We start from the raw sequence: 104,264 nt of genomic DNA, 5'->3' as shown, positions 1-104,264 counted from the left end.
TGAAACTATTACTGTATTCGTTTCTGCAATCCCTTGCTAAATGTCCAATTTTTTTACAATTAAAACATCTTATTCCTGATCCTTGACCCCGCTGCTTCTTTGAATTCTATTTTCTTTTTGATAAAAAAAATGATGATTTTGACAAAATCTCGCCAAATGTCCTACATTACCACAACTGTAGCATCTCAGTCCTATTTCTTCACTTTTAACTCTTTCCTGATTTCTATAACCTTGCTGTTGAAAATTATTATTCTGACAAAATTTGGCCATATGTCCCATACTACCGCAATTATAACACATGATTTCTCTTTCTTTTTTAATCGATTTGTTAAAATTCCTAATTTGTTTATTGTCATTGTTCTCCATTTCCCATCTATAACCTCTTCCTTCAAATACGAATTCTTTTTTCACACATCTTAACATGTCTTGATTGTTGTCAAATGTGACTTCTAATCTTAGTGTATTACCACTATCCACTAAAAGCCAACTCTTTGCGTTAAAATTATATAATTGTCTCGTAAAACTACTTTCTGTAGTATCTTTATCTACATTATTTATCCATGCTTTAAAAGTTTTGCGTTTCTTTTTTTCTTCTGTACTCAACCTCTCCGGCCAAACTTCAGCTCTTCCTTTGCCAATTTCAATCGACCATGTGTTATTGAAAGTGACATCGGAACACGTTACTTTTATCGTTACTCTAAAAGAATTATTATATCTGTACTCTATCTTTTTAATATGTTGAACTTCACCTAATGTATTAATTACCGCCTCGCATACTTCCTGTTGTGAAAAAGATTTATCTACTTTGGTAAGCCAGATAACTTGTTCATTCAATGTTGCATTTAAACTAATAATGGGTATGAACTTGTAAGGAAACTCTCTATCCTTTCCTGAAGTATCAAGAATTTTTTCTACCTCATCATTACTAGAAACAGCAACTACAATATATGTGCGTCTATACTCTGGTAAGAAATATTATATTTCTGAATTAAATTCTTGACGTAATCTATTTTCTGCTGATCCGACAATTTACCACTTATAGTATATGATCTTATCCCAATATGGTAATGCTCCTGATTTTCCACGTCAGCCGCTCTGTGTATTGACATATTTTTTCCTTTAGTAGTTCTAATACCTTTCATCTCATTTTCATTGGTGTCTGACTTTATTACACAAGAACCAATATTCAGCTCTTTGTGTAGTCGTTCGTTGAATCCTGAAGATTGAGAATCTGAATTATAAAAATTCTGTCCTTCAAAAAGACCGTTACCATTAGAAGCTCCTGAGCGTTCTGATTCATTTGTAGATGTGATTTCCTCTACCACTGAAGTTTCGTGACTAATTAAATAGTCTTTTTTATTCACTACATCCAATAATTTTTGTAGTTCTTGCTTCATACTTCGTTCTTTAATTTCTGTATGTTGTTCCCATTCTTGTCGAGCTAGAACCATTTGTTGTTGAGCTTCTTCTATCATACTGTCTTTTGTTTTATTATATACTAGTTCACATAGTCTCTGTACCACTACTGCTTGTGAGTCCGCTAGTGCCATATACTCTGCTATTCTTTTATCTGTCTCTTCAACAACAAAACCTGCTTTTTCTATAACTTTTTCTTGTTCCTCTTTAGACTTAGACCCGAAGTCTTGCAATAAACTAACGTCTTCAGTTGAAACAGTCACTCCCATTTTTCAATTTTTTTTATTCAAAATTTTGACCGGATGATCGGCAGAAAGAGTTTTTTTTTTCAGTAAAAAATTCTGTAAAAAAATATTTGTATATTTAATATTATTTAATAAAAATTTTATTGATTATAAATGCATTTTAAATTCTGTTTGCAAATATAAAATATACGATTTAATTGAATAATATATACTATTTATCAGTACAAAATATGCAGTTTAAACTGGAAAAAAGTACTGTTTATCAGTATAAAATATACGGTTTATCCTGGAAAAGTATACTGTTCGCAATATAAAATATAAAACAATATACTGTTTATTAGTATAAAACATACGGTTTTTCTACTGTTTACAAGTATAAAACATATGGATGAAACTGGAAAAATATACTGTATGCAAACCGTATATATGATACGGTGTGCAGAATACCGAATATATACAGTATGTGAAAATACTGTAATTATACTGTAATAATACTATAAATATACTGTTCGCAAAATACGAAAATACAGTATACTAACTGTATATATATTTTTTATAGGGATAACGATGCTCCTGATGACTTTAATGCTTCAGAAGATACTCCTGATGGCTTTAACACTTCAGTACTCCCAGAAAGGTCGCAATTCCTACCTTTCAAATTGGATTGTAGTGCGACTATTGTCAAGTCTAACAAAATACACAGAGGAAATAACAAAATAGAATCTGCATCTAAAAGTCAGTCGAATAGAGTTACAAATAATAAAAGACGGATCATATCCACCAATTTACCTGAAAGTAAACATCAAAAATGTCAAGACAGTATCACTAATTTACTTCAACTATCAGAAAGTGAAGAGGAAAAATGTAATTGTAGACTTTTTCCTTTGTTTTTTTTTTGTTTACAATTTTGACTATTATCTTATTTATGATATATTACAGATGATAGCTATGAACATCTCAAAAGCTCAGATGAGGACGATGATGAAGATAAAACTGAGCAAGTCTTTACATCACATAGTGCAAAAAAAAGTAAATGTAATTAAGGCTGGACCAAGCCAATTATCTGTTTATCATAACCCTCCCCCCCTATTTTACGAAAATTAGCCCAGATATTATGCATTACGTATGACCAATAAAATTGCAGTATTTTACTCACATGAACTGAACCTTAATCAAACTTAAAACACCTTGCGAAAATTACGCAAATCTATCCATAATAAGGCAAATGATTCGCATTTATAATCGCATTCGTTACGCGTTTAGGGGTGCTTTTGAATAGCATTCTATGATAAGATTATTCTTTAAACTCAATATGCTTTATCTCTTGGTTCAGGTTAATGAAAGTATCAAGTGTATAGTTCCTGAACACGTGGTAAGCATAGAATCTACAGATAATCAATTCAGTAACCTTTTTGATGCAGTTACATCAGGAGAATATGGTGATAGAGAAGTAAAAGTTTTTATTAGACGGGAAAAGTCTGAAAATTGGAAGGAAGTTGATAATGGGTTAAAAGGCAACTTAGAAATGTTAGAAGTTTTGAGTTTTTTACAAGTCAAATTTAGTATTATTGAAAAAATAAACTCAGATACTCCAGCTTTAATTCAAAATACAGATGCTTTTAATATTTTAATGAACAATTCACGTCAACTTTTACTTCCTCAATGATGTACTGAATACAATCGTTGTAATCAACTTTACAACGAAATTATTGATCTTTTTCGTGATCAAAAAGTAGGCTGGATAAGTGATGTACACAACACAATTGGAAAAACATTTGTGAATCGTATTACAGATGCTATTTGGTATATCGATCCACATCTTTCCACATTGCATGCACGTTCATGTAGTTTGCCGGTCTTTTTTACACAATTAAAAACCTATCAGGATGGGGAAACATACAACAAATTTTACCATACTAGTCATCATAAAAAAGTCCAATTATCACAGCAAAAACTACTTTATCTTTCAAGTTCTCTTGAATTATCTATCAGTCAACCATGGACAAGTAATGATATCTGGGATCAAATAATTTCCGCAACTTTATCCTTGATCCAAACTCTTAAAAAATATGCAGAATATCTGGCCATAAAATGTACCAATATGACCAATCTTCATCATAGTGATGAAAGTGCTCGCAATCCTGAAAATGATTGCATCATGTATCGAATTTCTGCCTGCGAAGTTGAAAACCTTAATGAAAATTACAGCCAGCTAAATAATGTTTTACTTGAAACCCACTTTTAGAATATATTGATATTAAACAATATCTTCCAACTGATGTTATGAAACGATATCGATTTATAAAAGAATTGCAGCTCACATTTCCAATAGGTATATATAGGTTGGTATTTGCTTGATATAATCTCAATTTGTTTGTAAAAATTAATAAACAATTTTATTATTTAGATATTATCAAGGCAATTATTTAGGAACTATTAATTATGTTTGGAGAATTCTGGAAAATGAAGAACAAAATGAAACTTTAAAAGCACGCATGTTGGCTAGGATTAATAAAGAATTACCTCATTATTTTACACGACAAATGCGAAAGAATGTGTTAAACAAGGTAATAAACTAATATTAGTAATGCAATATATTTAATTTAAAGATACTGCATATTATCTCATCATAATTTGTTTTAGTATTCTTATATTCGGAAAGTTACACCAGCTGTATTACGAATGCTTCATTTTGATCTTACTGGTAATGCTGCTGTGACATCAGATGCTATCAGTCATGATGTAGAAAAGAGATTACGATTGATGTTATCTTTGGCAGATCCCAACATTATATTTGATCTACGAACAAATAATGGATTTAAAGGAACGAAATTTAATGTATTTTGGGATGAAATGGATGCTTATTTTAATGAGCAGGTATTATAAATGCTTTTATATTTATTTTATTATACATTCTTTTATTACAATGCATTTATTAAATTATTTATTTATTTAATTTATTTAATAATAGAATTTACTTGCAGTAGATGAACGACGACATGGAACAATTTTATACATGCCATTAGCATTATCTGTTCGTGATCTTCGTGAAATTATAACAGGAAGACTAAAAATTAACTACAATGATCCTCTTCCCTCCACTATTTATATTCCATCAGATGAATGGATTCGACTACAATTTTGTCCTACAAATGCCACTACAACAAGATCAATGCATCACACTAGTCAATTCAATGTTAAATTTAAGGTGCAAGGGCGGTTGCTTCGAAAAAGTAGTGATGATGCACATTATTGTGCAGCACTTTTTCGATACCTTAGAGAATTCTGCATCCAGTACAATCAATAGACTTGCTTAATTTCTGCTGATGACAAACATAAAGTGCCTATTGGAGAAGATGTTGCAGTTTCTACAGGTGTACGAAATCGGCATTCCATAGTTGCACAAAACAGCACTTTAGCTTCAGCTGATCACGATTTTACAAAACTTTCTATAACACCATCAGTTACATTTTTTATATCAATCTCTAGTGAAATTTCTGGATCATTTTATGATGGCCAAGTATTTGTATCCTACAAGGACACGACCTTTGAACCAAGTAATGCCATCAGGCATTCAGCTGAGTTTTTAAATGCACTTAATATTCAATATGCAAACCAAATGATGCCTCCAATCTTATGCCATTATACTGATGGAGGTCCAGACCATCGATGTAGTTATAGATCAGTACAGATTGCATTAATCTGTCTTTTTCTTTGTGGAGATTTTGATATACTTATTGCACTTCGTACTGCTCCTAATCATAGCTGGACAAATCCAGCAGAACGGATTATGAGCATTTTGAATCTAGGTCTTCAAGGCGTAGCACTTAAACGTGATCAAATGAGTCCTGAATCTAAAGCTTTGTTTGATACAGCAAATACATTAGATGATATATGAAATAAAGCTCAAGAATCCAATAAATTAGAATCTGAATTAAAAGAGAGTATAGCAAATGTTCAGAATATATTAAATAATCGAACAGAACGGCTTTTATTAAAAGAAAAGAAATTTAAATGCAATGATTCGGCAAATGAGGAAGCTATCACTGAATTATTTGGAGTAATTACTTATTTTATATATATTTTTTATTTTATATTGATTTTAATACTAATAATTAATTTTGGGTAGTCAATTTGTGATATAGATCCGACTTTAACAATTAAAGAGACTACACAAGCACAAATACGCCATCATTCTGCATTGATCAAATTTATGGATGCCCATTGCCGTACTCGTGCATATAGCTTTCAGGTAATATCACAGCATTTATAAAATTATGTAAAATAAATTATGATTAATTTTTTTACATTAATAATCTATTTTAAAGATAAAAAAGTGCAACAATATTACCTGTTCATATTGTAAACCAATTCACCTTCCGTCATCTGTATTTAATAACTTGAATTTTCTTCCAGATCCAATTCCTTCACGAGGTATTAAAATCTACTATTTGTATTTTTTATTCTAAATCAATTGAACTTTAGTAACTTTATTTTAACACTTTATTTTAACATTAGACAATACAGATCATTACATGCCTTTTCAAAACGTTTATGGAACTGAAACTACTGAAGAGTATAGGCCAACATATATGCAATCACAGGCGAATGCAGAACCTATTCCAAAGTCTATTTTGATAGGAGGGAAAATCCGTGGTTACATTGATTGTGAGGATTGTAGAAAACGCCGCTGTGTTTATAGTGATAGATCTATGAGTCGAGAGGAACAAGAAGATTATCAACAAGCATTAGACTCATATTCATACTCCTGTGGTGCACCAATTTTCCTGATAATCATTATTTGAGTGAAGTAATGTTTGTGCGTACACGAATCAGTTGTGACTCACCAATTGAGATACTGTATTATTCAAGTCGAAAACCAGGAAACTATCCGATTTGTTATTATTATGGAGAAAGTGAAGGTTTAGTGGATTCTTCTCAATCTTTGAAAGAACGTTTCAAACAAATTTATCCATTGTGTGAAGGGTGCCAGGGAAATAAAAAAGAATTTTATACTAAAGGAGAGATTAAAACTAACGGCCGTGCTTCAAAACGGCATAAAACATAAAATTTCATTTTATTTTTTGTACTCTTTTATTGTTTGTAATACAAAACTTTAATAGTCAATTTAATAAAAAAATGATTTCTCATTCGTGTAAGCAAAAATTATCATAATGTTGGCCGATACTATGGTCATGTGTTCTCTAGTGTAAATTTTTTTTAGCCCTCCCCCCCTCTCTTGGTTAACATATGTTATGAGAAACAGATAATTGGCTTGGTCCGGCCTAAGCGTTGTTTATTACTAATACCATTATTTAATAACTATATCATATATCTATAGACAAGCCTGAGGCGTTAAATGGAATGAAAAGTGTCTTTGAAGTTTGCCAATGGCTAATAACAGAAAGGATGGATATATTAATGATAGCAAATCAGATGTACAATGCTATGAATACATCACTAGATTCATCTCATGTAAATATGTCTACTATCCTAATGCCGAAATCCGCGACAGTGTACATGAAGATGAAAAGTCGCTTGCTCGGCTTTGGCATGAAGAAATAAAGTGTCTTTTTCTCAGGTGCAGAGCACCACCGGATGTAGCTATTTAGAGACTTGTCAAGAATATCTTTAATTATGACTTGTATAGTAACAATGCAGAAGAAGTCATTGGCCACTCTAAACGCGTTCTAACGGACTTCCGTAGCAAAGTAAATAAAAAAATTGATACAAAAGTCCATGAATTTAAAGAAAGCTGACTAAGAGCAGGACAAAGAACCACGCCAACAACTACAGAAATTGAAGAATTTATGTCTCAAGAGGTTGTTAAGCAGTTGTTATTCAGATATTTAGCGACTACTGACAAAGCTAAACTTAAAAAATGTGGTATTATGGAACGACTCGTATTATTTGTTGTGGAAGCGTTTAAGGTACATTATGTTAAATATGATGTTAAAACTATCAAGGATCTTGATAGGATTACGATGGAATGCAAAGTGCCAAGTAGATCTGGTAAAAATATTGCTTCGAGACTTTCGTTAGAATAAAGAAAAATATTGAAGAAATCAGAAAGACAAAAAATATTTTAAATTTTATTATTTATATATTCTTTACAAGCTTTTCAATATTACATTATATTATATTCTTCAAAAATTACATTTTATACATTTTTTTTAATTATAATTGTCATTTCTTCCGATTTTTTTTTTTAAAAAAAATATCTTAAAGCAATTTTCAAATATCATAACATCGTATTAGGTAATCAAGATTATCAATTTCACCATCTATTAATTAATAAGAAAAAAAATGCATAATTTACTTTAAAAAATGGATCCTTTATCGCATCTATACAGTTAGCGTGAAGTAGTAAGATATAAACTAAACAAAATTTTTGAAAACAAGTCTAATTAAATATTTTGTTTAAAAAAAAATTTAATATATTGCACTTCTTATCGCCTCTATATAGTCGACGTGAAGAAATAAGGTAGAAACTATTTAAAAAATTGCCACTTGCATGTGACCATAGAGTCATGTGATAGTCACATGCAAGTGGCACTAAAGCTGCTAAATCGGGGGTTTCAGTAAAGTTTGATTGGCTAATCAGAGCAATCATTTATTTGTTTTATAACGCGTATAACTTTATTTCATATTAAATAAAAATATAATAAAATAAAAATTAAGTTTCTTTATTTAACAATTTGAAAATGACTTTCCTTGGAATGTTTTAAGCTAGTTTTTGATCTTTTTTTTGTTACATTGCATTTCTCTAGGAGTCTGTTTCGTCTCAAAGAAGTACCCCTAAAAAAAAATTAATGGAAGAACGTTTCTAAACAAAAAAAAATGAAAAAAACGGAAAAAGCACTCACCCTTCTTCTATTTAGTCCCAGAAGTGTTCCTACAAAAACAAATTATTAGAAGAATGTTAAAAAACGTTTCTAAAATGAAACTAATGAAAAGAGTGAAAAACAAGACCCTCTTCCCTTACCTTTCATGTTCAGGAATCCATTTCACCTTCAGGGGACACCTTCAAGAGTTTTTCTAAGAAAAAAATTAACAAAAGAATGTTAAAAACGTTCTTAAACCAAAACAAGCAAAAAAAAGGAAAAAAAAGACTTCCTCCCTTACCTTTCATTTCCAGAGGTCCATTCCGCCTCCAGGAGATGTTCCTACAAAAAAAATTTAATAGACGTTAGAAAATGTTCTTAAACAAAGCAAACAAAAATTGACTTACCTAGTTGCCTTTCACCTATTTCGCTTCTAAAAGGTTTTTTTACAAAAAAAAAAATTAATAAGAAATGTTTTTAAACAAAGCAAATGAAAAATAACGAAGAAACACTTACTTTCGTCCATTTCGTTAAAACGTTTCTAAAGAAAAAAAAATAAAAAAATAAAATTAAAAAAATCGACACATAGCCAATCGAATTTAATTAATTTTAATAAGTCACGTGGAGTGCGCACATGCGCAGGGGATCTAGTTAACATTACCGACACACATTTTACTGACAGATACATTTTATCAACACTCATTTTACCGACACTCATACTCATTTTACCAACACTTGCAGTATTTATTACTATTCACTAGTAAAAAAATGGTCTATCCTACACATATCCTACACTGGCTACACATATCTTACATATATCGGGTACTCAAAATGTAGAAAATCATACACAAATAATACACATATCATACACATATTGGGTGCTTATATATATAGTATACCTATCAGGTACCTGATATATGTATGATATATATATTAGTACCCGATATGTGTATGATATGTGTATTATTTGTGTATGATTTTCTACATTTTAAGTACCCAATATGTGTAAGATATGTGTAGGATAAATCATTTTTTTACCAGTGATTTCACTACCCACTTTAGTTATGAAAATTAAAATACAAAAGAATCTTTTTTTTACCATAATATATAAAGTAAAGTTCATTTGTACTTGAAAAATTTTTAATAAACAAATTACAAAAAATTACATGTAAATCAAAAACTATTTACTCTTATTTATACATATTTGATAAGCAGACATGTTTAAAATTACAGGTTTTATATATTTAAAATTGTTCTTATAATTTGCTTTTTATTTATTAGTTTAGACCTTTTTTTGTTATTAGTAAGTATTCTAGCTAGAGTATTTCAAAATGCTAATCGAATATAATAACAATAATGTACTCAATCATTTCAAATAATAATAATAGGCAAAATGTATTTGACGACCCTGTCACCATGGCGACCCTCACTGGTCAAAATTAATACTATCGGGTACCTATCGGGTACCTGATATGTGTACAATATATGTGATATATGTGTATGATATTTAACAATGCTACACATATCAGGTACCCGATATGTGTAGTAGAAATGTAGAAAAACGGTGACACATCATGTACATATCACATATACATCTTACACATATCGGGTAGTTAAATATCGGTCACATATCATAGACTTATTGGGTACCCGATATATTATGATATATATCATATAGATATCATACAGATATCATACAGATATCAGACGGATAGATATAGGATAATGATTTCATATTAATACTAGTAAATTTATTATAATTTAATTCAGGCAAAAAAATTATAAAATGCAATAATAATTTATATATTTTTTTAATTTTAATTCAAAACTTTATTACAATTTAAATTTATTTACACTTTTTAATTAAAAAAAAACAATTATACTAATTATACTTGAATACTTGAATAAATATATATAATATATAACTTCTACTAAAAGTAGCATAAAAATAAAATCACTTGTTTGCTTATACCTGTTTGATTATTTAAAAGAAGCATTAATGATAAATATATTAGTAAGAGAAAAGAGAATGTTATTAAAAAATATTAGTATAGATATATAAATATAGAAAATATTAGTAGAAACATTAGCAGAAAGAAAAAGTTAGTAGAATAAAAAATGTTAGTAGAAAGAGAACGTATATCAGTAGTAATATAATATTAATAGAAAATTTTAAATAGTAAAAATATTAATATAGTAGAAAAAAATAATAAAAAATATATTAGTAGGAGTATTAGTAAAAGAAAAGAAAGAAACGAAAAAAAAATGGTAGAAAAACATTAATAAAGAAAAGAAATATTAGTAATATATACCTTTTTATGCATTTTTAGATATAACAAATAAAAAAAAAATATAAAAATATGTATTTCTGGATATATTAAATAGATAAAAAATTGTGTTTTTAAGTAAAAAAAAATTGAGAACGAAGAAAAGGTTTTAATAAGATAAACAAAAATGCGAAATGTAAATATTTAAATCATGTGATCACATGATAACAATATTACGTAACGTAACTTACCACATGTTATTTTATAGCCTGAATACATTTATAATTAAATTTGGTAAAATTACGTCGTAAAACAAAAATTTCTCAATCCAAATGACCCCTTCGATTAAAAAATTATCAAAAAAAAATCTTTCCAAATGAACCCTTAGAAAATTTCTCATCAAAAAAATATTTGAAATGACCCCTCTAGTTAAAAAACTTTTTTTAAAAAATTTCTTCAAATGAACCCTTAGAAGATTTATTAAAAAAATCTCAAAAAATCTTCCAAATGAATTCTTAGAATTTCTTTATTAAAAATAAAATGTCCTAAATGATCCCTTTAGTTTAAAAAATCCCAAAAAATAATTTCCCCAAATGAACTCCTGGAAATTTTCTGTCAAAAAATGCCCCAAACGATCCCTTTGGTTAAAAAATTCTTAAAAATAATCTCCCCAAACGAACTCTTAGAAAATTCTCTATCAAAAATGTTTCAAATGATCCCTTGGTTAAAAAATTCTCAAAATAATCTCCCCAAATGAATCCTTAGAAAATTCTCTATCAAAAAATGCCCTAAATGATCCTTTTAATTAAAAAATTCTTGAAAAACTATTTCCCAAACGAACTCTTAGAAAATTCTCTATCAAAAATGTTCCAAACATTCCCTTTAGTTAAAAAATTCTCAAAAATAATCTCTCCAAACGAATCCTTAGAAAATTCTCTATCAAATGCCCTAAACGATCTCCTTAATTAAAAAATTCAAAAAATAATTTCCCTAAACGAACTCTTAGAAAATTCTCAATCAAAAAATGCCCTAAATGATCCTTTTAGTTAAAAAATTCTCGAAAAACCATTTCCCAAACAAATTCTTAGAAAATTCTCTATCAAAAATGTTCCAAACGTTCCCTTTAATTAAAAAATTCTCAAAAACAATCTCTCCAAACGAATCATTAGAAAATTCTCTATCAAAAATGCCCTAAGCGATTCCCTTAATTAAAAAATACAAAAAATAATTTTCCTAAACGAACTCTTAGAAATTTCTCTATCAAATGATACCTTCAGTTAAAAAATTCTCAAAAAATAATTTTTCCAAACAAACTTTTAGAAAATTCTCTATCAAAAAAATTCTCTATCAAAAAATGTTCCAACAGTCCCTTTGGTTAAAAAATTCTCAAAAATAATATCTCCAAACGAATCATTAGAAAATTCTCTATCAAAAAATGCCCTAAACGATCCCCTTAATTAAAAAATTCAAAAAATAATTTCCCTAAACACTCTTAGAAAATTCTCTATCAAAAAATGCCCTAAATGATTCTTTTAATTAAAAAATTCTCGAAAAACCATTTCCCAAACGAACTCTTAGAAAATTCTCTATCAAAAATGTTCCAAACGTTCCCTTTAGTTAAAAAATCTCAAAAACAATCTCTTCAAACGAATCATTAGAAAATTTTCTATCAAAAATGCTCTAAGTGATCCCCTTAATTAAAAAATACAAAAAATAATTTCCCCAAACAAACTCTTAGAAAATTCTCTATCAAAAATGCCCTAAATGATCCTTTTAGTTAAAAAATTCTCAAAAAACCATTTCCCAAACAAATTCTTAGAAAATTCTCTATCAAAAATGTTCCAAGTGTTCCCTTTAGTTAAAAAATTCTCAAAAACAATCTCTCCAAACGAATCATTAGAAAATTCTCTATCAAAAATGCCTTAAGCGATCCCCTTAATTAAAAAATACAAAAAATAATTTCCCCAAACGAACTCTTAGAAAATTCTCAATCAAAAATGCTCTAAATGATCCTTTAAGTTAAAAAATTCTCAAAAAACCATTTCCCAAACAAACTCTTAGAAAATTCTCTATCAAAAAATGTTCCAAACGATCTCTTGGTTAAAAAATTCTCAAAAATAATCTCTCCAAATGAATCCTTAGAAAATTCTCTATCAAAAAATGCCCTAAACAATCCCCTTAATTAAAAAATACAAAAAATAATTTCCCTAAACGAACTCTTAGAAAATTCTCAATCAAAAAATGCCCTAAACCATCTCCTTAATTAAAAAATTCAAAAAATAATTTCCCTAAATGAACTCTTAGAAAATTCTCAATCAAAAAATGCCCTAAATAATCCTTTTAGTTAAAAAATTCTCGAAAAACCATTTTCTAAACGAATTCTTAGAAAATTCTCTATCAAAAATGTTCCAAACGTTCCCTTTAGTTAAAAAATTCTCAAAAACAATCTCTCCAAACGAATCATTAGAAAATTCTCTATCAAAAATGCCCTAAGCGATTCCCTTAATTAAAAAATACAAAAAATAATTTCCCTAAACGAACTCTTAGAAAATTCTCAATCAAAAAATGCCTAAATGATCCTTTTAGTTAAAAAATTCTCAAAAAACCATTTCCCAAACGAATTCTTAGAAAATTCTCTATCAAAAAATGTTCCAAACGGTCCCTTTAGTTAAAAAATTCTCAAAAATAATCTCTCCAAACAAATCTTTAGAAAATTCTCTATCAAAAATGCTCTAAATGATCCTCTTAGTTAAAAAAATAATTTTTCCAAACGGACTCTTAAAAAATTTCTCAAAAAAATCTATCTAAAAGTTTCTTAAATAAAATCCCTATTAAATATTATTCAAATGGACTTTTAAAATTTCTTAGAAAATTATTTATAAAAATTATCTAAAAAATGAATTTAAATAAAAAATTTTAGTTGAAACGGATTATATATAATACAGTACGTTGTACAAAATAAAAATCTTACGTATTAAAATTTACATATCGGGTACCTGATATGTGTAAGATAGATCAATGCCCGATATACAATATCAGTGACTAATAGCTTAGCTATCGGGTACCCTATATGTAAAAATACCCGATATTTATCCGATTAGCCACCGATATATAGGTACCCGATATGTACCCGATAGAATTGATTTTGACCAGTGCCTTTAAGATCAACCAATCAGAATTAGTTTATTTAGTCACATTGGTCACATGTTAATGTGTACATGTATATTACGCTATTACGCATATTAGTTTATCTGTGTATTATGCATCACATATATATGTTTTACCTTGAAAAAAAAAAACTCAGAGAAAAAACTCTAACAAGAAAAAAAAGTTATAATATGGAAGAACAAAATTTTGAATTGAAAGCGTTAATGGAATACAATAGTGCAGAAGAATTTTTTGACAGTGATAGGTATATACTTATAGACTTTAATTAGTCAAAAATAACTTATCTTTACTATCAGTAAACTAATAATACTATAATACTGCTATTATTATATGCTATTAGTGAAGGCACTAGTAATAAATCTAACAAAAGTTGTGAAGTTTCTGAATCAGAAACTTCAGAAACTTTAGGTTCAGGAACCAATTCTTCAGAAATTACTATATATGTCAGTAAAACTTTTCAAAGTTGGGAATATGTTGAAAAATTCATGCAATAATACGCTTCTATTAAAGGACATGGAGTTAGAATTGGTGGCGGTGGAAGAGTGGACAAAGAAACCTGTCAAATATTAAAAAGAACTTATCTTTGCTGGCATGCTGGTGAGTCAAAAGCATCAACTTCTTGTAGGGTAGGTTGTCCATGGAAGCTCAATATATGGGCTAAAAAAGATAAAAATTATCTTGAGGTAACGACTTTCAAAGATCAGCATGTTGGACATAAGCTTAGTCCATTAGCAAGTTGGTTTGTTCTAACATTACAAAAATTATCAGAGGAAATTCTTCAAGAAATACGTTTTTTAACAGTAGTAGCTAAAGTTAATGCAACTGTACAATATAGAATAATCAGGAAAAAGTTTAAAACAAGAATATTTCAAACAGACCTTTATAATGCTATTGATAAGTTTCGTCGTGAAGCAATACCAGGTGAAGAAGACGCAGGAACATTGCTAAAAAGACTTTATGATAAAAAGGATGAAGACCCACGATGGGCAATTACAATGAAACTTGATTCAGCTACCAGTTCATTAACTCATCTTTTTTGGATAACTCCTGAGCAGCTTATGGCTGCATTATCATTACGTAATAATGTATGATAATACGTGCAAAACCAATCATTATAACCGTCCATTGTCTCTTTTTGTTACTCCAGATAATAATCTAAAGACACGAATTGTAGCGCAAGCGATTGTGGATGATGAATCACAATTTTTGTACGAATGGGTTTTTCAATATGTAAAAGAAGCAACAGGTGTTGCACCAAAAGTTTTTGTAACAAATGGCGATCCAGCTGTAAATGCTGCTGTAATAATACAATATCCCAATGCTTTTCATATGCATTGTATTTGGCATATTAGCCAAAATTTGCCAAAGCAATTAAAGGGAAAGTTGGGTTCAACTTATAATGATTTCATAAAAGATTTTTATAAAGCAAGGAATAGTCTAACGGAAGGACAGTTTTATGAAAGGTATTGATTTATGAAAGGTATTGATCACTTTGTTTTGTCTTTTTGTTATATATTGTAATTATACATTTATTCGATAAAGGTGGGATACGTTATCACAAAATTATCCAGAATCTAAAGATTACTTAAACAGATCTTTAGGACAGAATCCACAATCATGGGCTCGTGCATTCACTAATAAATATTTTACTGCTGGTGTGCAATCTACTTTTCGTAGTGAAGGTGAAAATTCAACATTAAAACGACTTTTTAGAAATTCAAGTCTTTCGTTATGTGAATTGTTTGATGCATTAGAAGAGAGGTATCAAGAGGAGAATGATTATTGTAATTTTGTTAGTTGGAAGAAGTCTGTACCACAAATCAGTCCAAAAAATGTGTTTAAATCCATTTTCGGACTTGTTGTAAAACAACTAACCGAATTCGTCTCCCCAAATATTATAAAAAAACAGGAAGAATAAATGGACTTAAGTCTTTGTTATCATGCTGTACAAATTGTATTGAAAAATGCACATCCTAGAGAAAAGGTAAATAATACTCAAAGTCATAAATATCACTAAAGGTTAATATCAAAAAAATCTTTAGTTACCAAATTTCTTTTCGTAGGAGTTTGTTGAGTCAGAGCATTGCATTGATAATTTGTTTGACTGTTCATAAGCACAATTGAGTTTATTTCTTGTAAATATTTCCCAAGTTTTTGAAATTTGGGAGGTTAACCATTTGGTTAACCCAAATACATCTCATTTCATATGCCTTTTAGATAATAGTACATTTCTTTGTACGTGTATGGCTTTTAAGACACTTGGATACCCCTGCCATCATTTTTATCGTGTGATGACTTTAACACTTATTGCAAGATTTCATATCAGTCTTATTAATAACCGTTGGTACAAAGAGTCATTACAAGGAAAAAATATATCAAGTTATGAATTTGTCATCATTTCAAATTTACTACCAAGAGAGAACCATATACTTCCATCACAATTTCTGAGCCCTGATTCTATAGATGCTATCCAAATGGAATCATCTCAAATAGGAGATATCGAAGTTTCAAAAGTTATCTCAAAAAAACGTAAATTTGGTGAACTTTTTGGCTTAGGAAGGAAAATAATATCAGATGTAATCAAGGATGGTGACGAAGAAACTTATAATGAAGTTCTTAATTTTCTTTAATCAATTCAGCAAAGAAGGCAGAGAATTTTTCATAATAATAACAATGTTAATGTTAATATTGTGGGAATTCAAAATCCTGTTGCTTGAATTCCAAAAGGTCGTCCCAAATTAAAAAGTACAAAGGGTGCTTTAGAAGAATCCAGTAATAAGAGTCAATATAGTTGTAAAATATGTAAACAATTGGGCCATAATAGGACCCCGAATAATACTAATATAGCTCACAAATGATCGGCATGCATTTACAATTAACTTTACGCAACTTTTTTTTCATAGTAACGCTACGCAAATCCAAATCTTAGTTCAAAAAAATTTTTGTTACTAATATAATTCATTTCACATTTTTTCTATTAAAATATTAATAAAATCATGCAAACCTCACCATTTTATATTAAAATAGTGTGTTTCGCACTTTTTTCTATTAAAATATTAATAAAATGGTGCGAAAATCACCATTTATTTGTTAAAATGGTGCGTTTCGCACTTTTTCTATTAAAATATTAATAATATCATGCGAAACTCACCATTTATTTGTTAAAATAGTGCGTTTCGCACTTTTTTATATTAAAATATTAATAAAATGGTGCGAAACTCTCCATTTATTTGTCAAAATGGTGCGTTTCGCACTTTTTTATATTAAAATATTAATAAAATGGTGCGAAACTCTCCATTTATTTGTCAAAATGGTGCGTTTTGCACTTTTTTATATTAAAATATTAATAAAATGGTGCGAAACTCTCCATTTTTTTGTTAAAATGGTGCGTTTCGCACTTTTTTATATTAAAATATTAATAAAATGTGCGAAACTCCCGATTTTTTTGTTAAAATGGTGTGTTTCGCACTTTTCTATTAAATTATTAATAAAATGGTGCGTTTCGCACTTTTTCTATTAAAATATTAATAAAATGGTACGTTTCGCACTTTTTTATATTAAAATATTAATTAAATGGTGCGAAACTCACCAATTATTTATTAAAATTGTGTGTTTCGCACTTTTTTCTATTAAAATGTTAATAAAATGGTGCGAAATTCACCATTTTTTGTTAAAGTAGTGCATTTCGCACTTTTTTTTTATTAAAAAATATTAAAATAATGCGAAATGCATTACTTTTTGTTACTATATATAATTAATTACCAAAATCCGTAATATTGCAAACTTCATAAATATATTACAGACCCATCCTTAATGGTTTTGCGCAACTTAATTTTTATCAATATTATACAATTGATCAACATATAATGCAATATATTTATAAACTCTACGCAAACGTGATATGTGAGTTATCCCAAAATTGACCGATCTACGCAAACTCAATTTATGGGTTTAAAAAGTAATTTCATATAAACTCTACACAAACCCATTTGTGAGTTATATCAGTATTATTCGGGGTCCTGCCATAATAGTAAAACTTGTAAGGGAAAGGAAAAAGAAAATCAGGATAATAGCGAAGAAATGAGTTGAATTCTGATTATTTGTCATCTGATAAGGATTGATTAATTTAATCTTATGCCATTACAATATCTTACATCATGTGAACGTGAGTAGAACGCGAGACGAATACAGTCAATTGTTGGAGAATCATGAGAAAATCGAGGAAGAATCATGGGAGAATCATGGGAGAATTATGGGAGAATTGTGGGAGAATCGTGAGGAAAATCTACTAAATTAATAGTAAAATTATATTAAATTGCTAGTATGTATCGTGGGTGAAACAAGGAGAGAACGTAATTAAGCGTCGAATAAAATTTTTTAATTCTGGTAGTAAATTATTAGTCATTTTTTTTGAGAAAATTTTATTTCACGACATTACATCATTATTAGACATTTCTTATAAAAAAATTTGATATTATCGATCATCTATGATATTAATTATCTATGAGATTTTTTTTATTTAAAGAGTCAATTTCCTTAAATGAGTTTGTAGTTTTATTCAAATTTTTTAATTTTTTTCCTCAAAAAATTTTCAAAAAAAAATTTCCCTGAAAATATTCAAATTTTTTTTCTTTGAAAAATTTCCTTTCCTAAAAAAACTTCTTAAACATTTTCGCTTATTTTTCAAAAATCTCAATAATGGTAACGAATGTAAGTAATAGTAGATAACACAATACTTACAATCAAATTTCAAAATAATTTTATATTTTTTTACTGTAGTGGAACAACGATGAGGTCCGTATGCTTATTAACCTACGAAAAACAGACAATGAACGTTTTCATCATATTGGTCATGTCAAACGACCATTTTGGAAGGAGGTTGCCGGCAAGATAAATTAGCGATTCAGGTCAAATTATTCAGTGCAGCAATGTAACCAAAAATTTAATGACGTATTAAAAGATTACCGAGTAAATATACTATATTATAACTGTTATTATATTGATTGTTTCTTATTTTCTCTTAAGTATCAATTAAACATTTTTTTTATTAGGCGATGTATAATTATATTCACTCAATACCAGGTGGCAAAAATAGCAGAAATGGCGAAATGTACTATGAAGAGTTTAAAACAGAATTCTGGCAGAAGCCAGGTAAATATTATCTATGACCTTTTATTTATTTGAATTTTACAGAGTGTAATTTTAAGTTTTCAAATAATATTTAGAAACTGAATACGATAGGATGCATAGAGCAAATCAAGCGGCTCAGGCAAAATTCAGTTTGAGTTCAGCGGCAAGTTTTGCAAATTATGATCTAGCATTAATTGATAGTAATCAAGGAGATCAAGGGAAGGAGAATGAAGAAGGATGTTTTGTTGATAATGAAGAAGTTGATAATGAAGGAGAAGAAATAAGTTTAAGTAATCAAGAGGATCAAGGGAAGGAGGATGAAGAAAGATGTTTTGTTGATAATGAAGAAGTCGATAATGAAGGAGAAGAAATAAGTTTAAGTTTTTTAAGTTCAAGTTCTTCAAGTTCAGGTTCTTCAAGTTTATTAAGTTCTTCAAGTTCAAGTTCTTCAAGTTCAAGTTCTTCGTAGAGTAACTTTTTTCGTTAAAAAAGTCCAGGATCATTTATTTTTTTTTCAAATTGTTAAATTGCTGTGCATTGCATGATTACTTGGTGTAACACTTTAGTAAATCATGAAATTTTACAAATTTTACGTTTTGCAAAAATTTTATACTTAATAAAGAATTTTTTTCATTGTTATCATTGTGCTGCCAATAAAACTGAATATAAAAGGTCACGAAATCAATAAAATTCAAATATCACAATTTACAAAATCAACGAAAATTAGAATATTAAAAATCACCAAATTACAAGTAAAAAAACATGGGGTTGCCATGGTGACGGGTCGCCAGGTAGTAACGCCCATAATAATAAACTAATAAAGTTTTATTTTAATAATAATAAATAAAACCAAGATAAATAGATAAATAATTCTATATTACTTTATTTTATTACATATAAATTGCATTATTATTATTTTGTCAGTAAAATGATTGTCAGTAAAATGTACTTGTTGTCACCGGCATCTGCTACCTGCTAATAACAATTCACCTAAATTTATCTTTGTTTCTTAATGAAACATTAATATTCTTATGCTTGGTTTATATTTTAATTTAACATCTTTTATTAACTTAATTTTCAAACTGTGATAGCTTCCGCCACGCAATTTATTATTATTTTTCTTTTCAAACTTCAATAATTTCCTTTTACAAAATATTATCTTTATTTCCCATTTTCTTTATTATTTTATTTTTACAAAATGTAAATATTAACTAATAGCTTAAGCGAACAATAAGCATATTTGAAAATAACTTTTAATAATTAATAAAACAATATTATAATACTAACATTAGGGCGAACCTATTATATTTTCTTATAACATATTTTATTTTTGAGTTCCTAAAAGAACTATTTTTTACTAAAACCAAAACATATGGGCCGATCCTTGGAATCTAATTTTTTTACACAAAAATAATTTTATTAAAGCAAATATAAATTATCATTTATATAAGAATAATATATTTATACCAGATAATGCAAAAAAAACTAATTAATTATATAATTTTTAATTTTTTTTTAATATAAGATATATTAAAATTTAAAAGATCAAATATAACTCTCATGACAAAATCATTGATAATTCTTCGTGGAAATAAGCTATACAAATAAATTTACATTCATTTGAAAGAGAAAATCGAGATCTATCTAATGAATCTAAAATCAAGTGAATTGAATCACTAGTTGTTCAGTAATCACGTTCAGTATATTATTGAATTTTATCTAAATTTGATCATTAATTACTTCACATATAGTGATTCAATTTGAATGATCTTTGCTCCCTAAGGTGATGCCAACTTTTATCTTTAAAATAAATTTAAAATAATTCGTTTAATATATGTAGATGTTTAGGAATCATCAATTATATTATTAATATAAAATTTTATAAGTTTGATAAAATCTGATATAAAAAAATTTATTAAATACCTGTAGATGCAAGCTACACGAATGAAATTATATTCATTTGAAAGAGAAAATTGAGGTCTATCTAATAAGCCTAAAATCGAATGAATTAAATCACTGGATTGTGAATAATTACGTCTAATATATTTATTTTTAATTTTTAAATTTGATTTGACTTTGATCGTTAATTACGCCTCATCCAGTGATCCAATTTTCCTGATCTTTGATTCTTAGTATGATAGAGCAAATTCTCAGCTTTCAAATGAATGTAAAATGATGACGTTAGCATATCTCTAGGAATAATAATGCACGATTTTGTCACCTGCATAAAGTCCGATCTGAAAATTTTATTTTTTACCAAAAAATGCTTTTATAAGAGAATCCCAAATTCTTTTACTTTATTTAAAAGATTTTATTTGCCATTTAAGGATTTTAGTAGAATAAATCTAATAAAATAATTTTAAAAGATAAAAAACAAATATATAATTAGTTATTTTGAAAAAAAAAGAATATCTTATTATTCATTTTACAACTATTTTACATCATAATTATTTTTTATTTGCATGTATTTTTTACAAAGAAAAAACAATAAATTAAAGCTAAAAATTATGAAAAAATATGTCTTATCTATGTATATAAAATATTAAGTTTTTTCTTTTACTTACCACTTAAAAATAACTGCTATATTTGCTTATAAACTTTTTTGTCATATTTAATAAAAGTGAATAGAAAAATGATGGAAAAGTGATGGGAGTGATGGGGAAAAAGAAGTGGTTATTACCGTTATTTTTGAATATTGATTAAAAAAATTTTTTTTATTTTTTATTAAATCTGAGTTACGTAAATATGTAACACATATTTAATTTAGATTTGTGTAATGTTAATCTTACTAAAATATTAAATTTTTATAAAAATCTTAATTTAGACTAATTCCAAAAATCGGCACATATGATCTACCCTTTTTATACTTTTTCATCGTATTCTAAATTATTTACTAATCCTATTTCTATCCTTCTTCTTTTCTGTAATCCTATTCTTTCCTTTCTTTCCGTTCCTTTCTTTCCATTTCTTTCTTTTTGTTCTTTTCTTTCCGTTCTTTTCTTTTTGTTCTTTTCTTTCCGTTCTTTTCTTTTTGTTCTTTTCTTTCCGTTCTTTTCTTTTTGTTCTTTTCTTTCCGTTCTTTTCTTTTTGTTCTTTTCTTTTTGTTCTTTTTTTTCCATTCTTTTCTTTTCGTTCTTTTCTTTTCGTTCCTTTCTTTTAATTTTCTTCCTTGTAGCACAATTACATCATTGTGGTACCGTCTATCTGTACTACCCTTAGGTTATACAAAATCACGTGACCAAACTTCTAATTATCCTATGTAACCTCAGGTTATGCAAAATCACGTGACCAAACTTCTAATTATCCTGTGTAACCTCAGGTTATGCAAAATCACGTGACCAAGCAAATCATGTGACTTACTGTGCCACTAATCAATTTCCTAAATTAATAAAGTATCTTAACTATAACTAAAATATAACTATAATAAACTAAACTAATATCACATCGCATAAACTATTTATTTTCCTAATTACTTATTTTTTCAATCTATTATTCTCTTAATTGTGCATTTACTCTGATATTATGGTTACACTGTCGGTAAGTGATTGTCGGTAATATGATTGTTGGTAAAATGTACCTGTCAGTAAAGTGAGTATCGGTAAAATGATTGTTGGTAAAATAATTATCGGTAATGTGAATGGGTCCCTGCACAGGTGCACACAAATTTTATTATTATTATTATTATTATTATTATCATCATCTTCTATCTATCATTAATCATCTTCTAAACAATTAAAAAAATTCATATCGATCTGTAACGTTTAGTTTACTTTGTATAAATAATTTTTGAATTGTGCAACCTGCGCTTGATCTATTCTGTTTTTGTTAGCTTGAACGATTTGGTCGGGTAGCTGATCCTGTGTTGCCATAAATCGGACAATTTGATCAGCAGATTTTGATTACTAAAATTTATTTTGTTAGCTTAAATAAGTTTAGAGGAAATTTTGGTTTTTTTGTCTATTTTTTTTTCTATAATGTACAGTAAACTAATAAACAAAATAGAAGGAAAGGTAATGAAGAGAAAGAATTAAAAGGGAAGTGATGGATAAATGGCAGGGGAAGGACCCCGGATATCTCCAAAACAGGTCATAAGTCACACTTTCGGCAGATTGGCCCATTTTTCAGGGGCTCAAAAAATCGTTTTTTGTAAATATCTCGGCATCCAGTAGTCCAATTTTGATGAACTTTTTTTTAAATTGTAGAGCTAAATGAGGGCTACAAAATAAAAAAATGTTCATTAAAATTGAATTACTGGATGCTGAGATATTTACAAAAAACGATTTTTTGAGTTTCAGCAAAAAGGGGTGTTTTTGGCCAAAAGTCCATTATGACCTTTATATTAGATATCCGGGGTCCTGCAGGGGATGTGATGAAAAGAAAGAATTGGAAAAGGAAGTGATGGATAAAATAGAAAGAAAGATGATAGATGAATAGAATGGGTAAACTATATATGAAATACAAAATCCCATATCTCATATTCAAATATCCAACAATTTTACTAATAATTTTTTCTTAAATAAAATTTATATAATATCATAAATACCAGAGTATGTTTACCAGACATAATTTACTAGTTCAATTTTTTATAAATGGCATAAAACTTTTTTTGTCCCATATCCCATATTATTTTTTTTTATTTTATCAATAAATTGACATCGATTGGGCCAGAAAAGGCCGTAGGAAAGAGCACTAAAACTATAGGCTAACTATATTCCATGTGCGTATTCTGAAACTAACTTTCGCAAAAGTCATTGTAAACGGTCAAATATCAAGCATGAAAAGATGATAAAATTCAATCACCAAATGTAATTGCCAAATATTGTGAACGAACAAATTAATTATGAATTGACGTAGATGGATAAATAATTAGCTGAAAAGGATAAACATTTAGGAAGAGTAATGATCTACATGATGTAATATTTATCGAATGATTGACAAAGAACCAATAGAATAATTAGAGTCGATCAATTGCGGCTTAGCAATCTTTAACAATAAGAACGATTAGAAAGAATAATTATAAGCCACAAAAGATAGATTATAAGCAAAACACATAAAGCGAATTAAAAGAACATATAAAATAATGTCAAAAAGATTAAAGAACATAAAATAATATAAAAGATAATATAAAAAGATAGTATAAAGATGGAACGTAAAAGATAACATATTAAAAAGAACATATATAAAAGATAGCATATTAAAAGATAGCGTATTTAAAATATAGATAGCATATTAGAAAGATAGTTCAAAGATAATATATAGATAGAATAGAAAGTAGCATAAAATTTGTATAAATAGAGAGCGGAATTCAAAGTAATTCCATAGTTCTCATCCACGGAACTCAATAAAAATATAAGTTTCATTTAATTATTTGTTAGTAAAGTTTAATATTAATTAAAGGTAATAGGTTCACCCTAAACTTTGATTAATGTTTGCTTAATTAATTTTAATTGAATAAAATGAAAATTTTAAGATGAATTAAATATACATTTTTGAAAAGTAATAATTCGTAGCGAGAGCTATCGAAGTTTGAAATTAAAGGTAAAAGTGGATATAATTTGGGGAAAATTCAGAGAAGTTAAATTTATTTTATATTGTTCAACGTTTTATATTACTAACGCTATTTATTTTGTGAACCAAGAATGTTGTTTTATGTTGTTGTTTATTAACTTGTTTATTCGTTTAATTGTTCGTTCGTTCGTTTATTCGTTCGTTTGACCATGAGAATGCCCGTTCGATGTGGCAACTCTGTAAATTGATGACAGAGGTAATTGGGGGATCTCATCGTCGATGCCTATCTTTCACAGTCTAATTATCAATAACAATTAGAGGGTATCTGTACATGAGAGAAGACCCATATTTTTCTTTCGACCATAAAGGCCGCCACCTGTAAATACTGTTAGAGGTGAAATGGTTCACACTATTTTAAGTTGTTTTAAATGGGGTAATATATATTGAAACGGGTGTGTAATGACTCCAAAAAATACAAATAAATGAAAAGAGAAAAAGAAAAAAGAAAAAACTATAGTATAGCCAACTGGGAGTCTATATAAAAAAACAGTCGGCGGACTAATATATATAAAAAAAGGTATTAAAACTAAGGCCCAAGGGCATTAGCGAGAACAGGTAAAAAATCCAGTGATAACTTTAATCTTTTAGTTCGAAGAACTGAGTTATGGAGATTGAGTAGATCCCGGACATCAGAAAGGTAAGCCTTGCGTTTTTTCAGTCTTGAGTCGACTGGGTGATCAGTTGGTTGAAAGAAGTTAATAAAATAAGGGATAGCGGTGCCATACTAAGCACTGCTATTCTGTATATTTGTAGATTTGTCGATATAATTGTCATATGTAGACTGGGAGATTAAACCAGTAGCTAAGAACCATTTAGGGGTGTAGGGAATTAGAGGTGGAGAAGCAATCTTTGCAGAAGTGGGAATGGAAACAAGAGTTTCCAAAGTATTAGAGCGTTCATGTCTAGATGCAGTAGGTAATTCCTTAATTAGAGGTCTTGTTTTAACGTTAACAACATGAGGAGTCTCCCTCAAAATCTGGTGCTGTGGAGTAAAGGATTGTGAGGACGATGCAACAGGTTGGGAGGTTGAAGCTGTGAGTGAGTCATTGTTTAAAAGGTAGATGACCAGGCTGTAAATAAAGTGTCATTAAACAGATCGTTGCACATCGTACGGGTGTAAGATGGTGGTAACGAGATGGAAAAAGAATAATCATCCTAAAATTGAAACTCATTGTGATTTATATTAAATAGATGTTGAATCCTTTTCCTGATGATTTGCCTTGTTCGAGTTGTGATTCTATTATAGTCGCAAGTGAGTTTTCAAACAACTTTGCGACTCGACGTTGATGTCTGTGAAGTCTTTCATTTTGTTAATGTCTGACTGAAGCGTGGTGACTGAAGTTTGTGTTGAAGTTAAAGAGTTCTTTACGATACATGGAAGTACCCTTGAGACGGTTTGGATGTCTAGCATTATATGCCATATAACGTACACAGTATGAGGTACCTTGTCTGTTGGAACGAACTTCTTTAATTGTTTTATCGTTCCATCATTTGAAGAGAAGTGCCGCGTGATGTAATTTATGAGGTTTCTTAATCTTGTGATTATTCCAAGATTGTAAGTTGTCAGTGGTTGGAGTATCTAATTCTGAAGACTAAATGGTTAATAAAGGTTTAAGTGTTTTAGTAAAGCTGTATCGTTCCAAGTGTATCTGATGATTAATACAAGCACGTCTTAAATTGGACATGATAAATGGTGTAGGAATGGCACACGTAGAGTGAATTTGATTAGAAAGATTTTGTCAGGTGATATGATTACACGGGATATAAATCCCAAAGTAAAAATGATAACGTTTGTATGAAAAATTAAAAAATGTTTTTGTAGAGGTATTTCAGTGTTGTGTATTGTTACCACGTGATTTTATCATATCAATTCTATCCAGTAATTTTGACCGGATAAGTTGAAAATATTTTTGTTGTATGCGTCGGGGAATAACATATTGATGAGAAAAAAATGAGTCAGCATTGTGCTCACTTGGAATTTGATGTTGGGTAAGAGGCTTGTGGAGTTATAGCTAATCAGGGTTGATTTTATGTGGTAATCATTTGTGTAAATCTTGAGGTGAATATCATTGGTGCTTTGCGGTTGATCTGCAAGCTCAAGAAAGAAACTTTTTAACCGGTTAATCTCATAAATCTTGTTACTGCCTGCTTGATTAGAACGGGTCACGTGAAATTTTTTAAAAGAAATAAGAAAAGAATTTTTTAATTTTTTTTGAGGTGTTGAAAGAGAAAAAACGTTAGCTGAACTGCGTGGTTCAGCCTTAAGGAAAGCAGGTTGTATTTCGACCTGCATTTCTCTCAAGGACTAAATAACTGAGGGTTATAAGAGGAGGACTTTCCGTTAAGGCCACCCCGTGGTCCTTAGTTCCTCTTTAAAACAGTGTGTGAAAATAAGTGTCTACTGCAGATTTATAGTAAAAAAAATGGAAAGGGGAGAGAGTTTTTTTCAACATCCATATCCCATATTAATATGGGTGGCAAGTAGGATTCATCCGGATTGTAACACTAACGTGACGTTACACAAATTTCCAAAAAGGAAAATTTATTTTTTTATTACACATGATTCCAAAAAGGAAATTGTTATGCCAATTATTTAATTTTGGCCGGTAGGAGAAAATTAAACCATTATTTAGCAAAAATTTTTTAACAATTCAAAAGAAAATAGCTAAAACATTAGAATTACATTATTTAAATAAAGTTTTATATTAAAAAAATTACACAATCTATAAATATTTTAAATGAGATTTGGAATGGGATTTGGGATTTGGGATGGGATGGGATTGGGACTGGTTTGGGATTGGAATGGGTATGGGATTTGGGATTTGGAATGGGATGGGATGGGATCGGATATGGGATTTTGAATGGGTGGGCCAAAATTATCTTGATTCTGGCCGAATTTATAATGTTGGCCAAATTTAGTTAAAATCGAAAATTTTCATATTATATGGTCTAACATGAGCTTTATATATCTTCATAACCTAATAAAGTTGATTATTTTGCTAAATTGCACCTAGAAATGAATATATTTTGATTAAAAGGGGAAATTTTCATATTTAAGAAAAATCGATCTCAAAAAATTATTAAGCAATCCAATCAAATTTTGTTCCAAACGGGCTCATCCTTTATATGATGCACAAATTTGGTACAAATTTATGCAAATACATTTTTACTGGGTATCATTACTAATTTACTTTCTTTCATTACTAATAAATATGTAACTTATGAAGTATTTTGTATATTTTTATATTTTAAACTAATAAAAATTTTATAATTTCACTTTAAAAATTTATGAATTACCATACAATGATGTGATTTTATTGCAATTTTTAGCACATTTTATTTTATGATCAAATGTGCAGAGATCATAGTGAAATTATAGTGAAAATCGTATTAAAATCGTAGTAAATTTAATTGGATGATTTTTCAACAGAAATCACACAGAATTTTTTCATAGGGCATTAATTATCATCATATATACTGTATAATGTATTTATAAATCATTCCTAATATTTTTAATTTTCAAAATAATTCCAATATCTTATTTGTTAATTCTTTCGGTAAATACAAGTTTTAGATCGCGGGGGGTTAGTAAGAACTGAGCGTTTAATAATAATTTGTCCTTATTAATGCTATTTTCAGGGAGAGTCCATTTATATTTGAGCACTTTAAAAGGAATGATATAAATTACTTATTTGGTTCAACTATAAATAAATTAAGCAATTTAAATATATTTTACTCACGGATCATTGAAAGAATAATTCTTTGTTCCATTAAAGATAAATTTTGTCCGACACTATATGTTTTTAAGAAAAAATTTAATTTTAAAATGTGGTAAAATTATTTTATATTTGTAAAAAGAAGTACATGCTGTATATACCAATTTCTTGGACCAGAAGAAAAAGTAACCCAAGAATATGCGTGTCTTTTCTCGCTACTTAAAAATCTTTCAGGGTCGTATTGATTAGGATTTTTCCAATATTTTGGATTATGATGAATTTGCCAAGCATTTACCATACATATAGTATTTGTTGGTAGAGTATAGGGGCCAAGCTTAACTGGCTTATTTAATCTTCTAGCAGTTATTATTGGTGCCGGTGGATAAGCTCGTAAAGATTCTTTAATAATTGCATTGACATATTTCAATTCCTAATATATATAGTTATATACAGTACACATAATATATATGAGTAAAATACAGTAAAATTGTAAAATGTGAAAATTAATAAATTATAGTAATGGCTTAATAGTACCTTTAATTGATCTGAATTTGGTATAATTGGTTCGTTACCAAGAATATTAATTACTTCTGCTCGTGCTTTTTCTTGCATTTCCTATTTATTTTGAATTACAAACAAATTAATGAAAAGATGTAAATTTTGAAAAATCAACCACAAAAATTTACCACTTACTGGATATTTTGCAAGAAAATAAAGCGAAACACTCAATGCTATTGAAGTGCCTAAAAAAAAAATTTTTTTGAAATTTTAAATAAAGATCTTTGTAATTCATAAATAAATTTTCTGTCCCCAGAAATTTATGTCCTAATTTAATCTAATATGTACGTACTACAACGCACAATTTTAAACTTACTATCATGTCCTGCAGCAAAAATGCTCGCCAACTCATCCCTTAATTGTTTTATATCGGTATTAATTTCTTCTCGTTCAGTAAGTTTTAACATGCTCGTTAATAAATCACGACCATTATAAGAATTTTTCTTAATCTCATTTCTCCTTGCTTCTATAACATCATAAATGAATCCATCAAATTCTTTGAGTGCATCCAAGTATTTTTTGTTAGATTTTAAAGGCAATTTATCTACCCATGGAACCATACGATAGAGAGGAGATCCAACAATTGAAACAACATATTTATAAGAACTTATAAGATGAGAAACTCCTTCGGATTCTAAACACTAAAATATAATCTTTTTTAGATTGTAATAATTAGTACTAAAGAAATATATATATCTTCCAACTCTTACTCCAAACTTATGTCCAAAGCCCAATTTTCCCAATGCTTCAATTGTAACACGTTGCATAGTTTCGTATACATCAATTGGTCGATTTAATTTTGGTTTCATGAAAGCAAAAAGGTCCATCGTAGTTTCACCAACAATTTCTGGAGATAAGGCAATATTGAATGCAGAATTCGCTAAATTCCTATGAGTTCTCCATTTCTATAAAATAGTCAATATTACTTTAAGTATTAACGATTCTACTTAGGGAATAACGGCATTAACGCGAATAATGCTTATAAAAATCGAAGTCGAGATTACATACATCTCCATTAGCAAATGGTAATCCAGACCCGAAAAATTTATCTAAAAAACTACCAGGATCTGGTTCGAATTTGGTAGCATCATCCTCTAATAAATAATTTTAATTATTTAAGGGAACGTTTTGTTATGTTTTAACTGTACCGCACATTAAAAAAACAAATTACCTGATTCAGTCAATAAAATTTTAGCATATTCAGGGCTTGCGATACTTACTGAGCCGAAGTAACTCTATAAAAGTAAATAAATATATATTTTTTAATAAATAAGAGAAATTAAGATAAAAATGGGTGACATTGATATTTACAAAATAAATTCCATGGTCTCCTGAACGTCTTTGAATTAAATCCTCAATTTCATCATAGTTTTTTTGTTGTAAATTGGCCCACAATATTTCTAATGTAGAAACATTTGGAATACTCTCAAGTCCTTCAGGTTTTTTATTAATTTTACGAATGAAATTAATAACAACAATCAAGATAATAACGAAAAATATTGATATAAACATTTTTTTGTTTAAAAGTACATGCTGTAGGTACTGTACAGACAGTATATTTATATAATTACTTGTTACATGAAACATTATAGGCCCAATTTAGTAAGGTATTTTGGTCTTTCGAGATTTACGAATTATAAAATTCGGAAGGTTTTATCTAACCTGAATGCAAAATTATCATGCACTTGATTATGCCTACGGCACCCCATAGAAAATTTAAAATACACATGACGAACTATATTAGTTCCCTTAATTTGTATAAGCATTGTATTAGAAATTTCTCTTTTTAGCTAAGGGGTGAAAATTATTTTAATTAATGATCGACAAGTGATGCGACATTTCCGATGGCTGTTAATTTCGCAAATATATCGTTTTTTATTAAGGAGGTGATGCTTTTTGATTAAAGAAGTGGGTTGTACAAACTATTGTTGAAAAAAAAATGTATCGTTTTTGATTATTGAAAAAAATGTATCATTTTTGATTATTCGGTAGTGTCACATGGCATGCGCAGTGCATGCGCTAATTGCGCTATGTACTGTACTACAGTACTATTATTTTTCGCGTTTAACGGATAATCGATGAATTTATGAATTAAACTACCGCTATTTTCCATTTTTCATATTATTTACTCAACCTTTATTAAAATTAAATAATTAATGAAGTACTTTTACTAATAGCAACTCTTTACAATTAATTTAATATATGAAAATTGCTAAGCTTGTAAATATCAATACATATATATATTTAGACAAATTAATATTATTTTGCTATAATATATAATTTATATCTAAGATTCTTTTTATGTCCATAAATTAATACTTTATTATGTAATTTTTACAAAGTTATTATTAGTTAACTTTTTGAAAAACTGAAATTTTAAAAACACCAGATTTTATTAATGAAACCGCCTTTGTCGTATTAAGTAATTCGATTCTCCATAAAATTTTACATATATTCGAGCAATTAAAATAATATTTATTCTCCATTAATAAGTTGCATCTGGAGGTTGAAACTAAAAAAAATGAAAAAAGTTGGCGTAATGGAAATTTTTTATACAATTATTATATTATTAAAAAAATTATTAAAATAGATAGAGAAAAGTTCAAAAAATAAAAGTTTATTAAGGTTCATAGTATATTATCTAGAAAAAAAATCATGTTATATTAGAACTATTTATTGATTATAATATGTTTTAATTAGCAAAAAACAAGTCAGCCAAAAAAACCTGACATTTCCGCTGACTGGTATGTATTTATAACGTAACACTTTGTTGAATCAGATTTTGCGAAAGTTTTGGAACTGGTATCTGAGAGCACAGCATGTGATTTCGAATTCACATCGATAACTTGCAGTTAGATTCTAATTAGCTGATAATAAATGCATTTCATGACGTTATGTTAACAAAAACTTTGCTTTTTTTAGAAACCATATTAATAAGAATGTTGTGAAAACATTTCTTTGATAGCAAAAATTAAATAAAATAAAAAAATAGTTTTCACCGGTCAAAATGGTGCAATCGGCTGGAAATCGGATGTCCGATTTTAGGTCGATTTTGGGTCGATTTTGGGTTAAAAGTTCCGAATTTAAAAAGTTCCGATTGGCAGCAAATCGGAATACAAATTCGGAACTAAATCATTACAAATCAACATTCTGAATTAATTCCGATTTAACAAAATCAACATTACGATTTAGCAAATTGATATTACAGATTTTGAAATATTTTTAATATTTTTATTAAAATCATATTTTGTAAAAAATGATACAAATTAGCAAATTAAACCCACCAAAACCCAAAAACCTACCAAAAAACTCATCCAAAACCCTCCAAAAAACCCTATTAAAAATCTACAAAAAACCCTGCCAAAATCCACCAAAAATCCCTATGCAGTTTTTTTTGCACCGATCCACCTCATATCCACCCATAAAAGCCGAAACCTACAAAATTAAAGAAAGAAATGTTAGAATGTCTCTTATAGATAATTTCGAAACTTCCCTATAAACATTCATCTACTGATTACTCACGCCTAAAGAAGCCGAAACCTATAAAATTAAAGAAAGAAACTTAACGTGATCATGGTTAAGAAAAGTTCGCTCGAACTTTTCTTAATTTGTACTACAACATAACGTGATCATGGTTAGAACGTTTCTTAAAAATAATTTAAAAACCCCCTAACACTTACCTGCTGATTATCCATGCCGAAGCAGTTTCCTATAAAAAAGAAATGAAAGAAACGTTAAAACCGTTTTTTTTTAAAAAAAAAAGTTTCGAAATTATTTTTGAAACTCACTTTGGATTCTGGATTCCACGCCGGAGCCGATTTCCTACAAAAGTGAAATAAAAAAAAAACGTTAGAAACGTTAGTTTAAAGTTTTCTGAATTAAATCTCGAAACTTACCACGGAATTCGGTATATTAGGAGCCGATTTCCTACAAAAGTCATAAAAAATGTTAAGATACGTTTTTTAAAGTTTTCGAAAAAATAACTTCGGAAACTTACCTGGAATTCTGGTATCCAAGATGGGCCAGTTTCCTTATCTTCAGTAGACTTCCGGTATCTACGTTATAGCCGGTTTCCGACAAAAACAATTATAAAAAATGTTAGTATACGTTTTTATTAAAAGTTTTCGAAGTCCAACTTCGAAAACTCACCGGATTCCTTCCTTATTGGGCCGATTTCTACAAAATCATAATAAAAAAACGTTAAAACCGTTTTTTCTTTAAGCTTCAAAAATTAGTTTCGAAACTTACCTTGGAATTCGGCTATCCACATCGGAGCGATTCCTACAAAAAAAATAAAAAAAAACATTAGAAACGTTTTTTTTTAAAGGTTTTGAAGATTATTTTCGAAACTTACCTTGGAATTTGGCCATCCACTTTGGAGCCGATTCCTACAAAAAAGAAATAAAAAAAAGTTAGAAACGTTTTTTTTAAAGGTTTCGAAGATTATTTTCGAAACTTACCTTGGAATTCGGCTATCCACTTTGGAGCCGATTCCCTAATAAAAAAGATAAAAAAAAATGTTTCCGAAGTAAAGGAAACTTCAGAAACTTTCGGAATAAAAAAGATAAAAAAAAGTTTTTTTTAGTGAAAGTTAAAAAAAGCTTAAATTCGGATAGCTTATTTTTAACATTAAAATGGAAATGATCACATCAGTATCAATCGGGGACTGTATACACGATTAATCCTCCTGTTTTTCGAAATACTGTACCCCTGAACCCATTGCCTTTTCATCGCTGGTTCCTTCTCAACATCTATCCTATCCTTTAATAATTCAACAATAACGTCCATTACCCGCTTCACGTTTTTACGCAACTCCTTTTCTTCCTCTTATTCGCAAATAGAGATTGAAATCGGGATATATCACACAAGTAAAATTTAACTAATTCGGTATGAAAAGTAAGGGGAAAAGAAATAAAAAAGGATAAGAGTTGGTTGCGAAAAGAAAAGCGGATCACCACTATACTATAGATTGATAAATGTCCGATCATAATAATAATTTCGGGAAAATCCAAGTTGGGTAAAATCAGTGGATAGCGATACCTAATTTGGCTTGGGAAAAATCTGCGTAAACTTTATAAATTCACAAAATTATTCTAAATTATAGCTTATTTTTACCGCAAATTTTTGTTCAAAATGACTGTTAATATTAAAGAAACTTATAATGTCAGGCCAACTCAACCAACACAACATTCACCAATAATTCTATCTAATCATGATTTAATACTTCCAATGATTTACATGTTTGCTCATCATTTTTACAAGAATGTTGATAACAAAAATGATTTTATGGATCCTAGTAAACTACGTGATTCATTGGGAGATATTTTATCTGATTATTATCCATTGGCTGGTCGTTTAAAAAAAGAAATTGATGGTAAATTAAGCATTGCATGTTGTGATCAAGGTATACCATTTATCATAGCCAAAAGCCCAGATATTACAATTCAACAACTTGAAGAAAAAAATTGGCAGCCTTCTTCAATTCCAGATCATCTTGTACCTGATTTACCTGTAACTCATGGATTAATATCACTTCCTTTGGATGTGCCATTACTTATGGTACAACATACCACATTAGCTGATGGATCTGTTGTTTTAGGAACGGTTATGCATCATACAATTGCAGATGGTATCTCATTATTTTGTTTTTTAGATAATTGGGGACGTAAGGCTCGTCAAGAACCAATCATTCCACCTGTACATGACCGTTCTTTACTAAAGGCTAGTGGTAACCCACCAACTCATGAGCATCCTGAATTCAAGCTGTTTAAACTTCCGACTGAGGCTTCTCAAGCGATGCCACCGATGCCACCGATGCCACCGATGATAACAAAATTATTTCATATTAATAGAGATAATTTAAAAAAATTATGCAATGTTTATTCTGGTGAACATAATTTGGTTTCAGCTAATGATGCACTTGTAGCTCACCTTTGGAGATTGGTAACTAGAGCACGTGGAATTCCTTTAGATGCAGAAGTTATTTGTGCATTTCCTTGTGATGGAAGAAGAAGACTCAAACCATTCTTTCCACCAAATTATTTTGGTAATTGTATCTTGTAAGTTAACTGATATGTCTTATCTTAAATCACTGATAAATTTTGATATTTATATTTCTGATATTTCCTAGAGGTGCGGTTCCAAAAATGCTTGTTTCTGAGTTGATAAATGGATCTCAACCAAATCTTGCACTTCAAATACGAAAAGCAATTGATAAAGTAAATGACTCAAAAATAAGATCTTCAATTGATTGGATTGAGCAACAACCAAATAAAAGTGAAATTAAATTAAATTGTAATTACTATTGTGGCAAAGATCTTGTCTTGACCAATTGGTCTAAATTTTCATTATATGATTTAGATTTTGGTTATGGAACTCCATTAAGATTTAGCTTGAGAAGAGGAAGAAATTTGGATGGAATAGTTGTCCTACTTGGAACTAAATATGATGATGGAATACAAGCTTGTACAAGCTTAATTATTGAACACATGCAAAAATTAGAGCAAGATCCTGAATTTAAAGAGTTCTTTCAAATTTCTTAAGTAGATTTTGTAGGTTTTCTTAAACAATACATGTGTCATGTAATTCTTAAATTTGTAAAAATTAAAGAGATTAAATTATTAAAAAATTATTGCTTTTGTGTTTTTTTACCAGTGAGACAAATAATTCCACTATGAGTTAATATTATGAACATTACAGTATTAGTTTTTGCACTAGTAAATAACATTGAGAGAGCACCCTTTAACTAATCATACTCATTTTTTGAAATTGCTGACTCAGAAGAACTTTTCCACGTATCTTAAATCATACTTAAGAATTTATTCCTGTAAATATTATAATATTAATAATCAAAAATTTTTTATATTTTATTAAAATGCTCTCATAATCTTTTATTTCCTCTAAATTAACCACTCCAATTGTTCAATCTTTAATTACAACTGCTCTATAAATTGTACATGATGGTATTTTACTAATCTTTTTACATTGGTATGAACTTTCTTCCAATCTAAATTATGAATTTTTTGAAAATAAACACCCCTATAAAAAAGAATTGTCCGGAAAATATCTACAAAATGTCCAGAAAATGTCCTGGTATATTTGAGCGTATCCAGGAAATAACCATTTTTCGTCCTAAAAAATAATCACATCATCTGTTCATAATTTTTTAAATGTCCAGAATACGTACAGAAAATTACTAATTGTCCAGAATATGTATAGAATTATTTTTTTTAAAAAAAATTAATAACCAAAATATGTATGGAATTTTTTTTAAAAAAAAATTAATAATTTTCTAATGCGGAAAATGTCCGGAATATGTATGGAATTTTTTTTTAAAAAAAAATTAATAATTTTCTAATGTGGAAAATGTCCGGAATATGTATGGAATTTTTTTAAAAAAAAAAATTAATAATTTTCTTCTAATACGGAAAATGTCCGGAATATGTATAGAATATTTTTTTAAAAAAATTGATTCGCTATGGATTGCATTCAAATATAAATCACGTACAATAGCCAAAATGTATTTAAATACCTTACACAAGTAATTATAAAATTGATAAATTAAATTAATTAAATTTGTACCAAAAGTTTGTAATCCCAACAAGCAAAATTGATTCCTTGCAGGTGAACAAGAATTATAAACTCATGTAATTCCATCATTGCACTGACGCCAAAGTTTCATGTAATCATCTTTCTTTTTTTGTGATACACAACAAATACGAGTAGTTTCTAAGTACATAAGTTTCTATTAATACAATTAAAAAAATGGTTATAATTGCCAATAAATGTTAATTGTTAATAATACTTACACGGTAAATATGTGTTGTCACGATCAATTCCACTTAAAGAAGCACAAAGCAAGGGATTTATTACATCTGAGAAATATGAATTTTCGTTCAATTTTTTGGTAAATTTATGATCTGAATAAGTATGGTTGTTCCATACTTCTTTACTAAAAATAATTAGCGTTAAATTAAATTAATCAAATTATAGTAAATTAATAAAAAAATTCACTTACAGCACTAGCAAAATATTATCAACAACTTGTTTCTGTTTAGAAGGAACCTCCTTCCATTTTGAATCATGCAAAAATTTCACAGGAACTGGTGAAAAATTAATACTATGAAAGAACTCATTTGAAGCATAATACATTTTGTATTTATTTCATCTCTAATTTCGGGAAGATAAAGCCTTTTGGCTCCTAATTGTAGTGCAATAATAAAATTAATTCATTCATTATGTACAGTGAAAGATCGCAAATGATAAGACAATACTAAAAAAAATATACAGATAATTGCTGCAGTGATATCTCATCTAAGGGTTTTATTAGATTCGAATTCTCATCAAGCACAAGGCTGGCTACAGGGTCCTTCCAACTAAGTTCCTCAATATTAATAAGAGATAATTTATCTAAAATAGCGTTGCATAATTCTACATCTTCGTCTGATTCAGGTGATTTCAATCAACAATCAATTACTTACGTTAAATTAAATAAATTAACAATGTTTTTATAGATAGCAATTGGACTTTCGTCATCACTACTGGAACTCTAAAAACATTTGAAATCTCATTATTATATAAATTTACAAAGTTAAACAACTGCAATAAATAGATAAATACCTTATAATGTTCAAAAGCACCGATTTCATTTAAGCTTTGTACAGAATCATATACTTGTTTTAACTTAAAATAACAATACTATTAATTTCTTTAAAATTTTATGAAATTTAATTTAAAGATCTATATCAACTAATTAATTATTCTCAATTGTAAATATTTATAACATTCTTTTAATAATTATTAAAATTCAAAATAAACTTTTTCAATGAAACTCTATTCAGACCTCAAATACACAAAAAATATTCAATGCTCGTCAAAGCTATCATCAAAATATCAATTATCAAGTTTTATTCAAAATACATTTTATCAATGATACTCTATTCAGACCTCAAATACAAAATTAATATACTATTTGGTCGTCAAAAGCCATCATTCAAATCATCATTGAATACAAACTAATCATGGTTACAATATATTTTCATGAAGTATAAACGCTTTATACACTTTACACTCGCGATCATGGTCTTTTATCTTTAATAAGGCCAGTCTACTGCTTTCTTTGCTTCATAAATTATAAAATCAAAACTTGGAAATTCTCCTTGAAGGGACTGAATGATGCGGAAAACAATTGTTGAAGGTGTAATTATATAAGTATTCGCAGAAATTCAATTACTTTCATAATATTAAAAAAACGTTTTTTATAAATTATAAAGTTACACAATCCTAAGTCACATGGTATAATTTTCACATCACACGTCAAATCGTTTAATTTTAAACGTGAAAATTAAAATTTGTTGTAAGAAATCAAAATTTGGTTGAAGAAATGACTAAAGCATTTGAAAATCTATCATTATATGGTGGCTATCATCTATAAACGACAAAAATATGGTGTCTTCAAACTTTTATAAATCATAAATTAGAGTGACATTTGATAAATGTGCTAGAAATAACAAAAATTAAATTTCAAAAAAATCGTACATAATAAATATTACTTTTTAATTTATCAAACTGTAAATTTTTAACCTATTTATAATATAATATAGCTGGATTTTAGCCATGAACATTTGCCTCACTACTTCTGCTATGACTGAAGTTTGAAATGAATAAGACAAACCCTGCACGAAGTACTAGCCAATTGGTTAATTATTAGTCGATCATAGACTTATTTAGTAATTGTATGACGTGATGGAAAGTATGAGTCACATGATACAGATTAAAGTTTAGTCCACAAACCTTTTTAACTGTTAGTTTCTTTTTTATTTAAATAATAAATCAATGAAGATTTATATAACATTTAAATTCCATTTATCTTACGAAGCGTAAACTTTACTAACGTGTACATTCATCTGCGTTTGGCAATACGACATATCAATAAATGGACCTACAGTGGTCGAAAAAAATCCTCGGAATTACAAAAAACGCAAAAATTAAGCAACCAGTGATCAGAATTGCTTCAAATTTTGCAGATTTATTACCAAATGTGTGAATATTATGCATACAAAATTTCAGCCATTTATCTTGTTGCCTTGTCTCACAATCGGTTTTTTAAGTTCAAAAAAAAATCATTAAAAATTTAAGCAATACGATAACTTGAAATGATTAACATTTTGCGTTCAGTTACTAAAAATCAGCTTATATACTTATAATAAAAAATTATAAATATAAAAAAATATATTTCTAATTAGTTTATTAAAAAAATTTGATTATAGTTTAATCAGTCAGTTTTCTGTAAAGTGAGATTAAAAATTGGCTCAAAAGCATTAAAGTCATTAAAATTAAAATAGTAAAATCATAGTACATTAAAATTATTTGTATTGATAATTTTTTTGTATATTTGAATAATATTAATCTATTATTAAATAGTTTTTACAATAATTTTTTTATAATTATTATAGTTTAACTTTGATTATGAATTTTAGTTCTTTCAATTGATTTTAAGGGTAGAAAACAGTTGCGATCAATTGTGGTGGATAAAATTTGATTCCAATTTTCTCAACAACTAACAAATAATAAAGGGCCAAATTTTTTTTGTTAAAATTATCATACCATAAACTATGATTTATAACTGTTCAATTTTTAATAAACTTCAATTTGAATATTATATCAGAATTTCAGATTTTTTGTAGGTTAAATTTTTGATGACTTATTTTTTTGAACTTAAAAAAACGATTGCGAGACAAAAAAGCAAGATAAACAGCTGAAATTTTGTATGCATAATATTCACATATTTGGTAATAAATCTGCAAAATTTGAAGCAATTCTGATCACTGGTTGCTCATTTTTTGCATTTTTTTGTAATTCCGAGGACTTTTTTCGACCACTGTAAATGTGCAATAAATACTAAAATCATTGCGAAAAGAGAAATATTTTTAATGTTTGTTATTGAATCATTAAAAATTTTTAATTGTGGAAAACTTTTTAAAAGCTATCTTAATAGAATCTTGTTTCATATCCACGATTTAAATTATCCTCCGATTTTTTCTTTCTACATAATGCAACAAACCTTCCCCTTAATACACACCATACACATGGTTTATTGTTCTTATTATTCTCTGATTCTTTTCCGTTTCTTTATTTTCTTCGTTAATTTCTAAAAAAAATTTCAATATCATTTTCTTTCATTATAAATAAACCAAAAATATTTACTTTCATATTTATTATACCATTCCCTCTTATCTATCCCTCGTTCTTTGTCCCCAATACATAAAATTAAAGAAAAATAAATATATCCTCTTAATGCGTATTCGTAAAAGGATTTTCAATCTATGTAAATTGAAAAATTTCAACTAAATAAACATAAATTATATATATACCAGCATTTCAGAAGATTAGGCTCTACCTAAGTAAAACTTTTTAAATCAGTATTTATATTTTTTTAGTATTGATAAATTGTCACAAGTACTAGTGTCCAAATGGTCGTGAACAAAATAATCATGTTTATAAAAAAGTAAATCTAATGTTTCCATAAAAGTGTTAGCTTTTAAAAGATGATGATTTCTACCAAATTTGTAGATTTATACGTCAGTGGCGACTGTAATAAAATATCATATTTATAAAAAAGTAAATTCTAATGTTTCCATAAAAGTGTTAGCTAAAAAATGATGATTTCTACCAAATATGTAGATTTATACGTCTAATAAAATAAAAAACTATCATGAATTTTTACAAGCATCTGAAAAGATATATTTAAAATTATCATCTATATTTCAATGTCTTATTGAATTGTCTGGTTTCTATATTTGTAAAATGTTTAATTTAGTTAATTAGTTTATTTAATTGATTCGTTTAATTCAACACCCTAATCCTCATTTTGATACTTATTATTTATATTTCAGTTAACGCTAATTATTGAGCGATTATTTGCATAATTCATTTGAGATTCAGGTGGTTTATATTTATTCACTGAATAACTTCTGATTAAATTTTTTTGAATTCTGTAAAGTTCGTTATAACTGTTTCAAATTATCAAAGCTATTAATCAAATTGCAGTTTTATGAAAGGGATTTATTTATTTTTGATGCAGTTAGTCAGATTATTAATGAATGACAATTCAATTAACATTTTCTGACTCGAATTAAATTTTTGTCTTGTCATTTAATTGAGTATCTAATTACATTTAAAGCTCAAAATTTAGTTGTCACAGAATTGCCTTAATTTATAAGTTACTTAAAATACACAATACTTATTATAGTTTACTCAAAATCTCAAATCAATTCAACCTAAAATGTATTATTTTAACTTGGAATATTTATTGTTTAATACGTTGTTGAATTACATTGTCGAAGTAAATGATTGTATATAAACTAGATATATTAATTCCGGTATGTAGAATTAGCAAACAATTTAATTCACCGTGATAATGGCGAAGAAACTCTACGACCAAAAACTAATTTAATTCCCGTAGTAATAAACTTACATTCTATTGATACACAGATACCGTGAAAATGAAAAAGAAGTATTTGTAATTATACTCCAGATGATCACTTCTGTATTATTTTTTACGTTTCATTTCAATATGTAGTTTTTTACTCTTTGACCAATGCTTCCCCCATGTTTCAATTTAACTCTTGATGCGATACTATTCTTATTGTTATACTTCAAAAGTTTACTAAATGTTTTTTTTTTTCATTTTTAAATACGACAATTTTGACTTCCCGTCCTATCAAAAAAATTAATTAGCTTTTGTACTTACAATAATGAATAAACATAAATTACATTTACATTTATTAGAGCGAACTATAGATTCCAATTTATTAATACATTCTTCTAAACTTCTAGAGTTTATACAATCTGTCACAATAATGTTGCCATAATTAATACAATTATTATAAATATTAAAATAAAGTAAATTCATTACCTTTAAATAATTTGTTGTATCTTCCATGCTTAAACTTTATATATTCAAAAATAGATCTAAAATCGATAATATCTTGATTTTTGCTTTGAAAACCTTTTATAATTCTTTTTGATAGCCCCAAACTTGACAGTTTAACTCTTCTCTTTTTATCAAGTAAAATATTGGAACTCTAAAATCAGAATAATTTAATAATAGAATAAAAGTGATTTGCAAATTATTATGAGAAATTGCCATATGATATTAATGCCAAAAATATCTTCTTTGTGCAAAATTAATAATAATCTCGCAATTTGAACAATTATATTAACAAAATCATCCATATAAATAGTTTGACATCTATTTCGAAAATAATCAATCATTTCTCCATTATCTGCAAATTCCAATACTAAGGAAAACGATTTATCTTTCCCTTAAAATTTAAATGTTAATATAATAAACTTTTCATTTTTTTAATTTTAATTTAACAAACCTTTTCTAGTAATTCCATAAATTTTGGAGATAGAGCAGTAATTCAACTGGTGATAAAGTTGAATCTAAATTAATGCTGAAAAATATTTTAAATTAATTTTCATATACAGTAAAACATATAATACCAACCTCACGCACTGGTAAAAAAATGGTCTATCCTACACATATTCTACACATATCTTACATATATCGGGTACTCAAAATGTAGAAAATCATACACAAATAATACACATATCATACACATATCGGGTACTTATATATATAGTATACCTATCAGGTACCTGATATATGTATGATATATATATTAGTACCTGATATGTGTATGATATGTGTATTATTTGTGTATGATTTTCTACATTTTAAGTACCCAATATGTGTAAGATATGTGTAGGATAAATCATTTTTTTACCAGTGACGAACAATCTCATTCATGCATTCATTATTATTGTAAAGTAGTGATTTTATCGCTACACGATAACTTTGTACTTCTAAGCATTGACCATCATAAATTTTATTAACATTTTTAAATTCTTCAAATTCGTATAATTTGAGAAATTTTTTATTAATTGAATCTTCAATCCACTGCATTTTAAATGAATTTTAATAGAATTCAACTGACAATGAATCATAAAGAATTGCAAGCATCGCCAACTATATTTATACCATGTAATGTTACACAAAATATTCTAACTTTACAAAGTTAGCGAAATTTACTATGGTCATCACTTTTACACGATCACCAAATGTTTCTAATTTGAAGTCAATAGAAGATTAGCTTCATAATTGCTTCTTAGTAGTTGATTAAGAGACGCGTCAATTCAGTAAGTGAAGTACTAATTAGACATTTTCTAAGTCTTTTGTCCTCATCATTATTGTCTTAAGGGTCCAGTATATTACATCATCATTTGTATATGACCATATGACGATCATTTTATATGATCACGTGACCATGAAATTGACGAGAAAACTCTTGGAAAAATAAAATATTTCCCAACCTACCATATGAATTTTATTAAATATACGTTCAAATAATAAATATAATGCATCCTATCTACATTTTAACCATTTATTAATATTTCTATATATTTTTATGGACAAAACTTAATGAAAATACCATTTGCTTGATTGATATTGTACATTAAAAATAAATAAATAATAACTCCACAAACGCCAAATATATAATTCAAGGTTATTAAATTAATTTATTTGCCTTTCCATTTCATTATAAAATTATAATAATCTAATTATTACTTCACAACACATGAAATATTTTGTATTTAGTTTAAAGGAACAAATACGCTTATTAAGATAATAAAAAAATAAAATGTTATTAGTAAAAATTTTTATTTGAATATGATGCTTACTAATTTTTTGATATAAATTATTTAACTAATTACTATATTATTAAGTCTCAAAGTTTCGCAAGTTTTAAGTTAATTTAAAGTTAGTCTAATTAGAGAATTCGCAACTTACCTTAGAGAATTCGCAACTACTGTTAACTTCATATAGTAGTTTTTCGTTGTAAACTATATTTATACTATACTTTTTTAAAGTTTATTTGAAAAACCAGACTCTCTAACAGATATTTTTAAGCAGGAGTTTGAAAAATATTAAAAAATTTTTTCTTGTAACGAAAGTAAGAAAAAGATGATCTCCAATTTTTTGCCATATAGGGGATAACGTAATATACTGGACCCTTAAATGTACCATCTTTTTCTAAGACATATGAAAGCTAATTTATATGGTTTTAAATAAACAAGTTTTTCTGTTTTCACAAGGAATGTTTGCAATTAAGGCAACTCAGTATGCATTTGCAATTCAGATTTCCACTGCGCCAATCCATATTTCAGACCATGCCACCATTATTTACAGTTTTGCAATCTGCTGAATGCGTATTTATTACTTAAAAGTATAAATATATCTTTAACAAATGATTGTACAAAGAATTTCTTTCTTTTTTTCTTTTGTTTAAGGAAAAATGTTCCCACTTGGTGTTTGTAATTTTAACAATAAATATTGTGGTTGTCAAACTTATAAAGAAGATGAGAATAATCCAGAGAAATGTTATTATTGCCATCATTATAATGCGTTTCATACCGGGTTTTCTCCTGCACCTCACAATACTTCAACGCCATTATTAGAAGCTTGTCAAAAAGATGGAGTTTCCTGTGAATGTCAAGCTTTTTTGGCTAATCCTAATAACGAATTGAAATGCAAATATTGTGATCATTTTACTGCATTTCACAAGAATACCTCACCAAGTATCGTTCCTGGCTCGATTAATATTGAAAGTAATTTGCCATCATACATATTAACATCAAGTATTAATAATTCCGAAGATTCTAGGTTAAGAGAAGAAGCCATTAAAAATAGACATATGCCGATTACTAAAAAGAGGAAAAGAAATCAGTCAAAATTTCAGAATCACAATTCACCTAGTATAGTTTATACATGTAGCTGAAACCTCTATGAAGCTGGACAGGGTTTCGGACTTTCAGTAATTTAATTATAATAAATTATTAAAAACTATCCAAAAATCCATCCGAAACTCCAAAGACTTTATATTATAGTTTCGGCTGGATGTAGAGATTAATTTTTATCATTTTTTAACTTAATTTTGATTTAAAGACGTGGCCAAAAATCACGTGAAAAGGTTTCGGTTACAAGTATAGTATAGTTGCTTCTAGAAGTCGACCTGCTAACGTTTCACTTTATCTTAATCACATATTATTGTTTACACAAAGAAGTTGGGAAAATAATTCAGCTCCAAGAGAAAATACTTCAGTTTGGGTTGAAATGAGGGATAATGGATTCATTATAGAAAATGTATTATTTAATGAAAATACTTCTGAAGCTATTAATGATTTAATTACCCGTTCTTTTCCTTCCGTTAATGAAGATAATTGGATTTTATTAAATGCTGGTTCTGCAAGTAAATTAAAAATTGCTACCTGTCAGGTAATTATATAAATTTTTACTAGCTTAAAATATATTTAAATATTTTTATAATTCGTAATTTGATGTTGTGATTTAGGAAAAATCTTTAAAGAATTTTAGAGAAAATATGTCAAAAAGCAACAAAAGATTATACCTTAGTAATCACAATTATAATAAGGGTTTAAAATTTGTGCGCACCTGCGCATATGCACATCCCCATGGATATATTATATATAAAAGTCAAAAATGACATTCTAAACCCTTCATGGCTCATTAAGTAAAGTTGTAGAATAGGCAAAAATACGCATAGTAAATAAATTATTAAGGCTCTATAATATGTACGTAAGAGTTGTGGCATGAATATTTAAAAAAATCGGGATTTTACTAAAGTCACGTGATAAATAATGATCGACAAATTTACTATATAAAAATTACCAAAAATGGAGGGGTGCGCACATGTGCGGGTGCGCACAAATTTTATTTCCTTATAATAATATTGCTTTTTGTTTGAATAACGTATTTAATAATTTACTTTTATCAATTTTAGCTCTGACTTCAGATAAATCTAGTGAAGCAGAAGCGGATAATAATCAAGATGAATATTCTGAAATTAAAAGCGAAAACACTGATTGATTCAGAATTTCTTGAAATATAATTTTCAAATTTAAAGGATTTATGATAGATATACTATATATCAGTGATAGCAAATGACTAGTTCATTTGCCCATTTTGAGATGACCTCTGAATGACCTTCGAATGACCTAGTCATTTAGATCATTTGTCATTTGAGTCATTTAAAATTAATGCTTTATAATTCAGGCCAAATTAATGATGCCGGCCAGAATTATGAACTTCTAATATCATGTGAAAATTTTATTCATGAAATAGTGAAATTGTATGAATAGTTCTGGCCAGAATTATGATGTAATTTTTAAATGACTAGGTCATTTGTCATTTAATGTTGAAATGATCCAAATGACACGTGACCAGTCATTTGAGTCATTTGAGGTCATTTGGGTCACTGGCCAACACTGCTATATATATAGAAAGTTAACATATCCAGTATCACTATTGATATAATTCTATTACTCTTATGAGATGGGAATTGTTTTAGCTTTATATCAATATAAAGAGAAAATGTTATATCTTTATCTCGAGCTTTTATATTTTGCTAATATATTATGCGATGCATCAAAAAAAAATAATAATAATAAATTATCGATTATGCAATGATTGTGATTAATAAGTTATGGTCTGTTTTTGATGTAAAAAATTATATATATAATCTGAAAATAAACCATACAGTCAGCTCTCGATATAACGAACTCGCAAAATAACGAATTTTTACTCTCACATAATATTTAACCATTCACAACTCTTGTTATAATGAAGAAACCAATTAAATTCTTCATAATTTCATGAGTTTTGCGCCGACAGTCCTGAACATCCATCCTTATAAAGCGTGACAAATTGTTTATTAGATAATAAATTGAAAATAATTGCACTAGTGATTCATACAATATATTTTTCTTTCAATAATTTTTGAAAAGTAGGACAAATAAATTAACTGACAATTTTTCTAAATTTACGAACGATTCAGTTGGATATGTTTAATGAGGCTATGCTACAACATTCATCATGACGTGTTCAACACATAACAATTTCAATTTTATTCTTATAAAAATTATACAAATTACATTTGATAATTATTAATTCCATATTTAAAACAAAGGTTAGTTTAAAGGAAAAAAATTGTTTTTACTGTCAATTTAAAATTTTCTTTATAACTATGGTGATATCTACATAGTTACACAATTCGTTTAATGTTACTGGAAATCTGGGATAGCCTATTAATCTTTTGTAAAGCCAATCAACTTCACATTCTTGAATGCTTTTTTGCCTAACGTTTTGTGATCAGTAATTTTCAAATCTTTTTTATCATTTATAATAATTATGGACCCATCAATGAGCGTGTTATCAATATATTTCATGTCTGAGTTTCTTCAGAATGAAAACTAGAAAAATGATTATTTATCAGAATCTTTTCAGAATTTTTTTTAAAAGGTATAAAGTATCGTATAATAATGATGACGGTTTGTTGAGTAGTCACCTATGTTCGATACAAATACAGAACTATGCGATAAACTGCTTGAATTAATATCAAATATTAAACAAGCCAAGTTTTAATGATGAATCAACGTTGATAGCATCTTTAAAATATCACAAATTCAGTTTATTATATATATGCATATTAATTTATTGTATTAATTATTTCTATGTATTATTAAAAACCAATATATTGCATGAAAACCCAATCACAAAATGAAATATCTACTAAAATATTCTAAATTTTCAATCAAATATAAAACAATCTCAATATTTTAATGAGCAAAAAAATTTTGATACACGATTTGACCTATTAACCGCTTTCTTAATATAATAATGAAAATGATTATACATTAAAAGTATTTAACTTTTTGTAATTAATCTAATGTAAAGCCAATCCACTTCACATTCTTGAATGCTTTTTTGCCCAACGTTTTGTGATCAGTAATTTTCAAATCTTTTTTATCATTTATAATAATTATGGACCCATCAATGAGCGTGTTATCAACATATTTCATGTCTGAGTTTCTTCAGAATGAAAACTAGAAAAATGATTATTTATCGGAATCTTTTCAGAATTTTTTTTAAAAGGTATAAAGTATCGTATAATAATGATGACGGTTTGTTGAGTAGTCACCTATGTTCGATACGAATACAGAACTATGCGATAAACCGCTTGAATTAATATCAAATATTAAACAAGCCAAGTTTTAATGATGAATCAACGTTGATAGCATCTTTAAAATATCACAAATTCAGTTTATTATATATATGCATATTAATTTATTGTATTAATTATTATTTCTATGTATTATTAAAAACCAATATATTGCATGAAAACCCAATCACAAAATGAAATAACTACTAAAATATTCTAAATTTTCAATCGAATATAAAACAATCTCAATATTTTAATGAGCAAAAAAATTTTGATACATGATTTAACCTATTAACCGCTTTCTTAATATAATAATAAAAATGATTATACATTAAAAGTATTTAACTTTTTGTAATTAATCTAATGTAAAGCCAATCCAATCCACATTTTTTAATGCAGTTTTTCCCAACGTTTTATGCTCTGTATCTTTCAAATCTCTTTCTTCGTTTATTATAACTTTACTAAAAATGGCCAATTTTTTGAAATATTTTTATAGACCTAGATACAATGGCTTTCAAAACAATTGTGCAATTATTTTGTAAAATTTTTAAAATATATCAAGATATATTTGAGGTATTTTTGAGATTAAAATATTAAAATAATATCAAAGTTAATTATATTATAATAATAAAATAATAACAAAAACATTAAAAAATTATTGTGATATTATTATGAGTTATTTTTATAGACCTAGATACAATATAATTACAAAATAATAACAAAAATATAATAAAACCATTTTGATGTATTAAATGTATTTTTGTAGTATTTCAAAATTATTACAAAATCATTTCAAAAAATTGGCCATTTTTAGTAAAGAATGACAGGCCCATTAACATTTGTGTTATCAACATAGCGAGCTAAACTTTACAGAAATCAATAAATTTCAAGTGACTAAGCCACGAATTTGCCACGATTTTATCACCTAGACGTGGTGATCAAAATCACAATAATTACGTTACTTCTTACTTAACGTAATCGCAACAGTTCGTATTGAATAATTAGGTAGAGTATACGTAAAGTAATCACAGTAAATCAAAGTTACGATTATGCTGCGAAGTTGCAGTTATTCTTATTAGAAGAATAGATAACGAATAGATAGGTTTACGTGACATAACTGCAAAATTTTAGGTAAAGACTACGCAATACTTTACTAAAAATGGCCAATTTTTTGAAATAATTTTATAATAATTTTAAAATACCACAAAAATACATTTAATACATCAAAATGTTTTTATTATATTTTTGTTATTATTTTGTAATTATATTGTATCTAGGTCTATAAAAATAACTCAAAATAATATCACAATAATTTTTTAATATTTTTGTTATTATTTTATTATTATAATATAATTAATTTTGATATTATTTTAATATTTTAATCTCAAAAATACCTCAAATATATCTTGATATATTTTAAAAATTTTACAAAATAATTGTATAATTGTTTTGAAAGCCATTGTATTTAGGTTTATAAAAATATTTCAAAAAATTGGCCATTTTTAGTAAAGTAGCGTTTTTTCAAAATTACGCTACGATATAGTAACAATTCATATACGTAATCATCACAATATGATAATACTTTACTAAAAATGGCCAATTTTTTGAAATATTTTTATAGACCTAAATACAATGGCTTTCAAAACAATTATGCAATTATTTTGTAAAATTTTTAAAATATATCAAGATATATTTGAGGTATTTTTGAGATTAAAATATTAAAATAATATCAAAATTAATTATATTATAATAATAAAATAATAACAAAAATATTAAAAAATTATTGTGATATTATTTTGAGTTATTTTTATAGACCTAGATACAATATAATTACAAAATAATAACAAAAATATAATAAAAACATTTTGATGTATTAAATGTATTTTTGTGGTATTTTAAAATTATTACAAAATCATTTCAAAAAATTGGCCATTTTTAGTAAAGTAAAATTATAATATTGTATTAAATGCATTATATTAAAGTACTTTATACAGCAGTAAAATAAAACTCATTTTTAATCCAACAACTTTCTTCATTTTCCTCTTGTTCATCTATCTCATTGCGTACAAAGTGAATCTTATTTGCTTGATCAATAACAGTTATCAAAAAAATTCTTCTCCACTGTTGATCGTTTGCAGAAAGAAGCCTAAAAAGTGGACATTTTAAAATAACGTGATTTTGATTAATTTCTTCAAACTAAGTTACAATGATAAAAGCATAATACTTATTATCATTTGCTTTATGTCGAAAAATTGATTGGATCCGTCATAGCAAATGATTCACTATATTCTTCATCTTGGATCGTTACCACATCACCAAGTTTTAGGCAAACCTTTTCTTTATTTCCAAAAGCATTTTCTGTAACATAGGACGCCATTTCATACCAAGTTATTGATGAATTGATTAATGCCGCGTGGAGACCAATTTCATTATATGATATAGATAATTCAGTTTTAAAATGACTATTTGATGGAAAAAACTTGACGAATTCTTTGATATTTTTCAAAGAAATTCTTTTCTTTAAGTGAATGTTATAAAAGTTGCCCATTGATAATTAAACTAAAAGGAAAAATTTTTTAAAGATTATATAACTAAACAATAATAGTAAAATTATATTTTACCCGTTAGTACCTCATCGATATAGTCTGTTTCATCAAATAGTCTATCTTTGGTAACAAACCAATTGTTGAATAACTTTTCACAGGCGCTTTTTTTTAATCCAGTGTATCCATCATGAGATCGTGAAAATCTTTTATCTATTCCATCATCTGTGAGATGCCGAATTGCAAAACTTGTATTATAACGTTTCAATAGATCCAAATCTACTTCTTTGCGATTGGTATTTGGTACCATTGATTTAAATATCTTGTGTACTGTTTCTTTTATTCCTACTTGAGTATTTCTTAATGTTGCGTATGTGCGAGCATGGAGGCAAAGATGAAAATTAATGTGAAGATTAGGTAGATTGACAAATTCTTCAAAAACCTATAATAATTTATTTGTTAGTAAATCATTAATAATAACATACTAGACAATGAAAACTGTTCAAACCATTATTTGTTGCACAAATAGAGCATTCTGATTGGTTTATGCAATGATTACCTTTGTCAAAATAGCCATTTCAGCTTCAAGACATCGCTTTAATTCATCATATTTTTCTTCTGTATAATCCCTTTCAAAAACTAATTTCATCATTTTTGCTACATAAACCCAACATTTTATGATAGCTTTAGGCACATAATCTCTTCGTTGGGCACCTATTCGTTGCTGTATAATTTTCAATTCATTGCTTTTTAAATGTAAAGGCTTCAAAAAGCGATGAAGAATAAATGGCATAATCATCGCTAAACGCAGATAATCAGACATCATGAAACTTTCATGATGACTGATTAGATTAGGTAAACGACACCATACAGAAGGTTTCTCAAAATTCTTCCACGTTTCCAGAAAAGCTGTCACTCCTTCTTGTGATAACAAACTTACTGTAATCTTTACAAGTCTCCCAATTTTACCAGCAGTTGCATGGTAAATATTCTGAGGAGTTTGAAGGTGTTTTTTACGTTTTAATTCATCCAAAATACTTTGCTTGATTCGTAATCTATATTCAGAGCTCATCTGCTTCTTCCTAGACATTGTAAATTCATTGTTAATTTGAACAGATTCCAAATCTGTTATTTGTTTGTATCAAGACAGCAAAGCTACTTTACTAAAAATGGCCAATTTTTTGAAATGATTTTGTAATAATTTTAAAATACTACAAAAATACATTTAATACATCAAAATGTTTTTATTATATTTTTGCTATTATTTTGTAATTGTATTGTATCTAGGTCTATAAAAATAACTCAAAATAATATTACAATAATTTTTTAATGTTTTTGTTATTATTTTATTATTATAATATAATTAACTTTGATATTATTTTAATATTTTAATCTCAAAAATACCTTAAATATATCTTGATATATTTTAAAAATTTTACAAAATAATTGCACAATTGTTTTGAAAGCCATTGTATCTAGGTCTATAAAAATATTTCAAAAAATTGGCCATTTTTAGTAAAGTAAATCTTGATTACGATCAGTATATAAATCCTTGTTGATAGAACACGTACGACATCCTTTATTCGCTCCGTGTCTTAAGGTTCTAAAGGAGTATAAACTGGAATTGTACTCCTGCTAAATCATTGCCTTGCGGCAAATCAGCAGTCACTACTCCTAAACCCGCAATAACCCATGCTTCCTGTCCTTGCACACTCATTACTTTACCCTTTTCAAATTCCTTAAGTTCTTTAACAAATGGGAGTATAAATTCGTCAAAGCTGCCACCAAATGGCACAAAACTGATTACAAAATGATTCTTAACCAATTTACGAAGGTTAGCAGGCATATTCCCAAATTGAATATATACACCACCTAATGAATGGTATACGTTACGATATGTACCAAAATCGTCATAATACATATCCAAAAATAATTTGTATACGGGTAAGGAGGAAGTTGGGGTGTAAGTAGGATATATTTATATCTCTAATTCGTCAGTGGTTTTTATATTTGTAAATAATTTCTTTTACATTAAGTTCACCAGGTGTAAGAGATTGGTTCAAATATGGTAATTTAACTGTTGCCTTTCTAAGAACTGATGAAGGATTAATGGTTATAAAATTTTCATCAAGCATCCATATTTCACCAGAATTTGCTCTTTGCTGTCTGCTAATTCCCTTAAAGATACCAGGTAATTCTTCGTAAAAAACAAGCTGTTGGATTTTGAGTATTATTTTATTTTCTTCATCGCGTTGTATTGATCTAAGAAATCCTAACTTCTGAATACTTGACTGATAATATATAAAACTTCCAGTACGATATTTCACTAATAAATAGTTAATTAAATATGATAATGATTAATTTTGTTAATGATTTTATCTATCATACCTTGCAAAATGATAATATCTTCTTGTCCAAAAAGTGGAGATTCTGCCCATAGAGATCCATGCCAAAATTCCGACTTTTTACCGATGTCAATTCCTGGTCCAAAATACATATGTTTCATAATTGCTGGATTATTTAAAACGTACCATATGATATCGCTTATTGACAGATGGTATGCTAATTTGCAAGCTTTAGAAGTTGATGGTGATTTCTTTGAAGAGATTGATACTGGCCTTGCAAATATTATTGAGAGTGGTAATCGTTGCTTCCACTGCCGAAATCGTCGTATATTTGTTACCACTTCCTCTCTTTTAAACCGTGGATCATTAATAATACTTACAAGATCATCATATGCATTAGTTGCTAATAAATAAATAAATAACTAATAAGACTTTATATAAGTTTCATTATTATTAAATATATATATATATACTTACATATATTATGCTTTTGTATCCAACAAAATAATAAAGCTTCAGTTGCATTATTAAAATAAGGTAAAAAATCAGAAAATTCATGCGGAAGGATTGAAGGATCCAAAGCTTCGTCAACAATTTGTTTATCATTCTCATTCTGTTTAATATTAGCTTGTTCTTCTGTATCATCATAGGTGTTTTCTCTATGTTCGTAATCGCCAATATATTCATCATCTGTGTTATTATAATTTTCATCGTCTTCTGTTGTATTATCATAACCACTATCAGTGCTATCATAACTACCTTCATCGCTTTCTGTCATATTATCATAATAGTCTCCTGTGTTATCTAGGTTTACTTCATTATCATCATCTTGTTCAATAATTTCGTTTGAAGTGTTACTTTTATGAGTGATATAACTTTGTGGTGGTAAAATATTTATTATAGTATTATTGCGAGATAAATCATTAGTAAAATTTTCATTTCTATTCTGTAAAGGAATATGTGAATATCTATGGCGAAGTCTCAAAGGATTGTTTAATTGGTATGTATTGCACTTTCTTTTAGACATATTAAAGAATTTAAACTTGAGAATGAGACATAAAAATTAAGGACTTTAGATGTGTGAAAAATAAGTGCAAGTTCTTAAATTTGTAAAAAAAAAATGAGATTTTATATTAAAAGTATTAAACTTTATTAAACTTTATTAAGTGTGAAAAATAAACGCGACTTTATTGTAAAAAGTATTAAACTTTATTAGACTTTACTAAATATGAAAAATAAACGCGATTTTTAATACATAAAATTAATAAAATTATTTCCAGTTAATTAATTTATTCAAGTACTAAAGAACTAGCCAAATTGCGTCCACTACGTGATGGTATAAATAAATCTTTAGTTAAAGCATCTAATTCCTTTACTTTTTTGACATCCTTATTCCTATAATGAATCTTGAAGCATTCACGAATAAATTGAACAAGTTTAATAAATGATCCATTACGTTTAAGTTCGGCTTCATTTGTTGATGCAATATAACGTTGCAATATTTTTTTTGCGACTACTGCTTCATCAATATATTGATCGATAGAACTTTGAGATGGTAATGCTGGTACGCGTTGCTGTTCTCTTTGTTTTAATTCTTTAAACTCCTGAACTAATTTAGCTATACTTGTATTGAGTTTGTTCCTATAATCTCCCAATCTTTTGCGAGAGACTCGCATAATAGATTTTGCTTCTTCAGTATATGGTTTGTACCCACAGACTAATCTAATAAAGCTATCCAAGATAGCACCGGAAGGGTCACGCTGACGAAGGAATAAACACTTTAGTTCTTCATCCCAAAGTTGTGATTTGTTCTGTATTTTAAGCAAACAAATAATTCATTACAGTATTTATTGTAAATAATATACTTGTTAGAAATAAAATTTTAGAAATAAAATTATACTGACTTCATTGGAGGATGAGAAACTACTGCTGCTATTATTCACGTTCGTTTCATCATGAGATGTTTTGCGGATAACATTTTGTTGGCGAGATCAAGTATATATGGATGACGAACTAGCCAGTTACAAATATCTAAGGCGTTCGATCTATCTAATTGTGTTGTTACATTTGTTTTATTTGCCACTTCTGGCAAATTGTTCAATGAATCGATATTAGTTATTGTATTTGATTCATTTACTTGTTCCCTCGTGTTCAATTCATTTGTTTGATTTCCTGTGTTTGACAAAGCTTAAAGAAATATGCCTTTTTAATTATTGTAATCATATTACTAAATAAATTTGAATTGTTTTTTGTTACCTTGTAAGAAATCATCTACATTTCTGTCTTCACTTTCAAAATCACCTACTTCTTCATCTACATCTTCATCGTCTCTGTCTTCATTGTCATCATCATCATCTTTATCGTTAACAGCTAATTCTTCAAGCATACTTCTAGGAACCTGAAGCGTAAATGCAGGAATTTCAGGCATTTTTCTAGAAACTTCGTACGTATTTCTAGATGTTACTTTTTTCTTATTGTTTTTCTTTTCATTAACTGAAGAACTAGCTTTTCAAGTAGACGTAGATACTTCTGAAACGGTAATTGTATTTTTACTGCCTAGAGGTCGTCCTTTATAAAATATTCGTTGACTGATGTTAATATAATATACTACTGCCACCCGACTAAGATAAAGTTGAGCACATACCTCATTTTTTTTTTATTTCCATTGGAAACTCGTGAAGGTTTAGGTTTATTCTTGTGATTTTTTGGTAACAATTTTTAATAAAATAATTTAGGAATTTTTTTGGTAGTAATTGAGTTGAGAAAGAAAAATTGTCTGGCGTAAACTTATCGTAACCTTTATATATTGGATGCGTCTCAATTTTAAATAAAAAAACCTATTTTTAAACTTTTCTAATCAACACAATCCACATATATTTAGACTTTGCATAAACTTTACATATAACTTTTCAATAGCAAAATATAACTGAAACAAAAACGCAAAAAAATGTATATAAGCTATAATTAAACTATATACTACATATCTACATTTTCAAAATAATTAATATTATGCTACTGCTGATTCTTAGAAAATAATTAACTGCATATAATATTAATGTTAAAATAATGAATTCTTTTTTGAACTTTTGCGTTTAAATTCTTCAAAATAATAGACTGATAGATCCATTGAAGTTGCTATATTATAACGGGTAGTAATAGACAAATTTACAGTAAATAAATCGTTATAGAGACATAAAAATCTATCATGAGCTTTATTCAAGCTCTCCTCAACGTCGATAGCTCTAAATCCCATAGCACAAACATCACGCAATGATTCCATAGCAGCTTCCAAAGCTGCTTCATCAATATTACAACACCATTGTTTCCAGATTTTCCTTATATCTTCTACGCTGTTACCCCTAGTCACGTGTAGAGTTACAATTTACTACGCCAGAAGATCATGTGGAAAATTAGGATCTACTGTGCCTAACTGTGCCAAGCTGACCTAGCCGCAGCCTACTTAGCCTATTATTTCTATTATATTTATTATATTAATTATATTTAATATAATCGATATAATTATTTTATTTATTATATTTAATTTATTTATTATATTTATTATATTAGTTATATTTATTATATTAGTTATATTTCTTATATTTATTATATCTATTATATTTATTATATCTTTATATGTAGTAACTTTTATATAAATAACGTTGGTATTTTCCTTCGTTATAAGTTAAGTTCCGATTAATTATTATTCTTGAAATTATAAAGTTCTATAATAAAGTATAACCTTTTACACTATAAACGAACTTCCTATTTTTAAGCGTGTCTTGTTTGATTGGATTTCAGTCATAGTTAAACATACTTAATCTCCCTGACTGCAAATCATAGTTAATCTATTCAACGTACCGAATCGGTTAACAAGTGGTGATTCCTGCCAGGTAAAAGGCTATACTGTGAATTAACAATTGATTACTTTTCTCAGACGAACTTGAGAATACTTGCAGACGAACTTGCAGACGTAATTTCTTTTCTCAGACGAACTTGAGAATACTTGCAAACGAACTTGCAGACGTAATTTCTTTTCTCAGACGAACTTGAGAATACTTGCAGACGCACTTGCAAACGAAATTTACTTTCTCAGACGTACTTGAGATATTAGCAGACGTACTTGCAACAATTTGAATTTTGAAATTGAATGCCCTTTTACAATTTATCTAAAGCAGAATTAAAATCACATCAAAGAAAACATCGTAGAGGAAGAGTGATCAACCAAAAAGAAGTTTACTGTATTCAGTGTTATCCAACAGATTCTATCCCAGCTGACAATATCCCTGACGGATTTGAGAAATTTTGGCTCTGGATTTCTATTCAGTACACAGCAAAACAATATACTGGAGCAACAGTAGCCGCTTTTAAAGTATTAAAAACTGAATTCTTTATAACTACACAACTTAATACACTTGTCGGTATAACTACTAAGATCCTACAAAGTATAAAGTTTCGACAAATAAATACTCCTTTATTAGAATTATCCTTTTATTTACATAAATTATTTGAATTAACAAACGGATTCAAGAGTTTACCAACTGATACTCAAATAACCAACGCATACCAAATTTTTCATAATACACCAGTAAATAATAACGCTAACATGGATCAAGGACAAATGAGAGATCTTATGAAGTTAGTCTGGGGAGCTGACCCAACTGATAATAATAACCCCAGAAATGTTGGAAACCTCTTGGAAAATACTTTGAATAACAATACAAATGCTATTACTACTGCTTTACAAAATAATCTTACCGCTATTAATGCTCTTACAACTGCCAACCAAAATCGTACTACATCTAAAGTTGTGGATGTTCCCTTTTTCTATGGACGTGATGATGAGGATCCATATGAATGGTGTCGACTCTTTGAAGCTGCCTTTGATGCTAATGGATGGCCAGATAATCGAAAAATTGCTTTAGCCGCTGGATTTCTTAAGGAAGCTGCCCGAGATTGGTATGAAGAGGATAGAGGAAATATCAATCAATGGCATATAGATGCCAATGCAAATAACTTTGATACTCGATTTATAAACTACTTTGCAACTGCTGCTCAAAGGAATCAGTGGACCAGAGAACTGCAAAATATTAAACAAGGAGACAATGAATCAGTAGAAAACTACTCCCGACGTTTTAAGAAGCTGTTAAATAAAGCCACCCAAGGGGAAGCTTTAGCCGCAAGATACCAAATTAACTACTATATTAATGGTCTCAAGTCCTTCTTACATCAGGAAATTATATAGTGCGAAAAGTTGCGCAAGTTTACACATCATAATATTTCATAAGCTTCCAGACCCGCCGCAAGTTTGCGTAAGCGTAATATTTCGTAACTTTTTAAAATATTTCGAAATATTACGATATGCAAAGCTTCGTAATTTTACGATTTGTAATATTCCGTAATTTTGCGGTTCGCAATATTTCGTAATTTTACATAATATTTCGTAAGTTTTCAGACCCGCCGCAAGTTTGCGTAAGCGTAATATTTTGTAACTTTTTAAAATATTTCGAAATATTACTGTATGCAAGGCTTCGTAATTTTACGATTCGTAATATTCCGTAATTTTACTGCGTAATACTTCGCAACTTTTTAAAATATTTCGAAATTCTATGATGCGTAATGTTCCATAATTTGACGATTCGTAATATTCTGTGATTTACACAACTTAATATTTCGTAATATTTCAAAATATTTCGATAAATAATACTTCATTTTCTGTACTATAAGTTTATATAATGTATGTTTTATTAGATATAATCATAAAAAATTACAAGTATTTATTAATATATACAGAATACATAAAAGTAAAAAAGAGAAAGAGTAGAGTAACAATATTATTAGACGTAAAAAGAAGAGAAACAGCTATAGTAACGTTAGTATTAGATATAAAGATAAAAGAAATATTGTTATTATTGTTAGTATTAAGGTAAAAAGAGTTAAAGAAACAGTAAAAGGAGTAAAAGAAACATGGATATTATCGTTAGTATTAAAGTACAAGTAAAAAGAAATAAAGGAAACGTAGATAGTATTGTTAGTATTACGACATAAAGTAACAAAGAGGTAAAAAAAAACGCGTTAATATTAAAATAATTAGTATTAATAAATAAATATTTCTATACCTGCAAAGTAATTGAACAAAAGAATAAAGAAATAAAGAGAAAGGAAAAAATAAACATGTTGTTAGTATTGTTAGTATCGTTAGTATTAAAGTACAAGTAAAAAGGAATAAAGGAAACATGGATATTATTGTTAGTATTACGATACAAAATAACAAAGAGGTAAAAAAAAATGAAAATAATTAGTATTAATAAACAAATATTTCTATACCTGCAAAGCAATAAATTATGAAATATATGTAAATATATTGTATATAATTAAAGAAATAATAGAAAGAAGAGACAAAAAAATTAAAAATATTGAACAAAAGAATAAAGAAATAAGAAACAAAAATAAATAAGACAAAAACGCGTGCATGATTAAATGATTAAATGATGCAAGGATCAGCCTAATTTTGATTGGCCAGAAATCATGTACATCGTATAGCGGGTGTGACATAAATAAATCGTAACTGAAATTTGTGTTCAATTTGTGTTCAATTTGTGTTGATAATTCTGGTAAAAAATTATTAATTTTAGCCAAATTTCGTTAAATTTGTTAAATTTGTGTTGAGTTTGTGTTGAATTTGTGTTGCGTAATTTTTTATTTATCACAAGGGGATGATATTTAGTAATTGCATGTACGACGTACAAGATTTTTTTTTATGATTTTTTTAAGAAATGTACGCAAAATATTTAATCAGAATATAATTGTTTTATTTTTAAATATGTGATTTTTTTTTAAAAAAAAATTGATTTTTTTAAAATTCAATAGAATGTGCTAATAATAAATTGGTTTATTTTTAAATATAATATATTGATATTTATATTTAAATAACCAAAACATGTACATGATTTTTAATTATTTTTAATTGAAATCAAACTAAGATTTTTTTTTTAAAAAAAATTAAAATAAATTAAGTGATTTATATTTATATTTAGAATCATGATATTTATATTTAGATAATCCATATCCGCATGAGATTTAATTAATATGTTTAATGATGAAAAGTCTAATAAATTAAATTTTAATTGAAACGAGAAATAAAATCAAACCAAAGAGGTATTGTTCAAATTTTATTTAAAGTGACATTTTACGACTTTCTTTCAAATTTTTACTCATCCCAAAATCAAATTACTAATAATGCCTCGCCACACACGTCGTCGTTCCCACTATAACGTCCATTGGAACTGGGCTATGATGGACGAACTTGTTGACATACGCCGAGACAGAAACCGCGCCTACCACAATATTAATGGTAGAAGCCGCCAAGATTTTTGGGACTCTGTTGCCAATAGGTTCATATGACTAATATCTATAATTTCTTTAAGAAAGAATTTAAATTCAAATTAACCAATCCATTTAATTGAATCAGAATAAATAGAATATTTCGAACGAGGGTTTCCGGGCAACAGTGCAGCCAAAAGTGGAGGAACCTCGTCAGGGATTACCATGTAAGTAAATAAATAACATTACATTCATATAAATTAAATGTATTTACCGAATATTCAAACTGATTTTGATATTTAGAACTATGTCCTTTATCGTAATGGTAACCCTGGGCGGCGGCTGTGGACGCGTACCGGCGCAAGATATTATCACGAATTTAGAACGAGATTTTGGGAGAGGCCGGGTAATTATACTATAATAAAATTTATAATTAATATTTACGTTCATATTTTAAATTTGATAAATTTGATCAATTTTAGTCACGCGTGACGATCGTAGGGCAAGGAGAAACTTACCTACGTATCGTAGAAGAAGATAATTATTTTTATTTTTTTATTATTTATTAAGTGAGTAGCTAGGCCCAGTCCGTACCAAATATCGGCTGGAGACTCACGTTTTTTTTGGGCTGTGACTGATACTGACGTCCACGCCGTACAGCCTGGGTACTATTTTATAAAATAGTAGCGAACAAGTATCAAATGTGTATTTTTTTTATTAAGTTATAATAAAAATTAGAATTTACTTTAATTTTTAACATAAAAATTGTAAATAATAAAAAATTCGTAAATAAAAATAAATTTGCTTTCCCAAACAAATGTTTATATAAAAGAAAAGGTGTTTATATTATTTTTGATTATTCAATAGTATCACATGCCCCTTGTATACGTTCTACTGCATATGCAGTTTACAATCTCGTAAATTTTCGAAATATTTCAACCGTAATATTACGCAGGTTTACAGTTTCGTAAATTTTCGAAATATTTTAACCGTAATATTACGCAGGTTTACAGTTTCGTAAATTTTCGAAATATTTCAACCGTAATATTACGCAGGTTTACAAGTTTCGTAAATTTTCGAAATATTTTAACCGTAATATTACGCAGGTTTACAGTTTCGTAAATTTTCGAAATATTTCAACCGTAATATTACGCAGGTTTACAGTTTCGTAAATTTTCGAAATATTTCAACCGTAATATTACGCAGGTTTACAGTTTCGTAAATTTGCAGAATATTTTGACCGTAATATTGCGTAAATCTTACGATATTGAAAACTTACGTAATATTTTAACCGTAATATCACATAAATCTTACGAAATTGTAAACTTACGTAATATTTTGAAATTTTTCGAAATATTATGCCATAAACTTTCGTAAACTTACAAAATCGTAAACTTACGCAATTTTTCGCGCTATAAAATTTCCTGATGTAGTTGGACAGGTAGTAATCGGGAATGCTGATACTTTGGAAGCAACTATTACCCGAGCTAAGTTAGTAGAATTAGGTGTAAATACTACTCTTTTAACTACAACACCTGTAACTACTAGTACTACAGAACCTATTCCAACTACTACTACTACTGTTAAACCAACTCCACAAGTAGATGAAATGGAAGCATTAACAAAACAAATGCAACAACTCGCTCTTAATTATGCAAATCTGTCATCAGTTTTAATGGTTCAACAAAGCACTCCTCGAAATACTAGACCTAGACCTAATAATAATAATAATCAAAATCGTCAAAATGGTCAAGCCTCTACTCAGAATTCCTTCAATCCAAATATTACTTGTTTCAGATGTGGAAATGTGGGACATATTTCCAGAAACTGCCAAATGGGAAGAAATACCAATAATGGAAATATTAATGGTAATAATAATAATAATAATCGTCCTCGCCAAAGAGCACCAGTTACATCTATTAATTATGCAGATGATGAAGCAGAAATTTACTATGATGAATATGAGGATGAATATGAAGAAGAATGGGAAGAAGAAGACGAATATGAAGCATATGTTACAACTCGTTTTAGATCTGTTCCATATGAGATATCCTCCCCTAGAGGAAAAAGAACAAGATTTTCAGAATCTCGAAAGGAAGACCAATTACGTACCCAACCTATTCCTCCAGTAACTCCTTCTACACCAATGGATATGGATGCTACAGCAGAATCTTCAACAAAAAGAAAAGTAAGAACCAAAATGGTCCCTGCACCTATTGAAAACGTCAATGAATTTGACATAGCTAAATATATTAGTGACCTTCCTTGTGGTCTATCTATCGGTCAAGCAACAGCTCAACTTCCTGTTTACAGGAAAGGATTAATTCAAAGTATAAGGAGAAAGCGTGAAAAGATTGATAACAATAATTATATTGGAGAAAGTTACTATGGAGACTCCAACTCAGAAGAAGAAACTCCCACTACCGCTGCTAAATGTGAATTCCATATTAATCAACAGCCAGTTATTGCAGTAATTGATAGTGGAGCTGCAGTTAGTATTATGACAACTGCCATGATGAAAACTTTGAAATTAACTATCGATGGACCTTCAGAATATGTAATTAAAACTGCCAATGGAACTAGAGTTAGATCATTGGGAGAAATCCAAAATTTACCCCTAAAAGTCAGAAATTTAATTATTAAAACCAATGTTCAAATCATAGAATCAAGCGATAGTGTTTTCATTCTAGGAAATAGCTGGATGAGAAAGGTAAATGCTGCTCTTGACTGGGACAAGAAGACACTAACTATCAGATACAATGGACGATCTACAACAGTTCCTGTGATTTTTACTCTTCCAAAACCCATTAAAATGAAGCAATCATTTGAGTATGATGATGAAGAGGAATATGAGTCTGAAGAGTTAGAAGAAGCTCAAATCTATATGTCTGATTTTTCTGGTTATTCTACTGAAGAATCCCTTGAATTTAACCCTTGGGAAAATGAAGTATCTCCTGCCCACCAAAATAATGAAGATAAGGAATTGGAAGAATCAAATCCTGCCATTTATTTAGCTCAAGCAGAAGTATATAGTGGAGAAAAAGTCAATCCAGACTTACATTTAGGACCATTAGATTACCACCAACAAAGCCAATTTCAACAACTCTTGAGTGACTATGCAGATATTTGTGCTAAAAGCCAAACGGAAATTGGAAAAACAAATGTAATTAAGCACAAAATTATTACAAAAGATGCTACTCCTATCTCTCAACCACCCTACAGATGTAATCCTAAATATAGAGAATTTTTACAAGGAGAAATCACAAGAATGGAAAGTCAAGGACTTATAAGAAAATCAGCTAGCTCTTGGGCTTCACCTGTGGTAATTGTTGATAAAAAAGGAGGAGAAAAACGTTTATGCATAGACTATCGAAAATTGAATGCTGTCACCAAAGCAGATGCTTACCCATTACCTCGAATTGATGATATGCTTGAATCTTTTAGTAATGCAACATGGTTTACCACATTAGATTTAGCCAGTGGTTATTGGCAAGTAGCTATGGATCCAGCAGATGTGGAGAAAACTGCCTTCATTACTCCCTTTGGATTATATGAATTTCTAGTAATGCCCTTTGGTTTAGCTTATGCGCCTGGAACTTTTCAACGATTAATGAATAGAATACTCCAGGAGTATTTAGGGAAATTTGTAGCAGTATATTTAGATGATGTAATCATTTACTCAAAGGGAACCTTGGAGCAACACTTGGATCATCTTAGACAAGTATTTGAAACTTTTAGACGAGCAAATTTGAAGATTAAACTAAAGAAATGTTATTTTTGCCTTGGAAATATTCATTTCCTAGGACATGTAGTAGGACGAGAAGGTATCCGACCTGATCCAGAAAAAATTGAGAAAATTAGAACTTTTCCAGTCCCAACAAACCTAACGCAACTTCGCTCAGCATTAGGCTTATTTTCCTACTATCGAAAGTTCATCAAAGATTTCTCAAAAATAGCCAAACCAATGTTATTACTTTTAAAGAAGGAAACCCCTTTTCATTGGACTGAGAGACAGCAAACTGCATTTGATTATTTGAAGGAAAGATTAATTAAATCTCCAATCTTAACATATCCTGACTTTGAACAACCCTTCATTATCCATACAGACGCATCTGGAACTGGACTTGGTGCTGTATTATCACAAATAAGAGAGGATGGAAGAGAACATGTAGTCGCTTATGCCAGCAGATCTTTGAATAAGGCTGAGTGCAATTACCCTATAACTGACCAGGAATGTCTTGCGATAGTATGGGCTATCAAACATTTCCAACACTACTTAGGATTGAAACCTTTCACAATTGTTACTGACCATTCTGCTCTAAAATGGTTAAAGACATCCAAAATCCCAAAAGGCCGCCGTGCGAGATGGGTCATGGACCTTCAACAGTATGACTTTAATATTAAGCATCGAGCGGGAAAAGCAAATGCAAATGCAGATGCATTATCCAGAATGTTTGAAGAAGATAACTAAACTCTTAGTTGTTTCATGATTTCTATCGAAAAAGAAAGACAAACTAATGTAAATGAAAGCTCTACTCCAGTACATGAAGAGTATGATGCAGATTCAGAAGATGATTATACTGATAGACCTGCTCAAAGAGCTATCGATTTGTTAAATCGTTGTGATAATTTATTATACGATATGCAAAGCTACATTGAAGAACGATCAGGAAATAGTTCTCCTATGAATATTGTTTCAGGAATTCGATATGACTTTGACAACCCCGATGGACCTCATCCAGAAGATTGTATTTGTAAAGTTTGTCAACCTCCTCCAGCCCGTTCACCATCACCATATAGTTGTTGTAACGAAATTATTTGTCAGTGTAATGAAGATAACTATTCAATTGATACAGAAGAATATAATAATTCGTGGGAAAGACAAATTAATGGAGATGCATTCTCTGATTATTCAGAAGAAAATCAGATTGATATTGAAGAACATATCGTCTGGACCATATGTGGTATGAACCGCCAAGCTCTAGAGAACATGTATTTAGAAAACATCAAAATTAAACAAGTAATCGCTGGTCAACCAATTAATCATGGTGGAAGTCGTTGTACCATGGAATGTGATACAGAAAATCATCACGTGCATACATACTGTACGATGTGCAAGAAGAATTTATTTTATGGAACTACTATACACGACTGTATCATTGGATTCACTTTAGGAAAAATTAGGCCAGATATGAATCCCAAATTTCTTATTAATAATCAATGGTGGAAAGAACCTCAAGCAGTACAACTTGAAAATAATATCAATTATCTTAAATATATCGAACGATTAATGAATGATTTACCAGTTCACAAAGTATCTTTGGAACCTTTTATTGCCAATTTGGACTAAAAGTCCACCTCTTTTACATATTATAATTAACAAAGTATCAAAGGGTGAAAGCGAAAGTGTCCGCATCGTGACGAGACAGCCTAAATTTTCAAAAATGGATATCGAACATTACAATAACATATATAATTATTTAAAATATAATCAATTACCTTCTACATTAAATAACCAACAACAACAACAAATTCAAAAACAATCAGTATATTTTATTATCAAAAATAATTTTATTTATAAAAAGGATAAAAAGAAACAAAATAATTTATTACGAGTAATTAGAAGACATGAATTGGAACCAGTTCTTTTTATGTTCCACAATGACCCTACTGCTGCGCATTTTTCAGTTGATACAATGTTTGACAAAATTCAATCAAGATATTATTGGCCACAAATGTACAATAACATCAGATCTTATGTCATGTCATGTGACTCTTGCCAACGAAGAAGAAAACAAAAGACAAAGTTACCTTTACATCCTATTCCAGTAGAAAGTCCTTTTCATCAAATAGGAATAGATTTTGTAGGACCTTTACCTATAACTACAAATGGAAACAAATATATAATTACAGCAATGGATTATTTAACAAAATGGCCAGAAGCACGACCTGTAAAAGAAGCTACTGCAGAACAAGCTGCACTTTTTATCTATGAAGAAATAATTTGTCGACATGGATGTCCAGCAAAAATATTATCAGATCAAGGAACTCATTTTAGAAATCAAATAATTGAAAAATTAATGGAAAAATTTCAGATAAAACATTTATTTTCAACGCCATACCACCCTCAAACAAATGGACTTGTAGAAAGATTTAATCGTACTTTATCAGAATCTTTAGCAAAATTATCAACAGATTATATTGATAATTGGGATAATTATATTGCACCAATTTTATTTGCTTATCGTACTACAAAACATTCGACTACAAAAATCGCACCTTTCTTTTTATTATATGGACGAGATGCTAAACTACCAACTGATTCATTAGAAAATAATGGAACTCCAACTTTAATAAATCACATAGAAAATTTAGTTGACCAACTACCTCAGGAAATTGAAATAGCTAAGACAAATATTGAAATATCTCAACAAAAACAAAAAGAACGACATGATAGAAAATTACGTCATCAAATAAAATTTTCTATTGGAGACAAAGTCTTATATTATGACGCAGCAAAAGAAAAGCAATGGACTGGAAAACTAAATCCAAAATGGAAAGGACCATACTATATTCATCAAGTTGGAGAAAAAGGAGCGTACAAATTACGAACTATAGATGGAAAAGTCTTACGAACTCCTGTAAATGGAAGTTTATTAAAATTGTATCATGATCGACAAAATTGGGAACCAATAATTGTAGTATAATTAGTCACGATTAAGATCTACAACTCGTGGCAAATAATTAATTTTACTTAGTACGATTTACAAGTGTTACAGACGATCAAAATGAATTTACGACTCGATGCCCCAGAAAAATTTATTAAAAAAATGAAAAATTTTAGAAATTCTATTGTGAAAAACTTAGTGAAAAATTTATTACAAAAATATATTAGAAAATTATAGGGAAAATCAGAAAGAAGAAATTTTTTTTATTTAATCAACTTCTTCATAACTAGGATTAGAAGTAGAACCGTTTGACAAAATTATATTACATTCCTCAAAAAGCATTTGTTTTGCTTCTTCAAATGCTGCTTCAGCACGACCTCTACTACTCTGCAAGCTTATATTATGAGAAATTAATTGACAAACTCCTTCTTCCAGACCTTCTATTGTTCGCTGTTGGTCGATGATTAACTTTTGGGCCTCCCATAATTTCCGCTGCTCTCCAGCCCAGATTTTATTATGAAATTCCGTCTCGAGACTCTTATGGGTCCCCATCTCCAGCAAATTTTCAAACTTCTCTTCAAGTTCTTCTTTTTCTTCTTTAGCTTTTGTAAGATCCTCTATTAGAAATAAAAATGGAGATTTATGGTCACTCCAAGTTAGTTAAAAACTAAGTGAATAAATCGATAGCACAAAAGAGTTCTACAGGTAGAGGCCTTTCAAGACTTAAATATCCTAGAAGTACAAGTACCCCGTCTACAAGCTGCGCAAAATCAACCTTTCAAGAACCGGATATAAGGTCGAAACCCTGTCTACAGGCAATCATACCGTTCAAGAGACATCTTAAGAACCTTGCGTACAATACCCACCTTCAAGTTGACGAACTTTCATCTTACGCGCTTCTTTAAGCCTTTGAAATCTTGCTCGAGATTTCTGACGTGAGGTATTAGATCGACGACAGGTCATGATAGGTAGATAGATAGATAGGTAGACAAAGAAAATTTTGGAAAAATTTTGGGATAATATCAAAGATTTTACGTGAAGATAAGAAAAAGGGAAAGGGAAAAATTTAGACCTTATATAAGAAATAGGCACGACGCGAAAACACGTTAAGATCAGGCACAACAAAAATATCACGAAAAATCATGACGTGAAAAATTATGAAAAATGTGGACGCGTAAGACGCACAAAAATCACTTTTGAAAATATTTCTGGAAAGTTCTAGAGAAAAATGTGAAGATATTTTTAGAACAAGGAAAAATAATCTTAAAATAGAAAAATGCGGTTAAATAATTTAAGCGCTAAAAATAACTGATAGATGTGGTAAAACATGATAAGTAATACAAAAATCTCATCAGAAATAAACAAAAATCTAATCAGCAAAATGATCTACAGGAATTTAAAACATATATATAGATGTGGATAAGTTGACAAAAGAGTTTAAACCGCTTGAAGAAAAATGGATTTTTCAGAAATATTAGAAGATATTCAACAAACTACTTCAGAAGAAATTAATTTTCCACCGCCGCCCTACTTGGAAGAAGAAGATTTCCAAGTTAAATTTTCTGCAACTCTAAGAAGTGTAACGAAGTCAATACGACTAAAGGACACACAATTGGCGATGATTAACTCTTTCTATTTAGGACAACTTCTAGACCAACTACCAACTCCTAGCGAACGATTGAAATACAAGCATAAAATGTCATTACATTATGCAACAATTGTAGAAAAGACTTTTGATATTTTTGAGTTTTTTCCGGAACAAATCTTAAGGACGAAGAAACTAGATGTCCAGGTTATTAGGAAAATTACCAGACCTCAGATAAGGAAACTTAGAAATAATTTATTGATTTTCGCAGGAGCTGCAAATTAAGAGGAGGAACCTGTTACCCCTAGTCACGTGTAGAGTTAAATTTACTACGCCAGAAGATCATGTGGAAAATTAGGATCTACTGTGCCTAACTGTGCCAAGCCGACCTAGCCGCAGCCTACTTAGCCTATTATTTCTATTATATTTATTATATTAATTATATTTAATATAATCGATATAATTATTTTGTTTATTATATTTAATTTATTTATTATATTTATTATATTAGTTATATTTATTATATTAGTTATATTTCTTATATTTATTATATCTATTATATTTATTATATCTTTATATGTAGTAACTTTTATATAAATAACGTTGGTATTTTCCTTCGTTATAAGTTAAGTTCCGATTAATTATTATTCTTGAAATTATAAAGTTCTATAATAAAGTATAACCTTTTACACTATAAACGAACTTCCTATTTTTAAGCGTGTCTTGTTTGATTGGATTTCAGTCATAGTTAAACATACTTAATCTCCCTAACTGCAAATCATAGTTAATCTATTCAACGTACCGAATCGGTTAACAACGCTCATCATATTAGCAATTTGAATAGCTGATAATTTTCTTAATGACTTATTATAACTATAAAATAAATCAAAATTAATTAATTATCAAATAAAAATTTGAATATAATAACAAATAAATACATAAAATAATACTAACCTATTACCCAATTCTTTATATTTGTTAAGGAGAGCGACCCAAAGCTTATTTCTCCAATCAATAAACAATTTTCTAACATGCACTACAAGTTTATCAATTATGTGAATATATTCCGCAATTGAGGGCAGCATAATTTTTACAAAATCTTGTAGCATGGCTTTATTATTGTCCAAATTACGCACTCTGATATAGAGAGCATGCAATTTATTTATTAACTCATTGATAATCCAATCATAATTTAAAAATTAAGAAATAATTAATAAATAATAATTAGTGGATAATAAATAAAGATTTATCACAACTTACATGATCAGAATTCTTCAAATATTCCGCAATTTCATCTTGAATATAGTATTTATCATTGGTTTGACAGTATAGAACATCTGGTGGGGTGGCCAATGTTCGTTCACTATAGGGAAATTTATTTGCAGAGGTAAAAAAAATCAGTGGCAGCCTGTAGCCAGCTACTTGTAGCACTTTTTCTTCATCATTACTATATAATTATTCAAGACATTAATTAGTAATTAATTTAGATAAAATTAAATATTAATATAACTTACAAAGGTTTTGTACGAGGAATTAATTCCATTCTAATTGTAAAAAAAAAAATTAATTTGATGATTTATTAATTATAAAAGATATTTTGTTAAATAACAATGGCTGAACTTACGAAGAAGCTATTTCTGAGTCACTTAATTCATCATCATTATAAATCTCAACGAATGCTTCTAGTTCCTGTGGAACTACGAAAAAATGATCTGTGATTATTTCCCTAACAGTTGGATCTTTTGCAACATGTAAATCCAAACAACGCAACAAGAAATCAATTGCTAATATAAAATAAGAGTTATTTAAAATAATTATATTTATAAAAAGTAATTTAACTTGTTGTTTACTTTACTTACAAGGTAAATCAGAAACTTCTTCGTTATCAATGTCATCTTCAACTTCAATTACTTCAACTTTTTTTTGTTTTGTCACGTTGCGCGTACTATCAGAACATTTTTGTTTCAATATTTCTACATTATTACAATTTGCTGATTAATGTAAACTAAAAACACTTTAATAACAATATTAAATAATGAATATCACTAACTTTTTGTGGGAGTTGCGCTCAAATTAGTCAAATTCGTTTGAGGAAAAACCTGTCCATATATAGGATAATAATACGGTGTTTGTAATAGTGGTGTGGGCGCAAATAATCCCTATACAATCCAAATGGAAATTGCGGTGCAGGTTGGAGAGCGATATGTTGTAAACCAAAATTAGTTGAAATAGTTGAGTAAGTTCCTTGAATATCACTGCATTCATGTGAACAAAGTGTATTAGTTTGTGTATGATCTTTTTTTTGAACAGTTTTTTTGCTTGATTCTTTTTTGAATTGTGACATTCTATTGGAAAAAATAATTGTTAATTATTCATATTTTAATATTAAAATTTATATTTTTAATATTTACTTGTTCGTAAATGAAGAGAGAAATTGGAAGAAAAAAGAGTGAGGGAATAATATATTACGAATATTTATGTATTTTTTTTCACATTTTCTTTTTCTTGATTTTTTTTTCACATTATATCATTACATTTAGTGGAATTTTTTCAATTGACACATTACATTTATATAACAAATTCGTTAGCATCGTGTTATATTTTAATTTGCTAGAGACACATTACATTTATATGACAAATTCGTTAGAAGTGGATCTGCATCGTGTTACATTTTAATTCGTTGGAGACACATTACATTTATATAACAAATTCGTTAGTAGATCTGCATCGTGTAAAAGGATGAGTTTATATTAATATCGATGGGAATATATGGTGTATTGGAAATGGTGCGAGAAAGTCTAAGAGAATTCATGAAAAAATATAATCAAGTTAAATGTAAAGCGGAATGGTTAACGTTAGACATGAATAGATAATTGAGAATGAATATTCAGGATATAGATATTGAGTGGAGATCGTCAGTACAGATGATTACTTTACTAAAAATAGCCAATTTTTTGAAATGATTTTGTAATAATTTTGAAATACTACAAAAATACATTTAATACATCAAAATGGTTTTATTATATTTTTGTTATTATTTTGTAATTATATTGTATCTAGGTCTATAAAAATAACTCATAATAATATCACAATAATTTTTTAATGTTTTTGTTATTATTTTATTATTATAATATAATTAACTTTGATATTATTTTAATATTTTAATCTCAAAAATACCTCAAATATATCTTGATATATTTACAAAATAATTGCACAATTGTTTTGAAAGCCATTGTATCTAGGTCTATAAAAATATTTCAAAAAATTGGCCATTTTTAGTAAAGTATGGCAGATCGTACAGCGACTCCAGATATGTTTGATTTTAATATACGAATCTTTCATGAAGCTATCAACCGCTTACTGGGTAGATCTCGAGATAAACGATACAAAAAGGGCATTATCAACTTTGTTAAAGATATCAAGGAATTTGTGAAAATGTATATATGGATACTAAATGGGAAAACAGTATGGAATTACAAAAAAAAAAATGAAAAGAATGAGTAAAAGTAATTGTACAAGAATTTTAAGTTATGGATCATGTAAAAATAAAAGACAAGTTTAGTAGAGACGTGTGCGACAGATGGATTGGGTATTATCATCTAGAAATGGTTAATGTTAGATGATTCGGATTTATGGACGTATAATAGATTTACATCTTTTAGAAGTTCAAGATACGCAAAAGATTATTCGATATTAGAATAGATAAATTAGATAGATAGATACTTTAATGAGAAGATGTGTATACGTCTATGTTATAATTTATTTTTGTAATTATCAAAGCTAAATTTTTTTTTCAAAAAAAAGATCTGCATCGTGTTACATTTTAATTCGTTGGAGCTGCGCAGCCAACCTGCAGCAATATCGTGACTTTTTTAGGCGATTTTAAATAAATATAACAAATACGAATTTTACAAAATTTTGCTAATCGATAATCTCACCAAGCCGCTGCTAAGTTGTTGCCTATCAATGTCATAGTACAATAAATTAAAAAATATGAAACGAAGCAGTTGCTTACCTGATGCCTATTGGTTACCAATAGGTAACAACTATACAACTGCTTCGCTTCAAATATACGGGTTTCAGTAAAGAATATTCATTTTGTGATTCTTTTGATTGCGAATCATATAAAAGTTTATAACTTCCGTTTAGATATTCTATAGTACATTTGCGAATTTTATTTCCTGTTAAAAGTGTACTAAGATCATTAAGTGTTCTGATAACATAACGGGATTTTTTTGTTCCATCTGTTGAGATATATAGACCTTTGATTACATTTGATTTATTACTTAATAATTGTTCATTCAGATTTGATACTTTTTCCATTTTAATGAAAAATTTTATTATGGATTAATAGCCTTAATTAACTGATATATAAAGAATTTTTTATAATACTGTATTATCAATATTAATTGAATAATAATACATTAGTTAATGTATTTTCTTTTGTATAATATGGTACTTTTTAAATCTTTCAGGTAATAGTACAACGCTAAATGTAATTTGGAATTGAACGTAGCCAATTCTTTTTTATTAGTAATTATCATAATAAATAAGTCATATACAGTCGCCACTGGATATAACGAACCTGCCGTTCCAAGCGTTTTGGTTCAGTATATGGTGAATTCGATATATGATATTCATATTATATACCAAACTGTTCGGTACTATATGAATTTTATCCAATTAAATTATAGCAGCATATACTGTAATATTTAAAGTTCGGATGATTACATGACTTACTATAACAGATAACACTATATTTTATTTAAAATTTATGTGTTCATCGATTTTTTAAGTATTTACCAGCTATTCAAATGAAAATTTTATCTGATACTAGCAGAAATAATTTTTCCAGTAGTCCATTCTTTTATATTACTAATTAAAGTCATGTGATAGTTCGGTATACTAAATATGTAACTAATATACTTGGGCTGGCTAAAATAAGTTCGGATGCGGTATATAGTAATTTATTATGTGATTTCGTTATATCCAGTGCAATTAATTATAAAAAAATCAGTTCTGTGAAACTTGGTTCAATACAACAAGTTTTCGGTACAAAAAAATTCGTTATAACCAATGGCGACTGTAATTACTAAAATAAAATTTTAGAGGTTTATGATTTACTTTATTTAAATAAATAAATATTTTGGCCAACAGATTGGCAACAATTAATTAAAGAAAGTATACAAATTCAAAACTTTAAAATAAATGCAACTAAGATTTTAAAGTTGATTTTAAGCGTCAATTGGCAATAGTGCGAATTGACACGTCTTTTGTACAACTCATAAATTTAATTGCTAAAAAAATCTCGTATGCAACTTTTTCAAATTAAAAAAAAAAGAGTTGAATTAATATAAAAATTTAATATCTTTATTATGATCATGAAACAGCTATTTTTGTTATTTGTAAATAAATTTTGCTAGCTTTTTTTCCTTCTCTTTGTAGACAGTGCAACCGCTTGTCTCGGATACTTAACACTTTACTTTATTAAGCATTAAATTAAATTATTGATTACTTTTCAACATTTATGGCATTTTTATTTTTTTTTTATTGTTATTGTTTATTTAATGTATATCTGCATTTTTGAAATTAAATAAGTTTAAATACATAATGAACAAAAGTAATTGAAAAGAATGAGTAACAAATAATAAGTAATTGTTATTTTTGCTGCTTATTGTTTTTTATTTATTTATATAATACACTTTCCAAATGTCTGATTGATTATTATTTATATTAATGAATTAACAAAAACTAATAAACTAAATTAAAATTTAAATTCGAAAATAGTATTATTATATTCTTTTTCACTATATCTTTAATTTTTTAGCATAATTGTCAAATTATAAAATTTTTTTTAGACATTTTTTGAGTATTATTATCAGACTACATTCATTACTTAGAATGCAAATTCCTTGTTATGATTGAAATTGATTACAAAAATATTTTATATAATTTGGATCGCAAAAGACAAAGTTAAATTTCAAATGGAATGAGTGAATCAAAAGTTAAGTACATACTTTTATTTCAAAAAATTAATTACTTTACTAAAAATGGCCAATTTTTTGAAATGATTTTGTAATAATTTTAAAATACCACAAAAATACATTTAATACATCAAAATGTTTTTATTATATTTTTGTTATTATTTTGTAATTATATTGTATCTAGGTCTATAAAAATAACTCAAAATAATATCACAATAATTTTTTAATATTTTTGTTATTATTTTATTATTATAATATAATTAATTTTGATATTATTTTAATATTTTAATCTCAAAAATACCTCAAATATATCTTGATATATTTTAAAAATTTTACAAAATAATTGCATAATTGTTTTGAAAGCCATTGTATTTAGGTCTATAAAAATATTTCAAAAAATTGGCCATTTTTAGTAAAGTATTTATTATTTAAATTAAGCATCAACAAAATTTAATGCGCCAATGTGGTACTTTAAGTCTTTAATACAAACACTTTTGCAATTTTTAATAACTTAATACAAATTTGAGTTTTATAATGCGATAATTACTTTACTAAAAATGGCCAATTTTTTGAAATGATTTTGTAATAATTTTAAAATACTACAAAAATACATTTAATACATCAAAATGGTTTTATTATATTTTTGTTATTATTTTGTAATTATATTGTATCTAGGTCTATAAAAATAACTCATAATAATATCACAATAATTTTTTAATGTTTTTATTATTATTTTATTATTATAATATAATTAACTTTGATATTATTTTAATATTTTAATCTCAAAAATACTTCAAATATATCTTGATATATTTTAAAAATTTTACAAAATAATTGCACAATTGTTTTGAAAGCCATTGTATCTAGGTCTATAAAAATATTTCAAAAAATTGGCTATTTTTAGTAAAGTAGTTATTGCAAGCACACGGTATTTGTTTAATTTTAATAAATATTTGTTTTGCACGATACTAATGTGTAATAAAAATAAATTGTGTATGTATTCTGATGAATACAAGCGATTTTAATCAGTAAAGAAATTGTAGCCACATTATAAACTTCTTGCAATTCAAAAGTGATCCAACTCAAATAAAAAATATAATATTTAATCTGAAATAGTAAGCATTGATTTGTTAATAAACTAGTGATGCGTGATAAAATTATTTAACAATAAACACATAGTATATATTAATGATTACATAATTAACAACCTTACTTGTCTTTGCAATTATTGTAGTCATAACGATAAAGTTAATTGCTATTTATTGAAGTTACAATTGCATTGTAATAATTTAATTACGATAATGATTATACATAATTTCATTACTTTTCTAGGACCCCGAGCAATATATATAGGTAATAACAAATTTACTAATAGCTGTACGCATCTCTTCAGGGCCAGCACAGTAGTATAGAAATGCCAGTTCTGGCTCACTTTCCTCAGAGTCCAATCCTGGTTACCTTTTTCTTGCTATCCCCTTGTTGCTCTCCCACCGGCTGTGGGTCCAATCCTGACAACCCTTTTTTTGCTATCCCCGTTGCTCTCCCACCGGCTGTGGGTCCAATCCTGGTCACCTTTTTATATTTTTCACCTACTTATATCACCTTTTTTATATTTTTACCTATTTATATTCTACTTATCTCATAATCTAATTCACTTATATCCTACTTATTTCATAATCTAAATTGTTTATTAATATTTTCACCTACTTACCCCCCAACCGAACAAGAAATAGGATTTCAAAGCCAACGGAGCCAAAAAAGGTAAGAAAATATTAACCCATCCAGGAAACCAGCCATGGAGTCAATAGAGCGGAATAGCAAGGCAAGCAATTACTCTTATACCGAGAAAAAATGTAATTGAATAAAAGATTTATATATAAAAGGTTTACAAGATGTCACAATACAGACCATCACTAAGACGTATACTAGGTCAGTTTGAACTCAACATAGAAGAATGGGTAAAGGAAATAATGTGGTATTTAGATATAGCATATTTAAAAGCTTTAGATTCCGAATTTAGCAAAGAAAGTATGTTAGTATCTGGATTAGAAGAGCTAGTAGAAATATTTGATGAGATGTTAGAAGGTGATGATATATGGATACATCCATCACTTTTATCACGAATAAGATATTCTATTCTACCAGATGAGATGGCAATATATGAAAGATTTTCAGATATCATTAAGAACTTCTCAGAGGATAAAGAATTAGCATATGCATTATTAGACTTAGTAGAAATATTATCAAAAAAGAAACCTATAACATTCAACATTATAGATTACAATATACAAAGAATATTCACAAATTCTAATGATGAATATAGAAATAAATTCAGCATCTACCATATTAAAGGAGATGAAGATATGGACGAAGACACAGATGAAGACACAGATGAAGACATAGATGAAGTAAAGCAGAATGAATTCAATGAATACTATCAGAATCTTGCACCGACCACCGAGAGTCAGCTAGATAGACTAAAAAATGAGTTGGCTATAACTCTATGTGACGAATGTCTTATACCAATAAGAAGCCAGGAATGTGATTGCTGGATTTTACAAATAGAGGATTTCTAGTTCCCAGTGAAACCATTTTTTACCTCTCACAATCTGGAATAGGTACATCACAAATAAAATCCCCAAAATCATTCGGATTAGAAAACAACTTCTGTAAGAACTTATAAATCATATCAGCAGCCAATTCAGTCTTAGTGCCAAATATATTAACCTTACCAGATTTAGGCCAGATATGTACCCGAATCTTTGATGTGAAGATTATAGCAATTTTAGAATGAATATCACCTGCATCATTCTTAATATACTTTATCGAAAAGGGGAGAATCTCACGAATACCATCTACAGATTCTAAAGCATATGCTAAGGTAGAAAGATGAATAAACTTATTACTCCCGATATTAATCACAAATTTGTAATTACACAGGAGAGCCTTATTTCCACCCACAAGTTCTACAGAAGAAAACTCAGGTAGGGAACATTCAGAAAGGTAACGTAAGAAGATAGCAACAGGATCAAAAGACCTGAAAACTTGTATACTACCAGATCTAGGAAAATAACGAATGGTATGTACAGTATCAGCTAAAATGATAACAAACTCAATGCAAGCATTAAAAGTGCTACCATTCCCAGTACGTCGCCGCCTATTTAATGGATTGTCAGGTGTACTTCTTCTGCATCGTCTCTCACCTTTTGGTTTAGACAAGTACTGTTCATAACCCTCAAAAACTTTATGAATAAAGTTGCTATTAATGGCAATAACATCCTTAGTAGGTTCAAGCTTATGACCAAGCACGGTGTAATCAAGCCCTTCAACATTGATCTTAAATTCAGTAACAGTAAGAGATGGAGTAAGTTCACTAAAAGTAAGCATGTCTGGTTTTTTCTATTGATAGAAAAGAAATGTTCAAATTATTTTATCTTAAGAAAAAAATCTAATTAAATAAAACTTCTTCATCAATATCTCATATGAGATACCATGACAAACAATAGCTTACCTTTCGAACTTTTAGAAAAGATATTCAAAACTACATATGAAGGCACTTACTACCGTTGGCATTATCTTTGCAATTATGCATTAGTGTGTCGAAAATGGGCTGTAGTAGCAAACTCTCTCCTATGGGGTGAAACAGACCTTTATAACCGCTATAATATTAAGGAGTTCCAAATGTACAAACATCTCACAAAACCAGGGACAGTATGTGGAAAATATATCAGAAAGCTTAATATGGATGGAGTATTATTATGGCCTATCTGTATTGTAAAAATGCTACAAGCTTGCCCCAATATCCAGGAACTTAGCATAATAGATTATCAATACTATGGTGGAAAAGGTGACGTTAGAGATTTGCTAAGTGAAATTCTGCATATATTACCAAACCTTCGAATGATAGATATCAGATATAGTCGATATTTTAAAAATAGAAATGCCATTGAAAAACTCATAGAAACCCGTAAAGACCTAGAAATCAGAGTAACATGGCAAATGTAATATTTGTAAAGGCTAATCACTGCCAAAAAATTTGGGCACTGCCCTGTTACTGCCCGTCACTTCCAAAAAAATTTGGGTACTGCCCTGTTACTGCCCGTCACTGCCGAAAAAATTTGGGCACTGCCCTGTCACTGCCCGTCACTGCCCATCATTGCTGCAGAAGTTTGGGAAACACATGGATTTTTCCTAGCAAGATGACGCTTTAACTTAGAGGGAAAGTCAAAACTTGCTCCACATGGATAACAGGTTAATCTTCCTCGAGAGTGTGAATTTTTTTTAAGTCGATAGTATCCATCTGCAAAGAAGTCACGTTAGTTTTCTGTTTATGTAGAGAAATTGGAATGGTAATTTTTTTATGTGATGATAGAGGGATGGTCAATTGCCGATTTTGGAAATCTAGAATGACATTAGCATGATTAAAGCTCCGAACGGGTCGGTTTGGTCCGGATTATAGACGGTTCGGATTAGAGCCGAAATCCGTAAAAACCAAACTGAAAAACCGGCGGTTCGGTTCGGTTTAATCTGATTTTTATAAAAATGCGAAAAATCGAATAGCCGGCCATCTAGTGATCGTATAAAGTCGAACCATATATCATTGGATTCGTCTCGACGTGACGCGTCGAATGGTGGTAAGATCATGTCTCTAGCATCAATAGAACACACGTTAACGCACGCTAAATGATTTATCAATAATTGGAATTAGCAAGCTATCTATCGGTGCTAGAGACATGATCTTAGCACCATTCGACGCGTCTCAGTGAGACGAATCCAATGAATATAAATTCGTTCATGTACGACCACTGGATGGCGAATAATATCAAGTTTCTCATTTTTTTAAAATTTTCGAGCGTTAAAAATTAAAAATTCCGATACATGAATTTATTCGTCGTCCAATGGTCCTACAAATATGAATTAGGACTCATTGGATTCGTCTCGATGGGACGAGTCGAATGGTGGTGAGATCATGTCTCTAGCATTAATAGATCGTAAGTTAATTCACGCTAAATAATTTATAAAAAATTGGCATTAGCAAGCTATCTATCGATGCTAGAGACGTGATCTTACCACCATTCGACTCGTCTCATCGAGACGAATCTAATGAGTACTAATTCATATTTATACGACCATTGGACAACGAATAAATTCATGTATCGGAAATTTAATTTTTAACGCTCGAAAATTTTAAAAAAATGCGAAACTTGATATTATTCGCCATCCAGTGGTCGTACACGAACGAATTTATATTCATTGGATTTGTCTCACTGAGACGCGTCGAATGGTGCTAAGATCATGTCTCTAGCACAGATAGATAGCTTTCTAATTCCAATTATTTATAAATCATTTAGCGTGGGTTGACGTGTGATCTATCGATGCTAGAGACATGATCTTACCACCATTCGACGCGTCTCATCGAGAGGAATCCAATAATATATGGCTCGACTTTATACGATCACTAGATGGCCGGCTATTCGATTTTTCGCATTTTTATAAAAAATCGGATTAAACTGAACTGAACCGCCAGTTTTTCGGTTCTAATACCCGAACCGAACCGAACCGAATTTTGAGCCAGTTTCGGATCGGTTCCCCGGTTTAGCCTGAACCGTTCGAGCTTTAAGCACGATCAATCCAAGGTACACCCAGTAATAAAAAGTCCTTATCACTCTTAACAACCATGAAGTCATCTTCAATTTTTTTAGAGTTCTCTCCATCATATACAAGGATACCAAGACCATATACTGTCCCAATAGTATCAGATTTTGTCGCAACACCACTAAGGTCAGGAGCATTACTTCTATCAACATCAAGATTTAGGCGCTTCACGATATTGTTAGATATTAGAGAACTATCAGAACCAGTATCGAAAATTGTCGTAGGAATAACTAAAGATTTTTCACTCTCAGGTGCGACTACTTTAGTCTTAATAGTGACTACATCACTAGCAGACTTGCGGTTAACAATTCCAATACCTGCTATAGAAGACCATAAGTCATTATTACATATAACATCATCATTTTTACGGATTAAATTTGCAGCCATACTATTAGTTACAACCGAAATCATAGGATGAAGGATAGATGTGAAAAGGTCCTTAACATTATCCCAAACTTTTTCACGTGTTTTTATCGAGAGTTCTCCTTTAAGCTGACTGAGTACTGGTTCTTTATAATTAATGAATTCAGCATTCAGAGCATTGTAAGCAGATATAACAGTCTCTTTTAGTACAGCATTAACGAAGGATTGAACCAGAAGCTTTAAGAGTTGTATAAAAACCTCAAAGATAATACGCTGCCTTTCAAGTTGTGATTTTTTCTTATCAGTAGGCTTTTTATCTACACGTTTCCTTTCTGTAGGCTTTTTTTTTAATCTATAGCAGGCATGTCCAGAGTTTGAATCACTATCAGAGGAGTCAGAGGAGTCAGAGGCATCAGAAGAGTTAGAGGAATTAGAGGAGTCTTGTGCATAATTTGTTTTCCTCTTCCCCTTCTTAGATTTTGGACAGGAACTCTTAGTATGACCAGATTTTCCACAACTTGAGCATTTCTTTGATTTCTTTGGTTTGCGTGTACCTGAACTTATACCAAATACCTGATTACCACGGTAAATATGGTCAGATGGTAAATTTTTATTAAGTTCTGTATCAATAAATATTTCAAGATCACTAAGGGTTACTTTACTTATATCGATATCTCTTGGAAGACCTAATTTATATGCTAAAGCAAGTAATCTCTGAAATGATGTATCATTTTGAGGACTTGAAAATGGACTAGAAGATGGTACTGGTACTGCAGATGATCTAGCCGTAGTCATAGGAATTTTAGAATTTATAAGATTCTCAATATCTGCTAAAGTTGGACCCTGATATGTAACTATAGGAGTAGGTGGCATATCTGTCCTGTATTTCTCAACTTCTTCCAATTTATTCAGAATAGATGCAACTGAATTTTCTAAACTAATACGTCGCGCATCCAACTTATTTTCACTGGAAAGACCATTTAAGAACTGTTGCCGTACTAATTCATTCTGATTTACCTCTGGAAGAGTTGGATATGCAAGTCTAACCATTCTTCGTAATTTAGAATAGAATCGGCTTACAGTATCACTACCCTGAACGATAGCATTAAATGCAAGCTTAGACTTTTCAGATGTTATAGTAGGAAAGTAATGCTTAAAACGATATATTAATTGTCCAATACGTATTCCAGGAGCCACAATTGTACCTCCATTATTAGCATTAGGATTATTAACAGCTATATCAGTAGGACGACCCTCAGCTATTGACCAATCTTCATCCCATACAGTATGATTAGGTATAAAATTAGCACCAGTAATAGTATTAACTGCAGCTGCTTGTCCATGTAATACACCAGCCCCTCCACGAAATTGATTCGCCGCTACAGCCTGTATAGCACCATTATTCAAAGCATTAAAAGCAGCAAGATTGGCCACACCAGTATTATCCAGAAGATTTACACATTCCCAATTTTTTCCTTTGATATGTGTTTCATACCAATCTCTAGCATCATCTTCAAGTAAAGTTTCAAAGACCCCATGAATCCTAATACGAGTTCTAGCATTAGCAGCAGGATCAAGTCCAGCAGACTCACACCATTGCCTGAATTCTTGAAGCCAAAGTTCTGGATCTTCACCAGATGCTCCTCTAAATTTTTTAGGTGCATATCTTGCCATTATCGGTTGTTGTATTATCGGAGGGTTATTTTGTAATGCTAGAATCTGTTGATTCAAATTATTGACCTGATTTTGCAAATTTTGACCATGATTGCGACAGTTTAAAAATTGCCCTCTCTATGCTCGAGCTTGCTGAATGATACCATTAGCCCGCCTTCTACTTCACTCTGTTTCAGTATTATAGCGCTGTAATAATCTATGAGCATTTCTTCTACTCTCATCACGTTCTCTCTGGACATTAGCTAGTTGGATTTGACTGTTAGCAAATTGAGCCTGGATGTTAGCCAATTGGATCTGAGTATTTTGTGTAAGGGCTTCCCAATATTGGCGATGACGCACTTCATTTGCATATGCATCCTCATAAGTACGTCTTGTTCTCAGTATAGTAGCACGTGTATTATTAAGTTCTTGTCTAAGATATTCTTCACGGTTATGTGCATCATCTAACAAACCTTCAAGTCTATCCTCCATATTATCTTGATCTTCTATAATATTTCGCAACTCATTAGCATATTGGATAATGGCATCAAAACTATCATTTGCAGTGTTAAATAAATGATTTATATGAGGGTGTGCTGCAATAGTTGTACGATCAAGGTGAATACGAATACCAGCTACACTATTTGCTATAGTTGTCCGATTATTTAAGATTTCTGTAATAGGGTCAGGAGAAATTGCTGCCATGTTTTTCCGTTGTCTATTAGCAAGTTCTTTTATTCGATCTTTAAGTTGAATATTTAGAGTATCAACTTCAATCAGCTGACGTTCTAATGCTTGAAGCCCTTCCTCCTTTAGTGATGCCGTTTCTAATGCTTTCTTAAGCTTTGCACGCAACTTAGCATTTTTTTGCCTAAGTTCTTCTATCTCAGATTCATGACCCTCGATTACACCATACAGGTATTTTATATATTGCTCTTGTGATTGCAATGTATGTGCAAGCTTTGTAATCTGTGTCTTTAACGATGTATCTTCCATTGCCAGTTCCACAGATTTTTATAGACCCTACATTTAATAAACAAATCAAACAAAATTATATCCTTCAACAAATCTATTACCATCCATGTGGATATTATCGTACTCCTGAAAAACTTTGGGCTAAAGTGCAAGCTGAGGGTCATGATTTTAACATATCTGATATTACAGAGTGGTTGCATAAACAGGCTATATGGCAAATACACTCATCTATACCCAAGTATGTTTCACAGGTTTCTTTTAATAAAATTACTCGACCAAATATGTATCATCAAGCAGATATCTTATATATGCCCTATGATACTGTAGATAGAAAGCTGTATAAATACTGTCTGAATATTGTAGATGTTGCTAGCCGATATAAAGCTTCAGTATCTCTAGAAGATCGCAGCTCTGCACGTGTTGCTAAGGCATTTAAAAAGATTTATAGTAAAGCAGACTGCCCGCTTATTTGGCCAAGAGTTTTACAAGTAGATGGAGAATCAGAATTTAAGGATGAAGTTATCCGATTAATGGATGAAAAAGGTGTGCGTATTCGGGTGGATACTACTCATAAGAGTCAGGCTATTGTTGAACGGTATAATCGAACTTTAGCAGAAAGACTTTTTAAAATACAGGATGCAAAGGAACTCCTTACAGAAGGTGTGAATACTGCCTGGGTTAAGAACCTTTCTGATATTGTGAATGAGCTAAATAATTCTAATACTCGTCTGCTAGGTATGTCTCCAGTTGAGGCAATCCAGAAAGATCAAGTGTATGCACTACCTTCAAAAATTCGGAAGGATAGACCTGTAGGTGCAGAAGAAATACGTTTACCAGCTGGTTCTCTTGTGAGATACTTACTTGATAACTCAGATTACCAAGGTAGGAGACGTGCAACTGATCCAATATGGTCTATTAAAGTTTATACAATTGAATCTTCCACAGTTGTTGATGGGCAGCCGGTTATATATAGGTTATCTGATGGACCTAAAAAAATATTTACTCGAGAAGAATTATTAGTTGTGCCATCTGATACTATGCTGCCTCCTACTCATATATTATATTAATTTTCAAGTTGTGGTATCCTATAGTCTCCATGTGCATACATTGTGATATTATCTTGTGCAATCCATTTTTATCATCCATAGGGGATAACCCCACCTTCGACATTTCTATAACATTTATGGCATGTCTATCAGATCGGATTGCTCTAAAGGTGACTGTATCATTATGTTTAGGATCAAAGAGTGCTTTATTATACCGCTCATAGTGGAACTCTTTTTTAACTACCTTTGAGGGGACACCTTTAGCTTTACGGATACCATGTTTTGGATTGGTGGTCTCATCCCCTACCTTGAGAATGGAGTACATTTTGGGACGGAGGCCAATAAATTCTGCTATAACTGCTCCATTACATTCATCCTTAAATTTCCCTGGGATTTTCATATTTATGTCAGTCTTATCACCTAATGCTTTTCGTACAGGATGATCTTTAGGATAATCACTGAAGTCAAATTGGTCTGCCATATCTATAAGGTCTGCATTAATATCCTCAGTTTGGATTTGTACAAGAAGTGAGTCTGTGTTTGTATAACATAACTGGATTTTTTCACCATATCGTACTTTAAGAGTATCATAGTAGAATTGATATATACAGAGCTTCGAGAGGTCAAGCACACTTATACCCACATATATTGGACGGTTAAGCATTACCTCCACTTTTCGTCAGTGGATTGCAACAAGATTTTCTGAGAATATTTTATGACCCTTGAATGCAGGATCTGAGGTAAGCTTTTTATATTTCTTGGGATGGGTTTTGGGTTGTACTACTGAGACACGTACACGTTTCCTGAGATTTTCCATAGTTTTACTAAATACACTATTATTCATGAGTTTATAGAAGTCCTTCTCAAAATCATTCTTAGCCTTAGCACGTTCGGCGGTGTTAAATTCTATATATGGTTTCATCCATGGAGCCTGCTCGAATTTTATAGCTTCATAGACCTTCTTGATTACTAAGCCCTGGCTAACATAATACTGGAGATTTCTATAATGAACTACATATTCATCCTTATCAAATAGGTTAGGGATGAGCTTATCTGTGGGTGTATATCGTTGTCCTGAGCGTGCTATTATTTTCTGCTGCTTTTTACTAAGCCATTCCTTCTTAACCTTCATTCGTTCTGGTGCAAGAGGGTAATCTGTGTGTTGTGAATGGAGGGCTTGAGGGTACTCCAGTTTGACTTTAAGGATATATCCCTCAGAAGAATCATCTGGTATTTCATTACTTTCTATTTGCCTTTGAATGTTAGATAACTCGTTTTCCTCCTTTACCCAGTGGAAGTTACCTGTAGGTAAGTATTGCAACATGGCCCATTCATATAAGTTATTTGCATCTAAGTATAGGATAGATGACTTGGGCTTTTCTGCGGTCCATTTACCTTCTCCCATATCTGGGTTATTTGCACGAGCATATCGTTTACTTACCATAGAGATTCCACCACGTAATCCTTGTTCTACCATCATGTACATATCCTGGTCAGTTATAAGATCCAATCTTTGCCCTGTCATGAAGAATAGTGCATCCCATGCAAAGCCTGGTATTGAGTAATACCAGAGAGGATCTAACCCATATTTTTTCAAGGCCATTTCTCGGAAATTCTGAAATATATCGGCTAGTAGGAGGACGTCAGTTTTGAGATAAATGTCATGATAATCTTGCATTGTTTTACATCCTGCTTTTTCCCATACATACAGTGCATATTCATATTCTTTATCACTAATGTGGGTTTCATTAAGTTTGCTATAGAATGCTTCTTTAGGTGGTAAACTAGTTTTCTCGAACTTTTTCCAGTCATCCATGTATTCATACGGGTAGACACCTTTCTTAAGATAAATCTCGAGTAATTCAGGTGGTATTTAACTTCGTGTTATCTTAAAGTTTTCGGGATGTGCAAAGCATCTACCTGCATCAATTCGCCATAAGTGTTGTGGATTACTACATTTTTGTGCTCTACATTTTTCTGCGCCTAGGTTGGATGCTAATTTGTCGAGACTTGATTTCATGAATTGTAAGCTGTCTATAAATCGGAGGGAACCTAACTTGAATGCCATATACTTTTCCATGTTATAAAGGATAGGATCAATATCATCCTCACATTCCATTGCACCAATTCCTTGCATAATTATGTGTCCATCATATCCTGATAAATTGTGAAAGATTACTGGGATATGCATTTCACGAGGTTTTATGGATAAGTCAAGATTGCATCCTTTATGTGCTGCACCTCGATACCTTCCTGTAATATGGCAGTGGTCTCTTACTTTATTTCCATCTAAGGGGTTACGACATATCCAGCAGTTTATTGCATTATCATAACTTACTTGCTCTTGGGTTGTTAACGGCATCATTTCCATTGGGTTTCTGAATTCATTACGGATTGCTTCAGCCTCATTTAGCATTTCGATTACAAATTTTTGTGCTACATTTTCTCCTGTAAATATCTTCTGTGATTCACTTACACCATCATATCTTACCTTAATATACGAGTATGAGCAGGGGATTTGCTCTTGCACTTTCTTGGTTTTTTTATCTTTGTCTTCATCTGTGGGTGGTATGTCCATTACTAGGGCTTCAAAGTCTGCAACAAAGTAATATGGGACTTGCATGCGGCGTTTCCAGTTCTTGAATTCATATATATCATTTCCTTTCTTTACTGATGGCATGCGGTCTGCTTGTGGGGTTTTCTTTAATCCTCGACATATTGCTACATGTTTGTCATGAATTTCTTGTTGATGTGTGAAGTGGGAGATACACCATCGGCAGACAAATATTGCATGTCCATTTTTTGTACGTTTATTTACTAAATGGCTCATATTCTTAATCCAGCAATAGTGCTGCTTTTCCCCGTTACTGATAAGTACTAAATCTATTATTTTACGGCCCTCTGCATCATCCCTATCGGTAACATATATTGGACATAGGCGGTGGTCACGCCATTCACAAATGCAGAGGGCAATAGTTGGGTTCTGTCGCTCAAATCTTCTTAGAATTACCTCATCAGCTTGTACTGGAAATTCGATACCTTCAAAGTTTAACTCATTTACATACTCCTTATACTTGGAAATTCTTTCTGCATTCTTTTCTACTGGATGTAATGCTGCTAGGATTGCCCACTGGAAGCATTTGTCATCATCATTAGCTGGATTTACTACTCCCTTTTTCGTGGCAAGATCTTTTGGGAGTGGTATGTGTCCTGCTCCTGTGGGTGGTTGGAATTGTGAGATTTCTATAAATATTTTTTCTACACGATAGAATTCCCAACCTGATCTGTAATTTACATAGTCTTCTACTTTCTGCATGATTCTTGCTAATGCAAAGTTAAATGCACCATTAATATCTGTTGATGGTAGGATTGGCATATTGCGAGTTTTAAATGGTATGTTATATCTGTAGATATACTCTACTCCATCATCTTCACTAAAGTTACCATCTCTGAATAATCCCTCAAGGTAAGAATCTAAACGTCTTATTGTGGCAAATATTCCAATTCTTACTTTTATTGATCCCAATCGATTTCTTTCATCCCGAAGAATATTCTGGATTGTTTAACTGTGTGCTGTAAGAAATGAAGCATAGTCATGCTCTCCAGGTGTTCTTATAGCAATATCAGCCGTAAAGTTTGAGTCTGTTAACTCCTTTCCTATATGTACCTGATCACGACGTTCAAAGACTACCTCATAATGTGGGTTTGGGTCAATTTGCATCATGCGGGTTATCTCTTCATTGGTTACTACCGCTTGTGCTTCACGGATTTGGCGGATCTCATCCTCATATTCCTGCAATTTTGCATTTGAGCGGGGATATGAGATGGACTTGACAAATACCTGCTTGAGTTCAGCTAAAACTGATCGGATGACTTGTCTGTGTTGGGCACTTCTTGCTTGATGTGTTGACATCTTGTAAACTTTTTATACTCCTCTTTTATTCAATTAGATTTTTTCTGAAAATAAAATTAATTGTCTGCCTACCCTATGAGGGTAAAAAAAGAGGGAGACAGATTAGTACTGTCTTCCTAAACTATTCCTCACCATCTGAGTCATCGTCATCCGAGTCACCGAACACATCCTCGTCCCGATGTATTCTCTATCCTTAAGTAACTTATAGTTGTAAGTTACAATGGCGAATAGCTTCTTTTACCATAATATGCTCTACTGCGGCATTTGTTCTCTCTTTACAAGCCTTTTGATATGCCTCCCATTCAAGTTCACGGAGGTCACGATTTCTATTACCCTCCTCCTCTGATCGACCAAGAGCATCATTTGCTTTTTCCTTCTTTTCTACTGCCCTGTCGTATGCCTCCTCGGCTTCTTTATGCCGCTTCCAGAGTACTCGTTCAGCTTCAACTCTCCAGATTGGGCTGACTTCTAGAAGATGTGTCCCGAAATTTCTACTTGGAATGTATTCCAGGATATGGCCTACAAGTTCGGGGATTACTGATACTGCATACGGGGTTTGGTGGCTTTTTAGGATCTCCCTATTGATAGCCATAAGATTGGAGACTGTGCAGCCGAAGATTGATGCCAACTTTTCCGCGGTATATGCCATGTTATGTACTGTTTATCTGTATAGTTATTTGGTACCTACCTTTTATTCAATTACATTTTTTCTCGGTATAAGGGTAATTGCTTGCCTTGCTATTCCACTCTATTGACTCCATGGCTGGTTTCCTGGATGGGTTAATATTTCCTTACCTTTTTTGGCTCTGTTGGCTTTGAAATCCTATTTCTTGTTCGGTTGGGGGGTAAGTAGGTGAAAATATTAATAAACGATTTAGATTATGAAATAAGTAGGATATAAGTGAATTACATCAGGAAATTTTATAGCGCGAAAAATTGCGTAAGTTTACGATTTTGTAAGTTTATGAAAGTTTATGGCATAATATTTCAAAAAATTTCAAAATATTACGTAAGTTTACAATTTCGTAAGATTTATGTGATATTACGGTTAAAATATTACGTAAGTTTACAATATCGTAAGATTTACGCAATATTATGGTCAAAATATTCTGCAAATTTACGAAACTGTAAACCTGCGTAATATTACGGTTGAAATATTTCGAAAATTTACGAAACTGTAAACCTGCGTAATATTACGGTTGAAATATTTCAAAAATTTACGAAACTGTAAACCTGCGTAATATTACGGTTGAAATATTTCAAAAATTTACGAGACTGTAAACCTGTGTAATATTACGGTTGAAATATTTCGAAAATTTACGAGACTGTAAACCTGCGTAATATTACGGTTAAAATATTTCGAAAATTTACGAAACTGTAAACCTGCGTAATATTACGGTTGAAATATTTCGAAAATTTACGAGACTGTAAACCTGCGTAATATTCCGTTTTGAAAATTTACGAGATTGTAAACTGCGTATGCAGTAGAACATATACAAGGGGCATGTGATACTATTGAATAATCAAAAATAATATAAACACCTTTTCTTTTATATAAACACCTTTTTTTTTAAGTTTGGGAAAGCAAATTTATTTTTATTTACGAATTTTTTATTATTTACAATTTTTATGTTAAAAATTAAAGTAAATTCTAATTTTTATTATAACTTAATAAAAAAATATACATTTGATACTTGTTCGCTACTATTTTATAAAATAGTATTCAGGCTGTACGGCGTGGACGTCAGTATCAGTCACAGCCCAAAAAAAACGTGAGTCTCCAGCCGATATTTGGTACGGACTGGGCCTAGCTACTCACTTAATAAATAAAAAAATAAAAATAATTATCTTCTACGATACGTAGGTAAGTTTCTCCTTCTCCTACGATCGTCACGCATATCTAAAATTGATCAAATTTATCAAATTTAAAATGTGAACGTAAAATAGAATGTAATATTAATTATAAAATTTTATTATAGTATAATTACCCGGCCTCTCCCAAAATCTCGTTCTAAATTCGCGATAATATCTTTGGCCGGTACGCGTCCACAGCCGCCGCCCAGGCCGATCAGGGATACCATTACGATAAAGGACATAGTTCTAAATATCAAAATCAGTTTGAATATTCGGTAAATACATTTAATTTAAATGAATGTAATTTTATTTATTTACTTACATGGTAATCCCTGACGAGGTTCCTCCACTTTTGGCTGCACTGTTGCCCAGAAACCCTCGTTCGAAATATTCTATTTATTCTGATTCAATTAAATGGATTGGTTAATTTGAATTTAAATTCTTTCTTAAAGAAAATTATAGATATTAGTCATATGAACCTATTGGCAACAGAGTCCCAAAAATCATGGCGGCTTCTACCATTAATATTATGGTAGGCGTGGTTTCTGTCGCGGCATATGTCGACAAGTTCGTCCATCATAGCCCAGTTCCAATGGACGTTATAAGAACGACGACGTGTTTGGCGAGGCATTATTAGATTTGATTTTATTTTTATAATTTGATTTTGGGATGAGTAAAAATTTGAAAGAAAGTCGTAAAATGTCACTTTAAATAAAATTTGAACAATACCTCTTTGGTTTGATTTTATTTCTCGTTTCAATTAAAATTTAATTTATTAGACTTTTCATCATTAAACATATTAATTAAATCTCATGCGGATATGGATTATCTAAATATAAATATCATGATTCTAAATATAGATATAAATCACTTAATTTATTTTAATTTTTTTTTAAAAAAAAATCTTAGTTTGATTTCAATTAAAAATAATTAAAAATCATGTACATGTTTTGGTTATTTAAATATAAATATCAATATATTATATTTAAAAATAAAACAATTTATTATTAGCACATTCTATTGAATTTTAAAAAAAAATCATCAATATATCATATTTAAAAATAAAACAATTATATTCTGATTAAATATTTTGCGTACATTTCTTAAAAAAATCATAAAAAAAATCTTGTACGTCGTACATGCAATTACTAAATATCATCCCCTTGTGATAAATAAAAATTACGCAACACAAATTCAACACAAACTCAACACAAATTTAACAAATTTAACGAAATTTGGCCAAAATTAACAAATTTTTTACCAGAATTATCAACACAAATTGAACACAAATTTCAGTCACGATTTATTTATGTCACGCCCATGTTGTTAATAATTAAATAAATAAATCTGCATTTTATTTATGATATGGAAAACGTGACCATAAATTCTTTTAAGGATATAATTTTATTAAAATAAATCAAAACTCCTATATCAAGTGACTAAAAAATATATTTATTTACGAAATATTCATTTTGTTTATCAAATCGGGGTACTATGTGAACGACACCATGTATAGACTCTATAGCTACAAAGTTATATAATTCTATCAATTTTAAGTGAGGACATCCATATAAATATGGGTTCCTTTTAGATTTAAAATCGTACCATTGAATTAATGCGAGATTTAGCGGTGGGTCTGTTAATACTTCTGCTAACAATAAGGCCTATAAATAATAAATATTTATTAATACTTTTATAATAAATTATTACATAAATTGGAAAAATACCTGTCCATAACAAAGTCCTTTGTCTGATATATAATCATTTGATTCTTCAGAATCCATTGAAATAGCTATGTCGCTAAACCATACTTTATTATGATACCTGTTTGTGGCACGCATTATGGCACCATTTTCCAGTGTTACCGATCCGTATATATTTATTCGGGTTTCACCAATAATTGTGAAACCATCAAGTAAATCTAGATATGAATCCAGACAACTTATAAATCTAGCAAAACCAGTCTGCATTTTATTGTCTACGGAATCTTTTTTTTCATTAAAAAATGTATTTGCATCTTGTAAAGAGAATTCAAAGAGTCTTGCAGAAAATTTACAAGTGCGAGGTGTTTTTGCCGGATTCACTGAATGTTGAGACATTCTAATAGATATTGCTTGACGTTTTATCTATTAATTTAATTTCCATCTTAAGTTATATAATAAATATATACAATAAATAAAATTTTCAAATACTTACAGTTCGTAAAATCTGAGGTTTGACATCTTTTTTATTGCTAATTCGGTAGGGTATTTTAACGAAATATTTGTGAAGACTTTCGTAAGTTTCTGTAGTATAGCCATTTATTGCGCCATAAGATCGTATTGAGTCAATAATATGATAAACCCATGAATGCAATTTAGGTAACTTCAAATTGGAAGGAGAAACAAATTTAAAAGCCTTGACAAACATCCGGGCCCATCTATGTATTGCATTCTAAAACTTAAATGTTAATTTAATTTATTTAATTTAAATTTTCAATTTTACTAAAATTTTAATACATACATTAAATTTCTCCAAGTCACTTTCACTAAATTCTTCATATCTACTTAAAATATACATTTCATTCCAATATTCGTACAATTTCGTAAGATCATCATTATTTACAAAATTATCTACTTCATTGTTATTTTCATCATATAAATTATCAATAACAAATATCATGACTTTCATCAAACTTCGATATTCATTAGCAGTTAATCTTGCAATTGACTGCAGTCCATTGGAAAAAATTTTAATGGCGGGAAAACGTGGGATTGCTGCTAGACGGCGATCTACTTCTTCAACTAATTTATTACCATTAACATGTTGCAATTTTAAGATATCGCACGTGAAGATAATTTGATAATGAAATAAACCTAAATCTAAATGATGCATTCTGTCAGAAACAGTAGCCAAGTAGATATTTATATTCCTTGATAATATAAATATTTATAATTAATTATATATGTTATTATAATTATTTCTACTTTTGCATACTTACGGTAAATCCCAAAAAAAATTATGTACAGATTCTATGCAAACAGATCTTTGTGTATCATTTTCAAAATGTTTACGCATTTCATCATGAGTTCTTAGTATTACATCGTTAACCGATAAGTCTATATTTGCAAGATTTTCCCTTTTAACTAAACAGGAGTGACATGGAAGGTTTGAATTGGAGGATTTATAAACTAAACAAAAACTTGCGGCCTCTGGCCAATCTGCAATAATAGTTGAAACTCTAGGATAAAACCAGGTATTTTCATTATTTATAAAAAGGTCTATACCATCTTTTAATAAAATAATAGGTTCTAGTAAATGATGTAAAGATTTATGAAAGGTATCACGAACCAGATCTTTATTTGCAGCTTCTAAAATTGGTAAATATCCCAAAAGTTGCTTTGCATCCTGTTTATTACGACGCCATATTGGGATATTACCTAATGTAATATATATTGGATGCAATTGACTTTTTCCTAATGTATCTGTAGTTGTTGCATCTGAATATAAAATAATTGATAATAATTTGGAACCAGTAGGTAAGGATTCTTGCGTAGTTTTCCACCATTTTCCAGTGTTTTGTTCACTGTAAATTCTTTCTCTATTATACTATAAAATAATATAAATAAATTAAAATAAATATTATTTAAATTATTGAATTAACTAATATTTACTATTTACCTCATAGTTTTCGTAAGATAGCGCAAAATTTTGTGTTATGTCAGGAACAGTTAAGATATTTTTGATGCACTGTATTAAGTTTTGATAATAAAGAAAATAATCTTTATCTTTATGTTTTGTTATAAGAACTTTACTAAATTCTAAATTAGAAAACTTCATATTATTCATAAATGCTCGTCCCTGTTCGATATTTTTTGGTAATGGTGATTCTGTAAGATTTGAATGTTTATTAAAAAAACGTATTATTTCATTACCACCTTTATTGTTTATTTTATATTTCGTTACTAATAACATTAGATCTTTATAAGCATCATTAGGAAATTCTGTGCAAGTTTTGGTATTGAGATTTTTGGGTTCTTCAAAAATTTCAGGCTCTTCAGATGAATCTAATATATTTTCAAAGTTACTATCTTCAAGGCTCATCTCTGATATTGCACTTCCAATACTGTCAAATGACATATTTTGTACATTATTATCATCATTCACCTAAAATTATAAACCAAAATGAGTTAGTATAATTTGAGCTTTTTCTTTAAAAAGAATAATCTGGAATAACATAATTACCTCAACTTTATCATTTTCATATTCACTACTTAGATTACTTCTTGTATCCATTTCACTGCTATATTTTTCACTATCATTATTATCATCATCATCTTCTACTTCTACTTCTACATTTTTTAAGCATTTTTGGGCGTGTTGAGTATATGCAAAGCGTTGACTGAATATTCGCATACAAAGGGGGCATTTGAAACTCATGTTACTAAATTAACGCGTCAAATTTGATGAAAAGTATCAATTCACTATTTAATTTATATGAGATTATGTGTGCTAATAAAATTATATTGCAAATTCATTGTAAAAATTTAATGAATTAATTGAATGGATTACAATTGATTGAGTTATTTGAATAGACACGACTACGCAAATTTACGCATTAATGAATGGAACTGGCTGTAAGAATCTGGTGGCTAATATCGCGGAATCATTCGCAATTTTACGCATTATAGCAAAATTTAAAATATGCGAAACACTCAGCAATTTTGCTGTCGGGAACTTGCCAAGTTCGTGGGTTGGCAAATTTAAAAATAAATGTAACAAGTCTATGATGTACCATATAAATATTGTTTATTATTTTATTTACTATTTCAATTTGCCGGCAACCTGCCAAGTGAATCTGACAGCAAAAGTGCTGAGTGTTTCGCATATTTTGAATTTGCTGTAACGGGCTGTAAGAATTCGGATGGCTTATTCAATCGGCTAATCATCTGATAATCAGCCGCAAATTTATTGGCTTAACACGGCAAATCACTTTTACAATAATGGACGGATGATCAGCCACAAATTTATGCGATAATCAGGTTATAAGCGCTCAAGATCACTATCAATCTGATCAGCCAAATGAGTTCACTGGCTGCAACTTTTTTTTCCATGCATAAAAGCCCCAACATGTGTAACATGTTATTTTTTTATAAATTGGATTTGATTAATATTTCGATTGTACTATGTGCTTTTACGAGAGTTTTTTTTTAAAGTTCTCTTATGAAAGTGTTACAATATTTTTTCGTAATATCACGATGCAAAATTTTTGCATTAGTACATTCATTTTTTGTAATATTTCACATTAGTTCATCCATTTTTCGCAATATTTCGCAAGTTTTTTTTCTTTTTTAGTATAGAATGGCGGAAATTACCTTATGACAGCTTGCCTCCTTTTTCTGAATTTCTGATTCATGTATTTCCCCCTTTTTCCTCATCCTTTTCGAATTTTCTAGTTCACCTTTTTCTCATATATTTCCTCTTTTTTCTCATATATTTCCTCTTTTTTCTCATATATTTCCTCCTTTTTCTCATATTTTCGTTTCAAATTTATTATCATAATGGCTACAAAGCGTGGCGAGAAATGAAGAATTGATGATAATGAAAGATTTTCAAAACGTAGTACTGAGGGTAGCGAAGCTGAGAAGCGAGTGAGAATATCCGATGATAGTGTTGATGGTATATATGACATAATATGTATCATATTCTTTATAAAAGAAATTATATAATATATAGTTAAATTATATTTTATTGTTAAAGTTAATAAAAAAACAATAGAAAAACTATTAAGAACCAATTCGCAGATAATTTCTAAGCTTGAAGTTCTTATCACCGGACAAAAAAATCTCGAAACCCGTCTCTCGAGCATAGAAAAAAAGCTCAACGATAATAACAAAAATAATAATAATACAATAGATCCGGAGTATGTAAAGGTAATAAAGATGAATATTATTTAATGTAAACCTGAAATGCTAACCTCGTTTGATTAGGAGCTCGTTAAGAAGGTATCGAAAATTTTATTTGAAAATTTTGTTTATCCTTCGCAAGACGAGTACAAACTCGCTACCGAAAAATATTTAAAAGACGAAAATCCGGAATTTATGCGCCAGTTCAAAAAAAATCAATGGATTATTTTTTTCGAAAAAAAAAATTGCCCCGACTGTAAGTTAAAGCAATTATGAATTTTATTAAATTTCATACTAACATTTTTTTTTAATAGTTAGTACAACAACATAGAAGCATACGAGGGACGTTTACGTCTAGAGTTAAAGACGTTATGTATTCTGTTTTCGAAGCGACTGGGCATAAATTACCGTCTATTAACACTCAGGCTAGTCCGTCAAAGATTCAGGAATGGAAGAGTAAGGCGGAGGTGAAAAGATGTTACAACAACCTATTTAAAAAGGTTAAAGATGGGCAACCTACGACATATATGTCGCTGATAATTGATAAGTTGCGAAAAGAAAATAAAAATCTCTCAAAAACACAAATAGCGTATGCGATTAGCATATGTGAAACGTACTTAAATCCTAATAATCAAAACATTCAAATGAGCGAAAGTATAATGAAGTCGAAGATAATCAACAACTTAGTAAGTTTTTAATTTACAATTTGCAAAATGTGAATTATTTGAATTACAGTTTATTTATTTATTTATTGATTTTTAGCAAAAGTTGGAAAATAGGGATAAATTTACACATTCGGACGATGATTCTCATGATGGTAATGATGTAGACGATGGTGGTGATAGAGCAGCTGACGATAGAGCAGGTGCGGCTGATGATGATGTGACTAACGATGGTAGGCCTAACGATGGTGCGGCTAACGATGATGCGGCCAACAATGGTACGGCCAACGATGGTGCGGCCAATGATGGCATAGCTGACGATGATATACTTTCTATTGACTCTTATAACACGGAGGAGGAAGGTCGGTATGTAAATAGTTTATTAGAGAATTATGGGTTGCATAAAAAATAAATATTATTTTTTATATATATCACACGTAATAGCATTTTTTTTACCATAATTAATATAGTTTTAATAAATAAAATGGTTATTAATTCTTAACAACACGGGTGTGACATAAATAAATCGTGGCTGAAATTTGTGTTCAATTTGTGTTCAATTTGTGTTGATAATTCTGGTAAAAATTTGTTAATTTTGGCCAAATTTCGTTAAATTTGTTAAATTTGTGTTGAATTTGTGTTGATAATTTTTAATTTATCACGAGGGGATAATATTTAGTAATTGTGCATATACAATTTCTGTGATTTTTTAAAATGCGGATTTCCGTAATTTTACGATATCGTATTTTCTGGCCAATCAAATTAGGCTGATCCTTGCATGTGATTTAATCATTTAATCATTTAATCATGCACGCGTTTTTGTCTTATTTATTTTTGTTTCTTATTTCTTTATTCTTTTGTTCAATATTTTTAATTTTTTTGTCTCTTCTTTCTATTATTTCTTTAATTATATACAATATATTTACATATATTTCATAATTTATTGCTTTGCAGGTATAGAAATATTTGTTTATTAATACTAATTATTTTCATTTTTTTTTACCTCTTTGTTACTTTATGTCGTAATACTAACAATACTATCTACGTTTCCTTTATTCCTTTTTACTTGTACTTTAATACTAACGATAATATCCATGTTTCTTTTACTCCTTTTACTGTTTCTTTAACTCTTTTTACCTTAATACTAACAATAATAACAATATTTCTTTTATCTTTATATCTAATACTAACGTTACTATAGCTGTTTCTCTTCTTTTTACGTCTAATAATATTGTTACTCTACTCTTTCTCTTTTTTACTTTTATGTATTCTGTATATATTAATAAATACTTGTAATTTTTTATGATTATATCTAATAAAACATACATTATATAAACTTATAGTACAGAAAATGAAGTATTATTTATCGAAATATTTTGAAATATTACGAAATATTAAGTTGTGTAAAATCACAGAATATTACGAATCGTCAAATTATGGAACATTACGCATCATAGAATTTCGAAATATTTTAAAAAGTTGCGAAGTATTACGCAGTAAAATTACGGAATATTACGAATCGTAAAATTACGAAGCCTTGCATACAGTAATATTTCGAAATATTTTAAAAAGTTACAAAATATTACGCTTACGCAAACTTGCGGCGGGTCTGAAAACTTACGAAATATTATGTAAAATTACGAAATATTGCGAACCGCAAAATTACGGAATATTACAAATCGTAAAATTACGAAGCTTTGCATATCGTAATATTTTGAAATATTTTAAAAAGTTACGAAATATTACGCTTACGCAAACTTGCGGCGGGTCTGGAAGCTTACGAAATATTATGATGTGTAAACTTGCGCAACTTTTCGCACTATATAATTTCCTGATGTAGATTATGAGATAAGTAGGATATAAGTAGGTAAAAATATAAAAAAGGTGATACAAGTAGGTGAAAAATATAAAAAGGTGACCAGGATCGGACCCACAGCCGGTGGGAGAGCAACAAGGGGATAGCAAGAAAAAGGTAACCAGGATTGGACTCCAAGAAAAGTGAGCCAGAACTGGCATTTCTATACTACTCAGCACTATGTAATGCTGGTCAGAAGTATCTAAAAAAGCAATGATCTACACAATTTTGGGCTCATTTTACGCAAACTACGTATTGTTACCTTTTTATGTATTGTTCGGGTCCTACTTTTCTTGTCTTTGCAATTATTGTAGTCACAAAAATAAATGATATTTATTAAAGTTACATCTGGCATTGTAATAATTATATTAAATATAATTATGATTATACATAATGCATAATTTAATGACTTTTTTGTCATTGCAATTATTTTAGTTAGGCTGGACCAATTGGATAATGTGTTTAACGTAACATCTTGGCCAAAATTTAGAAGGGGGGGAGAGGTAAATAATCAACACCAAATTTTGAACACCATATAAAAAATTTTGATGGCTATATAAGTATAAAAAAAAATAATTTAAATTTATAAAAATGTAAATATTTGTATTATTTATATTTGTAATTGAATAAATACTTAAAAGGAAATTGGTAAATTTATTTGCATTGCAGATTCGTAAAATTATATTATTCAGTTTGATTTATGGTTTACATTAATACTACAATAAAATATTTATTGGTTATGCTTACGTTTTTTAGTTTGTATTGGCATTCGACAAAAAAAATCCAGCCCTTTATCTTGGCAACCTGCACATAAAGAGAGTATTGATTTATATTTTTCCATTAGTGAATCCGGCTTGTCCTGTAAATCATCTGTTGATCCACAATGGTAGCACCGATCAGAATGGACTTTTCGACAAGAATAGTAAGTAAATTCCATTGGTGTTTTACAACAAATTTTCTCCCGAACAAACACTTTATCAAACAAGTTGTGATCCTGTGGAAAAACGGTAGATCCACATGTATAAGGCCAGTTCTCTATAGCATGTTGAATCTCAAGACCATCTTGTTCAGTAAGCTGCCTCCCACTAAATAAGCAACGTACCTTTGAACATTCATTACAAGTTATGAATTCACGAACCTTGGTATTAATATACAATCCTGATAGTCCTCTTTCCGTACCAGTAGCAGCAATTTTTTTAGATGGTTGATGCTCATCAGTCGTAGGTTTATTATACACCATAGAAAAATTGGCATAATGATCAGAATCATGAGCTATATATTATTAGTTTAATATTCTGATTTGGTAATATTGAAATCAAATTGAATCGTACCTGCTGGCGTTGGGTCTGGAAGAAAATTAAGAGATTCAAAAACTTCTTGTGGTGTTCGTGGCATAGTACAAATTTCACATTCAATGTTGCCACATTTTTTTATCTACCAAAACAATGTATTTTATGCTACTCAAGTTAATGAATTTTAATGAATTGATGTTAATTAAAACTAAAATCAAATTATTGTAAGTTTTGAATTCATAAACCTATAAATACATACTTGGAATGAATAAGTCCGAATTTGGCAATGTGTTTGAATAAAGTTTTGTAAATCAGAATGTTGCCGAAGTATTGATTGTGTAGTCTCATCACAACGCAAAGTTGAATCAATTGAAATAATTGACTACAATAAAAGATTATAATAAGCTATTTGAGTTTAACAAAAAAATTATTTAATTCTGAAATTACCTCAAAAAATCGTGCAATTTCTTCATCATCCGCAGGACTTTTACATATAAAATTTTCGTTATCTAATACCAATCTTTCTGTTCGCCTATTTAGAAGCTGCTGAATAGATTTAATTGAATTTCTAAGTTCACTTTCTAATTGTGAATTGTTTTTAGCAACTAAACGAATTTCTTCTAGTGTATTTTTTCTAGAAAACAAATCTTCCATTTCGCTACTCATCTGATCTCTAAGGAGAGCCACGCCTTGTAAACCAAGATTTAAAATTGACATTATTCTTTCAGCTGGATTTGTCCAACTTTGTGCTGGGGCTGTTCTCATTGCTATTAACATATCAAAATTACCACGAATAAACAAACACAGAAGAGACACTTGAACAGATCCATAGGTTGTTCGATGGTCAGGCCCTCCATCAGTATAAAGACATATAATAGGTGGAATTTCAGTAGAATTAAGATAGTGATCAGAAAGTGTAGAAAAGAATTCTGTGGAATGGCGAATTCCAGAACTAGGTTCAAAAACTGTGTTTTTGTATGAAGTATAGACTTTTCCATGGTAAAATGATTCTGAAATGGAGGCAGGTATCTTACATAAAAGTATTACTGAAGGTGTCAAGGATAATTTTGTAAAGTCATGATCACTTGCTGCCAAAATTGTGTTATCAGGTATCAATGATTTCCTATTACGAACTCCAGTTGAGGTAGCAACTTCTTCACCAATTGCTACTTTGTGCTTGTCATCAGCACAAATAAACACTGTGAACTTTCGATACTTAATAGCAAATTCACGTAAATAACGAAAATATCCAGCACAATAATGACTGTCTGGATGATCTTTTCTTAACAGACGTGCTTGAACTTTATATCTGATATTAAATCTTCCAGTATAATTAATTGCTGAATGTGCTAGAGTATTTTTTGGAGTGAATTGAACACGAATCCATTCATCACTAGGAATGTTGATTTCTGAAGGAAGAGGATTTCCAAGCCTGGTTTACAATCGGGATATTATTGATTCTCGCAAATCTCTAATTGACAGAACTATTGGCATATAAAGAGTAGAACCATGACGCCTATCATCTACAGCAGGTGTATTCTACATAAATTAAACATTAATAGAAATATGCCATTAGTGTGTGTGTAATAAAGTTGTAATTTAATCTGAATTACCTCATTAAAGTAAGAATCAACTTCTTCCCAAAAAATATCAAATGATGTTCCTTTGAATCCATTATTAATTCTTAAGTCCACTGTAATATTAGGATCCTGTAGTGTTAACATCCATCGGAGTCTTTCATCTAATTCTTTTGTGATATTATTTGGTGCTATTGTTGCATCTCCAGTTAAATCATGATATAGATTACGCAATAAAACTGGAGTAACTTTAGCAACTAACGAATACTAAAAATAAAATGTTTACATTAAAAAATGATGAAAATGATGGACATATTGATTGAGTTGTTGGCTAAACTTACCCTTTCAAGCATATTTTTTCGCATTTGACGTGTAAAATAATGAGGTATAAGGTCTTGTATAGATAATAATGTTTGTGCATTTTGTGTTTCTGTACGATCATTAACTTCAATTGGTATTTTCCATATAAAAGTTGTAGTTCCAAGATAATTACCAGCATGATATTGATAAAAACCTATTGGGAATATCAATTCTAAATTCTTTATAAACCGATGCCTTTTCATTCCTGGTTCTGGAAGATATCTTTCAATATTAATATATTTATAATCCTCCAAATTTGAAATCGCAAAATTTAAGTCATCATAGATAGAATCTGATTGGTTACAAGCTTCAATAATTTTAACCATAATATTTTCTATCCCATTCCGTGCTGGTTCTAATGATTTATGTAATTTATTCATTGAATTATTGACTTGTTCAAGATAAACCATATATTTTTTAACCATTTCTATTAGCTTATACAAATCTTCTATTAATAAAGCCCAAAGAGTATCTTGTGTCCAAGGTTGTGTAAGGCTAAGTTCAAAAGACTTTATTAGCTTATCCAATTTTTCATGTGAAACTTCTTCATGTTTATGATGTGTAACAGAATAATATTGATTATAACTTTGATTTTGTTCATACGTTAACAATTCTGTAAATAAATTTGGCAAATAGCACGCACGTTTGGCAAATTTCTTAAGATGTGGATCAATATACCACAAAATTTTTGCTAGTCTTTCAATACATTTTACACCTACTGATAAATGTAATCCACCAGTCCAACCAACTTTTTTATTTTCAAAAAGAATGATTATTTCATTATATAGAAGATCATTTCGTGTAACTTGGGGTTGCTTTTGATTTGGTAATTTTAGTTGTAATGCATTTTGCATTATAAGGTCTAACGCATTTCTTCTAGGTGCAACTGAATGATCTGCTAATAAACAAATTTTAAACCTTAATTCCGTAAATTTAAATCCTTGAATCATTTCTGTTATAAGATCATCTGAGTTTTCAATATAAACCCATGAAGATTTTTCATCCACCCGGCAATATATTTCAAAATTTTTTTGTCTATATGCATCTAGTGTAATTTTATGAAAAAGGCTCTCAAAATAATAATCATCAACTTTTATAAGATTTGGTTTAACAATATCTTCAACACCTTCTTTGACTGTGACAATTAAACGCATGTTTTAAAATATAAGAAAAAGTTTACTCAACATCACTGTGCAGTACGCGCGATTTTTAATTTTAATACGTGTAAATGTTAAAATTCCGAATGTTTAAATTCTAAAAATGGAAAATTAATAGTACAAATATACCTAAAAATAGAATTTTATATACTGTTGATTTTCTTCTCAAATTCGGCTATTAGATAGGGGGGTTATGTTAAACATATGATCAAATTGGATCGGCCTTATAACGATAAAATTAATTGATATTTATTAAAAGCATTGTAATAAACATATTTAATATAATAAATATGATAATATATAAAATATAATTTAATGACTTTTCTTATTTTTGCAATTATTGTAGTCATAAAGTTAATTGCTATTAGCGGGCATATAATTTTAAATTGTAACCACATACTTTATTTATATAAATAAATACCGATCAGTTTTTATCCTTTTAATCATGTCACTTAACGAATCTAAAAAACATATTTTTACTAGGGTTTAAATCTGACCTTCTTGGATTTAAATCTGAATTCTCCCGATTCAGATGTAAATTCAATTATATCCGGTTCATCCGGATTTATTATATTCAAATTATATTGATCGCTTCATCTCAGATGTTTAAAAATAATTGTTTATAATTAAGGTTGCTTGCCGAAACCTAGGGGTTTAGGCAAGATGGCATTTCACCAAAAAGCGAAATTCTGCCAAAACTATATTAAAGTTATATTAAAAAACTGGCGAAACTTTGGAGAAAGGCGAAACTGCCGAAACTTATTATAAATGCCAAAACTGCCAAAACTCTGCCGAAACTATAATAAATCTATAGTAAAATTTTGACGAAACTAATCGTAGGATTTTGAAGAGGTTTAGACAAGCAACCTTATTTATAATGTTTAAATATCTATTTATTTTTTTTGAATCGTAATGTAATCAAATTATTTATTAATAAAATAGACATCTATATTTCTGAAATGGTTCTTATCGCAATGAATAATTATCTAAAATAATTTTGTATACTATATTAAAAAACAATGCCAACAATTCATTCTCGTTCTCATTTGTAAAGTTGCATTTAACAAATTCGACAAATACTAAACTTCCACTAAATCTATAATTGCAATTAGTATACTTTATAGTTTACTGTCATCAAAATTTGTATAGATACTATTGCATTTGCAACTTGCAAGTAAATTTTTTAAAATGCCATTGCTTTACTATTAACTATTAACTATAAAGCTCTATCATATCGGCAGATTTTGTTTCATCCGTAATATCACGTGCTAAGGCTTTGCCATTCTAATTAAAAATTATTTAAACAATCCTCTACTATAGATAACGATAAGTAATTAAAGAAGCCAATTTTAGTTTCTTTTAATGTTTATCTTCAAAAACATCTTTGTAAATAAGAAACTACAGAAGAAAAAAAAGAAATTAGAACAAGATTTTGTTCAGAAAAAAATAACAAAAAAGAAAGAAATAGAATAGAAAAACAAGCTTAAAAATAAGTAAAACTTTTTACTATAACTATTCATACAACTTATAAAATGACCTACCACAAGTTAGATGTGTTGTTGACTATGTTAAATAGGTTAAACGGGTTTTATATT

At 29.2% G+C, this 104,264-nt stretch overlaps 22 protein-coding genes across 22 annotated transcripts; 8 read left to right on the top strand and 14 right to left on the bottom strand.

The window, feature by feature from the left end:
* Positions 1 to 2,045: 2,045 nt before the first annotated feature.
* Positions 2,046 to 2,704, top strand: OCT59_025224 (uncharacterized protein; the record flags this gene model as incomplete). Its single annotated transcript, XM_066136974.1, has 3 exons — positions 2,046 to 2,095; positions 2,221 to 2,525; positions 2,601 to 2,704. 3 exons carry the CDS (start codon positions 2,046 to 2,048, stop codon positions 2,702 to 2,704), a joined length of 459 nt encoding a protein of 152 aa, XP_065991950.1.
* Positions 2,705 to 7,051: 4,347 nt separating this feature from the next.
* Positions 7,052 to 7,273, top strand: OCT59_025223 (uncharacterized protein; the record flags this gene model as incomplete). The annotated part of the gene is made up of 1 exon (XM_066136965.1): positions 7,052 to 7,273. The coding sequence occupies one exon, from the start codon at positions 7,052 to 7,054 to the stop codon at positions 7,271 to 7,273; it is 222 nt and encodes a 73-aa protein (XP_065991949.1).
* A 198-nt stretch (positions 7,274 to 7,471) lies between these two features.
* OCT59_025222 (uncharacterized protein) lies at positions 7,472 to 7,708 on the top strand (the record flags this gene model as incomplete). The annotated part of the gene is made up of 1 exon (XM_066136956.1): positions 7,472 to 7,708. The coding sequence occupies one exon, from the start codon at positions 7,472 to 7,474 to the stop codon at positions 7,706 to 7,708; it is 237 nt and encodes a 78-aa protein (XP_065991948.1).
* Positions 7,709 to 18,618: 10,910 nt separating this feature from the next.
* On the top strand, positions 18,619 to 19,519 carry OCT59_025221 (uncharacterized protein; the record flags this gene model as incomplete). Its single annotated transcript, XM_025312136.1, has 4 exons — positions 18,619 to 18,630; positions 18,700 to 18,798; positions 18,972 to 19,071; positions 19,146 to 19,519. 4 exons carry the CDS (start codon positions 18,619 to 18,621, stop codon positions 19,517 to 19,519), a joined length of 585 nt encoding a protein of 194 aa, XP_025164977.1.
* Positions 19,520 to 21,911: 2,392 nt separating this feature from the next.
* Positions 21,912 to 22,169, bottom strand: OCT59_025220 (uncharacterized protein; the record flags this gene model as incomplete). Its single annotated transcript, XM_066136936.1, has 1 exon — positions 21,912 to 22,169. One exon carries the CDS (start codon positions 22,167 to 22,169, stop codon positions 21,912 to 21,914), a length of 258 nt encoding a protein of 85 aa, XP_065991947.1.
* A 2,895-nt stretch (positions 22,170 to 25,064) lies between these two features.
* On the bottom strand, positions 25,065 to 26,029 carry OCT59_025219 (uncharacterized protein; the record flags this gene model as incomplete). Its single annotated transcript, XM_066136924.1, has 2 exons — positions 25,065 to 25,650; positions 25,888 to 26,029. 2 exons carry the CDS (start codon positions 26,027 to 26,029, stop codon positions 25,343 to 25,345), a joined length of 450 nt encoding a protein of 149 aa, XP_065991946.1. The 3' UTR covers positions 25,065 to 25,342.
* Positions 26,030 to 27,946: 1,917 nt separating this feature from the next.
* On the bottom strand, positions 27,947 to 30,569 carry OCT59_025218 (uncharacterized protein). Its single transcript, XM_066136918.1, has 10 exons — positions 30,204 to 30,569; positions 30,064 to 30,127; positions 29,901 to 29,986; positions 29,603 to 29,797; positions 29,209 to 29,533; positions 29,028 to 29,077; positions 28,869 to 28,949; positions 28,496 to 28,764; positions 28,359 to 28,411; positions 27,947 to 28,281 (listed from the first exon to the last, which is right to left on the bottom strand). The coding sequence occupies exons 1-10, from the start codon at positions 30,477 to 30,479 to the stop codon at positions 28,157 to 28,159; spliced, it is 1,524 nt and encodes a 507-aa protein (XP_065991945.1). The 5' UTR covers positions 30,480 to 30,569; the 3' UTR covers positions 27,947 to 28,156.
* A 1,668-nt stretch (positions 30,570 to 32,237) lies between these two features.
* Positions 32,238 to 33,612, bottom strand: OCT59_025217 (uncharacterized protein; the record flags this gene model as incomplete). The annotated part of the gene is made up of 12 exons (XM_066136910.1): positions 32,238 to 32,327; positions 32,415 to 32,432; positions 32,491 to 32,505; positions 32,573 to 32,601; positions 32,681 to 32,714; positions 32,789 to 32,819; positions 32,890 to 32,947; positions 33,042 to 33,068; positions 33,141 to 33,173; positions 33,247 to 33,280; positions 33,353 to 33,364; positions 33,601 to 33,612. 12 exons carry the CDS (start codon positions 33,610 to 33,612, stop codon positions 32,238 to 32,240), a joined length of 393 nt encoding a protein of 130 aa, XP_065991944.1.
* Positions 33,613 to 34,025: 413 nt separating this feature from the next.
* Positions 34,026 to 35,434, top strand: OCT59_025216 (uncharacterized protein; the record flags this gene model as incomplete). The annotated part of the gene is made up of 2 exons (XM_025325596.2): positions 34,026 to 34,951; positions 35,023 to 35,434. The coding sequence occupies 2 exons, from the start codon at positions 34,026 to 34,028 to the stop codon at positions 35,432 to 35,434; spliced, it is 1,338 nt and encodes a 445-aa protein (XP_025180346.2).
* Positions 35,435 to 36,686: 1,252 nt separating this feature from the next.
* OCT59_025215 (uncharacterized protein) lies at positions 36,687 to 37,043 on the bottom strand (the record flags this gene model as incomplete). Its single annotated transcript, XM_066136899.1, has 2 exons — positions 36,687 to 36,843; positions 36,910 to 37,043. 2 exons carry the CDS (start codon positions 37,041 to 37,043, stop codon positions 36,687 to 36,689), a joined length of 291 nt encoding a protein of 96 aa, XP_065991943.1.
* A 7,211-nt stretch (positions 37,044 to 44,254) lies between these two features.
* Positions 44,255 to 45,846, top strand: OCT59_025214 (uncharacterized protein; the record flags this gene model as incomplete). The annotated part of the gene is made up of 4 exons (XM_066136888.1): positions 44,255 to 44,622; positions 45,021 to 45,234; positions 45,311 to 45,392; positions 45,761 to 45,846. The coding sequence occupies 4 exons, from the start codon at positions 44,255 to 44,257 to the stop codon at positions 45,844 to 45,846; spliced, it is 750 nt and encodes a 249-aa protein (XP_065991942.1).
* A 4,651-nt stretch (positions 45,847 to 50,497) lies between these two features.
* On the bottom strand, positions 50,498 to 51,610 carry OCT59_025213 (uncharacterized protein; the record flags this gene model as incomplete). Its single annotated transcript, XM_066136884.1, has 3 exons — positions 50,498 to 50,536; positions 50,609 to 50,962; positions 51,080 to 51,610. 3 exons carry the CDS (start codon positions 51,608 to 51,610, stop codon positions 50,498 to 50,500), a joined length of 924 nt encoding a protein of 307 aa, XP_065991941.1.
* Positions 51,611 to 52,514: 904 nt separating this feature from the next.
* Positions 52,515 to 53,892, bottom strand: OCT59_025212 (uncharacterized protein; the record flags this gene model as incomplete). The annotated part of the gene is made up of 3 exons (XM_066136877.1): positions 52,515 to 52,846; positions 52,909 to 53,268; positions 53,343 to 53,892. The coding sequence occupies 3 exons, from the start codon at positions 53,890 to 53,892 to the stop codon at positions 52,515 to 52,517; spliced, it is 1,242 nt and encodes a 413-aa protein (XP_065991940.1).
* A 262-nt stretch (positions 53,893 to 54,154) lies between these two features.
* OCT59_025211 (uncharacterized protein) lies at positions 54,155 to 55,293 on the bottom strand (the record flags this gene model as incomplete). Its single annotated transcript, XM_066136872.1, has 3 exons — positions 54,155 to 54,676; positions 54,880 to 55,052; positions 55,122 to 55,293. The coding sequence occupies 3 exons, from the start codon at positions 55,291 to 55,293 to the stop codon at positions 54,155 to 54,157; spliced, it is 867 nt and encodes a 288-aa protein (XP_065991939.1).
* A 630-nt stretch (positions 55,294 to 55,923) lies between these two features.
* OCT59_025210 (uncharacterized protein) lies at positions 55,924 to 56,145 on the bottom strand (the record flags this gene model as incomplete). The annotated part of the gene is made up of 1 exon (XM_066136869.1): positions 55,924 to 56,145. The coding sequence occupies one exon, from the start codon at positions 56,143 to 56,145 to the stop codon at positions 55,924 to 55,926; it is 222 nt and encodes a 73-aa protein (XP_065991938.1).
* A 13,149-nt stretch (positions 56,146 to 69,294) lies between these two features.
* OCT59_025209 (uncharacterized protein) lies at positions 69,295 to 70,782 on the bottom strand (the record flags this gene model as incomplete). The annotated part of the gene is made up of 7 exons (XM_066136865.1): positions 69,295 to 69,311; positions 69,393 to 69,474; positions 69,699 to 69,885; positions 69,953 to 69,982; positions 70,063 to 70,222; positions 70,298 to 70,383; positions 70,538 to 70,782. 7 exons carry the CDS (start codon positions 70,780 to 70,782, stop codon positions 69,295 to 69,297), a joined length of 807 nt encoding a protein of 268 aa, XP_065991937.1.
* Positions 70,783 to 72,467: 1,685 nt separating this feature from the next.
* On the bottom strand, positions 72,468 to 72,761 carry OCT59_025208 (uncharacterized protein; the record flags this gene model as incomplete). The annotated part of the gene is made up of 1 exon (XM_066136862.1): positions 72,468 to 72,761. One exon carries the CDS (start codon positions 72,759 to 72,761, stop codon positions 72,468 to 72,470), a length of 294 nt encoding a protein of 97 aa, XP_065991936.1.
* Positions 72,762 to 76,314: 3,553 nt separating this feature from the next.
* On the top strand, positions 76,315 to 76,967 carry OCT59_025207 (uncharacterized protein; the record flags this gene model as incomplete). Its single annotated transcript, XM_066136860.1, has 2 exons — positions 76,315 to 76,830; positions 76,953 to 76,967. 2 exons carry the CDS (start codon positions 76,315 to 76,317, stop codon positions 76,965 to 76,967), a joined length of 531 nt encoding a protein of 176 aa, XP_065991935.1.
* Positions 76,968 to 88,229: 11,262 nt separating this feature from the next.
* Positions 88,230 to 88,619, bottom strand: OCT59_025206 (uncharacterized protein; the record flags this gene model as incomplete). The annotated part of the gene is made up of 1 exon (XM_066136852.1): positions 88,230 to 88,619. One exon carries the CDS (start codon positions 88,617 to 88,619, stop codon positions 88,230 to 88,232), a length of 390 nt encoding a protein of 129 aa, XP_065991934.1.
* A 7,518-nt stretch (positions 88,620 to 96,137) lies between these two features.
* On the top strand, positions 96,138 to 96,840 carry OCT59_025205 (uncharacterized protein; the record flags this gene model as incomplete). The annotated part of the gene is made up of 2 exons (XM_066136835.1): positions 96,138 to 96,452; positions 96,529 to 96,840. The coding sequence occupies 2 exons, from the start codon at positions 96,138 to 96,140 to the stop codon at positions 96,838 to 96,840; spliced, it is 627 nt and encodes a 208-aa protein (XP_065991933.1).
* Positions 96,841 to 99,013: 2,173 nt separating this feature from the next.
* OCT59_025204 (uncharacterized protein) lies at positions 99,014 to 99,678 on the bottom strand (the record flags this gene model as incomplete). The annotated part of the gene is made up of 2 exons (XM_066136826.1): positions 99,014 to 99,555; positions 99,615 to 99,678. 2 exons carry the CDS (start codon positions 99,676 to 99,678, stop codon positions 99,014 to 99,016), a joined length of 606 nt encoding a protein of 201 aa, XP_065991932.1.
* A 1,665-nt stretch (positions 99,679 to 101,343) lies between these two features.
* On the bottom strand, positions 101,344 to 102,666 carry OCT59_025203 (uncharacterized protein; the record flags this gene model as incomplete). Its single annotated transcript, XM_066136818.1, has 2 exons — positions 101,344 to 101,355; positions 102,232 to 102,666. 2 exons carry the CDS (start codon positions 102,664 to 102,666, stop codon positions 101,344 to 101,346), a joined length of 447 nt encoding a protein of 148 aa, XP_065991931.1.
* Positions 102,667 to 104,264: the final 1,598 nt, after the last annotated feature.

This window comes from Rhizophagus irregularis, chromosome 5 (assembly GCF_026210795.1).
Source record: "Rhizophagus irregularis chromosome 5, complete sequence".
Taxonomy (NCBI): domain Eukaryota; kingdom Fungi; phylum Glomeromycota; class Glomeromycetes; order Glomerales; family Glomeraceae; genus Rhizophagus; species Rhizophagus irregularis.
This window is presented reverse-complemented; position numbering and strand designations above follow the sequence as displayed.

Coding starts and splice junctions, on each gene's coding strand:
- OCT59_025218 (XM_066136918.1), bottom strand. CDS start 30,479: ATGTTTCATGTAACAAGTAATTATATAAATATACTGTCTGTACAGTAC. Junction 28,950..29,027: donor ATTTTCTTGCAAAATATCCA/GTAAGTGGTAAA, acceptor CAAAATAAATAG/GAAATGCAAGAAAAAGCACG. Junction 28,765..28,868: donor CAAATTCAGATCAATTAAAG/GTACTATTAAGC, acceptor TATATATATTAG/GAATTGAAATATGTCAATGC.